At 52.6% G+C, this 122,410-nt stretch overlaps 5 protein-coding genes across 13 annotated transcripts; 3 read left to right on the top strand and 2 right to left on the bottom strand.

The window, feature by feature from the left end:
- Window positions 1–4,074: 4,074 nt before the first annotated feature.
- BAG4 (BAG cochaperone 4) lies at window positions 4,075–13,874 on the bottom strand. Its single transcript, XM_074981739.1, has 5 exons — window positions 13,661–13,874; window positions 10,349–10,456; window positions 7,757–8,014; window positions 6,988–7,224; window positions 4,075–6,030 (listed from the first exon to the last, which is right to left on the bottom strand). Exons 1-5 carry the CDS (start codon window positions 13,847–13,849, stop codon window positions 5,533–5,535), a joined length of 1,290 nt encoding a protein of 429 aa, XP_074837840.1. The 5' UTR covers window positions 13,850–13,874; the 3' UTR covers window positions 4,075–5,532.
- Window positions 13,875–14,266: 392 nt separating this feature from the next.
- LSM1 (LSM1 homolog, mRNA degradation associated) lies at window positions 14,267–24,030 on the top strand. 2 transcript variants are annotated; one of them, XM_074982066.1, is made up of 5 exons: window positions 14,267–14,507; window positions 14,811–14,897; window positions 16,200–16,268; window positions 21,340–21,455; window positions 23,529–24,030. In XM_074982066.1, the coding sequence occupies exons 1-5, from the start codon at window positions 14,462–14,464 to the stop codon at window positions 23,697–23,699; spliced, it is 489 nt and encodes a 162-aa protein (XP_074838167.1). In that variant the 5' UTR covers window positions 14,267–14,461; the 3' UTR covers window positions 23,700–24,030. The 2 variants fall into 2 exon arrangements, with proteins under 2 accessions (XP_074838167.1, XP_074838168.1); XM_074982067.1 differs by lacking the exon at window positions 14,811–14,897 and having other exon boundaries at window positions 14,288–14,507.
- Window positions 24,031–27,948: 3,918 nt separating this feature from the next.
- LOC142004408 (G protein-coupled receptor kinase 5-like) lies at window positions 27,949–82,816 on the top strand. 4 transcript variants are annotated; one of them, XM_074982061.1, is made up of 16 exons: window positions 27,949–28,198; window positions 60,823–60,961; window positions 64,001–64,113; window positions 72,254–72,331; window positions 72,651–72,751; window positions 72,881–72,973; window positions 73,078–73,141; window positions 73,561–73,701; window positions 73,998–74,188; window positions 74,808–74,845; window positions 75,538–75,627; window positions 75,818–76,026; window positions 76,500–76,637; window positions 77,050–77,187; window positions 77,735–77,864; window positions 78,457–82,816. In XM_074982061.1, exons 1-16 carry the CDS (start codon window positions 28,127–28,129, stop codon window positions 78,936–78,938), a joined length of 2,217 nt encoding a protein of 738 aa, XP_074838162.1. In that variant the 5' UTR covers window positions 27,949–28,126; the 3' UTR covers window positions 78,939–82,816. The 4 variants fall into 4 exon arrangements, with proteins under 4 accessions (XP_074838162.1, XP_074838163.1, XP_074838164.1 ...); XM_074982062.1 differs by having other exon boundaries at window positions 27,949–28,589; window positions 60,823–60,918; XM_074982063.1 differs by having other exon boundaries at window positions 77,735–77,868; window positions 78,457–78,639.
- A 7,621-nt stretch (window positions 82,817–90,437) lies between these two features.
- On the top strand, window positions 90,438–100,645 carry STAR (steroidogenic acute regulatory protein). Its single transcript, XM_074981713.1, has 8 exons — window positions 90,438–90,562; window positions 93,530–93,712; window positions 94,841–94,954; window positions 96,515–96,642; window positions 96,729–96,887; window positions 97,740–97,921; window positions 98,839–98,932; window positions 99,216–100,645. Exons 2-8 carry the CDS (start codon window positions 93,649–93,651, stop codon window positions 99,321–99,323), a joined length of 849 nt encoding a protein of 282 aa, XP_074837814.1. The 5' UTR covers window positions 90,438–90,562; window positions 93,530–93,648; the 3' UTR covers window positions 99,324–100,645.
- A 616-nt stretch (window positions 100,646–101,261) lies between these two features.
- On the bottom strand, window positions 101,262–118,296 carry ASH2L (ASH2 like, histone lysine methyltransferase complex subunit). Of its 5 annotated transcripts, none has more exons than XM_074981888.1 (17): window positions 118,125–118,296; window positions 115,816–115,885; window positions 115,013–115,158; window positions 112,768–112,856; window positions 112,191–112,285; window positions 111,865–111,960; window positions 111,550–111,645; window positions 110,544–110,619; window positions 108,973–108,990; window positions 107,370–107,463; window positions 106,398–106,615; window positions 106,059–106,226; window positions 105,001–105,194; window positions 104,290–104,382; window positions 103,829–103,927; window positions 103,271–103,330; window positions 101,262–101,975 (listed from the first exon to the last, which is right to left on the bottom strand). In XM_074981888.1, the coding sequence occupies exons 1-17, from the start codon at window positions 118,289–118,291 to the stop codon at window positions 101,868–101,870; spliced, it is 1,887 nt and encodes a 628-aa protein (XP_074837989.1). In that variant the 5' UTR covers window positions 118,292–118,296; the 3' UTR covers window positions 101,262–101,867. The 5 variants fall into 5 exon arrangements, with proteins under 5 accessions (XP_074837989.1, XP_074837993.1, XP_074837991.1 ...); XM_074981892.1 differs by having other exon boundaries at window positions 103,870–103,927; XM_074981890.1 differs by lacking the exon at window positions 103,829–103,927.
- Window positions 118,297–122,410: the final 4,114 nt, after the last annotated feature.

The following is a 122,410-nucleotide window of genomic DNA, read 5'->3' as shown; positions in this document are numbered from 1 at the left end:
ACAGCTTTCAAGTACATAAAGGATTGTTTCATGGAAGAAAGAGAAAAATTATTCTTAACTTGTGTGACGATAGGACAAGAAGCAGTGGGCTTCAGTTGTAACAAGGGAGCTTTAGGATGGACATTAAGCAAAACTTCTTAACTGTTGAATAGTTAGGTACTAGAATAAATTCCCTAGGGAGGTTACGGAATCTCCATCACTGGAGATTTTTAAGAACAGGTGAGACAAACACCTGTCAGGGATGATTTAAACAGTGCTTGCTGCTCCCATGAGGGCAGCGGGACTGGACTTAGTGACCTCTCCAGGTTCCTGCCAGTTCCAATATTCTGTTTCATCAAGTGAGAGAATTCTGGAAATTGCTATTGACATTGGCCTGCAGGAGGCAGAGCAATTTTATTCTCAAGGTGGCTTTTAATCAAGTGAATCCAGAAACTAAAGAGCAGGGTTCCCTCTTAATTTTTTCCATCCATGGGCTGAATAAATTTATGTGCATCAAGGCATGTGCAGTTGTGCACCTCCAGTAGAAGCACATGCCACTGCCTGTGGGCGCTCGGCTAATCAGCTGGCAGGCACGTGACTGTCTCTTGGGTGGGCCGCCCATGCATTCAGCTTACAGGAAACACTGCTAAAGAGTAAATTCAGTGAATCTTAAATTCTTACTAAGCACAATGACAGCTGTGTCTTGCCACTTCCCTGTAAATTAGCATCTGCTATAGAACTTTAGAATATCAAAGAAAGGCAGCAAAAAGGCTGAGGAATAACTACCTTTCCGAAACCATTTATGTTAAATAAACAAGCAAACGAACATGGGTTTGTTCTTGAGAAACAGTTGTCTTATCTCATCTCTGTGTATGCATTTCAGAACTGTAACTTCATGCACCAACTGCTTTTGCTTGAATTCAAACAAATAATGATTGCATTCTATTCAGCAAATTAAGTCATTATATGCTTCCATTCCTTTGACTTTAATGAGACTTACGTGGATGGGTTAAGCATGCATTTAAGTCCATCCCTATGTAACAAAGCCCTGTTTAAGGTCTGCACTAATTGAGGTCCAGTACAAGCTCGGAGGATAGATGGACTCTGCAGTAGTGAGGTTCCCTCATCACCAAGCTTAACAATATTTAAAATTATCATAACACATAAGAAATCCTCTGTTGACCATTTCTTGGTTGCTCATCTCCATGTTCCCATCATTATGAAAAAAAGATAAGTGTCCTCCCCTCCTGCTATGGCTACCCATTCGGTAGGACACATCTTTCCGGCATTGTTCATAAAGTGAGCTGTTTGGCAGCACAGGGATGCCCAAGCCATAGACTTTACAAGTTTAGTGTTCTGTTCTATGTTGATATTATGAGGTTGTCACTCTGAAAAGCAGTTTCATAGTGTTCACTTGTACTGAGTAATTGAATGGGCACTTTTGTTTTCTAGTTTTAAGCCCAAATGTTTTAAAGCCCAGTTTGTCTTCAGTGCTTCTGCACTTGAACTAGGGGACTATCTTTTCCCTATTTAAAAAACAAAAAACAAAACCCCTAAACAGCACACAAAAAGGGAACTGTTGAAGCACAGCACTGGGGGTGGGTCAGGATTCATTGGGACCTATGCTTATTTTGGCTCATGGTAATATTCGCTGTCCTCACACAAGACACCTTTGATAATAAACAAATGCCACACATCAAAGAGTTGTGCGACACTTTAAAGACTAACAACTTTCATTGGCTGGAACCCACTTCATTAGTCACCCAAAGAAATTTGTTAGAATTTAAGGTGCTACCCAAGTCCTCTCCTTTTGGCTGAAACATGCTACATGTTGTTAGTCTAAGCTGTATAACTCAGTGATGCTGGTCGTCCTATGTTCAATGGGGACTTTTTATTTTTCAGATCATTTTAGAGGACTCTTCTGCAGGCATGCTCAACACTTTTAGGAAGGTACTAAGGTAGGACTTAACATACAGGGCTGGGAGTGTTTACTACACAGTTGCACTGAACAGCCCACATGGCACGTGCTCAGGGAACACAGTCAACTTCACAGTCAATTTATCAGTCAGAATGGTGCAAGATGCACAGGCAAAAGCTAAGACCTAAAGAGAAGTGTAATGACACCATCTTAAACCCTTCTTAGTCACAACAAATTTTGAGTTCAGCCTTAACTCTTCATTTCTTTTGAGTGGTTGGTATAATTAGTGCTTAATTAGCTTAAGGATGAGAGCTTGTAAAGGCCTTAGGTAGACGGAACAAAAGTTGGCATTAGAGATTATCTTTGAGAACTCATGGAAAACAGATGACATCCCAGAGGGTTGAATAAGAGTGAATGTAGTCCACTTGAACCTCTTTAATCTGGCAACTTTAGGAAACAGGCTATGCTGGCTTATGAAACTTTCCAGATCATGGGTGTTCCCTACAATGAAGGGTAAACAAAGGCTATTATTTAAATTTGTGTGTACACAAACCATTTGCCTACTGTACACGTAGAACAAGTCATAACGTGAATCCTTAATGCACTGTATTTAAACTGTTCTGTTTTTATTATCATTTATAAATAAACAGAAAACCACTAACTGTACAGTGCTGTGCCATTTGTCATGTTTGAGTTAAATTTGTCCTACAGTACAGTGTGTGTATATATAGTGTTGTTGCACTGTATTTAAACTAATTTTGTTGATGGAACTCCAGCAATGTAGGGTCCAAACCATAGGTGCTCCCCGTTCAGACACCCGCTTTAAAGGAGGTTCAAGTAGAGTATCTTTAACAAGGGAAACATAAATCTTGGGAAATTCCAGTCAAGTCAGCTTAACTTTGATACCTGGAAAGATATTGGAACAAATTATTAAATAGCCAATTTATAAGCACCTACAGAATAGCAGCATGGATGTAGCAAGACTAATTTCCTTCGACAAGCTACTGGTCTAACAAATACGCAGCATGGGTGACCTCGATTTCAGTAACACTTTTGACAATCCCCCATTACAGTCTCATAATGAAACTAGGAAAATGCGGTCTTGGAGAAATTACCATGAGTGTATAACTGGCTCAAAGTCCATACTTGAGAGGAGGTAAACACTGGAATAGGCTGCCAGGGGACATCGTGGAATCCCCCTCACTGGAGACTTTTATGTACAGATTAGGCAAACACCTCTCCAGGATGGTCTTGGTTCTCCTTGGTCCTGCCTCAGCACATGATGATTTCTTGAGGTCCCTTCCAGCTTTACATGTCCATGAAAGTTTTCTTGACAAAGTTACATTAATTTACAGAAGTCACTCAGCAATTTTGACTTCTCGTGAGGACGCTGCAGGTACCTCAGCCTGCACTACCCTAGGTCACCAGAGAATTTACAGAAGAGGAGCTAAGCTGTGCCGTTTATTTCATAATGTTACAGCAAATGGAGTATTTGTCAGGTACAATTTTTGTCTAGCTGACTTCATCTCAGCCAAGGAACCTTTTTCTTCCTGGACTTTTTGTTCCGATACTCTTGTTCCCTTTCGAAAACAAAATTTCATTTTTTCTCTGTGAGCCTGAAGCAGTAATTTCTGGAAAAAAAATTAAACACCTTGCAGAGACACAGCTAGATCTCGACAGCAGTTGCACTAAGGGGTTAACATTTTTGGCACCAGGATACTTAAATTGTGCACTAAATTAAAGGAGCACAAATGATCAGAGCAAATAGGCGTTTCTTGTTATAGTCCTCCAGCTGAAAGAACTGTAACTGCGATAGGAATGGTAGTTACTTAGCCGACCCCTCACATATTATAAAAACAAACATTCTGCTATGAAGCTAGAATAATGTTAATTTTCAGAAGCACTAATAGAATCAACTATTGTTGTAGCAGAGCTACAGAAAGCCAGCATTCATTAATGTTGTACCATTACTTCCTGCAGACATTCACTCCTTGGAACCAGCTCCTCCTTGCACTCCTCGCCTCCTTTATATTAGCATAGAACTAGAGGATGTTTACAACATAGTGGCAAGCTAGAACGTAGCCTCTGCTCTTTGGAATCAGACTGAACTTTATATCCCAATAAGCCTGATTGGCCTCTGCCTGATCAGAGGCACTGATTGCTATTACGCACAGTCCTTCACTCCAAAACAATTATTGGCCCAGACAGATTAGCCCAGAGTACATTTTCTAAACTGCCAACCATATGCATGATTATAAGGATGAGTTCAAATGCCTAGAGAGGTCAATACCATCCCGCAGAATTCAGGTGCGCTCAGGATGCAGAATCCGTAGACGTACATCTTCCACTGCATGGACTAGCAGCATACAGAATGCCAGGCGGCATGGCTCCGGGAGCTAAAGGCTGAAGCATCCACAGAACTAGTCTGCTGCTCCAAGCCATCTCAAAAACAGCGCTAACCTCCTTTCAACATCATGAATGTTACCATTTCCTCGCCATTTTCTGCTATTGCTGCTGCAAGGACAGAATTGCAGGAAAGGTTCTTTCATTAGCATATGTTCCATTTATGATTTCACGCAAACTTTAAAGAAAATTACTTGAAACGTTTTATCAGTACAAAATTATTTTTAAAACTTGCCGGAGTTTATTATCTTTTATCATACACGATAAATGACTCAACTTCAGATGTGGTGACTCCCATAGTTCAGGACAGATTTTTTTTTTTTTACCTCTTTCCTTCACAATGCATTGTACAGAACCACCTATTATGCAGATTATACTGGAATACAAAACCACATTTTGTGAAAAGCCATTACACTTAAAGTGGATTTTTACCCCAATTACCCTGAAAAATCGTTTCCAAATACTTCACTTCCTAGGACCATGCTGCACTGTCCCTCAATTTCACCACTGACTTTGAGGCTGAATTGAAAAACTCTCCCTTGTGTTCTTCATAACCTCTCCCCAACATAAAACATTACTGAATAGCACTTCCCTATGCAGAAGAAAACAGTGTGAAGTTGCCACATTGACTGTTTGCTAATATAGTTTCTTCCACCAGCACTTCAAGTCAGTACTACAGAGTGCAACAAAAAGACATAGAACAATACACAATCTTCATGATTAATGAAGCTATAAATAATACACACGTACAGGGGTCCAAGAGCCTGAAGTCTTGTTTTACTTGCTGTGTGTTGCAATGCCTTTGTAACTTACAAAACTTGACAGCGTTCCAGCTATTTCAGAAGCCACGGGGCAGCACATGGCATCTGCACAGACACACATTTGGCCTTGTGTAAAGAAGTGTGTTCCATACAACATTTTTCTCTCCTGCTGATGAAAAGTGCGTAGACACTCACAGAGGCAAAAGCTCTTTGTTTGGCAATGTCAGAATTCCATAGTTGTCTGTACATTTGTTGGCCTGGAACAAGAAACCAAAAATTCAGGACTGATGTTTCAATCCTGCCTTCATTTGTCCACAGCCAATTTATCGTTTGTTTGTTTGTCATCTTTCATTACAGTCAGAATTTATTGCTTTCTGTGCTCAACAGTAGTTAGAAGCAGGATGAGAATTAAGCCAAAATGGAGCTATTTGGGATGTCTCTAGCAGGTCTTGAGTTGTTACCATCTGTCTTTCATAATCCCTTTCTTTCCAGTTTTTCCAGTATAGCCTGGATTCTATGAACTGCCTCCTTCCTAGCCTGTCGAACATTGTCCTGGCCACAGGTCTCTATGGAATCCAGTTCCAACAGTTCCTTGGTCAGCATTTCTTCCAGAAGGCGGTAGTCTTTGTCTGTCTTTTTTCCTACAAATTCATCCACCTCTTGCTCCAACTGCTCAACTTCCTCCATAACTTGCATGACTCTTTGAATTCCTGGCTGCCTTCCCAGGGAGTCTGACGAAGGCTGGTCACTGGGTTTAAAACCTGCCTCCTGGTTCAAAGAAGGTTTCCTAGGTACATTATCATACATTTGGGGCTGCGCGCTATACTGCACTTTGGGATTGAAAGGGATTTGTTTGGTGTTGCATTGAATTGGCTTGTGGTCATTCATAGTCCCAGGTAGCTGGTGATTGGCTTCTGGAAAATAGCGGTGGCGATTTGCTCCTTGGTCTGGTTTATCATAAGAAGTGTCCTAAATCAGAAACAAGCAGAGGGGTTTTTTTTTTAAATCATGTGTTTCCTTCAACACTAGTTTTCTTATCCCACATCCTGCATCAAAGAAGGAATGCAAGCAGATCTTTGAGCAGCAGGGCTGGTCCACCGCCCTGCTCATTTGGAAGGTGTGCGTGCCAGGATGACAGTGCAAAAAGGGTTCAATGGTGGAAGTTACTAAGGATGAGGCCTGAACTTTGAGACAGTCACCCACCATGAAGTCACAATGTACTGTGACTTAATAATGTGAAGGTCGCATCACTTTCTTAAATAAGCTTTGATTATTTAAGAGCAGACTACTTAGAGGAACAACATCTGGGTCTCAAAGCCGTGTCTGCAGAATGACAGTGGGACAGCTTTGAAACAGCCAACAGTGGGGCCAGGATTACGCTTGCTAGAGCTGTGTTTAACAGTGCTGTCTGCTAGCAGGATTCTAGCACAACTCCTCTAGTACGTGTGGATGTATTGGAGGGGATCTTCTTTATCCAAGGTATTGAATCTAAAAGACCAGTATGGGAATTCCTAGTTTTTATTAGTTTGGTTCTTTGTAGTACGAACCCATTACTTAAACATAAGGGAAAAGAGAAAGAAGCACTTCAAGGTGATGAAAATGTGTCTTTCAGGGAAGCAGTGTAGTCTAGTGCTCTGACCACAGCCCTGAGCGGTAGCTCATCTGGCTAGACTCACTCACACTTACAACTATTTAGCACTCTACAGCTTTCTGGAGTTGTAAAAGTGGTATGCAAATACCAAACAATAGTAGATGTCCAAGCAAGAGCTCATCTTCCCTGGGGCAGTGGGAGCTAGAAGCACTGTAAAAGCTTCTTGCTTATCTTCAGGGCAGTGGGTTTTTGGCCCTGATGTGCTGCGACCCAGGTGGCTGAGTTAAAATAGGTGAAGTAAGTGTCAAAGACTCCTGAATGGGTTAAATCCTTACCCTTGTATCATGAGCTGGAGGATGTGGTGAAGGAGCTCCATTGCCCGGCCAGGATGGAGAGGATTCTGAAGGAAATGGACTTCCCTGGGGTGCTGAAGCAGCAGGCCATGCATTACGAGGCTGCATCCCATAGGAAGCCCATGATTCATCCTGGGGTCTTGGCGGTGGCCCCTGATGTGGAATGCCAGGGTTGGTGTCTCCTCCATAAGGATAGGGTGGGACAGGCATACCTGGGGTCTGCAGGAACAAGAGGACAAAGGTAACCTTCACAGTCATGTTCACTCTGCCACCGGAAACACATTTTTGACAACTCCTAATAAATGCTCCTTGTTAAGAGCCACTAAGTCAGACCAACTACCTTGGCTCTGACATGTCAGCCTATTAACTCCAAGTCCTAGGCCCAGGGAGCTGTTACACATAGGAGTGGGCATGGCTGTCTCTTTTGGCCATTTATGTAGCTCAGTTGCAGGCTGAATCAGCACATGTCTGTCAGTCCTAATACTGGGCAGCACTGCAAGAGATGAGACCTGGGCCATAAGATGAGCCTCCAGATAAACAGCTTGTGTGCTGGCACCAGGAGCAGCAGCTAAATAAGGTACTCTAGGGCCCAGACCTGAATGACTGGAAGGCTAGGCTGCTCATAGACAAACATATGCCAGTCTTGGCGTCAGAAGGGCTAGATCCAGAAATGAGCTGGGTGGGGCTCAAGCCAGTTCAGAGCATATTCCCAAAGGAAACATACATGCCTTACTGGTACTCGCTTCCTTACCGGTGGTGGGGAGTACCCTGGGACCTGCCTCCTGAGAGAGGAGCCTTCTGTGGGGCAGTCTGGGGGAGGGTAATTCCAATGCGAGACTGGTGATGGAGGCTGGTACATGCTTGGCGTCTCTGCAGAGTAGGCAGCCCGAGGGAGCCCAGAAGAATAATAAGTGTTTGACTGTGGCAGATTAGCATATTGTGGAGCAGCCCCAGGGGCCGAGGAGTATGGGGCACCATAGGCTCCGTTTGTATAGGGAGACTCCATTTCCTGGAAAACAAGGAGAAAACATAAGAGATGGACACAGACTGAATGTGGACACCACCAAGCTGGGAGGGGCTGCAAGCACATTGGAGGACAGGATGAGAGAGCCAATTTATCAACAACACTTTGAAAACTGGTCTGAAATCAGTTACATAAAACTGAATGGAGGGACACACAGAGGTCTGACTGCGGCTGGGAAGGAAAAAAAATCAAACGTCAGAAATCCAAGATGGCCAATAACCACGTAGGCTACAATTCTGTTGAAAAGGATCTGGGGTTAGTGAGTCACAAATGGAATATAAGTGCAGGTACTGCCGTGAACAAGGCAGGTGCCATTTTGGGATGCATTAACCGGAATCTTGTGTGTAAGACACGGGAAAAAATTGTTCTGCTTTATTCAACACTAGTCAGACCTCAGCCATGAAACGGTGTCCAGTTTGGAGCACTACACTGTAGAAGACGTCAATGAACAGAAGAAGTCCAGACAGATGCAGTAAAAATGATGAAAGATTTAGAAAACCTGATCTCTAAGGGAAAGTTGAAACAAATGGGTGTATTTACTTTTCAGAAGACTGAGGAAGGAAATGAGTCTCCAGATACGTGAAAGTTTGCTACAAACTGTGCAACGTGTAGTTGTTTCCCATTTCCATCAAGGGAAGGACAAGTAAGTTTAATCTGCATCGAGAGGTGTAGGTTGGACATTAGAAAAAAAATGTCTAGCTAAATTCTAGAATAGGTTGCCAAGGGAGGCTGTGGAATCTCCATCATTGTCTAACCTGTCTTTAAACTCCCAAACACCTGTCTAGATATACTCAATCCTGCCCGAGAAAGACAGGGTCAATGGGGATGGACCTGATCATTTCCTGACATCCCTTCCAGTACGACAATTCTGAGATTGTGTGTGTGGCCACAGGCTCTAGGGTCTGGCATAGGAGCAGCCACAGGACTGTGTAAGGAAAGAGGGGAATAGTGTTTAGGCAACTGTAAAACAGGGAATTGAGTCTCAAATCACAAAATTCAGAGGTATGGTTTCCATAGCAGAGGTAGGCACACCAGTATGGAACATGAGTATTAGTGCTGTGGTACCCGCAACTCTGTCCTCCCTTGAGTGACTGAAGTCTTATCATTAGAGTAGAACAGGGGTTTTGCATTTCTAAATGTGTGGGCTCAGGAAAATGAGGATGAAGGTATTCCATCAACAGAGATCCGCTAATAACCTTTGCATGGAATCTTGGCTAGAAATTTAATTGTCTTCCTCCTGGCAGCTCTCATTATCAAGCACTGCAGAGATTCCATCAGAGGCTCTCAAGAACATTTTACAAAAATTAAACCTCTAACACCTCTGTAAAGCAGGCCACCCTTATTTCTCTTTCCAGTACTGCTCATCACACTCTTTCTGGTCCCTGGCCTTGTGCCCAAGTTTCCTGATGTATTGATTAGCTTTCTACAAGAAAGCAAAATTTGCCCAGTACCAGGAGGCCAGAATTCCAGATAAGCATCAAGGACAGGCAGAAAGAGAAGGGCAAGGAGGCTCTACTCTGCCCACAGCTTTCAGGGAGCTGGCAGAACAGACATGTCTCCCAGAATTTTCAATCTATACTACAGGATTCATTTTGGTTGTGATGTTAAATCACACAGTCATGTTCTTGCTTTACAGAGCTCTCATCTTAGGCTGTCATTTCTAGGGAGATCTAATGGTTAGGGCACAGTGTGGATTCTGTTCCCACTTCCACCACTGACTGTGTGTGACTGCAGGCAAGTCATTTCACCGGTCTGTTCCTCTGTTGCCCTATTTTCAAACTAAATTAAAATCTGCTTAGCAGTGGACTGACTATTTTAAGAGTCTAAAGCATTTTGGGATCTTTGACTGAAAGGCACTAGAAGAGTTAATAGAGATTACTGATTTAGTTGGACCACTGATGTAAAAATAATTACACAAATTACTGTGAGTTCATTGGCGCCAAGACACAATGCATTTCACATCAAGCAGCTCGACGTCAGCAATACTGACAGCAAAGGCAAGTAATAGTTTTGCACTAAGTTTCAACAATGAGTTAAGGAGTTTTAGGTGTAGATGCAGAAGTAGTTTGAAATTTCAGATTTCCAGTTTAAACTCAATTTAATATTTTGACACTACTGCCTGGGATTTCCTGAAACTAATGCAGTCAGAAGAAAGAACAAAACAGCCAAGTACTTGGAGATATTGCTTTGGGGATTCTTCGGTCCTTTTTCCCAGGGGAAACCAGTCCTATAGTACTGGGCTACTGTCCTGAACCTCTGCCCAAGAAGACAAAACTTGCCAATTTCAAAAGAAGATAAATTGTTGACCTTGTACTGTACCTGGCTTTGTAACTCAGGTCCAGTAGGGTATGGACTTGGGTAGGGAGCTCGAGGCTGCACTGCAGAGTTCCAGTAGTTGGAACCATATCCAGGATAAGGAGGCTGCTCCTAAGAAGGAAAATACAACCACTTATCTTCTCATAGCAACAGTCACAGTTCTAGGGCACCTGTAAGTCTTCCTCTGAAGTCCAGCAAAGGCAGCTAGTCTTAGACTTTTGGCACCCCAGCCATCACCTGTCTGGCACAGAGGACCACCTCTCTCCATTTTGATGAGGGTGCTTCCAGGCTGCAACGATCCCTGCCCACACTTTGAGGAGCCCAGCAAAGTCAGATTGACTAAGCAGGCCTATAAACAGTGTAATGGCCCAGAGTGAACTCACCACACAGCTCCAAACAAACACATTTCAATCATAAGATAAATTACAGAGAAAAGATCTAACAATAAAAAAAATCTACACTTATGATAATAAGCTTACCAGGAGGTGTCTCCCTAACTCCACCAAGTCTTCTGGCCCATGAACAGTCTTTCCAACCCCTATACAGTTTTTCCTGTGGCCACAAGTTCCTAACAGCTTTCACTCTTAATGAGCGCTTCCGGCACCCAAATCCAAAAGTCTGGGTTTGTCCTCACTACACAGCTGTTAGCAGCAAGGTTGTGTCCACACAGTCTGTTGCTAAAACTCAGCATCTGAGAACACTGCTTGTTGGCACTTTTTCCGACAAAACACTTTCACTCTCAAGCGGGCTTCACTTTGTCAGCTAGAGCGTGCTCTTGTCGACAAAGCCGCAGTCTCACATGCCCTTGCCATGGCAAAACTGTTACTCATTGGAGGGGGAGGGCCAAGCACCTGTGAATGACAAAAGTTTTGTTGGGCAAGTGTAGACAGACCCTCAGTTTTGTGTCCAGTTTGGGCTTCCAAGCTTGTCCTCGTGTAAGAGTAGATCAGACAACAGACTTCTCAGACAGCAGTTTCACAAGACTGGGGAGAAGGTACCTTCCCCTCCTCCCAAGAATTTCCCAGGAAGCCCAATTACTTTGGTTTCTAGCACACTGTTTTCAAAGCTGCATACAATCCCAAAACACTGTATAAACATTTCCAATTTTTACACAAATCAGCTTCTAGATGGTTAGATTTCATCCTGTGAGGTCAGCCCAGGAAATTGCTGTCTGTGTCACAGTAATCAACAGAAGCCTCCCCATTCAGGAAGAAAAGGGGAAAAGTTCTTTCCAGTTTATGGAGAACAGCACTCCAAGCTCATTAAGGATCTGCCACAAATAACCCCAGGAACCCATGCTGCCTGTTGGCTGTCAGTAACACACTCCTGAGCAAGAAAGAGTGTCTTGGAATGTGCTCACTGAGGTCCATGGTAGGTACTGTTGCAAACATCACTCCCTTGCTTTCCTTGCTCTTGTGGAATGCCTTTCACTGTGAGAGCTGGCTACTGGCAGCCAGGATCTGACCATCAGGAACTGATGTGGAAGACTGGCAAGCCTTGCTGTAAGCTGTACATGTACCAAAACAGCCACCACTGCAATCCTCAGCTCCAAGAACCTGGCTGGGCTCAGGTTGGGTGAATTAAACCGTTAATATCTTACTATGACAACAGAGGTGGGAAACAGTTATCTGACACCCATTTCAGCATTACGTTGTACTCCAGAGTTGTCCTCCATCACCTTCCATCAGGGATCTTAAAATCACTTTACTAAACAAATGAGCATCACAGTTCCCCCCGGAAGAAGTTATTCTTGTAATTGCAAAGGATGCAGAGATTGCCAGCCTGCTTTAGCCACCAACTCAACTGCTAAAAGGGCCAAATTAAAAATACAACCAGAATCTGTTACTTCTTTGCCTTGAACTGTATGGAAAAAAATGGATTCTCTGCAGGAGAAGGTTAGCAAAGGGTGGGGAAAAGTGCAGGCTTGGAAAGAGCACACAATTTGCATTCATGTATACCCACTGCCACATAAGGGTGAAAACCAATAGCACTAGATCTAGCCGAATATTATACGATGTCTAATAAAAACATGCAATGAAAATTCATAGCAAGGTATCTTGCAGTTCTGTGAAGGAAGAGCCTGTCTGAACAGTCAGCTGGAGGTGAAATTAACATGCTCTGTAAAGGTCTGAAAGCATAATGAGATGTCACCTGCGTTCAAATGCTCACACGCAATGTGATTACAGAGCCTCTCCAGACTCCTTGCCTCACTGGGCTAGCTGCCAGAATCAGAATTCCTCCATCTCCAGGCTTAGAGGTGGCCCAGAGGCACTTTCCAGTAACTGATAAAAGGATAAAGCTCTAATGCAGCAGTCCCAAGCCTCTTTGAGTTAGTGCAGCAAAGTGACCATGGCAAGGCAGCCAGCAGGGTGAGCTGATGCAAAGCTGACTTCTGAGTACAGAAACACCAAGAGAAACACTTAGTCAATGCAACAGAGTAGGTCCAAAGATTCTGAAACACAGCAGCAATGTAGCTCAACTGGATCTCAGAGCAGCCATCTCTTCCACACCAGTGTTCCCTATAAGCTGAGCACTAAGATGGCCATTCAGGAGCTGCCCAGCTTATTAGCTGAGCACCCATAGCCAGCAGCATGTTTCTGCTGGTGGTGCACATCTATATGTGCCTCATTGCACAGAACAAAATTTATTCTGCACATAGACGGAAACAAGTAAGGGAACACTGATCATGACAGGCAACAACACCTGAGCCAGATGCACCTTGGAATGCCAGCACCTTCCCCAACTCCCATCAGGAATACTCATAAGGGAACCAACCCCCACCCTACCCCACCCCATCCCTGAGGCAGAACCATGCTGCCCAGGGATGCCCCCAGTCTCATGCCCCTTCCAGCAGCTAGGGGTGTCCCAGCCTCTGTGGCAGGACCGTATACCACAGATTTCACTCTATCCCCGACAACACAGTCGAACAACCCACCATAAATCTCAGTCCATCTCCTCCACCGCTGGGCCAGACCTGCCCCCACCCCCCGATCCTGCTCCAACACCCCCACCATACAGGACAGGACACCCCCAGTCACTCTGACGCACTCCTGATCCTGGTCCAGGGCCAGCACGACTAGAACATCCTCCAGCACCCCCACCCCGCAGGGCAGGACCCCCCCCCCCCATCCTACTCCATTCCCACCACCACTGGGGCGGCCCCACCCCTCCAGATCCTACTGCAATACCCTCTCTCTAAGGCAGGACCACCCCGCCGATCCTGCTGCAGCCCCTCTCCCCACCATGGGGCAAGACACGCCCCCCAGACGCTGCTCCCCCGGCCCCAGGCACACCCAGCGCCGGGAGCCCCGTTACCTGTGCGCCGCCCCGGCCGGCCCTGTCCCAGCCGCTCCCCGCTGCGGCGCCGTAGCTGCCCCCAGGCCAGACCGGCCCCTGCCCAGCCCCGCGGTGCTGCGGGCAGGTCCGGGGCTCCATGCCCCAGGACGGCTCCGGCCGAGGCTGCTCAGCCTCCGGCCTGTAGATCGGCCGCCGCAGGGCACACATCTCTAGCGCCGCTGCCGGCGAGCTGGCAGGGTTCCGCGCGTGCGCGGAACCCACCCACCTGCTGTAACCAATCCCCCACAGCGAGACAACCTCCACTCACATCGCTCAGCCAATCGGCCCGCACTTCCCATTCTTAGGCTCCCTTAGCCACAGTCTGAGCCAATCACTGAAATAACACCACCCTGGACGTGCGTTTCAGCCAATCAGCCCCAGCGCCCCCGGTTGAACAAGCAGAACGGAAGGGAGGAGAAAAGGGAAAGTGGCCCTTTCTAATGAACAACGAAAAATTAGCCAATCAGCGTCAGCTTTACTTCCGTCGCCACCCGATCCACCTATCAGCAGAGAGACACAAGATACACAAGACTCGGTTCTTAAAGAGATAAGCACACAGGGCCTCCGCCACCTCCCGTCTTACTATCCCACAACTGCTCTTTGTCAAGCGGCGGGCGCCTCCCACCCCGCCTCCGTACAGCGCGGTGGTTCCGGGGGGGCGGGGACTGCCTGTGCTCCGCCCTCCCCTGGGCGACTGCATCCGGCGGCCGATGGCGGCGCTTCCGGTGCGCGAGGCGGGCGGCGGGAGCGGGGCGGGCGCCGCCGGGCGGGGGCCGCAGGATGAATTACATGCCGGGCACCGCCAGCCTCATCCAGGACATCGACAGTGAGTCCCGCCGCCGCCGCGAGGGCCCGGGCCCCGCTCCTATATCTGGCCCCGGGGCCCACGCGTGGTCCGGGGCCTCGCATTTCCACGCCCCGCACCGGCCCGGGCCCACCCTACAGCGCCCGGAAGGGCACCGGTGGGCTCGGCCGCAGCTCCCGGGCAGGGGGTCTCTATCCCACCCGCGATGTGCAACCCGGGGCTCCCACAGACCGTTTCCCATAACGGGGCTTCTTCCGGGGCGGCTGCGGGTCCGGTCCCCTCGTCTCCCAGCGTGCCCCCGTTGGAGACCTGTTCTCTCCGCAGGGCGAGCCTGCTGGCTTCTCCCTGGCTGCGGGGAGCAGCCTGGCGCGGCGGCCTCCAGACCTTCCAGTGGATTTCCCGTTGCTGGCGGTACTGGAGAGAGCAAGTTTCCGAGTGTGCTCTGCTGCAGGGGAGGTCGGGCAGCCCGTGCCTCTGGTGGCCCCCTCTGGCCAGGGAAGCACTCTGTGTGTGTGTGGTTGGAAGCCCCATTTCTTAGGCTGCTAGCAGAGGCTCCGAGAAGCGCAGTTCAGGAGGTCTGGCCTGTTTACATCTGCAGTTTGAGAGTGTGGGGTCTCCCCTATACAGAGATGACAAAGCTTTTCAAATTTCTTGCATTTGCCCCCGACCTCCGGAAACGTACTGTTCTTGCTGTGCAGTGGTTGTGCTCTTCTGACAAAAGTAAAACATAGATGTTTCGTATGAACCTTTTTCTGTATTTTTCACCCAGCTCTAGTGCTGCTTCCTTCCTTGCAAGGGTCCAGGTTGCAGAGAGTTCTTGAGACTGGGGGAGGCTGATAGCGTCCTTCATGCAGGGCTCCCCTTCCAGTAAGAGTCCTTTGGGCTGTGACAGGGATTCCCTTGCCTGTCTCTCAGAAGATAACTCCAATTTTCCTGTTGATCTCACAATAGTAGCGTTCTCTTATTTAGCCCAAGTTTTGTGTCAGTTTAGGTCAGTGGTTCTCAAACATTTTGGCCCACCCCACTGCGGAGAGGTGAGGGGGCAAATCCTGAGTCCAAAGCCCACCTGCAAGATGGTTGAGGATGACTAGTGGTTTACAGACCACATTTTGGGGACCAGGGGTTTAGGTTAATACTTATGTTGTAGCTAGTTAGGGAGGCTGACTTCCCCTTCCCTTTATTGTTACATTCCATCTCATCTTTGGCTACATTTTAGTAGCACTGTGGACAGTTTGTGAAGTCTTCAGCACCCACAGAGTGCTAGGTGCTTCTTAAATGTAAATTTTCAATTATTTCTTGGTACTGGTGTTTCTGAATCTCTAGTGTTGTAACTTTGCATATAGTCTCAATATCTCAGTTTTGAATCAGGGTTGCACTTGTAAACAAATGGACTAATTTTTCAGCGGTGTCACCTGCAAGCACCTGCCTTTGATTTCAGTGGCAGATATAAATGCTCAGCATCTGTGAAAATCAGGCTATAAAGACTACTGTAAAGTTTTCAAAACAGGGCCCTTGTTCTCTGTCTCCACAGCACCAACACAGTGGGGCTCAGGTCCATAACAGGCTTCTAGGCACTACTGCAATAGAATTACTGTTGTTTAACTCTGATAAAGCATTTTTGTTCAGCATGTTAGTTGCTGTCTTTTGAATTGTGTCTTTGTATTTGCTTGATATTTTCTATAACCACTAATGTGGATTTAACGTCTCTTTCAGAAAAACACTTGGTCCTCCTTCGAGATGGTAGAACACTGATAGGATATTTACGAAGCATCGATCAGTTTGGTATGTGATCTTATGGCAGTCTCCTTAGTTTAAGCCCTCTCTGGTTCATGCATAGAGCCTGCATATCCGCAGGTATCTACTTTACATCCACGAGAATCCTCTGATATCTGCCTCATTTTTGTGGGTGCAGGTTCAGATACAAACTTTGTCTCTAGAAACCTGCAAATTGGTGGGTGTCTGTGGATATCTGCATCCACAGAGGTGGCTACCCATAGATCATTTTTGCATATGCAGATGTGGATACCATAAATCCACTGTTTAAAATTCTTCAGTAGCCAGCGCTGAAAGCTAGTATGCCATGTGTGATGCATATGCCCCACAAGCCTTTGACCTGTGACAAACAGAAATGTTCGTGCTAAAGCTACGGTTGCCTAAGCCAGTCCATGAGGTGAGGAATGCTTATTGTTAGTAATCAGCATTGGTTTCCATGGTGCTGCTTCTTGGGAAAGTTTGCTGAAAGATTTTAAAGTGGTTGCTATTTTAAGTGGTGTACAGAGAAAAGGCAGGATGCTTCACTGTGTGTTTGACTTTTCATGCTGACTGTGTGTTTGCCAGCTCTGTTTTGGTATGTCGCCACCTCTTTTCTATTGCAAAGACATGCATCATTCATCAGAACTTGATAGCTCTGAGAATGTTTCTAGCTTCAAAGTTGTAAGTTAAAATGTTTGATCATTTAAAGACTTTAACTCGCCACTAGGTGGAGCTAGACACTTCCCAAACCAGGGGTCTGCAACCTGTGGCTCTTTAAGGACTTTTTGTGGTCTCCAACACTTGTAATTGGAAAGTAAACAAACAAACAAACAAAAAGTGCTCCTGATTATTTTTGATATTTCGGTGAACATCTAAAAGCCCAACAATGAACAACTCCTATCTAAATAGCAAATGATATGAGATCTCGAAACATTGGATAACTCCTCCTTTAATATGTGCAGAGCATTGTGGGATATGTGTGTGCCTTAAAAGAGGGGTTACAAGAAGTAGGGTTTGATATTATTTATTAAGGACTGTCTTGTATTCACATGCATTATGACTCTTGAATTGAGATTTTTACTGATTCTGGAGGGGGAGAAAAAAAGCTGTTCTTACTCTTTTGGTTGCTGACCCCGTCCCAAAAAGCTCTTTCAATGCAGAGCAGCCAAATGGCCCATAAATATTTCTGATTCTGGTGAAAACTGCCTATTCAGTGATACTATTGGCAGGGAATACCTTGGCTGTGGCGCTCGGTGCCAATTTTGGGGGCAGGAAAGAGGGCTTGTAATGATAGTAAGGTGTTGGAAAGTAATCCGGGACTTCGAGCACTGTGTAAATGTGTAGAAGATACAGTTCTGGATCTGGGCTGCATGTCCAATTGATGTCAGAAATTTAGCTGTGTCGCAGCCTCTTTGGATATGTCTGCAGTGAAATATATGAGCAGGGTTACTGGGACACAAGCCATCTGCCCTGCTTTAGGAAACCCTGGGTTTGCATTTACATTGTGCATTCTGGGGAAGACTTTTTTTTCTAATCCTTCCTCAGACCTGGGGCTCAGGTATCCACATGTAAACCCTAATCAAAATGACCATGTCCCAGAGGCCATAATGCTCCCGGGCTGCGCTAGCCTTAGGATTGTGTGCACTGTAGGAAAAGTTTACTGCCCACTCTGTGCAGTGCCAGGAAGCAGCTCACTTTGCAAAAGGCTTGATGGGCATGGCATGCTTTTCATTGGTGTCTGACAGCGCATGGGCAGATCTGTGATCAGAAGAGAGAACAGGTTAACGCTGCTGTCATGTGCAAAACAAGGGACCTTCCTTTGGGGCAGAGGACTAAGTAAGGTGTCCTGTGGAATTGTGGGATACTTCCAGCTGATTCTTGAGACCTGAGTTGAGCAGGTTGCATCTGTGCTTCAAAGCAAAAGACCACAGACTCAAATGCGTTAAGTAAGGTAACTACTGGAAAGTTGAAGTACCACAGGGAGAAGAGGAGTATGGCGGGTTTTCTGCCATGTCAACTATGTCTAGACAGAGCTGCGTGACCTGGCTGTGTAATCCCATGTAGGCTGGAAAACACGGGTTGTAGTCCTGTCTGAAGTCCAATACACTCCAAGGCTAAGAGATAGTTCCCTACTACTAGAACAGCCTCTTCGGTCATGTGTGCACACATGAGGTTTCTTCTGCAGTGTGGGCAGAGCTTTTAGAAAGTTTAGGATGAGTTTAGAGCAGACTGCATCTTGCTGTGGGTGACGGGAGGTGATGCTGGAAGAGGGTGGGAGTTCGCACCTTGCTGAGATGACATCTTACACCATATACATCCCTGCTTTGTCAGGGGTCTGAGGCAAGGTCTTGTCACCTTTAGAAGCCTTGAATGAGCTATCCTAGACACTGCTCCTCTTCCTGTGTCCGGCCCTGGCAGAGATAATTGACAGGCATGCTGCAGGTGTCCTAGCATGAACTCTTTAGGGTGTGGGGCAGGGCAATCTCTGGAAGGAGCCAGTGGAGATCAAGACGAGTCGGTCTCACTCCTGTGCAAGTGCAGTGCAAGACCCCCCTCTGCAGGTCTGGCCAGCAGTGGCAAAGCCCTGTGCAGACACTACAGCGCTGGGAAGGTTAGCTGGTAAGGGTCTCTAGCCCACTTCGCTGAGAGACCCAATGGATGGAACTCACCCACAAGCTGTGCCAGAGCCCGAACCTCTTGGCTCCCACCCCTGCAACTCTCTCCAAACTACTGTAGATGGCACCTTGAAGGCAACTGGCCAAGCTGACCCCAGTTGTGTGTTTGGCTGGTACGAAGGAGCGATGGGGAGTTTTAAACTTTGTCCAGAATTCAGGGCCTGATTTGGTTACATGTGCCGGGTCTGATGACCCAGATGGTGCACGGTCACCTAAATGATGTTTAAATATAGTGTTGGCTGTTGATTATACTTAGCACTCCGTAGGTTTTTAGGGTGGTCAGAGCTAGGGATTAGGAATACCTAGACAGAGAGGGTGCTGGAATGACATTACATTTTACCATAAAGAGCAACCAGGAGATCCTTTTGCTAAAAGCTGTCTGAGTCAAAGCAGCAAAACGGAAAATCTCCACTTTGATGAAAGACCTAAGGACTCTAAATGTACACAGCACGTTTGGATCTGATGAGTTGCCTGTTTCATCTGTTTCCTGTGTGATCTTGTGAAGTGCAACAGATGCATACTCGAGAATAATAGTGCTGATTTCTTGTCATGTGCTTGTCATAAACAGTACTGCACGTTTCCTTGACTCCAAACAGTCAGGCTTAAAAATATTGATGGGTGGAGAGCCATGTGCCTTGAAGTCTGAATTTAATCCTTGTTTGTGTTATAAAGTGTGTGTGCTCCTTATATTTGAATGTTGGCATTACAAACATTCTTATCTGCATAATCTCTCCCCTTCAATTTATGAACAGTGGTGCCTGGTTTGCTTCAAGATAAGCTAATTTAAGATTTACCTTCCCAGATAGCATTTTTTTAATACGGAGTATATTTTAAATTATGGTTGGTAATTAAAAAAGGAACCTTTAATAAACTATTTATTGTTAACTGGACAGAACATTTCAAGGTGTTCTTACCTTCTCTGCTTTGCTAATGCCCCTTTTAAAAGCTGGTTAATATTTCTTTACCTTTTTTGTGCCTACTTTTCATTGGCAGGTGCTGATCTCTTTTCACTTTCTGTGGTTATTTTAATAAGTTGAGGCCAAATGCAATTTAAGTAGATACTTAAGATGAAACATCTTGGTCTTTGCCTCAGAATCAACAACTAAGTCAGTAGAGCTCCAGGGTCCATGTGACACTTTGCTGCTGCACATGGAGTACGGTGTCATTAACGTTAGTGATCTGTAGAGATAAAAATACTTATCAGCTTTTTTCCCTTTTGGATTCTGACCAACTTCAGTCACATTTGACCCTGGAAATGTGGGATGTTTGATATTGCAGGAAAAGTAAGATTAGCTGCAAACCCTCCAACCAGAGCACATGTAATAGCTCCCGGAAGTGGGGTGAGTGAATAGTTTCCCTCTTGCCCAGTGCCTTGACAGTGCTGTACTGATTATGGGGCAGTGCTATCAGGTAGGACTTTAATAACAAGCTGTAGTGCTTCTTGCACATGTAGAGCTTGAGCTCAGAATCCTGGCAACCTGCTTCAGTTCTGTTGCACTGGGTCTGGTGCATAGCACGATGGACTGGATGGTCAGGTGACCTGTGTTCTGTTCCTGACTCTGACGTGGACACTTCCCTTCCCTGTGTCTCTTTCTCTTCCCAACCCTTGTCCTGTTTGTTGAAGTCTCATGCACACATGAAAGTTAATTACAATTAAGGCAGGGTGGGAATTTAAAGCCGATTTAACTCTTCCTAATTAACTCTGTGTGCACACGGTTCTTGGGGAGGACGAATGCCTGATTCAGAATTAGCTTACACCAAAGTGGCGTGAGCCAATTCTGAGAGTGCGCACTCAAAAAGAACTCTCTTGCGGGTCAGACTTAGTCTGTAAGGGTATGTTCTAACTATGCATAAGACTGACCCACGCAGGGTTGATTGTCCAGAGTTTAATCTCACTCTCCTAAGGGGGTCATGCAAAATAGAACGATCTGGGGTCAGCAGTCGACCCCTGTGCTCCTTAGACTCACGAGAAGTAAGGGAGGTCAATGGGAAAGTTTCTCCCATCTATCTCCCTCTGTGAGGATGGCCAGGTAAGTTGATTGCAGATAACTGGATTCTCGCTAAGCAATTGCCAGAGCTAGAATTGCGTATCTACAAAAGACTTTAATGCTTAGTGTAGACCTGGTCTAAGCCTCCCATTCTGTCTGAACAGCCCCATGCCCAGCGGCGCTGCAGTCTCAAGTGCTATGCAGTACTGCAAATAATAAAGGGATGCAGCATTATGCTGCTGGGGAAGAACAGATTTAGGCACACTGAATGGGCAGCTGATGCTCACTTGCCCTTTGCTGAAGTGCTGAGTCCCCAAATGCTGCTGAAGCACGAGCATAAAGGTGGCTTTGCAATGCCTTGAGTGGGGGCCGGGACCCAGTGGCCTCCTTCAGACAGTCACCAAGGAATCTGTTTTCTCCTTCCCTTGAAAACTGCAGCAAACCTGGTGTTACACCAGACGGTGGAGCGCATCCATGTGGGCAAAAAATACGGTGACATCCCTCGAGGCATCTTTGTGGTGAGAGGCGAGAACGTCGTCCTGCTGGGGGAGATAGTAAGTAAGCACCTTGTCTGTTGCTGGGAGGCGGGGACAGGGGCGTGCAGTCTGTTACACCCAGCACGGTTGCCAAGAAACCCAACCCGGGAGCTGTCAGTGTGCGGATCCCCTTTGTCAGTGGGGATATGGTGAAATGGTTACAGAGTGCCAGAGGAGCAAGCAGAGCGGGAATACGTAACCACTTACCCTGGCTCATGGCACGTGCTGTTCCACAGGCAAAAGGGCTGACCCTGCAAGCGTGGGGTCCTGGAAGTTTTAATGTCCTGTCTGTGCTGTGCAGGTGGTGGGGAGCTGTGAAGATGCTGGTGTAGGTCAGCTCGCCAGAACAAGGTGAAAAAGTGGGCACTGCACATGCTTTGAGACCTTTTCCACCAGCTCTAAGGATAAACTGAACCTGTAGCACAGGGCCTGTTTGGGTCACTGAGTGCCCACAGAGGAATCTGCAGCCATCCCAGCCTGAGTGCAGTATTCCAGGCATGGCACAGCCCAGGCTAGACAGAGGAGCTGTTGCTTTTCCCACCCTGAACTTGGGTTTTTGCAGGTCAGGTTTCTTGTTGCAGTTTCCCACACACCTCTTTCCTGTTGTTTGCCGCACCCTGGAGTTCTGTGTTGCCTGGGATTTCAGGCTGGAGGCTTCAAGGAAACATAAGGCCTGAGGGTCCACTGGAATTTGTACGTACTCCACATGCTGTGGGAGACTGGGCACTTAGGAATCTGCATCCAGCGCTGGGAGAAAACATAGAGATGCTGCCCATCTGCCCTCAGTGTGGGGAAAGGTGGGTGTGTCCTGGGAGACAGAGCTCGCCATGGCTCAGCTTCTCTTCTGGACCAGACCAACAAGCCTATATCTGGGCACTGCTTGGGCTGTCCCAGTCAGGACTATCCAGCTGGTCCTCAGATCTGACGACCGAGCCCCCTTCAGTCTGTAGCGTGTGCCTAGGCATCTCTGAAGTGCTACGGTGCTTAGATCTCTGTTGGTATCCTTATGACTGCAGCTGCAAACATGTCTTCCCTTTGAGCTCTCTGCTGTGGGTCTACCTTGACCATTCAGGGCACCGACATGATACAGCTGATCCCTGCCAGCTGGTGGCAGCTTTGAACAGGGTTGCACCAACACACTGCTGTATACAAAGGTGGAACCCAGGTTGTTGGGTTCCCCCTTCGCAAGGAGATGATGCCAGCTGTAGCCCTTTTCTCTCACGGAGAAATGTCTTGGGCCCAGTACTAGGCATGCAGTGGGTCTTGCATAAGATGGCTCACACTGGGGAGGGGAGTGGGTGCGTATTGGGACACACAGCAAGCCCAGTGGAAGCAGATCCTGAGAGCAGACAGTCCTTGTTTTGTTAGGAGAGCGGAATGTAATGGATCAGTTGCAAAGCTTCTGAGCAGCATTTAAAACGAAACCTCAAGGGGTACCACAGTGGGTGCACTGGTTGACACTCTCCAGCAGCAGCGTTTGTACTGAGGGAAAGCAGAACGCTCCTGCTCCTCATAAGCTGAGACCCTCAGCCCCTTTCACACCACATCTCCTCTCCGACCCAACCAGGGAGCTGAGGCAGTGGGACCCTGGGGTGCTGGGTGCACGGAAGAGCTGGAGTGGCTCTTAGGCTAACGCTGATGTGGGTAAGAGGATGCAAGTGCTGGCGTGGACCAGGTTGTGCTACAGGGTTAACCCTTCATGCATAAGGTGATGGGGCACAAGTCCAGCTTGACCTCCCACAGCCAGAGAGGACCTGTGAGAACTGAATTGCTTTCCACTGCATTGATTGGTGTTCACAGGTGTGTGCTCACAGAGATTCACAGGAGCTCTTTGGACAGCAAGTTTACTGTCAGATTTCCACTGGGCCCTTAGTCCTCTAGGGCAGTGCTGGAAATCTCCTGTCCCGTACGGCTCAGCGAAGGAACTACCTGGGGTACATGGATTCTCAACCAGGGCTGCTACCATGTTGCTTGTGGGCCAGAAAGTACTGCATTACGCGTTTTCTGTAACATCTGTGCTCAGGGCAAGCAGAGCCTCTGATCTCACTGCTGGCTCCCTCCAGCAACCCTAAATTGTGTTTCTTTTTGCAGGACCTGGAGAAGGAGAGCGACACTCCTTTGCAGCAGGTGTCCATTGAGGAGATCCTAGAGGAGCAGCGTGTAGAGCAGCAAGCCAAGCAGGAGTCGGAGAAGCTGAAAGTGCAGGCCCTTAAGGAGCGAGGCCTCTCTGTCCCACGGGCAGACACTCTGGATGAGTATTAGCTGTTCTGCCTGTTGAACAATTTGCTTGGTCTGAACAAGCTGAGCTCTGTGTGTTGAGCCCCCACTTGGCCAGGGGGTGCCTAGGTCTGATTGGAAAGGATGGCTTTATTTAATTTTGGGCTTCTGTTTTCCCATGGCACAGATACGCTATTAAAAATCATGTCGTCGTTTTCACCAAATCCGTGGTTATGAAGAATGAAGGTGCCTGAATAGCCTGCAATGGTGCAGCTAAGAGAGAGATCTCCAGGGTTTTCTTTTTTTGTTTTCTCATGTGACTTTGGGCGAAATTGCGCTTCAACATGTAAATAAAACCTGGATCTTGACAATGTGATCAACAGTCACCTGTGCTGGAATCTGCTTTGTTCTCTGGGCTGTATCTATGTGGAACAAACAATGTCGTGTGGATCACAAGCAGGATTTTAACGCTCCAACAGCTCCCTTGGAACCTGAGGTTTTCTCATAGCAGGAAGGCTGAGGAGCCAGTGGAAGAGGGAGCCTGTTTCCTTCTGGTGTAGTTGAGGGGATAGAACTGGGGCACCTGCTGGGTCTGAGCAGAAAGCTGGAGCCTGTCGCTGTCTGTATTTCTAGCAGGAGGAGCAGGAGTCTGCTTGCCTTGCAGAAAGGTGAATGGCTGGTGGCAGCATAAATATATCTGATCCTATCGTATTAATGGCCAAGAGACTGGAGTGGGAGTGGCAGTCATGCTACCCCTTCTCACTGACACTGCCCTTGCAAGCAAGAATGACCCCTTCTTTAAATTGGGCTCTAACAGGGGAAGACACAGAATCTGCTCATTCTCCATTGGCTCCATCTACCCTGGTCTCTGCAAGGTGTTCTTGGCTTCTCTCCTCTTAGCAAACCTCTTCGAGTTTCTTGTTACCCGTGATACACACACACGCTGTTCATGTGCTGAACTGCCTGGCTGTGCCAAGAGCAGGCTGTCAAATTGGCTTGGAATGGCAGAGAGGACACCTGGCTGGATGCCAAATTGGCTGGGGTGCTCTTACCTTGCTCAGCCCATCAGTGATGTTACAAGCTCTCTGCTGCCCTGCAGTGAATGGTAACCGACAGCAAGGGTAGGGGTTTGCTGTGGGCAGCTTGCGAAGCTATTTGCTATAAACTCCACAAAGGAGAAACCAGCTTCTTTTGTAGGAAAATGAGCCGTTCTTGCCTGCCACTGGAGCTGCTTCTCAGAGGCTGGTATGCCCCTCTTCTAGAGGGTCCGTACCACATCTGACTCCATGTTTGTGGCCTGTGAGCTCTCGCAGAGAGTGAGAAGTGCCGGGATGTGAAGTGGGGACTGTAACTCCAGCACCACCACAGATGGTTTTGGTTGAAGCTGGAGGCTTCCTGGGATAGGGCTTCATGCTGTCAGGTTAAAATCAGTCTGGCTTCAACAGTTAACCTGATTGCCATTTTTGTATTGCTTTCTTGGCACTTCTGCTAAACAAATCCCTCTGCATCCGGTGTCCAACCAGGTTACCTTATAACACCTGAACAGCTTTCTGGGCCTACTGTGAAAATGCTCGAGGAAGAATAACAGGTAACGGAGAAGTTGGTCAAGTTAAAGGTGTACATTACTTAAGCAAACACCATGTCTCTTAAAAAAATATATTCTTTAATTCCCTTTTAGAGCCTGGGTAGCACTGAGGCCGTCCTGTGCACTCTACATATAGGCTACGTCTACATTAGAAAGTTTTGTCAACAAAACTCACAGGGCATCTACATAAATGCATTTTTGTCAACAGAAACTGTAGACAAAAGTGTGTACATGCTCTGGGGGCCCTTTGTTGACAGTGGATCAAAAGATCGATCCACTGTTATATGTAGATGTGATCTGCCAATAGTTTTGTCGAAATATGTGTTCCGACAATAATGTATGTAGACGGGTGCTTCTAGTGTAGATGTAGCCATATTGAACAGGGACTGCCTCAGTTATAAACCCTGCTTAATCAGTGGGGAAACAGTTCTTCCAGCTTTGAAGACTTTCTGTGAATTCTGCACCCTCATCAGCTGGCAGGCTGCGAAGTTCCTGTAACTGGAAATGATTCTACAAATAGGAAGTAGCCTTTTTTTTTCCTCCTGTAGAGCCTAATGATTGCTTCCAGGGGGAATAGTACAACTCCTGGTTTGCAGCATGCTAGGGGTAGATTTTTCCTACTGGTTTGTAGATGCCCAATTGTTCTGTGAAACTACAGCCCATTGTGCTCTGAGGAGGAAGAAAAATTAGGAAAGGAAGGGTCAAATTCTGACCTTTGATACATTTCTGTACTTATGTTAGTAATCACACCTACATGGTAAACGGTGAGAATTCAGAAAATCTCAGTTTTTATAGCTGCTGGCTGTTTTATTGCAATTCTGCCATCTTGGCCAAAGAGAAATCCATTAAGTAGGTTTTATTTGTATGTTCCACAGTTTAGCTGTGCTTAGGTCTCAAACCCTTCAGGGAAATGTTTTCAAATAAATAGCTGTTTTGTTTGGACTGTGATGTGGAAACATTTCTTTGGATTTCATTGAATCAAAACACTGAATTCTAGAGCTGGAAGGATCCTCCAGAGGTCATCAAGTCCCATCCCCTGAACTCATGGCAAGTCCCACTATGATTCTAGCTATGCATCTTCTACTTGGGTTATAGTGGTATCATATCTTATTTGCGGTTCTTATTCTGGTAGAAGAGTGTTGTTTTTCCTGTATAGATTAAATGTCTTTACAAGCTAAAGTGAAAAGCGGCCCTCATTTCAAAATGAGGAGTGTCAAGACTGGTACACCTCTAATAGTTGAGAATTAGATCCACACCTGATGTTATAACCAAACCACTTTTCCAGATGGACAAGGGTTTAGATTATATCCAATTTCTTTTAAGTTGCAAGTGTCCTTTCCAGTTCCATGGGAACAGATGAACAATGTTAAGTTTGGCCCTCATTAAACTCACTTTACATACGGTTATGGTCAATATCACTGGTAAGGAGGCTCAAGTACTCAGGTGCACTTGAGTAATAAAAGAAATACAGCTCCATAACTGGTTGGCTAGTACCATCTTTCAGAGGCTCATAGAGTTGCTATTACAGTTTGGCCAGGAGGCTAGCATTTAACAGCTCGAGTCCTGTGAAAAATGGCAGGAGCTCTTCAGTGGGGAGGTTTTGAAATGAGCTATTTTGAGAATACCAAATCCGTTTCTGCATTGTGTGCCCGTGCTAAATGATGTGTGAGATTCTCCAGGTCAGAGGCAAGGAGGAGTGGAGAAGACCTAGCAAACTGTTGCAGTTCCAGGCTCCTCTGCCAATGCAGCTTTAGCTTGTACACTGGCCTCTTTTTTTTTTTCATGCCACTCTGTATTTCACCTGTACTGTTGGTTCCTATTTAGCATCAATTCCCTTCCTCTTTTCAGCTTTCGTGCTGTCCTAAGCAACTCTCCTGCCTCAGTGGTTCTAGGTTGTCTACTGTGCCTGCAAGGTACAAGCAAAGACCTTACAGCTGCCTCTGGAAGAACACTGTGTTGCTCGTAGCGTAGTCTGCAGCCTTTTCTATGGCCCCTCAAATCACCAGCTTGGGGAACCTAGGCAGCAGCAGCTGTGTGAAGCTGGAAGCGAAGGAACCTGGAAAAGCCACTTGTTTCCAGTTGCCCTAATTAACACAAACAAACTTCCCCTTAACACAGGACAGAAGAGTGTTGTGAGTTCACCTTTCTTTCCCGGCTGCCCTGGCAAGGCTGGGTGAGGTGGTTTTGGGCCTGCAGCTCCACTGTCAGAATGGGCTAGCCTTCCTAACCAGCGCCCACCCGCACTCCAGTACTCTGCCCTGCCAAGCCGGGAGCTCACCTCCCTGGGATTGCCAGCCCTGGCTGGAATGGGGTTATCCTTCCGTGTCCGCCGGTTGCAAACGTGAATGCAACACCCCAGAAACCGGACAGAGGGGAAGGCCATTCCCGGGCTGGGAACCAGAGCCGAACAGCGCAGGCTGGGGAGCTCCGTCTGATCCCCACGATCAATCACAGCGCCGGCCTGGGCACGCAGCAGTGCCGCGGGGAGGCGCTGGGTTAGCTACGTTACCCAGCGTGCAGTTGCGATCCCGGGGTTTATTGTTTCTGGCCGGGGGACGGGGGAGTTACATAAGTCCCCGTGCGTGGATCCTCTGGCCCCGCCCCGTGGAACGTCACTGCGCGCAGCCCCGCCCCCATGGAACGTTTTGTAGCCAGTCAGTTTCAGATTGCTGTAGTCTCCCGTCCCATGCTATTTCCTGCTGCCGCTGCTGGGGTGGGGGCAGAGGAGACGAGTCTTCTCCTTCGCCCGCGTGGGGCAGCTGGCAGTACGCGGGGGGGCGGGGGAACTCTTGAGCCCCTCACCTGCCCTGGACTCAAGGGCCTGAACCTCAGCATCCTCCCCGGAGATGGTTTGTTGAGGTGGGGGGCGTCTTGTTCCCCAGCGTTGATGGACCCCCCCCGTCTGCCCCGAGTTCAGTTCCGGGGGCTCCTCTCACCAGCCGGCGATCCAGCTCCCGGGGTACGCGGGCGGAGGGCGTCGGGGGCGGGTCAGGAGCAGTGAGTGGGGAGTCCTGTACCCTGGACTGCAGTTGTTCTAGGGAAGCGCTTTTCCTCCCTCTGGGTTTGTGCTGTTGCCTCCTCGCCAGCCGAGCGTCCGGGGGCTGCCTTCTGTGAGTGTGGCTCCTCTGCAAGAGGCCGGGGGGGGTTGCGATCCCGTGCTGGGGTGCGTGCACGCTGCATTCGGATCTGGGGGATCCACCTACCTCACAGGCGGCTCTGGAGGACACATCTGCTCCTTCCTTTTTTTTGTTCCATTTCGTTCCTCTTCCTCCCGCGACCTCTCCGACTCTGGATCACTATGGAACTGGAGAACATCGTAGCCAACACGGTGCTGCTGAAAGCCAGAGAAGGTAAGAGAATCCCGGGGGGTGGCGGAGTGGGTCTCTCTGAACATGCCTCGACACTGTGGCTAACCACAAAAATTGGGACCGGGGAGTGAAGCATCTGGTGCATTGTTGCTGCTCGTTTGATTTTACGGAGTCAAAGCAAACTGTGCCCCGTCGGGGGAGGGGTAAGTGAGAACAGGATATTTGGTAGCCTGACTTGCAGCTGTAGGAAACAGACCTGGGAAGTGGGTTTGCTCAGATGCTTCATATGAGCAATATTTTGCATGTAGAGCTTCATTTATAAAACATCCTCTGGTGCCTTTGCCTACCTTCTGCGGAGCAAACGTTTAAACCCTAGACTTCAAACAAAGTTTTCTCTGTAATGGCTGTGTCCCTGGGGGCTGGAAATGTTACACACTCCCAGCACCTCAGAACTCCAGTGTGACTTACGTGTGTGAGCTGAGCTGAGCTAAACATTGGGCTCTGGCTGTCTTGGGACAGGAAGCACGAAATGCATGTAGGCTGCTGCATGTATGCAAAACGCAGGCGGACAAGGGAAAATATAGCACGCCCATAGGGACTTCTGATGACCAGAGAAAGCTACAGCTGTGTTGCAGGAGAGTGCCCTGACCATGTGTTACACCTCACCCTTCATCGATATTCTAGCCATGGGCCGTTTTGTGAAATGTTATCTGATTTCTCAGGCTGGAGAGCTGCAGGCATGTTGCAAGCCTGGCCTGGGGTGGTGTATTCACAACAGAAATTCTGGCCTTGGTACATTTGCATAACCAGGCGTGGTATAGCGAGAGATGGCAGCTCTTTATTTTCACCGGCTGGGTCACAAAGATGGGTTTATGTTCCTTGTCATTAATACAAAGTGGCTGCTGATTACTGGGGTAGTAGATATGAGGGAGACACAGCGGGGTGCTGTAATGCTGAACTCTTCTATGCATTTTTTTTTCCATGGGAGATGGAAATTTTCAAAGGCTTCAAAGTCCCTGTTCCAGGAGGGAGACTGTGAGTTAGCAGCCTATGTCCTGTGGCCTTTTATAGAGACTTTAGCCTGCTCTACACTTGGGAGGTTTTACTGGAGTAGGTATAGAGGCTGCACTATCAAAGTTCTGCTCATGAGGACAGGGTTTCTATTGACAACACCACGTTTTGCCAGTACAGCGTATCTCAAACCCCTAGAGAGATGTCCTGTGTACTAGTCAAATCACAGTTTTCCTGATGTAGTTACATCTCTTCCTAGCACAGGTTTGCCAGTCACAAATCACATCTCGCTGCACCCCTAACCAACGGAGCTGTGCCAGCATCAGTCTGTAGTGCAGACCTGGCCTCTGTGCCTAAATCCCTTCTGAAAATGGGGCATACGTTCCTATATCACCTGAGGAAAGTGTTCTCGGTTTGCCTAAGCTTTCCTAATGGAAAAGCACACAGCAGCTGAGAGTGATGCAAAATAATGAAATTCATGCAAGAGACAGTGGGAAAATTTTCATTTTATTTAATTGAAGATGTTCTTCTTTTCTGTTATTTGTGAACATAGTGTGGGTAAAAATGGTATCTGAGGGATGCTGCTTGCCCACTGCTTCTATAGTTGTACAAACCAAGCATCAGGGAAGCCTTCTGTCTTGCTGTAGAGTTCAGACCCAGTGGTTCATTTCACCTGTTGCTTTCCAGCCAAGACCTGCATTCATACTGGTGTGTTCTTCATGAGCTGCCTAGCTACCTGTGTAGTATATGGGCTCCTGTCTTCTGAAATAAGTTACTCTTCTCTTTTCACTAAAGCCACCCATCAGGTAACAGATGAAAGCTCTTCCTGGCCTGTGCTAACTCAAGTCAAAGTTGAACTGGTGTGAGTTGGCTTCATCTGAGCCATCTATGCACTGCAGAGCAGACCCTCTATTTAGGTCTTTCCTCCAAAGCTCATTGTAAGACAGGTGAAACACCAGGCAGGAACGCATCACTTGTAAATTACTCTGATCAGGAAGAGACAGTGTGAATAGCAGGCACAGTAACTATTAAAGCTCAGGCAGAAAGTGTGTTAATTTCAGTACAAGATGACCAGGAGCTGTTCTCTGATGGAGGCAGGTCATTCAAGCAGTCCTGCTGTTTCCAGTGAGGTGATTTCCTTTTGGGCTTGAGAATGGTCACTTCCTACTCATCATGGGTAGGAGTCGGTGGGGGGGGGGGGGAGTGGGAGGTCCCCAGGCGCATTCTGACCTTGGACAGAGCCAGAGGCTACTTTTTCCAATTCCTTGTCTTCCAAGGCAGGAAACCTGAGCTACTGGAATCCTTCAGGAATGATTTGCACGAATGAGCTGCTGCTGCCACACAGCAGAGCAGCGAGCAGTTCATGCCCCCGAGGAGCCACAGTGGTGTACAGTAGCTAACTTGTGGCAAAAATGTGTCTGAAGGAAATCGGTGCCCCTGTAATCTTCAAAGCCCACGCGCTGCTGAGGGCAGGCTTGGTTCCAACTGGGTTCTTCTAGGTAAAAGATTGAGATGCCAAGCTCCCATGTAATTTAAAGCTGGGGCTGGGGGCCCAAATGCAGTGGGGCATTGTCGTTCAGAGGCGGGAAAAGGGTCAGGGCGGGATTGACTTTTCTCAGGCATGGTTCTGCTGCTACCACCCAACGAGGAGGCTGTGGTCCCCACCCTTGTTCCCTGAGCAGCCTGGTTTGTCCCCTCTGCTCACTTGGGTACCTCCTTTCATGTTTTTGCTTGTGACATGGGGTGTGCAAAATGCTACCGAGAGGGGGGACACTGCAACACCCAATGTAACACCCACTTGTGACTCCGGGGCACTATGAGGTTGGGGTGAGCCTAAGTCGTAGGTGCATAGCTAGTCCCACAGCTTTGAGCGAGTATAAGCTTGGCAGGGATGGCTTAGAACTCTGACTTCACCTCTTCCTTCTCCATGTTGGCCTGTATGACATCTGGAAAGGCTTGATCCAAATGTCATTATACCAATATCCCTGTCTCCTCCATGAAATGCACTAGAGTTTAACCCTATGGTGCTGAAATAGGTGCTCATGTTTCTTGACTACTGAGTCTCATTTAAATGCTGTGACTTGATCCCTTTCCCTCTAAGGCCCTTCTGAAAAGGCCTGGCAGTGTGTTCGGCAGTGTGATGTGTGCTGTTACAGGGCTTTCTCGCATTGTGCATCAGCCCCAGCCTGAAATGCAATTCCAGCTCCAGGCTGCAAGCTGCTGATTCAGGAATTACAAAGCAGGAGCTGCTGTCTTCCCAGCCCACCCGGTAGAGCAACAGGGCAGATCTCTCTGTCTCCATGGCAATTGACTGCCCCAAGGGCAGCATTGAGAGCCTAGTCGTGGGGTGGGGAAAAACACTTCTGTGTGAGCTATAGAGGGACTGAAACAAGGGTGAGTGGCAGAGCCAAGCTCCTGGCTATGTGCAACCATTAGAGCGGGTGACTTACAGGGTGTTAGCCGTGGCCTCCTGGCCACTTGGATGAAGGTGTTTTGCCTGCCTGTATGTCCCCACCACTGCCCTTTCAGCTGGTGACAACAGCCTGGTCTGGTGCCGCTGTGCTGGGCACTTGGAGAGAAAGCGGCTACTGCCTTCTGCTGCTCCAGTGTTTGTGAATGGGACCATTGCCATATGGTGCTTGCTCCTGGTTCCGTGTAAGCCCCTTGCCATGGTAGGATGATGAGACCATGTGGCCTGTAAAAACCAAGTAAGTGCCATGGGGGCTTTCTGTGGGGCTGGCTGCAAGTGTGTCAGTTTCTGTGAGTGGGCAAGGTGAATCCACAGGCTGAAGTGCCCCGGTCGACTCCAGCACGCGGGGTTTCTGATCTCGCTCAGGCCGCATTTGGAGGAAGGCCTCACTCTGGCTCAAGGCAGACAGAACTGCGTGTCCCCAGGTGGTTGAAGGGCAGCTGGAACTGACGTCTTAGTCCACCAAATGGACCTGTGCTAAAGGGGAGGCTGCACACTCTGGCAGGTTTAGGAATCTGGTGTCATCGGCATTCTGGGTGGAGACCTTAGAGGCTGTGTAGTTCAGGAGCCACAATTTCCCTGCTCCCAAAAGCCCTCAGCAAATCAGCTTGGGCAGGATCCTCGTGCGCTTGGGCCTCTCTATGCCACTCTGCCAAGCTGCTGGTGTTTTGATGCACTTTCCTTTGCACTGCCACTGCTGTTACCAGCTTTGAGTGTTCACAAACTAAGCCCAGCCTGTCTTAAAACCCTGAAATTGCACTGGGCATTGGGCCATATTCCAACCACTGCTGGAGCAGCCCTGGTGCGCTCCCCTGCTGGGAGCAAGGCTGAGCCTGCCAGTAATTGTAGCATAGCCATGCTTTGCCTGTCTGCACTGGATGCTGAAATATAGGCTAAGCCCATCATGGGCAAGGGTTGTGTCTTTGCGCCTCTGACTGGCCCTTCCGGGCAGGACTTAGGCTGTGAGCCAGGTGGAAGTTTGAAGCATGAGTAATGGAGACAGACTATGGGTCTGTGTACTTGCTACTAGCTTGGGTTGCAAACTGATGCTCTGAGGCGTATACCTGCAGCATTTAAACAGTAGGAACATCTGGTCCAGGGGTCTCCCAGGTCACTAGAGTGCCATGTGGGATAGCCGTGGGAGGACTCCTGGAAGTGGTGTGGTCATACTGGCATGAGGCTGCATCCGTGCAAACCCTCCACCAATATGACACCTACTGAAATGGCAAAGCTAATTCCAGAGTGGTTTAAGGAGCGTTCTGTGAGGCACAAGATTGTCTTGTTTGCAGGTTATCTGTGGGTGGGCTCAGGGCAGCTTCTGCTGGAAAAAGCCAAGGAACACTGGGGTGCCTCCCATGTGGACAGGGCCTGAGCTCTCCCCCAGGTGTTAGTCACGCCCAGGTGAGGGCATGCTACTGTACAACAGCGTTAGTTTGACTGCAGTGTTAGAAGCTGGTAGTTCGATGTGCCATCCAACTCCAATAGCCCAGTGCCTCTTTATGCCCTAGGTTAGAGCAGTGTTTCTAAAACTATGCTCGGCAGAACGCTGGTGTTCCATGAACGTCTCCCAGCTGTGCTGCGGCGGAGCAGCAACTACCAACAGCTTGCGGGGAGTGTATAGATTTTCTGTTGTTAAAACTAGATACAATGTTACTGCTTCATTGCCATGATTCCTCATTACATTCATTTTGGTTTTGTTTCCTATGTTGCTGTTTGGGGCTTGTGTTTTTTGGTCCGACAACAATTTATTTTTTTAAAAGGAAGTTTTCATAGATGTTCTTCATCAAAATATTATTGTCTGGTCTAGACTAAGCCATTGTTACAGAAAACTGCAGAGGATTGCTCTGGCATCACTTGGCTTCACACCAGGGCTGGAAGAACACCATTGTCACCAATGTGCTGTGTCCTCATGGGCAGAGAGCCTAAGGGCTAACTCCAGCCTTCCAACTCTTACTCCTTCTCCGGTAGCTGCTCACTCTGCCTTGCTGCTGGGGGTGAGCAGCTGAAGTGACAGGAAGGTCAGGTGACATGGTGCTCATTTGATACTGCAAAATGGGTAAAAATAGACCAACCCGGCAAGCGATGGCTGAGTTAATGATTTCTCGCTGGCTGTGCATGTTCTCAGTTGGAAGCGAAAGGTAATTTCCCTGATGCCTGTGGTTTGTATGGGGTGGAGGAATGAATGAAGCACTCCATGCCCCCAACAGAAGAGTGAGTCGTAGGGAGCTGGTACCAAAAAGGAAATGTCATTTATGGGCCATTTTAAGAGAGGAGTTCCCAAGCTAGGGCTTTAAAAAGGGACTTAGCATCTTTTTTTGCTGCTTTGTAGTGGAGGAGGAAGGCTGGGAGAAGGTTTATCTGCTTTGCATAGGTGTGTTTTATGGGTTGGGTTTTCGTTTTATGTCAGACATTCAGGTCCCGCCCAGCTGGGAAGATTGTGGGGGTGAGCATTAGTAAATGAAGGGCATTTCAAGAGCCAGGAGCGGACGCTGGGCAATGGTGAGGCAAAAGGATTTGTTGGTGTGCTTCAGATGTATTTTTAGTGCACATTTAACTTCAATGACTTGTCAACAAGGTGGAAAAAAGAGCACTTCTCTGAGATTTAACACAGCCAGCCTTCAGTTAGTGTGAGGGATCATAACGCACAGCTTCTGAAACCCTCAAGAAATCCCCCTACTGGAGCCAGGCAGTATATCCTAATAGGTGGAGCTATGGGCTGTAACTTATGCCTTGTCAACGCTTACCTGCACTGTTGATCTACTTCAGCTATGCAAATAGCATAGTGGAAGTCAACATAGCTTCTAGGGCAGGGGTCTGCAACCTGCAGCTCTTTAAGGACTTGTTTGTGGCTCCTGATATTACAATTGCAAAATTAAAAAAATAAAACAAAAACCCCTCCTGATAGTTTTGATAAACAGTGAATGTCTGGCAGTAAACACATATCTCATTACAAATCATTGTGTGTGTTCTGCTCTTAAAATAGGGGTTACAAAAAATATGGTTTGACGTTATTTATTGAGGACCGTCTCATATTCATGTGCACTGTGGCTCTTGAATTATTGAGGTTTTTTTTTTTTTTTGCTGAAATAAAACAAGAAAAGTCTTTTCTTGCTGTTTTGGTTGCCGACCCCTCTTCTAGGGCATCTTGCATGCAGTAAGCTCTGCAGAACCTGTTCTCTGTCAACACTGGCTACTCTTCTCATTTTGATGGAGTCCAGGCATCGATGGGAATGAGCTCAGAGCTCCATTTATCACATCCACAGCAGATATGACTAAGTGATGGCTGGTGGATTGATTGCTGCCACCAAGATCCATTGCATCATGAAGACAAGGCCTTGAGAGGCTTGGTTGCCTCCGCCACTGGCCTGTTGGGCAACCATGGTCCCTTCTGTTTCTTCATCTGTAAATGGGAATAATGACATTGATCTCCTTCTTGTAAACAGCTTTGAGATCTATTCACTACTCTCTCAGAACTAGGTGGTAGAGTTTGATTTATTATCCTACTGTGTTAAAGGTTAAAAACTAAACAGAAAAAGCAAAACCCCTTAAAGCCAATTACTCTGTCAGATTTCATTCCTCCCCCACCCCAGGAAGAAGCAAAAAAGTACAAACTCAGTTTAAATTGTGTGGAGGGGGTGGGGGGGATTCTTTCCAGTCTCTTCTCCGAGTGGTGCTCTGTGGGCTGAAAGGGAACCGTGGAGAAGGCTTGCTGACCGTTGGGGCAGGGAAGGCTGTAATAACTGCTGTAAGCAGCTTCTCTGTAGGGACCTGCACCTCTTGTAAATGAGCAAAGAGCATTTCAGGGAAGAGCCGTGTGTGTTTAACAAAGAGGGTGTTACTCTGCTTGGCTCAAAGGGAGCTGCTGTCAGGAACAGGGATGCTTTTTCTGGGCCGAAGAAAGCAGTTGAAGACGCCACTAAAAGCCGGTGTAAAGCCACGATTTGAGAGAGTAAAGAAAACCAAGCAATCCTGTAGCACTGGAAAGACTAACAGTTTTATTTATAAGGTAATGAGCTTTTGTGGGTCTTCCCCACAAAATGGCCCATTACCTTATAAATAAAACTGTTAGTCTTTTTAAGGTGCAACAGGACATGGGTACCCCTCTGACAGTATTTGTACGCGTTTCAGAATGACTGAGGTGGTGTAGCCCTGTGACCATGCTTGGAGCTTAGTTTAGGTAGCCCCAGGGAGAACTAGCCCTCCCATCCCACTTTTCTGACCTCCTGGAGATGAGAGGAGTAACACCTGTTCCCCAAAGATAAACCTTACAGGGCTTCTGATCGCTGCTGCCCAGGAGGATGACAGAGTAACTTCACTGATTTTTTTTCTGTGAACTTACTCTGGGTTGACAAGAGTGCGAGAGATCAGGATTGGCTGGGCTCCAGGCCTCTTTCCCTCCTGTAATTATGTGGGATTGGAACTACCAGGAGAAGTTAACCTACAATCTCCAGACACCAAAACTCCTCCGCAACTTGGTACTTGCTCTGAATGGGTGATGGTGGAGTGGGGAGAGCCGGCTACATGCAAAGCGGAGAAGAGTATCTGGAGGCTGGGAGGGAAGCTCTGACTGGAAATCAGGTAATTGATCCCAGCTCAATCCCATACAGTTTTGTGGCTTTCTCAGTCCTCTCACCAGTGAGTGTTTTTCTTTGAATGCTTTGAGCCGTGGCCGTCCCAGGTGACCCCAGCTGAGACCAGGGTCCCATTGTTGAAGGTGCTGATGCAGACTCAGAATCGTGGCCCAAAAGAGATTAGAATCAAAACTGGCCAAGGGTGGGAGACAAGCCCAGAGGACAAGTGTCTCAGCCATGATCATCCAGTATCTCGGTGGCAGAGCTGGGGAGAGAACCCTGCTTCCCTGTGTCCCAGGCCAGGCCCGACCCACTGCATAAGACCGGGCTTGTGAGGACTGGTGGACTCTTATGGTCCCAGTCAGGAGTCACAGCTGGCATCCAGGCAGTTACAAGGGGGTGAGATTTCCACAAGGGTGTGGCAGTTGGGCTGTTTGAAAAGCCCCAGGTGAACTGCCCTTCTGAGCTGAAATCAGCTCGTGTGTGTCCACCAACCTGAATTCCAATGGCAGTTGATCTGCATGTGCTACAGTTTGACCTCTCTAATCCGCCACTCTTGTCCGGCAACATCCGTAATTTGGCATGATTTTTAGTGAGCCGGATGACCACTTATCAGGGGTGTAGCCAAGTTTCCTGTGGTTTGTAACGTTTGTTTCCAGCCACCAGTCCTGGCTCGCAGTGTTCTGGGCTGTTATTTAGCTGTAATTTACCCCCAAATGTCTTCTAAGAGCCCAGTGAGCAGTAGAAGTGTTCGTAATGTGCTAGACGATATTGACCTCCTGTGGAGCGGCGAATTCTCTCATTCAGCACCAGTCAGGTCCCGAAAGTGCCGGACTAAAGAGATTCAACCTGTATTTTTTTCCCGAGGGGGTGGTGCTCTCTAGAGACGTTGGAGCCAAGACTCCTGGGTTCCCTTCCTGGCTCTGCTCCCACTCACTTGGCTCCTTAGTTAACTTCCTTCTTCTTTTTTCCCCTCCCTCTCTGCAGTGAGGACATAGGACATCCCTTGCCTAGCCGTGGAAGGGGCTTCTAGATCCCTGCACAGCAGCTGCTTGAGAGGAGCACAAGGGGTTGCTCTTGTAGGTGAGGGCAAGCAACAGCTGCCTTTCACTCCAGAGAGCTGGCTCTGTTTCAGCAGCGAGTGGGTGGTCACTGAGGGAGAGCCCAAGCTTGTGGGGTGAAAAGCCCCTTTTCAAGGCATGCACATCTCTGGCTGGCGACTTTTACACTGCATTTGGAAAGAGGGGCTCTTGGGTGGCGTTGGGTTCCTGGTTCCCATGGACATCGCGTCTAAAACAGCCAGGGGAAGAGGCGGGTGGGTCTGTCTCCCTGGCGTGCCACCGTGCAAGAGCTCTTGGAGTGGCAGCTCCCCGCCTGCAGAGCTGGGACAGTTGGAGGGGCGGCTAATCTCTGACCAGGTTTGTTGATGTAACAGATCCCCAAATGCTTATGTGTTGCCATTTGTTATGTGGGCTTCTTCCCTAGGAGAACAGTTTTATTTTCCATTCAGCAACTTTTCTGCTTTCACAGGTCAGACTGGCAGGAGATCCAAGGGGTTCTGAGTGGTGGTGGGGGAAGCTGCGGTTCTTAGACCCTTTAAATCAAGTAGTTTATTTTAATAACTGCACTCCAGGGCCAGATCCTGAGCTGGTGTAAATCGGAGGAGTTGATGGAAGTTTTATGCCAGCCGCAGCTCTGCCCCAGCTCCTGTGAACGTGTTGGAGCGGGACAGCAGCAGCTGCCACTGAAGAAGAGGTTATCAGCTGTTGCTCACACAGTCACTGTGTGTTCCTATTCGTGAGCGAACACAGCCTCTGAGTGCCACCTCTCCGCTCCCATCTGCTCGGAGGGTACAGTCAGTGCTGTCAGTGGCCACATCCCCCCTCACGGGCTCTTGCCCCTTTTGCTTTGATGAAGCCACTTGAGCTACAGGAGTGGGGGGTGGGTTGGATTCTCTTTTGCCTCGTGAGTCACTGGCTCGTTTCCAATGGCAGGCATTTGATCCCCTGCTCGAACGTTCCCATCCACATGCGGGGAGGGCTGACCTGTAGGCAGAGCATGTCTGGCTTGGGTGTGCCGACAGCGAATGAGTCGGGGCTGCGTGGGTTTGGCTTAGCTGGTTGTTTATGGTCAGTGTTCAGCACGTCCCAGCGTTTGGGTCAGTGCTGCACTCAGACGAGGCCGTTGCCCTGGGATTACACTATATGGGGGTGAACTAACATTTTATGTTAGGCCCCACTTTTCACCCGTGCAATGAGCAGGGCCCCCGACCTGTCTAATGGCATCCAAACTGCCGGAAGGTTCGGTGATGATCTTATTTAAAAAACAAAACAAAACACCTTTTGGCGTGCGTAAGCAAGCAAGTCTGTAGAAGGTAAGAACTTTATTGACCAGTGTGTAATACCTATATAAAACAGTAACATTTCAACCCTTTAATGAGATGGCTGAGCCCGAGACCCAGCAGCCGATCGTGCTGTGCCCCTCTTAGGAAGTTTCGCGCCCCTTTTAGGAAGTCTCACACCCCCCAAGGGGGCTGGTCCTCACTTTGTGCACCTCTGCACTACACGAAAACAATCAGAGTGGGGAATTTTCCAGCGGGTTTGCTGCCTTTTGCCACAACAAAATCCTGCCCTGCTGTCTCCTGTGAACAGCCCCTCTCCCCTCAAGTGGCTGATGGAAGCCAAACCCCTGAGAGGGTTATCTTACTGTTGTTGTATTGTGTCTTGGGCCTTGGCTTGGTCCAGCCTGATCCATTGAAAGAGAGGATCCCTTCTGTCTTCGTACTACAGTGTGGTCTAAAGCTGCGCCGAGGTCTGTGCCATTAAGTCAGGCTCCTGATTGGGATGCCCTGAGATTTCAAAAGCATTGTGAGGAGTCTACCTGTCTCTTCTCTGCCAGCCTGGGTCTGCTGTTATACGGTCTCATGCTGTGTCTGATAGCTGTGGAGAGTGCTACCGTATTACTACACTTCCCTTCCTCTTGGGCAGCTGGGTCTAGCTGAGTGTGCTGGTGTAACCCACGCACCACCTGGGCGTGCATCACTGTTCCCTGGTGTGGCACCCACACCTCTTACACAGAGAGACACTGTGTCTCCTCTTCAGCCTGAGTTGAGAGCCAGCTGGCTTCTCGCTCTCACTGGAGACCCGCCACGTCCAATGTGGTCGCCGCTCGCCACATGTGGTGAACGGGACACGGCGGTGTGGCGATTTGCCTCTGGAGCTGCCCGTGGCTCTTGCAGCCTTTAAATGTGGCTCCTAGAGCCGCACACGAGTGCTGCCGGCTCACACACGAGAACCATGAGATCACCTAGTCTGACCTCCAGGCCAGCAGCCCCTGTGCGTGAAACCCCACAGCCACAGTGACTGGCGTACGGATGGGGTCGTCGGACTAGCCACAGGGGGAGAGGGGCCCAGAGTGAGGGTCACAGAAGCACCCAAAGCGTTTTGCAGCAATAGCCCTACCAAGCGCAGGAGTCCATGGGCCACCCGAGCTGCTTTGAGATTCAAAGGGCTCCTTGCCCTGGGCTCACGTGCAGCTGCTGCCAGCACCAGGTTAGGCTTGTTTGACAGCTGGGGCCCACAGCAAGAGGAGGCAAAAGCTGGAGTGAATCTGGGCCTGATGCCTCCCAGCAGCCTGCAGCGGAGGTGGCCACCAGGGCCACTAGTGCTAACTCAGTGCTACAGAGCATGCCTGCCAGACGGTCTCAGGCACAGCAGGCTGGTATGGAGTGTGCTGTGTCCTCTGCTGTGCCAGCTGTCCGAGCCCTGGCTCCCAGCTGCAGCCTGCTCCACACACATGCTCCCTGGGAGGCTCTCATCCCAAAGAGGAGACCTCCCACCTGCCCCAGAAAGCCATGCAGCAGAGGTACCAAGGGATGCAGCCTCCCCGCAGAGGCAGTGAGTGGCTCCTTCCCCTCTCTGCTTCCGGCTGCCAGCTCACCCCTGGGCCTTGGAGACAGTGAACACCCAGCTCAGCCAGGGATTTTAGCTGACAAGCTCTTAAAAATATCTACAGTATTGCTGTGGTTCCCAGTATGCACCTTGCTTCCTGCTGCTGGCTTTCACTATAGCTGCAGGCAGGAGAAATAAAGCGAGCCGGCTGTCCCGCACTCGGCCTCACGTCTGCATGGTCGGATCGCTGGGCGCTGCCTGCCAGGAACATTCTTACCGACATCGCGGGACTGAATGGGCTTCCTGTTGGAGAGTGTCCTGCAGGCAGGGAGGAGCTGGGAGCGGGCTGTGTTTGGCCAGGTGGTGTACAGACTGGATGGCAGGAAGGGGCTGCTGGAAGCGGGGTGGGCATGCCCTGGCCTCCCCCAGTGGCACGGAGCCCAGGGAGAGAACACGGGACTACCAGCAACGTTGGGGAGAACAAGGAGCTCCGTGAGATGGGCTGTTTGTGAGGTACCCAAACTCCCCCAGGGCTTTTCAGTGGGTCATCTGGGGCCAGGCTTCCCACTCCACGAAGTTACAAAGGGTGACAGGAAACACAGCCCTGCCCCCACTCCCTCCTTGGTTGTGGAAGCAAGGAGCACGCCACCTCATGCGGCAGCATTGCCAGTTGCCCATGTTCAAGCATTGGGCCCAAAAATATACATCCATTTTCCAGTCCATTTGGGGCTTTTTTTGAGCCTTCAGGTCACACTAAGGTCGTGTGGTTCTTTCCCAACGTTTCTGGCCATTTCCAAGGTCAAGACACTTACTTCTCGTCTTAGTGAAAGCTGAAATCTTCCCACGAGCTTGGGGCTGTCATGCTGTGTCTACCCAGTGGAACTATTTCAGGATACCCCAGAATCTGGAAATAGCTACTCTGGGGCTTTGAAACATGCCCCTTATTTTGAAATATTTTCCCCAAGTAACGGGCATGCTGTTTGGGCATCGCTGTAGTCCCCATTGCAGGAGGAGCATGGGCGGTCTCAAAGCAGCGCTTTCTTTAGACCATGCCACGTGCCGAAATAGCCTATTTCGAGCTACACTTGGAATGAGCTATGCAATTGGCGTAGGACAAATTTCATAGGCTTTTTCAGGTTTAGGCTGTTGTGCAGGCAGAGCCTCAGAGAACATCCCACATTGCACCGTTCCCCGTTCTGCGAGTTGGCCACTGGAGGCAGGGATGTGGGGGGTGGGGATGGCTCAGCTTGGACAGGAGCAAGCCCCAGGGCTCTTGCTGTGCTGTAGGAAGCTGACAGCTGCACTGCGCCAGCTCCATCAGGCTGTTCAGCAGGCATGGAAGGTGCTGTGTGCTCCTGCTTGAGCTGTCAGTGTGTTAGGTGATGCACAGACCTGAGAAAAGCCTAGGCTGCGAGCTCTCCCCATCGTTCGGAGAGCAGGCAGGCAGGGAAAGGTGTATTGGCCTCCGTTTCATGATGCCATGGCTGTTCCCTGCTTCCTCCCTCCCTGCTGTGAGCTCATCCTGTGCAGGTGGCAGTGCCACAGGTGGGCCTTGGGGAGGAATTCTGGTGCTGCAGGGAGTTGTCCACTTGCGCAGCTCAGGAGGGTGCTGTAGGTGTGGGGCAGTAGCGGGAGATGGGGGCAGATGGACTGGCTTGGCTGGGCCAGGTGGATCTGAACCCAGCCAAGGCTTTTTCTTATGCTAATGAGTCAGGCCCTGTCCCATATCCAATACGTAGACAACTCTGCCCCAAGTTCTAGAGTGTTCTTACATGGGCTCCAGCAGCACGCCCCAGTCTCTGCCTATTCAGCCACGCTCCGGGTTTCATACAAGCACCCTGTGGCTGTACCCTCTGGGCTCAGGTGCAGTCTCATCCCCCAGGGTCTTGGCTTCTTTGGGCTGGTGCTGCTGTACTTTGTGTATTAAATCCACCAGGACTCTCCTTATTTACCCTTGCTGGGCCATTGCAAGCTGGTGTTTCAGCAGCTCCCCTCTCCATGGGCGCCAGAGCATTGTCTGCCCTGGCTAATTGGGGTGTACTCTGCTCTGTAAGGAAATCTGGCTGCAGCAGCAGGGTTTGAAGTTACGTTTGATTTTAACTCCCCTCTTCCTCTCGGCTGGTTCCCAGCCCCAGCCCTGTCCTTTGCCATGGGAGGTTGCATGAACTCTGGGTCAGGTTGTCACAGTGTGTGTGTCCCCAGGCCCGCAAGGCCCTGACTCTAGCTCGGCAGGAAGCACAGAAAGTTTATTAGGCAACAGGGACCTGAGTAGAACAGACTTGTCAGTACAGAAACCAGAAGCCAACAGTACAATCCATGTTGGGGAGAGGATCCCAGAGGGGTCCCTGAACCAGGGCCCTGGCCCTGCTTCCTCCATTTCCGGTCAGACCAGATTGCCCCTCTCCATAGCCCAGTTCCAGTTCAGACCAGGGAAGTGCCTCCTCCGGCCTTTGTCCTGTTTCCCAGGGAAGAAAGGTGTCACCTGGCTGCCTAGGTTACAAAGGGCCATGAAGGCCTGTTGCCTGCAAGTGAGAAGTCATCACACCAAGACTTTCATCACCAGCTATGCATTCATGCTGTGCTTAGGGAAACTGAGGCACCCACCACGGGTTGCTGCAGGACAGAAGGAAACACATGCAGCTGAACCAGGGGAATAAAGAAAATACTGACACACCCCACTTCATCATACAGGTCCAGCATGGGCCTTCCAGCCTGGGTTCTGTTCCCTGGTCCCCAGGGGCAGCTGGCGCTGGGGTGGAAGTGGAATCTGAGAAGCTCAAGGAGTGCGTCAAGCCCCTGAACCTGCCTCAGGCAAACTTCCGAAAGGCAAGCCCTGCAATGGCCCAGCTGGGCAGAGGCACCCACAGCTGTCCCATGCTGCTGTGCTTGGCCTGGCTGTCTCTTCAGTCTTCCAGGGGAGAGAGGGGCCAGGTCCCAAATGAGGTTGGGGGAGGAACACAGGGCCCAGGTCTGCAGATGTTAGGGGCCCATCCGAGCTGTTCAGTCCCATTAGAGACTAACCACACGGGGCATGCGAGCTGTCGTGTCCCATCAAGGATAGCATCTTCACAGGGCCCTGGCATACACGGGCTGCCCTCAGTATTACATCAAAAGGACCTAAACTTCATTATGGGCTGGGTCCCCCAGGCTGCAGCCAACCCTATGCAGTGTGCGGGGAACGTCAAAACAAGGTGTAGGCAAGGCTGGTCACTGCACCCAAGGAGCTAGTCCAGCTACATCTACTTCCTCCCCATCACTCATGTTTTAAGCTGGGAACTCTTAGTGGCAGGGACCAGCTCCTGTTTGTGTTCGTGCAGCACTCAGCACAATGGGGCCCTGATCCTGGCAGGGGCTACTCACACTGCTCCCATACAAACAAGGGCACCATTGTAAAATCTGTGTTCAAACCCAAGCAGAAAAGACAGGGCCTCTTCTGATTTTAGCAGACCCAATGGCAAAGTGGCGTGTGCTGATGCTGCTCTTGCCTGCTGCTGGGGACACGTGGCGGTGGCAGTGGGAGAGGAGAGGACATGTGCCGGCAAACACAGCTGGGTAATGCACATCAGTCATCTAGGCCCTGGTGGGCAGCTGGGAGTTCAGAGTGGAGGAGAATATCCTGAAGCCCCCACCGGGGTGGGGGGGCCCATTGCACTGTGGTTGTGGCTTTGGCCCTGGACTGCAGCGGATCACGGTGAATGGGGGGTGGTTCTAGAACGCTGCGCAGGCTGCGGCATGCTCGGGCCGATGGGATGTGCTCAGGAAACTTGGCTGAACTCGCTTCTGCTGAAGGCGAGCCCTCGGTGAGCTCTGATGAGTGTGAGGTTCCTAACGAACCATGGGTGCTGCGTGGCCCGCAGGTATTGTGCACGCGTGAGCCACCCCCTTGGCAGTGTTCGGAATGGGTGCTCGTGACGTTGCAGGTTCTGCATGGTGGGGTGTGCAAGGTTTGAGGGGGTGTGTCAAAATTCCTTCCCTGCCTTGCCCCATGTGGCTAGAGAAAGGCTTCCTCCGGCTCTCTGGAGTGGGCTGCAGGCAAGAGGAGCCCTTGTCTGTTGTTTCAGGGGCTGGGGCATGGGAGAGTAGCCCTCCCCCGCTGGGAGTACCCCGTGGGCGTAACTGCCCGCCTGCACTGGAGCTTAGTGCAGGAGCCACTCTGAGCTAAAAGCCAGCTGTCTTTCTCTGTGTAAATGGTCTAAGTGCTGCTTGAGGGAGTGGGTTACACCTGCACCAGTAAAGCAGCGACCTCACCTCACAACAGCCTCAAGGGAAGTGCTGGGCAGTGACCGCTCTAGCAGAGAGCACCTCTGGCCTCATCCCGTGTGGTGTCGCAGCAGCGAAGCTGCTGGGTTGGCAGTGGCTGCAAGGCCCGGGCTCCATGGCGGGACCCAGCTGTCACCCGACAGTGACTAGCGACAGGCTCCCAGTGGTTGCCAGTGGCAGATTAACGTAAGGGCAGTTGCCCCTGGATCCCGAGGCGTGAGGTGCCCCCAAGGCTCCATAACTCTGTTTTGTTGCAACAGTTCCCTTTAATGGGACAAAAGAGATGTGTTGTGTCACACTTATTTTAAAATTAAGTGTAATTTGATTGTGCATCAGGAGTAATAAATGTGAATAAATTTTACTATATCGGTGCGGGGCGGGGGTCCCTTGTGACTCTTGTCCCAAGGCCCCACCTCTTCTTAACCCGCCTCTGGTGACTGCAGATAGACCTACCCGAGCGACCTGCAGGCCTACACCGGGAGGGCTCAGCTCACCCGCAGCCCTGCAGACAGGACCTTTCTTTCCCATTGCACCTGGGGCCTCCAGCTCCCTCTGGGGGACCATGATCTTCCCCCAGGCCTCGCACACAGGGATTAGGCTGCCACAGCTCTGGCGTCCTTGGCCCCGGGGGTATTGCCTTGGCACAGCAGGACTTAGTCTTGGCTGGGACAGCTCATTCCAAGCTCTGAATGTGCATAATTTCCTTTGGGCCGTTGCTCTGTCCGCCTCCGCCAAGATTCTGTCAGGCCCACGTCCTTCCCCTGACAGGAAAGCAATAAAACGGGTGTAAGGAACGTTTATTTACGTGTGGGGGTGGGGATTTCTAGGTGCCATCGTCGCCTTCAGGACCACGCTTGGTTTTATGCCTGTGAGGCGTGCGCTAGCTAGCGGAGGGCTCGTGTGCCTGGCAGTGTTTATGGAGCATGGAGGAGCTGAGGCCAGCCGCTAAAATGCAGGAAAATAGGTCTCTCACTTTCATCGTCACTTGTGTGTTTCCACAGAGGTGTAAATCCGGCTGCAGATCTCCTTGCCTTAGGGGCTCTTTTCCCCACCCAGCGGGAGACAGCCAGCTCTAGAGCCATCCTGGCAGCCTGCGATGGCCCCCGAGTCCAGCCCCTCCATGCAGAACTGGTGTTAGACAGGCCCCGTGGGCGGGAGGTGACGGAGAAGAGGCTGTGTGATACAGGGTGTAGCGCTGTTCCATTCCAAGCTCTGCCCAGCTCTTGGGTGATCCTGGGCAAGGCTCTGTGCCTCAGTTTCCCCAGGGTTGGGAGGATGAATGTTAAAGATTGTGACACGTTTGGCTGTGCTGATGAACAGTTATTTAAGAGCTGCCCTTACTGTGCTTCTGGAAGGGCCTTTTGTTTTGGGAAAAAAAAAACAAAAACGGCCTAACAAGATCTCCTGAAGGCCAAAGAGTGTCTTTCCAAAGAGTGTTCCACAGCCAGATCCCCTACGCCAGTGTCCAGCACTTGTTCTCTCTCTCATTCTGCTGAGCTTTTGGCTTCAGTGTCTTGTGGGAATGAATTTCTCAGGCTAAGGATGCTTGTGTCAGTTTGAAATGACCCGACAGCCCCTCAGTGTCCAGGATTACAAGACGTTGGGTGCACCAGATTCCCCATGGGCGTGTGTGTGTGTGCGGGGGGGTGAAGTGAGGGGCATGAGGATTTTATTCCCTGGTTAGATTACATGTGTTTCCTCCTGGCCTGTAGTACCCTGCGGTGAGTGTCTCAGTTTCTCTAGGCACAGCATCAATGCATAGCTGGTGAGGGGAGTTTCAGGGTGATGACTTCCCATGCATAGGCCTGCCACTCAAACTTCCCCCAGTGAAGCTTATGTAGATCCTGAGATGAAAAAGGTTCTGGACCCCTGGGGTGCGGGGGTTATAAAGGTGTCGCACAGCCTCCTCGCGATTCAGTCCTGGGAGAGCAATAGGGTTTTGATGTAGCCTTCTTTTCCCCCAAATCATGGTAATTAATATGAGGTAATGTGTCTGTTAAGTAATCTATCACAAGCTTTCAAGAGTCATATAGACAATGATGTTATTTCACCCAAGATTCATCTAAACATTAGTGCAGGTTGAGCCTCTCCAGTCTGGCGCCCTGGGGACCCAACCGGTGCCGGATGAGAGAATTTGCCGAAGTACAGGAGGTCAATATTGCTTAGCATGTTTCCACCACTTCCCGGCTTGCTGGGCTCTTAGGGGACTCTGAGGGGTCAGTCAGAGCTGCAGTTCTAAGGGGACCTGGGCAGCAGAGGTGGGGCTCCTCCAGTAAGGCCTGTGGCTTAGTGGGCCTGGCTGAGGTAAAGGACTCTGCTCTTTCTGTGTGCAGAGTGAGCCTGCCGGCTTGGCTGGGCTCCAGAGCAGGGCCGCCGTAGTATTTCTGACCTGATTTAAACCAGGCTGTGTGCTGGGAACCTCTCTAGAGGCCGTGCTCTCGCTGGGCTCCCAGAGTGATCTGCATCTGGCCAGCTGCCTGGGGTCAAGGTTCCCAGCTCTCTGGGCCGGGCTGCCTGAGGTGCTCCCTGAGCTGGGGTGCTGGGAGGGTGTCCTCAGGCAATGAGGCTGGGGATCCCGGGCGACCCAGCGTTGGGAAACATTAGAAAGTGCCTGGGCTTGTCCTCCGTGTTGTGTGGCAAACCAGTGAGTTACCAGGGGCTTGCTAATGGGTTGCAGACTGTGCTGGCTGGAGGGCTGACTCACTCGAGAAACTTGTCAGAACTGGTCCAGGCCCCGAGCGGTGCAGGCCCGGACTGGGGCGCGGGCTGATTCACTCTGGTGATCCCTGCCGTGTCCCGGAGTCCTCCTTGCAGCACAGGCCTTCTAAGGAGATGTTGGCTTCCCTCGGGCTGACAGCTAGGGGCCAGGGTGGGAGAAGATGAGTAATGTGGCTTTGTGGCCTGCGCTCCCTGAACGCCGCTGCCTTTTCTCATGCACCCGCACGGGGGGATTCTGGCTGCACAGCGGGATGGGGGCCCAGTGCTGGTGAGCCAGCGTGATGCGGAGGAGCCTGAGTGAAAGAGTGAGCGAGCGTTGCCTCTCCCGGGAGTGCTGAGGAAGCAGGCAAGGCGGGGCCAGTGGCCTGAGGGCTCTGCAATTGTGGAAGGTGGCTGAGACACAGGGGAAGTGGGAGAGCGTTGTCTGACGGACTCCAGAACCCAGTTAAACCCAGTCCCCAAGCCCTGCTGCCCTCTGGCATGACCTGCGTGGCCGGCCAGCTGGGCGCTGGGCCCAGGGGGGTGAGCGCTGCGTTCGCTAGTTGCTAGTGCTTTTCTGTTTTCAAACACGAACCCTGCCGGCAGGTGGCAAAAGTCATGCCGAGGAGCAGACGCTCTGCAGCCTGTGCCAGTACAGAACGTCTGCCAGGGCCCGGGGGCCAGCCACGCCTTGGGGTGGGCAGGACCCGCTCTGCCTGGGTTGGGAGGGGCAGCTCAGGCCTGGAGGCGCTGGGGCCAGGGTGTAGGTTGAGTGGGGCTCTGATGCCAGAGGGTTTGGTGAACCCTGCCCTAGCGACTGGTGGGCTCTAGACCAGTGTGGTGGTGGGACTGGACTTAGGGGCAGTGTTGTGTTGCAGGGACGGCATCTCTGCCTGATGCCAGGGCCTGTGTGTGGGCTCCTCTGGTTGGGGGTGTGCAGCTGGAGAGGGGACCTGAGCTGGTGCTGTGGGAGTGGGAAGCTTGGCCTGGGGCCCATGCTTGGCGTGCACATGGACATGACCGCAGCTGGGCAGTGCTGCACTGGGCAGGTTCCGTCAAGCCTGACTGGGGTTCCCACTGACTTTTTCCATCCATGGGCAGAATAAATTTTGTTTTGCGCACCAAAGCATGTGTGGGTGTGCACCACCCATAGAAACACAGGCTGTCAGCTGCGGGTGCTCTGCCAGTCAGCTGGGGAGCACCTGAATCTCTCCTGGGCGGCCACCCAAGTGCTCAGCTAACAGGGAACATTGGACCCGGCCCACCCCAGCTCTCCTGCGTCAATATCGGGGGGCATGGAGCAATCTCTGGGGCTGAGAACATGAGCCGCCTTCCCCTGGCTCATGGAACAGCTGGTTCTGAAGCCTGCTGGATGTGCTAACAGGCATGCCAGCCTCGTAGATTCCTTCCCTCTTGGTATCTGAGCCTTCTACTCCCACCTGAGCTGGGGGTAAGTAAACGGCATCTCCCAGGGCTGTCATTCGGGGCTGTTTACTGCTCTGGGAGGGGAGCTGTATTTCTGGGAGGTGTGTGTTCAGAGTGGGTGGGTTGCTGGGATGCCCGGTCACCTCAGCCAGGTGTCGCTCTCACCACTGCCGGGAAGGGTGGGTTAACAGCCTGTGACGACTGCATGCTGGCACCTCAGGCTGACTTTATGATGTTTCCCTTTCATGGGCCAAAGCACCCAGCAAGAATCTTGGCTGCCTTCCAGCTGAAAGAGTGAGATTGCCAACAGGCACTGTCTTACCTAGCCCAGCCTGCTATGCACGGGTCATGGGCGGCTCGTACGTGGGGCTGTGGCCCAGAGAGCCAGCCGTAGTGAAATACGGGGGCCCAGGTGGAGCCCCTGAGCGCACTGCATGGCAGGGGAGATGAGGCTGCAGAAGGCAGCTGGCTGGCTGGGCCATGAGCATTGTTCTGAGTTACATCTGAATGTGGTTCGTGTGCCTGCCCCAGCCCGGTGTGCGTCAGATGGCCAGCTGTGCAGGTGAGGCAGGAGATTGGTGTGTGCCCAGGGCCAGGCCTGGAGCGGGTCAGATATCAGGGAGGGCCTGGTGCACCTTCCTCCTTGGTGCTGTGCACATATTGTATGGCCACACATCGGCCTCCAAGTATCGGCCTGTGTGGCTGAGCACCATCCTCCTGGGCTGTTCAAGGGGATCCTGGCTGGCGAGCCAGCAAGGTGCAGCTCTGAGCTCCCCTCAAAGATTCCAGTGGGGACACAGGTCTGTGTTCGCAGACTGAGCAGGCAAGGAGCCTGGGAAGCTCAGAGACCCGTCCCACGGCTGTGTGATATCATAGTGTTCATGCTGAATAGGCTGGAAGGCCTGACTGCAGCTTTGAGATTGGCCCGTCTGCCCTCCCACAGCACACAGGCCAGAGTTTTACTCGGTGATCCCTGCCCAGCTGCCAGGGCGTTCCTCTGAGAAAGGCGCCTCTGCTCACTCAAACCAGAGGGACAGAGTTCGGTCACAGCAAGAGGGGGCTATTGGCTTGCATCTGTATGCTGGTGCTTATGTAAATATTTCCAGGGATGATGATGGGGGGATGGGGAGTCTGCTTTTAACCTTTGATGCAGCGTCATAATGGCCCTGTGCCCCTCGTCCAAGCGTTTCTAGTTCTTTATAGGTGTAACCCAGCTACCTGGCCCCGCTGCACTGGAGCGGGGAGAGCTCTGCTCATGGTGGAGATGCAGCCTTCTGTAGCATGGGACTGAAGCTGGGAGGACTTGCTAGCAGGTTTCCAGGAGCCCGAGTTGCATGTAAGCAGGGGGTCTGATCCCACCTCTTGAGCTGGCACAGTTGCTCTGGGGTGATGTTGCTCTTACACAAACCCTCCTGTCCTCTCTCAGTGATTCATTCTGCACCAATGTATTGGAATCCAGCAGTGGGGCTGAGCCTCCATTGGCTTCCAAAGGAAAAGCACGGCCGGGTGGCCAACAAACTGGTCTGCAGCTTGGGAGAATCAGGGCAGAGGCAGGGCTTGAACTGTACACCATGTGTAACGTTGGGCAAGTTACTTAATGTCTCTCTACTTCATTCCTGTCTGTAATGGGGATGATAACCCTTCTTCCAGCCTGCCTCTACTCTGATGAGCCACTCCTTGGACCCTTAGTGGATGTGGAGGAGCATCAGTTCATTCACTAACAGCACTAAGTGGGGCCCTCAGTCACAGTTCCCTCTAATTTTTAACATCTGGGGCAGAATAAATTTTATGTGCACCAGAACATGTGCACCACCAGTAAAAATGCCTGCCACCTGTTGTGGGCGTTTGGCTAATCAGCTGGGCAGCGCCTGAATCTCTCCTGGGAGGCTGTCCAAGCTCTCAGCTTACAGGGAACACCGTCCTCAGTTTAAGGATGTGTCTTCCGTGCTCTTTTTTTTTTTTTTTTAAAAAGTGTCTTCTGCATCATGAGCAGAGAGGAGGCGATGTGCTCGGGCTTTCCGGAAAGGCTAAGTGAGGCCAAGCCTCAGCTGGGGGATACTGCTGCCCTTGCCACGGTCTGCTGAGCATCCCATGGGCCAGCGAGCTAACAATACTCTTGCTTAGCTGTGAAGACAAGGCTGTGGAGGTGGCTGTGGGCTGAGCCATCCAGAGGAGAGTGTCCAGCTGGCACCTTTCAACAGCCACGCGAGCGAAAAGAGGCGGAGACAGCGGGGGCTTGGCGAAGGCTGGCGCTCCCCATCCTTTCCGTTTCACACACACGGCAGAAGGTAATTTTATGACGACTCCAGACGTCTGCATTCCTGTCGTGGTTTAGTGCTGACGACGGAAACGAAGGATGGCTGGCACTTCGTAAGGCTGTTATCAAGCTTGATTAAACCCTGGGGAGGAACGGCCTGGAGGTCGCCATTCCTGCACGGCGGGAGAGAGGGAGAGATCTGGCCAACACAAAACCTTTGCTGTCTCGAATTAAAGAGAAACCACCCCCAGCGTAGAGGTGGGGATAACCTGAGCAGAAGGCCAAGGGGCAGCATGTTCACAAGTGTGGTGCTTCTCTAGCTCTCTCCCCAGAGCTCACCCCCAGGTGCTGCAGGTGTCCCAGCCTGGATGTGCTTGACTGTGCCAGTTCTGGGCATGGCATGCCCCCCCACCATGTTAGCCAGGGGGGCAGGAGCCTTCCTAGGAACCAGCTCCATGGCTGCTTCTGGTGCCAGGGGCAGAGCTGGAAAGACCCGTGTCACTCTTTGGATAGGAGCTAGAACATTTCTCCCACTCTACTACATGACACAGCCTGGGTGTTACTGGTGTCCCGGGTGTCAGTCCTCCAGGGGCTCCAGAAATCTGTTCCCCTCGCTTATTGTTAGCTGGCTTGACAGCAGTCTCTGAGGGTCCCAGCCCCCTTTGGGCAGTGAGCTTTTGCTCCTTCCCTTCCACGGCCTCAGGAGACAAACAGCCGCCTGCCCTGGTCCATAATGCAGCGATGCAGCCTGCCAGTCCCAGCTTGCAATGTGTCAGCTGGAAGCAGCATTGAAGGCTGTGACGTCCAAGTTACTCTCCTTTATCCTACTGAAGGGTGATCCTGGAGCTGCCAACACGGCCTCTTGGCTGCACATAGTCTGGTCCCACTGGCTTAGGAAGTGGGATCAAGCAGCCTGTGCTTTGATTGATTGACCTGTAACTTCTTAACCCCCTCGTAGCGGAGCCAGGGGAGAGTTAGGGGCTGGTGCCCTCAGCCAGTACAGCTGAGAAGGGCACTGCCGGCCCTGGGCTTCATCCCTCGTTTGATTCCTGCAGCTCAGCACAGAGTGTTTATGGGCTGTTCTTAAAAGCCATGCTCAGGTTGTGTTCAAGGGTTGTGCGTGGCTGTCATCAGGGTTCCCACTAACTTTTTCCATGCATGGGCAAAATAAATTTTGTTATGTGCACCCAGGCACAGGCACCACCACTAGAAACACATGGTGCCCACTATGGATGGCTGTGAGCACTCTGCTAATGAGCTGGGTGGTGCTTGACTCATTCCTGGGCTGGTCAGTTTCCCGGGTCATGCAAGTGGCAAGCAGCCTGCTGGAACCACTCTGTGAGCCAGGAAACTGCTCCTGCAAGCCCAGGGAGCCAGGAACCAGGCTGCAGCCTGGTGCCCCTCTCCTCTCGACTAGCATGAAAATTCAAGTTAAACAGGGGTTGCAGAAATGCAACCCCTGCGTAACTCGAGGGTTTACTCTCTAGTGAACAGCGTGCTGTGTTTGCGTCGTCTCTGTCCAGTTTCCTCTTGAGGGTGATTCCTGTTCACTTAGCAGCTGCTGAGATGGGACCAAAAAGCTGTTTGGGGGCAAAGTCCAGCTGATGAAACACAACTCAGTACACATACAAAACACCTGCATTGCTCTGTTTCCAGGTACACGCAATAATGTGATACCATTCATAAATTCCTTCTCATTCTCTTACAATGTGTTAGGTACTGTACAGACACAGTGGGGCCCCGATCTCAGCTGGGGCTGTTAGGTGTGACCATAATAGGAATGAAGAAGGGAGTTCATTGTGTTGCTTGGAAGGGAACCCCAGCCCTTTCCTGCTGAGTTTGAATTTCTTAGGGGGGTTAATTTATTTTTATTGAGCCACCAAGCTCATTGCTCTTGGGAAATGCCACTGCAATATGTCAGCAAAACTCAGGGCGCCCGAGGCAGCCTGCTTGGAGAATTATTAGCTCACAGAAGTCTATAAAATATGATAAAGAAATAGAGCCACACAGGAAAGTAGGCCGTTAGCCTAGGTCATCCGAGGCCTCGTCGCTTTAATAATCCACATTAAACAGCTTCTTCGGTGGCTTTGTGCCAGCTGGGCAGGAAAATTCCCCCTTCATTTCAGCCAGGTACTCTGCAGTCTCTCCCTCCGCCTGGAGCATCGGTGACACTGGGGCATTGGGGGAAAGTGTTGCCGTGCTGTTAGCAGAGGGCACAGAAGGAGCAGCCGGGGCCTTGTGTTTCCAGGTGAGGAGCAGGTACGTCTCCCCTTGGCTCTAGGGGGAGTTCTGGGTACGTGGTGCTTCGGAAGGCTCTTGCTTGCCACATACTGGGATTAGTCTGTGCATTCCTCTTGGAAGCCCGGCGTCAGGGCCAGCTGCCTATAAGGGAACAGCTAGTCTTGGCTTGAGGCTGCGAGCTGGGCAGCCGGGGAAGATGCTCAAACAGGGCATCAGTGCAACACCAGGCTTGAAAACTGAGGTGTGGTGGGGCCTTGCAAAGACCTAAGAGGAGGCCTCCCAGGAGCTCTGCACAGCAGGGCCTGCAGTCTCCGGGCTGCACCTCTGGGTCCTTCCCCAGGGGGTCATTCTCCAAGATTTTGGGGGGCCCTGGCACCCTGCCTTGGCTGAGCAGATGGGAAAAGATGGCTGGGGAAGTCAGTTGTGGCCTCAGGCGCTCCCGAGGCCAGGGGTTAGTGCTATATGGGCAGCCAGTTGCCTGTTTGCGTGGGCGTGGGCTGCAGGATCCAGGGATTCTGCATTAAGGTGCACTGATTGCATTGCCACTGCTTGACAATGAGTCAGCTGCTTCTCGCTGCGGCAACCGTCATGTACACAGCAACAGCCCAGCAGCGGCATTTACAGGCCCTTGGAATTCCACCATGGGTCTCCTCTGGCCCCAGGAGGCACGTGGCGCCTGGGAGGGGTCTGTGGCACCGCCTGTGTCCATGACACAGGGCTGGGGTGCTGGTGCCGGCTGTTGGGGTGCCTGGCCGGCGGGTACAGGACCCTCCAGCCTCAAGGAGTTTTCTAAGAGCTGTGCAAATTGTGGCATCTTGCTTCCTTGGGTCTTTGGCCCAGGGAACCCTCCTTCTGCGGAGCTTGGGGGGCAGCTTAATAACTGGTGGTGCTGGCACAGTGTGACGCAGGGCCATTGCTAACCGGGTACTGGGTCCCTGCGCCCTGTCTGTGCCCCACCCAGCGCTGAATTGCAACCGTGCTGTGCAAAGAGCTGCTAGCTGAGTGTAGGATCCTGCACAGGGCTGCTGCCTGGGCCAGCTGGAGGCAGAGCCATGCATGGCTGTGTCTCCAGTGCCGGGTGTGTCAGAAGTGACTTCACTGGAGGTTGTCGCGTGGAAATCAGTTACTTCTGAAAAGCGCGTTCACGCGGCAGGAGCATTTTGACATGGAGCGAGCCCGGTTTTGACAGAAGAGCAGTGATGGGTGGCCAGTTCAGTGGTAATCACCCCCGCTTAGTGCACCCAGAGTCCATTTTGAAATGGAAAGCAGTGGGGTTGGTGAAAAGTCGTTCGCTTCGGTGGAGTTACTGGGACGAGTTAAATGGCTGGTTGTTCCAGGATAACAAGCGTTGCAGTGTGGACGCAAAGGGTTTTTTTTCCCCCCAGATATGAGGGTCCCCTGCCCCCACCCCCAAAAAAATCCAGTGTGGGCGAGCCCTGTGAGTGCTGCTTTCAATGTGCAGTGCTTGCTGGGCCTTCCCCCGGGGAGGCTGGTACCAACAGCAAGTACCCACAGGAAGCCCCTCTTTGCTGAAAGGAGCTGGTGCCAGATGTGTGTGTTGGTGAGGTCGTGGGGTCTGACTTGCCTCTGGTCTGCTCGTGACTCCCATGGGCCTCCGACTCATCCAGCTGCCCCAGGAGGGTGTAGGCGCCACCAACACTGAACGATGCTGTTCTCCTAGGCAGGGCTGAGAGGTGTGAGATGGGCGCCCAGAGTGGTTGGCTCACTTCGGCGTGAATTGAGGAGTGAAGTCTCTGCTGTGGCACCAGGCTCCCAGCTGCACCTTCAGAGACAGTCTCCCCGGAGGAGAAGCTGCATGGAATCCACTGGGCAGCTGGTCTGGTGGCATGCCTGCTGCAGCAGGGCGAGGGCCTGCCCTGCATGGCACCGCTCCCTGGAGCACACCAATGGGGTGCACTCAGGAGAGCTTCTGGGGGAAGCCCTTGATCAAGCCAATCAGGAAGTTACTGATCTGAAAGCGGAAGAGTCCCAGCCAGGCTATTCACTGTTGTCCTTGGAATGCAGCTGCCGGGGAAGCTGCCTCCAGCTGACACTCCCCTCCCCAGTGCTAAACACTCAGTCACCTGCAGGCTCCTTGCCCCTTCCAGAATTAGAGAGCCACCTCCTAGCAGCTGGGGGCCGAAAGCCGATCTGAGAAGCACAGCAACCAGACAGCAAGCAGGGCCTCCTTCTCCTCATCCCGAGTCTCCATCCCCAACCTTCTGTGCAGAGGATGGGACCAGGGTTCCTGCAAGCCATCCATCTGCTGCTCCCCACCTGTTGCAGAGCCTGGCATGCTGCCCGGGCCTGGGGTCACCTCGGTGGGAACAACTGGGCTGGCTTTTCCGCAGGTTGGAGAAAGAGGCTTTGGAAGTAATGGGCCGGATGACTAACCAGGAAGTGCTTGGGGTATTTTTTGTTCATTTGATTTTGTTGGTTCAGCAAAGCTACTTTGTTCCTGTCCCTATTTGGTTGCACAGCAAAGTCCTTCTCCGTCAGCCCCTGGCACTGAGTGATCCCATTACCCGGGTGTGCAGCCTGGCTGTCTTCTGGTTTTTCTCTGTGAATACCAAGTTTGTGCATGTCTCCGCGAGAGGGATAACATCCCTGTGTGTTGCATTAAAAGCCAGTGGGACAGAACTGTCCCAGCAGCCTCCCTGCCCTTCTCATCGCAAATGGGTCTGCTCCTTTCCATTTCCCTCTTGGGTGGTGTGACAAAGTGGGGGGTGTGAGGATTTTAGTCCCCTGGTTGGGTTGCATGTATCTCCTACTGTCCTGCAGGTAACTGAGGTGAGTGCCTCGTTTTCCCTAGGCACAGCATCAGTGCACAGTGGTGAAGGGAGTGTTTCACTGTGAGGACTTCAAGGGCACATAATGGGCCTCCACGCCCCTTGTAACATAGGCAACCAGGTGACCCCTGTCTTCTCCAGGAAATGGGACAAAGGCAGGAGGAGGGGCCTGGCTGGTTTGCACTGGAACTGGGCTGTGGAGTGAGGCAGCCTCCTCTGGCTGGACAGCAGGGAAGGAGGGCCAGGGCCCTGGCTTGGGGATCCCCTATCTCCAGGATGTGTTGTACTGGCTTCTTCTGGTGCATGTGCTGACAAGTCTGTTCTATGCTGTGTCCCTGTCACCTGATGAACCTTCTGTGCTCCCTGCTGGATGAGAGTACCATCCCCTGCCAGTGGGATACAGGGCCGGGGGACCCCACACTCCCTGGCTGGTGGAAAATGGATGAGTTCCCTCAGTCTCAAGGAGGAACTCTTCTGCACGCCCCTAATGCTAACTGGGAAGCTGTGGAGTCCTCCTTTTCCCTCCAGCTCTTGGAGAAGAGAGTTGGGGACTTCCCCCCCGCCCCCAGCGGTGCATCTCCCCTGCACAGCCCCGTTGGCTGGGAGCAGGGGGAGGCAAATGAACGTGACTGCTGGCGCTGGCAAAATGTTCCTGCCCTGTATTTACTGCCAGGTCCAGCATGGCTTGGTCCCAGCTCACTGACGTTCAGCCTATTCATGCATGAGGAAGTGAATTGATTATGGCAGGAAGTTCTGTCGGACCAACTCCCTCGAGGGCTTGGTGAAACACGGGCCCACTGGGGCTTTTGGCCAGGAGTCTGCCAATGTGGCCGTGGGGTTTGACTAGCAGCATCGTACCAGGCTCCTGGCTTCCTGTTGGCTCAGCTTGACGTAACTGGACTTTTTAGATGGCAGCTGGTCAACAACCAGCCCTGAGCTGCCGGAATGAATGCTGATGTCAGACCCCCCCACCCCGGGGAGTACTTAGTGAAGGGCATGTGTCTATGCAAAGAGAGTCCACAGAAACCCGTCGGTGATCCTGACGGCTCCCTGAAGCTTGGTCTCTTTACCTGCTTTCCCTATTTGGCTTGTGAGCCAGCAGGAAAAGGGGCTTTTTGCAAACTTTCTGGACAACGTACAGGGGGTTTCTTGGTTGAAGATGGTCCGTGTTTCCCCCGAGCTCTGTCCCCAGGAAAGGGAGGGGGCACTTGGCTGAGAACTGTCCTCACCCCGCTTTCGGGGCCCAGGTGTGAGGTGAGCGTGTCGGGATGGGTCCGTGGTCTAGTCCTTGCTGTTGATGTCAGGGCTGGCACTGACCCACCCCCCTGACCAGCAGACTCAGTGGTGAGGCCACAGGCTGAATGGGCTGTGGTGTTCAAGCCCCCGTCAAGGGGAGAACAGGGTCTGCTGGGGAGCCGGAACTGGAGCCAGAGCCAGGCTGCACAAGCACAAAGCCGACCCACGCTGCACTAGGGCCACCTGGTGCTCCAGTCACAGCAGTCCTCGGCGGCTCCCCGTGCAAAGCCTGCTTGGGTGCCTGCTGGTGGTCTACAAGTGTAGCCCACTTACAGAGAGAGGCTGAGTCTCCTCTACAGCCTCTGGTGGCTCCTGCGCGAAGCTCCCGAGGGCCCGGGTTCGAGCCCACCTGTGGGCGGTTACACAACTGCCGTTTCTTCCACCGTTGATTTCCCTGACTGCTTCCCCGCTGTCATCCATCCGCCTGGATGGCCTTAGCCACCCTCTCCCAGAGGCCATGTGCCAGCTGCTGTGCTAGGCATGGGACATGCCAGGGCCCTGCAGGGCAAGGGTGAGGCGAGCAGTCATATCCCTGGTGTCCTGAGCAGTAGGAGGCAGGGCTGGTGCTAACAGAGTTTCCCGTCCCTGCTGCTCTCAGGCTATGACGGTGAGTTCCAAGGTACTTGCTCTGTGTCTGCAGCCAGCGGTCAGGCCTGGTGATGGCATTGCCAGCTGGCAGGCGCAGCTTTATGGGCGGCAGGGCCCTGCTGGGGCAGGTGTCTCAGGCCCAGGAGCACTGCAGGTTGGGACTGTTGACAGCTGCACTTCACTCACCCTCTGGCAGGGCGAGGCTGCCCTCGTCCTCATGGCTGTGCTGCCAGCAGGCACGGAGGAGGAGGAGGAAGATGCAGTATTGCAGGCACAGTAGGAGCAAAAGGAGTTGGGGCTGCTGCTGCGAGGCTCTGCTCTGCAGCCTTGGCACGTGTTGGTGAGCCAGCCGTGCAGTGAGCACGCCACCCATGCACGCTGAGGCCGCCCTGTGGCTGGCCAGCTAGGAAAAGCCCTGGAGCTGTGAAGTTAAACCTGCCTGTTGCAGATGCCTGCCCTTGGATAGCTCATCTCTGCAGCCTGGGCCTCTCTGCCTCTAGGACCCGGCAGGGCGGGGCTGCTTTGGGTACCATGAAGGCACCATGTCAGGCTGGGCCGGGCCAATGCCCTCATGCCATACAGTAACGCCATTGCAACAGGGTCCAAAATGCTGCTCCTCGAAAAGCCCTCCCAGCCCAGGCAGGAGGGGTCGCACTCTGCCCTGGTGCGGGGGGCCCTGGGAACCTCTCTTCGGGCTGTCTTCTGCAGGGCTCTCCCTCCATAGGATGTTTGCGGAGGGGGGTGATCCTGCAGCGTTCACAGTGGTCCCCACGCACATCATAGCCCCTCGCCCTTCGGCTGGTGGGAATTCCCAGCACTGCAAAGAACTGAGGTTGCAGCCGCATTGAGTAAGGGGTCTCACCACACTGTGTGCCTCCTGCCTGGCTCCTTTGGAGATGTCCCTCCCAGGCAGGGTCAGAGCTGTGCTCTGCCTCTTGGGGGCTTGCTGTTCGTTTACTTGCAGATTGCCCCTGGAGACACCAGTCTGAGTACAACTTGGCTTGGCCCCGATACCCCACTTCAGAGCCCCTGTTGGGCCTGTGGAACGTGGTTGGGCCACGGCAGCCAGTGTGAGAGGCACTGTGTTCCCCTGGCGCTCAGCAGCTCATGCCAGGGAGGCCGGGCAGATCGTCTGTCCCTGGGCTGGCACACCAGCTGATGATGAGCTCATTCCTTCGGAGTCGGGCTGCATCCTCTGCACCCGGATGAGGGCAGATAGCGGCTGGGAAGTCCTGGGCCCTGCCAAGAGTGGAGTGTGGAACAATAAACCCGCTCCGGAGATAAGGAGACCAGGTGGTTCTTAGCAAGCTAGCTGGGGCGTTGCTCTAGGCGAAAGCGCAAACTCTTCGGGCCCTGGCTTCCAGGCTGGGCTCTCTGGACACAGCCCAGGCTACAGCCTGCTAGCCAGGGCACTGTCATCAGAGCTGGCAGCAGGGCACAGGAAGCTGCTGGTCAGTGCTTTCGACCACCCTGCCGAGCTGAGGGAGAATGCGAGGCTGGTCACAGAGACATGCTGTGCAGAGCTTGGCAGGCTGGGGCACTTGGCTCTTCAGCCGCCGGCTGGGCACTGAACGCTTGGAAATCAGGGCTCTTCTTGCTAGATCCTTCAAGGTGCTGAGCCCCACGTGAGAGCTGCTGTGTTCCCTTGGTGCTCAGCAGCTCCTGGGAGCACTCTGCACTGCGCGATTGGACCACGTCTGGTATCTTTGGGTCTGGCCGGTGGACCTGGTCCAGGACGGGGACCAAAGGGCATTATCACTTGTGCTCCTCTTTCCCTTCCAGCCACAGTGGGGCAGTGACATCTTGGGCTGAGTCTGCCTCCGCCCCACCTCAGGGGCACCTGCAGCTGCCTGCCTGGGTGGGGAATAGCCCATCCACAGCTCGCAGAATAGTCCTGTGGCCCTGCACAAGAGCAGGCGCGTCTCCCAGGCAGGGGTCCCGCAAATTTTCTCCATCCATGGGGGGAATAATTTTTATGTGCTCTGAGGCATGTGCAGATGTGAACCACCCTGTGCTGCTGGCTCTGGTCACTCTGCCAATCAGCTGGGCGGCACCTGAATCTGTTCTGGGCAGTTGCCCAAGCACTCAGCTCCCAGGGATCACTGCTCCCAGGGACAGGCAGGGGGCTGTGGTGGCCCCCGTGGGAGATGCTCCTTGTGAGCCTGTCAGACCCTCTCTGTGCTGGGGACCAGGGAGCATCTCTCCAGCTCTGACACCATGTGGAAGTCGGGGGAGTCTCTTTCTTTCCCTTCGGGTCTGCTGAGTGAAAAGGGGCCATGCCCTGTGAGTGCCCACCAGGAGCACAGCTGGTCCTGGTCCCCATATTCTGATGCAGGGGTGGGTGGAAGTGAGCAGGGAGGGAAACCCCAGATCTAACTGGTAGGGAGTCCGTAACTCGGCACATAACCAGCAGGGCCTGAGGCGCTACAGGACGGCTTGTTATTTGGGAGAGGGGGAGAGTCCTGGAGCTAGGGGCTGCTGAGAATGGCCATCATCTGCATTCATTCCCCCTCTGATGCTGGGGCCAGGGCCAGGTCACCTCCTCTCTCTGCAGCTCAGTTTCTCCACTGGGGAGGAATGTTCACCCCACCTCTCCAGGGGGTTGGGAGGGTGGCTTAAGACTGCCTTGAGTCCCTCAGCTGGAGAGTGAAGCACCCCTGTCCCAGTGCCTGCAGGGCTGCTCCTTCTGCTGGAGCATGTGGGGCAGGTCCTCTCTGTGCCCAGACTTGCGCCAGCGGTCAGCGTCTCCCAGGTAACGTCTCCTTCCCTGTCCCTTGCAGGCGGTGGAGGGAAGCGGAAAGGGAGGAGTAAGAAGTGGAAGGAGATTCTCCGGTTCCCACACATCAGCCAGTGTGACGACCTGCGGAAAGGCCTGGGTAAGCAGAGAGCCCTGGCCTGGCGACGCCCCGGAGCCAGCGGGTGAGAGGAGCCTCCTGCAGGGCGTATGGGGCTTATGTTGTAAGAACTGGCAGAACCGGCTTGCCGCGGTGCCCGGGTGCAGCAGCAGGCACAAGGCGGTAGGGAAGGAGGGGAGCCTGCAGGGAGAGCCTGCCGGCACCTGCTCTGTGCCACGGCCTCCCACTCTCCCACCCGCTCAGCCCGGAGAGCCAGTGGGCTCTGCAATGGGCCCAGAGAGATCAACAGGAAACACCGGGGCCCAGGGCAGCCTCTGACACTGGACAGCAAAGGCTGCGATGGTTTCCTGCCTGCGGGGGGGAGAGATGCTTCTCAGGGAAGGGTGGGGTAGGGCAGCAGCAAATGGGGCAAGGCCAGGGCTGCCGAGCGCGGCTGGAGAGACGCCGCCTGCGAACAGCCAGGCGCTCTCCCCACGCTGCCGGGGTGCAGCCCATCCCCAGGTGGGAGGAAAGTGGCACTTCCCATGGGGCAGGCCCATGGGGCACTGTCCGGAGACAACAGCGCAGCACTCTCTGGTTTGGCATCACCCTGTGTCCGGGGGCCTGCACGGGTCCCACCCCCAGCTCTCTGGCACCAGTGCCCCAACCCATGGCCCTGGGGCTGTGATTAACTCGGCCCTTCCCTGGTGTGGGTTGGGGCGCTCTCTGCCAGCGATGCAGATGGGGCTGGTGAGAGCTGCACATGGGCACAAGGAATTGACACCCCCCCCACAGCCTCAGCGGGGTGCAGCCTCCCTGGAGCACCCTTAAGGTGCCTGCGATGGGAGTTAGGCCTGTGCCTCAGGGTCCTATGCAGTTCTGTGGAGGCCCTGGGGAGCCCTGAGCTGTGCAGGGTTCAGCGTGCAGGCGTCAGCGTAACACGTACCGGGCCATAGGCTAGGAGCCTGTATCTGCCCAGAGACGTGGCCCTGCAGGAGAAGCTGGCGCTCTCGGGGCACCTGCCAGACACGAGTGGGTGGCTCAGGCGAGGCTGGGGTGGGGAGCAGGAGGGGCTGGTAGGGAGAGGCAACCTGTGGGCTGCGTAGGGCTGGGGATGATAGAGGATGAGGGCCTACTAGAGCGGCCAGTAAAGGAGTTATTCTTCAGCTCAAGGGTGGAGAGGCTCCTGGTTTCAGCACAGGTTCCAACCACTGACAGTCCACAGGGGCAGCCGGACAATCAGCCTGCAATGGAAGGGTCTGTGTGCTGTTTCCTCCAGGAGGTGCCTGGCCTGGTGGCTGGCTCCAAGTCACGGCTCCAGCCCCATTCACTCCAGGCAGCTGCCTGGTGTCAGGGCATCTTCCCTTCCCGGCAGTTACAGCCTTGCAGGGTGCTGGGGCCCCTGGGTGCTGTCCCCAGTGCTGGAAGAGAAACAGGGAGGTGGGGCGTTTCTGTCACTCCAGTAGTGAGCTATGAGCCCCCAGGGGAGCCTCTCACTCAGCAGGGTCAAAGGCAGCTGATGGGGTATAATACAGCCCGGGCTGACCTGGTCCTGATCCCTGGCGGGGGCAATCTGCATGTTGTCCCAGAGCACTCCCAGCTCCCTGGGACCTTCCCCCAAAGTGCAGAGTGAGTGGATGGTTGGTGGTGAGTGCCCACACCCAGGGCTGGTTTCTCAGTGGGCAGGAGGCGGCCAGGGCACGGCCCCAGCTCAGGCCAACCCTCTGCTAAAGGGGATGTGACATGGAGACAGCTGCCGACCTGGTACTTCTCCTATCCAAGGAAGGATGCACTGCCAGCCCCAGCTCAGAGCTCGCCTGGCTCCCCAGAAGCTGGGCTGGGCTCCAGTGAATCCTAGCCCCAGTCTCCTCCCGCCTCTGCAGGGCACTTTACAGCTCCCCCGGCTGTTTGAAGCCCCGACAGCTCTGCTGCTGCCTCTGCTAATGCGCTGAATACGTTTTTCTGTGTGCACAGGAGTTGGGCTCCTGGGAGGCCCAGGCTGAGGGGAGGCTGCCAGGCAGGCACGGTCAGCGGGAACAGTGTCCCAGATAAGCCTGTCTTTCTCCCGTGCCCCCTCGGAGATGTCGCCGACTCTTCCCCTCGACGTGCTGGGCCGCTCCTTCCACTGGGCCGGGACACAAGGAGCTGGGGTGTTTGTGTGGCCTGGGAATGTGGCTGTGTGGAGGCCGGGGATGGGAGAAAGGAGAGGAGTGGAAGGAAAGACATTTGCAATGTTGTAGTCCTGCTAGAGCACGCAGCTTGCAGCTGCTGGGGGCTTTGGCCTGGAATTCGCTGTGTGCAGCTGCGCTCAGCAGGGGCTGGCCCCTGTCGCACTGCCCGGGATTGATGCATGAGAACTCTCTGCCCCTGGGAGTTGCGTACATGCTCAGGGAAGAGCTGCAGCCAGGCCTGGCCAAGCGGCCAGACACCCCCAGGCTCTGAGAGGTCAGAGGTTGCGGTAAGGGGCCACCGAGGGGCTGGGGGCAGAGGTGGCTGTGGAGGGGGCTCCCTGAGGCGCTCGTGCCCTAGAAATTCCAGGCACAGTTTGCACAAGTTGGCATATAACTCGCCCCTGTGTTCCTTGACCCAGCGCCGTGGCACGCAGCTGCTCTGAGCCCGGCTGGCTGCTTCCTGAGCCTTCTCAGCGGGCATCCAGTGATGCTCTGTGGGTGGGTCCTTAGGCCTGGGAAGAGCCCCAGGGCCATCGCCACAGCACCTGCCCAGAGTTACCTGCTGGAGCCAGGCTGAAATCCCTGCAGCTCTTGTGACTGGCCAGCCAGGACACTCCTCCCGGTCTCCACCTCTGCCACCACCAAAGGTGCTCCAGGTGGCCAGCGGTGCTTTAGCAGCAGGGCGGTGGTGCTCGGCCGTCTGCCTGGTCACACTGTCAGGCGTAGCAGTGCTTGGCGCAGCCGAGCACCGTGTCTCCTTGATCTGGAGGCCTGCGCCAGCGACCACAGCACCAGCAGCGCAGGACCAGAGCTGGGGAGGGTTAAGGGCTGGGCGGGCTCCTCTGTCGGCGAGGTGCTTTCTCCCCGGTGCGCAGCACAGGACTGTGTCTGTGGCGAGGGACACAGGTGGCCGTTGGCTTTTGTCCCATCTCCTCCTTTGTGCTCTCTTCCAGAGAGGGACTACAGCAGCCTGTGTGACAAGCAGCCCATTGGCAGGCTGCTCTTCCGCCAGTTCTGCGAGAGGCGTCCGGAGCTGCTGCGCTGCATCCGCTTCCTAGATGCTGTGGTAAGAACCCCTCTCGTCCACTGCCCGGCGTGCTGTGGCCCCTGCGAACTCGGGGCGCCCGCTGGTGTTTGTGGCCTACGTTAGGTCTTGGGAGGCTTATGGCAGGAGGGCTGTCTGTATTGGTTGTGGGGGATGTAATATACAGACAGCCCTGGGTCTGCTCTGTTGGGGGGCAGCGAAGAGCACTGCTCCCTCTAACCATTGCCATCTGCACGTGGGATAAATTTTTCTATGCACACCTAAGCAGGCGTGAGTGTGCACCACCCATAAAAACAAAACCTGGCTGTGGGCGCTCAGCTTATCAGCTGGCCAGCATTTGAATGTCTCCTGGGAGCCACCCAAGTGCTCTGCTTACAGGGAACGCAGCAAATGAAAGGGGACAGGAGGACACCAGGCTTCCACCAGCCTGACCGAGAGCCGGTTGCAGGGCCCCTAACAGACGTTAACTACCCTGAGAGCTTGTGTTCTGTGCTCTGCAACTTGCGCGCTGGCTCTGAGACTCCGAGGGGAAGGGAAGGAGGGAATGAAGGGGCTGGTCTGGGCTCTGGAGCTGTGGGAATTCCTATGTAGCACTGGCTCTGCCAAAAAGTGACGTGTCTGGGGACGGGAAGTTTCTGAGGAACACGTGCAGAGAGACAGAAAACTCATCCCGCACCGTGCACTTTGCTCCTTACCTGAATGGTCCTCTGGGAACATAGGAACGGCCACACTGGGTCAGACCAAAGATCCAGCTAGCCCAGTGTCCAGTCTGCCGACAGAGGCCAGCACCAGGTGCCCCAGAGGGAGTGAACAGAACAGGGAATCAAAGCGATCCCTCTCCTGTCTTCCATTTCCATCCTCTGACCAACAGGATGGGGACACCATTCCTACCCATCCTGGTTAACAGCCATTGATGGGCCTGTCCTCCATGAATGTATCTAGTCCTTCTCTGAGCTGCTCTGCCGCCTCAGCAGATAGAAAATTGAATGAGGATCTTTGGAACCATCCTGCTGAATTCGGCAGCAGAGCGATTGCGGGGGGCTGAGTCATGCAGGACTTTCACACGAGTTGTGAGGCACGTGTCGTTGAACTGGGGCCACGGAGAGTCTCTCTCCCATTGAATTCTGTCAGAGCGGTCAGAACTTCCCACTTGCTGTTCAAATGCCTGGGTAATACCAGCCTACAGAGAGGTGGTGATTTGCCAAGGCACCCACAAGGGTGTTTCCGTGAGGGAGAGAAGGTTACTTGCCTCTCTTTCTTCCCCTGTCGTTGGCTGGTTAGGTGGCCATGGAGGACAGGAGAAAATGAAATTGCTGAAGAGGCTGGGGCTGAGCGGGGGAGTGCTTTTCCGAGCCCTTCCTAAGGCAACCATGCAGAAATTCCACCCAGTGAATGTGTAACTTCAGTCAGCCCTTCTGGTGAAATAATTCCTCTGAGCTTTCAAGGGCTTTTTGTTTGTTTTTTCCCCTTGAACGTTTCTGGAAGCATGGTCTGTCCAGCAGGGTTCGGTTTCACTCTGGGCCACACCAGTAGGTTTGGGCTTTTTTTTCCACTATTTAACTTGAAGTTCTGGTCTGAAATCCATGTGCATCAGCTCTTGGGCTCTTCTGAGGCCAGCGGGCAATTTTAGATGCTGTTTAATAGAAAACGTAAGCCTTCTAGCATGATCTGTGTTTCCCATTACCAAATTGTTTATGTAACTGAGGAAGCTTTTGCCCTTCAGACTGTGAGGAGTTAGCTGAGTCCCATTTGGTTTGGGTCAGGGGGAAAATCTCGCTCTTTGTTGAAGGAAGCAGCCAGGCCTGCCAGCAATTCAAGCTGGTGTATGAAAATTGAAGCATTTTTTCTTTTTCTTTCTTTCTCTCTTTTTTTTTTTAACATTCTTTGCATAGTCTTGATGCATCTGAGTGTCAGCAAGGCCAACCCAGTCATATGGGGTATGTAATGGGAAACACATGCCTGAAAAACAGTCCTGAATTTGTGTGAAGCTCTTTGAGCTTATGGAAGATTTAAAAAAATAAAGAAAAAAAGTCTTGGCCATCTTAAGTCAATTAAATTACACTCCTCCAACTGAAAGGGTGGTTGGGAAGTGCAGGTATGTAACAAAGGCTGTCTGTAGCTACCTGGCTCTTCTGTCTCTTCACCTAATAAAAATCAGCAGGACATTCCAGCTCCCCACTTCCGCTCCTGCTTGTCTGGTGGCTGAAAGAGCAACCAATGTGTTTCCTCTGGAGCCAACCTCCTGTGGGTATGCACTCGCCTCCTACACCTCATCTGCCCTGGCTCATCCTTCGCCGCAGTTCAAGGGGGTGATTTAGAGTCTGCAGCGTGGTGCATGTAATTGCTGGTGTTTCGATGAGACGTCTCGTGCAGCTTTCACCCGTTAAAATGGGACGGATGTTTTCCCTTCAGTCTTGGTATAACAGCTCCCTTTTCTCCAGCCGGCTCTACTGTAGGAAGGGTCCAGAGAAGAGCAACTAAAATGATTAAAGGTCTAGAAGACATGAGCTACGAGAGAAAATTAATGTAGTTGGGTTTGTTTGGTTTGGAAGAGAGAAGGCTGAGAGGGGAACGTATTCGCAGCCTTCAAGTACCTAAATGGGTGTTACAGGGAGTAGGGAGAAAAGTTGTTCTCCTTGGCCTCTGAGGATAGGACGTGGAGCAATGGGCTTAAATTGCAGGAAAGGAGGTTTAGGTTGGACATTAGGAAAAAGTTCCTAACTGTCAGGATGGTTAAACACTGGAATAAATTGCCCAGGGAGGTTGTGGAATCTCCATCACTTGGAGATATTTAAGAGCAGGTGAGACAAACAGTTGTCAGGGATGATCTAGATAGTGCTTGGTCCTGCCGTGCAGGCAGGATTTGATGACCTCTCAAGGTCCCTTCCCGTTCTAGCTTTCTTAGTCTGTGATTTCAGTCTCGAAAGCCCAGGATTGTTTGAGTCTGGCTTGTTTACAGTGCAGTCCCTCCTGTTTCACACCACGGCGAGCTGTCCCTGCATTGGAACGCCCGCAGCTGACAAAGTGGACCATATTTAAGCATCGCTGTGCTCTGGGGTGATGGCCATGTGTCACGGAGTGTGGGATCCCCAGGCCCTGCCCCCCATCTGCAGGCAGGTGTGACTCTTGTTCAGCAGGGAGAGCGGAAGGTTCATAGATGACGGGGACGCAGCGTACAACAGATGTCAGCACAGGAAGCAGAAGCCGACAGTACCATCCCGTCCCGGGGAGAGGAGCCCAGAGAGGGTTTCCCAAGCCAGGACCTGGCCTCCTTCCGCCTCTCAATTCAGCCAAGGCTCAAGCCCCCGGTCACCCGTTAGCTGGCATGACAAGCCGTTCTGTCGCACCCGAAAGGCTGACCAACAGATTGATTGGGCAAAGAGCTTGAGGAAGTGGCTCTGACGCACGACAGCTCATTACCTAATGAATAAAGGTGTTCGTCTCTCAGGCACGACGGGCCGGCTTGTTACTTGTGAAGTGACAGACTAGCATGGTGACCCTTCCGCCTGTGTTGTCAGACAGGTTGTGCACCTGGTGAGGAGCCATGTTACTGTGCTGTTGCACTGGTGACTTCGGTCTCTTGGCTAAAGCATGAGCCTCTGCTCCAACTCCAATGCTCGTTTGCCTGCCAGGCTGGCAGACACACTCTGGTTTTGATCCCACGTAGTTACCACTTAGCTATAGGCAGGGAAGGGCCCTCTGTTTGTACCAGGAGTCCCTCTCCCAGGCAGCCCATAGAATGGCGGTGCCGTTGTATATTGCGTGGGGAATGCTTGGCTCAGGTTAGCGGGCAGAGTCTCTTTGAGGTTGAGGTGGGGTAAGCCTGTGTCACTCGGTGTCTGGGCAGGCTACAGCCACTGAACTGGAGATGTTTCCCAGCCGGCGGCCTGCCTCGTCCATACTCTGTGATTTGGGGCAGAGGGTCCCTGGGGTAACGCCTGGACTTAGCAGCTCTTGTCCTGAGGCTCCTGGCCTCTGACTCCGATCTGGGGAGGGCTGTGGATGGGCTGAAGTTCTCTGGTGCTGGGCGGGGTCCGAGTCCTGTGAGCGCCCTGCCAGCTGCTGTTTGGGGCAGTTACAAGGTCGGTTCTGTTGAGTACAGCCCTTATAGAGCTCTCTATATGCTACTGCACTTGGCTGGTCTCATTGCACTTGGAAATGTCCCTGCCACTATACAAAGGGAGCATGGCTTCCTGGCAGGGCTTACAGGCACTTCAGCCCTTTGCCGTGTGCCTGTCATGTGCTCTGGACCCTCCAGGCGTGCTGGAAATTACAGAGATGCTAACGACCGTGGCATTTGCTAACTGCTCTGGAAAGCTACCCCAGTGCTCTGTGAACAGGGGCCAGCCTGTCCGCTCCCACAGCAGTGGGCTGGGCTGCAGGTCTGTGCTACTGGTGCAGGTGGGAAGCATGCGTGAGCTCAGGGAATGCTCTCAAAGCACCGACCCCCGGCAGATGGTCCCGGGAAAGAGAGCAGTTTTCAGGCTCCAGTAGTAGTAGTGTTGGGGGTGGGGGAAACGCTCCCTGAACAATGATATGCCCACTGCAAAGGGCTGACGTGCCCGTGATCCCAGCCAGGAAGACACACTCCGTTTGCATATCGCAGCCGGGGCGAGGCAGGGACATTTCCAAGTGAAATGAGACCAGTGTATGCACTGATGCTCAGGCCAATGGAGAGAGAGAGAGAGAGAGAGAGAGAGAGAGAGAGTGTGTGTGTGTGTGTGTGAGACTGTACGCCTTGCAAATGGGGTGCTGGGTCTTTGAAAACAGCAAAGATAATGGGGCTGCACAGACCTGGCAAGGGCAGATCCGGGCTGCAGACAGGTGGAAGGGAGCCCTGCTTGACTGACAGGCCCCTGAGGTCTGCGGGGGTGGGACAAGTATTTTCACCCCCAGGTCACTGCTTGCGCCGGCGGAGGGCTGAGATTGCACTGGCCTCGGAAGGCATCGGCAACTGGGCACTCGGGGGCGCTGCAGTGCAGGCCCCTGGGACTCACCCTGCAAATGCTGGCAGCCCCTGTGCATGTCCCTGCTGGGGGCACCGAGAGCCAGTGAGCTCTCTGCCGGGAGCATGTTCTCCTTGGAGCGTTGTCTCGCTGGGGCCGTGTGCCCCTGCAGGCTGCACTGCGGGTGCTGGGGTGGCTGTGGGCCACGCTCTTCGTGAGGCAGGGGGGAGACACTGGGGGCCACGCTTGGGGCTGTGAGGGGTGCCACTCCTGCTGTGTGCCAGGCCACGTGGGGCACAGGTGCCAGAGAGCTACGGAACGTGTGGCCATGGACAAACCGCCGAGCTTGCAGGTTGTCTTCCCCAGTGAAGGGGGTGGGGGGCCTAGCAGCTTGAAGCAGCGTGAGCTGGGAGTCAGGGGTCCAGTGGGGAGGAGGGGGCTGGCTGCTGTCCCCAGCTGCAGCCGCAGAGCTGGGTTCTAGTGGGTTAGACCAGGGGGCTGGGAGTCCAGATGCCTTCTGTTCCCAGCTCTGGGAGGCAGTGCGGCCCAGTGGCTAGTGCAGCTATGCGGTCACTGAGTTCTGTTTCAGACTCTGCCACTCATTCACTGTGTGTGTTGGGTCCAGTCACTTAACCAGTCGGTGCCGCAGTTTCCCATCCATAAAGTAGGGCCACAGACAGCACCTTGTGTTGTGCGGGCAGCGGGGGCGGTGATGGCCAAGTGCTCTCACCAGATCAGCTTGCTCCCTGGCTGTTTTATGCCCCACATCCCAGGGGCTCCTGCTGGAGCTGCCCTGGATGGAGAGCCCCCAGCCAGGGCTCTGGCTCAGGCCCAGCTGGGAGAGGCTTCTGCACCTCCTCCGCAGACATGGGATGTTCCAGCCTGTTTGTTTCTCATGGCTGCCAGCCAGGGGCCTTTTTATTAAGGAAAACACAGATGTCACTGGAGAAGGAGGGCGACCCGGGAGCCATCCCTGCTATGCTGGCCTGACAGAGCCTATTTCTGTCCTTCCTGTTGAAGGTGGCTGAAGCCTGGGAAGATTTGGGGACCACCTGCTCTGTTTTATTCTCCCGGTTGGCTGCCTTCCCAGTCCCCTTTTCCCAGGGGCCTAGGGGCATAACCAGTTCAGAACTGACTCAGCTGCCCTAGGGAAGAGGTCAATTCTGACCCCCCAAGTTGCGACTGAACCCTTTGCCTGCTGCCGGGTGTCATCCCTGTGTCTCCTAGCGCCCGGCCAAGTTCCCAGAACACTGGTCGAGGGAGCACAGGTCAGATTTTAATAGCAGCAGAGTGTGGCTCTCGGCGGAAGGCGAGCGACTGATACCCAGTGCAGCAGCATGGTCGGGGAGGTGGCCATGGAGGAGGAATGCTAAGAGCAGACAGGAGTAAGGCAGGATGGAGATGCTGGCGAGGTTGAACTGGCGCTTAGCCCAGGGTGGGTTTTTCCCTGCTGGGGTTGGTGCTTTAATAATGGTTTGGCCCAAAGGCTACTGCTGTGTCTAGGCGTTCATCACCTTCTCTTTGCTGGCTCAGGCCCTACCGCAGATTAAAGCTGGTGTTAACGGCCACCGCAGGGGTGTGTGAGGGAAACAGAGCGAATATGCCCCCCCAAGAGCTTCTGGTCCAAGGGCACCAGGGAGGGGCAGAGGGCAAGTCCCCCCCAGGACTCGGCAGAGAATGGGGGGATGTCTGAAAGCACAGCCCCTCACCTTTGGCCCAGGCGGTGCAGGGTGGGAACGAGCCCAGACCACCCAGAGGCCGGGAGAACGACTGGCTGGTGGGTGGCGTAGGCAGAGCTGGTTCCAGCGTCAGATGGGAACGGGGGTGTGCAAACCAAGACCCCCTCTGCCAGAGCAGTGTCTGGGAGGCCTCGCGGCGAGGCCTGAGTGGGGAATCCCCCTGAGCCATGTGCCACGGTTGCTGTCGCTGAGCCAGGCAGTGGATCCTGCACGCGGCACCCCGCCTTCAAAGGCATTGCTCAGTGTTCAGTTACGAATGGCTCCTGCAGCCCACACAGCTAGTCCTGTTGTTTTGCTGGCGGGTGGGAACACTGGTTGCTGGCTGTTGCCCCCCCCGCCCAGCACCTGCCTGTCCGGGGAGCTGTGCAGCAGGAGGGGGAGGTTAGGCCCCGAGCAGTTGCCGTGTGTGCAGGGCACGGTTCTGCCAGCAGCAACATTCACTGCTAAGAACATCGCACAGGGCCATGCAGGGGGGGCCCCCAAATGTGATGCCCCTGCAAGCAAGGGGGCACCAATCCCATGAGCCGTGAACTCAGCAGAGCTGCTCCAGGGGATCCCAGTAGTGCCCAGCACAGGGGCAGGGCCCGTACCTGGGTGTGGCACCGAGCATGTCCTGATGTTGTGGCCAGCAGCCGTGAGTTGGCTGAGGGCTTTGTGGCCAGGTGAGGTGTCTCAGCAGCGCTCCAGCACAATGGGTGGGAGAGGGCAGGGCTGGCCTGCTGGCCCTGGGCAGTGTTCCCTGTGAGCTGTACACCAGTGCAGCCGCTCAGGAGCAATTCCAGTGCTGCCCAGCCGGTCAGCCGAGTGCCCGCAGCTGAGTTGGTGTTTTTCCTGGTGATGCAGATTGGCACAGGCCTCAGTGCGCATAACAAAATTCATTCTGCACACCGAAAAAGCCCACCCACAGATGGAGCAGGTTCGAGAGGACATTGGCTCCAGGTAGCTGGGGCGGGGCAGGGTAGGGCAGTGCCCTGGGCAGCTCCGGGCCCGGTGATGAAATCCCTCTGCAGCCCCGTTCTGTTACGCTGCTGGCTGCAGATGCTGCTTGGTGCCAACCCCCTGCATGAGCAAGTGTCTGCAGGGTGGGGAGAGGCGAGGACTGGCACGCTTGCACCGGGGGCGACCTCGTTTCCTCTGCCAGGATTCTCCCTGGTGGTGGGAGGGCTCACTGATGTCCGCAGCTGCCTTGACAGTCCCCTCGCCCTTGGGCACTGGTGCTGTGATGACATGGCAGAGCCCCGCTGTGCTTGGAGCCCTGCATTGCCTGTGGCTTGCGGCATGCGGGGGCGTGAGGCTGCACAGTTCTGGGCTGAGCCCCTTTGGGCCTGAGCCAGGCAAACCCTGCGTCCCCGGGGTTCTGCCTGGGCTGGCTGCAGGCTGCTCCGCTCGGTGCTGCAGCGCAGCAGGCCTTGCAAAGCACTGGCCGCTGGAGCATCCAGCCCGGCTCAGGCGGACGCCCTTTTCTCTCCCGCCCAGACGGACTACGAGCTCTCCCCGGATGAGCGGCGCAAGGAGATGGGCGAGGAGATCATCCGACAGTTCTTTAAAGGCGAGGTGAGTCTGCGCCCTGCGGCCGGGCGCCAGGAGAAGGGGAAGGAGGCAGCCAGGGACGTGTGTGACACAGAGGGGAGTGTGCCCCTTGCTGGCAGCACAGCGGAGATGCAGGTCTGCGGCCCTGCCTGAGAGCAGGGTCTCAGCTGCACTTTAGCTGAGGCTGCCTGGGCTGAGCTAGGAGCTGGTCTGTAAGGCCCTGCGCTGCCTAGAGTCCCACCCAAGACTCGGGCGAGTAGGTGGCAGATACCCAGGGGATGAGCTGGCTGAGCTCAGGGTCATTAGCCAGGGCTCAGACCCGCCTGCTCTCCTCTCGCCTCAGTCTCCGGACTACATGCCGGAAATCAGCCAGGCCCTCGTGAGCCAATGCCTGGAGAACCTGCAGAGAAGCGCCTGCAAAGACCTTTTCAGCTGCTGCCTGCAGTGAGTACTGGGCTTTCACGGCGCTGTGCATAATGCAGCGTGGCCGTGCCCTCCATGAGCCTGGCCCCAGCGGATGGGCCTTCCAGTGGGTGAGGCGGAGTGCTGAGCTAACGCTCCCTCTCTCCCCAGCCCCCTGCATGAGTACCTGAGCGGCGCGCCCTTCGCTGACTATCGGGACAGCCTGTATTTCGACCGGTTCCTGCAGTGGAAGTACTTGGAAAGGTGCGTGAGGGCTGCCCGGCGGAGCCTGTCTGTGGGCTGCAGGTGTCGGAGTGGATTGGGGCTTTCATGGGCCTTCAACACGCCTTGTGGCTTTGTCGTTTCAGGCAGCCAGTGACCAAGGACACTTTCCGGCAGTACCGGATCCTGGGCAAGGGGGGCTTTGGAGAGGTAGGGCTGTGCCCCTGGGGAGGGGCCTCGGCGTGGGCAAGGCTGTTTTCCATGGTGCTGGGCACAGGCTCGATAGCCTCCGTGCAAAATGTCCCCCTTTGATGGGCGCAGCTCCAGCCTGGGCACTGGGGCCTGGGAGATGCTGCCAGCCAACGAGGTCTTTGCATAGCGCAGGCCCGAGGAGCACTGGGCAGAACTCTGTCTGCCAGGCCAGGTGGGGCCTTATCCAGAAATGAGGCGACGGAGGCTCTGCGAGGCCAGCTGTGCACAGCCCCGGGGTGAGGGGGACGGGCACAAGAGCATTGCCTGTCCCCATCCACCACGGGGAAGTCTGAAGCTGCTCATGGGGCTGTCTGGGGGCGGGTGCTTGGGGCTGAACTGAAGGGCTCGCTCATGGCGTTTTGCCTCTGGGCCTCCAGGTCTGTGCCTGCCAGGTGCGAGCCACGGGCAAGATGTACGCCTGCAAGAAGCTGGAGAAGAAGCGGATCAAGAAGCGGAAAGGGGAGGCCATGGCCTTGAATGAGAAGCAGATCCTGGAGAAAGTCAACAGCAGGTTTGTGGTGAGTGTTGCTCCCCTGAGTCCCGGGCACCGCTGCGTTCTCCTTTCTCTGGCTCCGGGTGGAAGAAGCTGGCCCAGTTCTGGTCTCACTGGGGACAGTGGGATGGAGCTGGCCCATGGGTTAGGGCTGGTGGTGTGGGAAGTGAGCACATGGGAACCGAGCTGCCCTCCAGTCCGTACATCCCGTAACCTCCACGCTCCCTTGCTGCTGTGGCGACAGGCCTGGCAGAGCCATGGATGCCTGGGCGTGGGGAACCTAGACCAGCTCTGAGGCTGCTGGGTGGGGCGCTCCCGCAGGTCAGCTTGGCCTACGCCTATGAGACGAAGGACGCGCTCTGCCTGGTGCTGACCATCATGAATGGGGGTGACCTCAAGTTCCACATCTACAACATGGGCAACCCCGGCTTCAACGATGAGCGCGTCGCCTTCTACGCTGCCGAGATCTGCTGTGGGCTGCAGCACCTGCACCAGGAGGGCATCGTCTACAGGTGAGGGGCCTGGCTGGGCCTGCCCGGGGCTCCCACCAGAGCTCTTGGGGCGGGGGGAGAGGACTGTGGTGCCCACCCAGAGGTGGCAGCTGGGTAGTGCCTGGGCTGTGGAGTCGGGAGTGTGCTGTCTCCCACTACTGAGCACTTGCTCACCTGGGAAGGAGACGGTCCCCGAATGAGTCCCTCCCTCTCTCCCCTTGCCAGGGACTGTGTGGGATCGCTCCCTGCAGGACGCCTCCTGGCCAGCCAGGCAATTGGAATGCTGCACGCTGGCTCCTGGCATCCCATTCTCTGGGCCACTCTGCGCTCGTCCCAGGCATTGCCCATCACCAGTGGCCACACACCCTGCTTGTCCACGGCTTTCCCCGGACCACTGGTCCATGTGCCAGGCACGATGTGCTGGGCTGTGCCCTCCCTCTTCACTGAGGAGGAGCTAACCTGTCCTCGCGGCCTGGGACGGGAGCCCCCACCAGACCAGCCACCGCCCGTCAGTGGCACCAATCCAACTAGCAGTTCCCCATGAATCACAGGATCCTCCAGCCCCTACCCCAGGGCACTCAGCTTGAGCCAGCAAGCCTGGTTGGTACCATGCTGAGCTGGGCCACTCTCTCCTCCCCAGGGATCTGAAGCCTGAGAACATCCTGCTGGATGATGACGGTGAGTGGGGAATGCTGGGGTGTGGGTGGGGCGGGGATCTGCCTGGGACTGCATAGCCCCTTTGTGGGTTGGTGGGCACGTGAGCCCAGCTGGACGCTCCTGGCCTGTTTCTGTTCACTGCGTCAGCTTGTGCTGCATATTCTGCCTGGGCTGGCCCCCAGCCGAGCCTCCTCCCCGGGCAGGACACAGGTTCCCTCCTGCCCCAGCTGGTTTGGCTCATCCCACAGGCTGGGGGTGGCCATGCTGGCACAGGGTTGGCAGAGCACCAGCTGGAGGAGGTGCCTGAGACCGAGCAGCCGAGGAACCTGGGGAGAGAGCTGTCGGGTCGGGGGCAGACTGGCCTGCCAGGAGAGGTGGCATCTGCCTGAGGTCTCCCCACCCCTTTTGTAGCCGAATCTGGGCCCCCATGGCTGTGAGATGCTGGCTCTCGGATCAGACCAAAACGGGATGCTCTGCATGAGGGGTGCTGGGCTGGGAGTCCTCACCCAGCCCCAGGCTGCTGCTCTCACCCAGAAGTGGCTGCATTTTGCTGTTGCTTGGGGTAGGGGCAGGGCCCTGCCCTGCGAGGGGGCAATATCGGTGTTTCATCAAGCTGGCCTCAAGCCCCCTGTGGGCTGCATGCTGAAGGGCGGCGCTGGGAGGGGGTAGCCCACTGCTGACCCTGCTGATTTTCCCCCTGCCTCCTGCTGCAGGGCATATCCGCATCTCGGATCTGGGGCTGGCCCTCAAGATTCCGGAGGGCGAGATGATTCAGGGCCGAGTGGGGACTGTCGGCTACATGGGTAGGTGTCGGGGGTAGGTGGGCCTGGGGGCGGTGGGGAGGCAGAGTGCCAGGCCCGTGCCGCGGGTTGTGTGCTGTTGCTGTCAGTGGTGGGGCGCCTCTCCCGCCAGTGGGCGGCCTGGCTGGGGGCTGGCGAGTGACTGACTTGGATGGGGTGTGTCTGAGGGCTGCCCCCGGCTCTTGCCTCCCAGCTCCAGAGGTGATTAACAATGAGCGCTACACCTTCAGCCCCGACTGGTGGGGGCTGGGCTGCCTGATCTACGAGATGATCGAGGGGCGGTCTCCGTTCCGCGCCCGCAAGGAGCGGGTGAAGCGGGAGGAGGTGGAGAAGCGGGTGCAGGAGGAGCAGGAGCTGTACTCCGACAAGTTCACCACGGATGCCAAGGCCGTCTGCCGCATGGTGAGCCGCTGTGCCGGTGCCGGTGCCCAGCCCTCCCTGCCTGGCTCTGCCGCCACCGGCCCTTCGCAGCTGGGGTGCCCCACCCTGCTCCACCAAGGGTCCAGTGTGGGTCTAGGGGACTCCTCCCTGACTCCCCCGGGGACTGCAGTCCAGAGCCGGGTGCCCTGCTGAGTGGAAAACCCTGCCCTGGAGATGCGGCTCTGCCAGCCTACAAGCTGACATCTTCCCTCAGCCGGCTGCTGCCTCTTGGGCCGTGCTGGAGGTGTAGACACAGCCTCAGCCCCTCTGGGAGTGTGAGCTCCCCGGCAGGGACCCCTTGCTCAGGGTGGGCTCTTTGGGGACAGCAGGTCCTCCCATCCCTACACGGGCTCCCTGATGCTATCCCCAGGCTGTGAAGGTAGGGCCTCTCCCCGCTGTTTGTTCGCTCAGCACCACCCCCCAGTGACCCCGGGGCCTTGGTCCCTTGTCCCCAGCTCCTGACCAAGGACCCGAAGCAACGGCTGGGCTGTGGGGTGGACGGGGCCACCCAGGTGAAGCAGCACCCCTTCTTCAGCACCATCAACTTCAAGCGCCTGGAGGCTGGGGTCATAAAGCCATCGTTTGTGCCGGACGTAAGAGCCGGGTGGGGCAGGGTGGTCGGGGAAGGGCGGGAAACGTGGCCTGGGCCAAGCACTGGGGCGGCAGGGGGCACAACTGGGTGCTGGACCGGTGGCAGTGGGCACACGTTGAGTCTGAGGGGGTGGAGCCCAGAGCAGTCAGGGAATGAGACCCAGAGCGCTCTGGGGCTCTGGGTCTGTCGGCCCTGCAGTTTGTTAGAGCCAGTCAGTCCCCTGCCCCGGGCTGATGCTCTCCGGGGGCCCTGCAGTGCCACGGTTTGGGCCCCAGAGCATGCTGGGGGGACATCAATCCCTTGCCCCCATTGATGCCCCTGGGATCCCAGCAGCATTAGGGGTTTGGGCCCCAGAGCATGCTGGGAGCAGTCAGTCCCCTGCCCCACACTGACGCTCTCCGTGGGCCCTGCAGCCTCGGGCCGTGTACTGCAAGGACGTGCTGGACATTGAGCAGTTCTCCACCGTCAAGGGCGTCAACCTGGACCAAACGGACAACGACTTCTACGCCAAATTTGCCACGGGCAGCGTCTCCATCCCCTGGCAGAATGAGGTAAGTCGGGGCGTGGGGCTCTTCAGCCGCAACAGTCGAACTCCTGCTGCCCCCATGCCTCTCTCTGGCATGGCAGCTGGCAAGGAGGGAGGCTGAGTCCAGCTTCCGCTTGAGGCGGGGACATATGGCCTGTCTGAGTGCTGAGCTCTTAACCTCCATGCCAGGGCATGTGACCTTCTCTCCGGAGGTGGGTAGGCAGCTGGGCCCCGTGGATGGCTCTGGAAGGACCATTGACCATGCTGGGATCCAGGTCTGGGGCCCCAAGGAGGATGGTCCGGCCACAGGGAGCTGCCCCGGGGAAGGGCAGGCGCCCTATGGCTTAGACAGAGGAAAACAGAAAAGAGCCTGATCCTTCCCAGGGCACAGGGCCATTCCTCGTCTCGCTGGCTCTCAGGGATGGTAGCGCCAGTGTGCCAGCACCTCAGGGTGCCCTGCCTGGCCAGCGCCCTGCTCCCAGATGCTCAGGAAGCCTGCCTCTCCTTGCCTGAGGGTTGGGCCCACCCCGGGCCACCTCCCGCTGAGCTGTCCCCTCTGCGCCTCTCCCCAGATGATCGAGATGGAGTGCTTTAAAGACCTGAATGTCTTTGGACCAAACGGGACGCGCTCCCCAGACCTGGACTGGAAGCAGCTCCCCGAGCCCCCCAAGCGCAGCCTGCTGCAGCGTCTCTTTTTCGGCGGCACGTAAGGCCTGCTCTCTGTCCTGCCCGCCACCCCAGAGGCATGCACCTGTCTGGGACCCGGGCCCTGCTGGGTTCCCTGCATCCCACCCCACAGCAGATGCGGGAGTCGGGCCAGGTCCATGGCTGCACTCAGGCAGTGCTTGCTGCCAAGGCTGGCTCAGCTCTGGCCGTGTCCAGCCCAGGGGAAGCCCCCTCTGAGCAGCCTGGAGTCAGCAGCGAGCCAGGCTCTGGCAGAAGTTGCTGCATGGCTGAGGCTGGCTCAGCAGTGCCCCTCATGCCCCCGCGCTGTTTGGACGCCATTGGCCCGCCCTGGCCTTGGCTGGTTGCTGTACCGTTGGTATGAAGGTCTGAGACAGCCCGGATTCTGACCTTCGCTGGGAGAGCCCCCAGGCAGGGTGGTGCCCTGCCAAGTCTTGCAGAGGCCCTGGCCAGGAGGGAAGCAGTGTGCTGGATCCAGTCAGTCTCGTGCCCCACGCTGCGGCTCTGCAGGGTCCCTGCAGCGCCAGGGGTTTGGGCCTGGCTGGGCCTCTTGTGGGGGAGCTCTGCGGGGGGTGTCCAAGCCCCATGTGACACTCTGTCTCCCCCACAGCCGGCCGACTACACCATCAGCACCAACACCCACTCCAACCTCCCGACGGGTGTGAACTCGCATCCTCCAACACCCAACTCCACCTGCCTAGGCTGGGCTGTGGCGCAGGCGCCTTCCTGACCCCCCTGCTGCTACCGTGGAGACCCTGCTCCATTAGAGCCACGGCGGGCAGGCGTGGAGCTGCCCTCCTTGCCATCTCAGGGCCGCCGGGAAGTGATGCTGAGGCTGTTGGAGCTACAGCTGGGTGGAGGGGGCTGCACAGGTGCCCTGCCCTGCTGGGCTGTGTCGCTTGTGGAGGACGGGTGGGAAGATGCAGCCCCACCCAGGACTACAAGCCAGATGTTCCAGCTTTACCTCATCCCATCCCCCGGCCACCAGCGCTGGGCAAACCACGGAGGCCCCTTTGCACTGGCAGGGCCCTGACACAGCTTGGTGCCAAACAGACTGTGCCAGGGAGCCTGGAGCGCTGTGCTTGTGCATGACACTGAGGGGAAGTCGCCGTTCCGTCCTCGCTGGGTGGCCTCTCTCAGCTGCTCCCGCTCTCCCCTGTGCCCTGCAGGGAAGGTGCTGTGGGCATCTGTTGGCGAGCGGGACACTCCTTGCTGCTGTCTCTGGAGGGGTTTGGGAGAGCGGCGTGGTGGGGCTCTCGGCCCCGGTGGGAGCCCCTGGCTGCTCTGGCCGACTAGGGGCTGGGCCCAGCCGGCTGGCTGCAGAAACCAGGGGCAGGTGTGCAGTATGTATTGTAGGTGCTCTGCTCCTTCCTGTGCCTGTCAGGTCTCTCCTGCCCGGGGGGCCCAAGCTGGCAGAAGCCGGGGTGGGGTTTGCTAACGGGTAAAAACGTCTGCCCCGACAGTGGCACGCGTGTGATTCAGCTCTCTGCCCTGCTGCTCCCCTTGGGGGCTGTGGGGTGGGATTGGGGGAAGCAGAGTGGACCTAGGTGGGGGCTGTGAGTTGGGAGTGAAGGCTGCCACAGAGTGCTGGGCTGGGAGGTCTCAGAGCTGGAATAGTGGAGGGCTGTGGGTTGGGATTGAGAGGCACCAGCAGAGCGCAGAAAGGGGCCAGGCTGGGGTAGCGGTAAGGCTCCGTTTGAGTGGGCCGGGGCTTTGGGGTCACTAAGGCCATCAGTCCGTTGTACCCATGCCCCCTTGTTGCAGGGAACTGGTGAAAGGCCAATGACCAAACACCCCCATTCTCCAAACGCAGCACCTCTGACTCCCTGCAGCCGAGCTCTCCTGCTCGAAGCCAGTGTCCTGAGGAACCGGTGCCTCTTTGGCTCCTGCCCGCAGAACGGTGCAGCCTAGCAGCCTACGGCAAGGGCTTGTGGCCTGGGCCCTGGACTGGGGCGTGAAATGAGCTGCCCTTCACCTTGGAGTGACCTTGAGGGAATTGTCATCTCAGCAGCAGGCTGGGCAGGCTGGCGCTGGGCTCTGGGGCCGATGGTCTCAGGCAGGACCTGAGTGCCACTGCTGGGTAGGGAGGCAGCTGGCGGGAACCTGTTTTCTAGCACTTGCCGGTGTGAGGGGAGGTGCCTGGCAGGGGGCAGGGAGTCCAGCCCCAGGGCCAGCCTGGGCCGTGTTTTTGCCTTTAGGGTCTCTGCTGGCCTGGTCCTGGGAATGTCTGTTCTGAACCTATTTGGTGCTAAAGCCAGAACCGCCCCCGCTGGAAGAGCCTCGGGCTCTGAGCAGGGCACAGAGTTTCTTAAGCGCCAGCTCCCAAGCGCCCAGCGAGTGTTTGCTCAGAGCTCTTAATGCAGCCCCGGCTGAGGTCAAAGGAGACAATCTTGTCTCAGGGCCTGGTATCCCCACCCACTAGGGCTGGTTAGGGAAGGGAGCCCCTGGCCCTGCCTGACAGCGTGAGCAGCTCCAGGGGAAACACCTTCAGCTCCTCTTTCCCTGAAACAATTCCCTCCTCCCCTGTAGCCCTGGGGTGCTCTGCCGAGGCTGCTCTCTGGAGGTTGGCCTGTGAGGCTGTGTTGTCCAGGAGCCAAATCTCGGGCTGCACCCGGTGGAGAGTGGCCGACTCCTTGTGCTTTGGGGCTTTGCCCCAATCCCAAGTCCAGCACACAGCCCCCTTCTCTTCTGCCTGCCTGCTGCTCCCTCGGGAGCTGGACAGCAGGGGGGAACCAGGGCTCTGATGGGGCACGTAACCCAGCTCTTCCGGGCCAGCCGTTGGCCGCCAAGGGAGCTGGGCGTTTTGCCTGGCTGTGTGGCTCTTCGGGGCCCAGAGAAGACGTTCCCAGGGACGATCTGGCCGAAGAGATTCCTGTCCCAAGGGTGGGGCGCTGAGTTAAAGGCAGGCTGTGCTGTGCTGTGCAGTCCCACTAGAACTCCCCCTCGTCCCTGGAGCAGTGGGTCTGGCTGCTCAGCTGGCCCCAGCTCTGACCACAGCCACCTGCCTTGAAGATCAGCTGTTTGACTGGCATCTGACCGCCTTCTCCCCTCCCCTCGCGCTGCTGCAGGATGAGCCTCGCACGTGGGGCAATGGCAGGTCCCACGTTCCATGGCCTTCCAGCAGAGGCACATCTCTTGTGGGGAGTCGGCCGCCAGGACTCTGCGGGAGCACAGCAGGGCGAGGGGTTTGCTTGGTAGCTGGGCAGGGGGAGTCTTCCCCTCTTCAGTCCAGTTTGCACTGGTGGAAATGGGAGCTGAGCTCCTGTCAGTGGCAGCGGCAGTGCAGTGCAGCTGGGCTGGGGCAGTGGGGCTGCGGCTCTGGTCCCTGGTGGGGGTCAGGCTGGGTTGTAAAGTAGGGACGAGCCAGTGCTGGTGAACGGTCGGCTGATGGGGGACGGGAGAGGCTATTCCAAGGGAGCGGTGAGGGTCTGGATTCACTCTCTGGATGAGTCTGGCCCTGCTGTTGGCTTGGCTGGACCAGCGTAGGCAGTTGTCCCCGGGCCTAGTGTTTCAAACAGACCCGGCGCGGGGTGGCCAGAGCTCCAGGCCCCTTTGAAGTGCCACAGCAGCTGCTCTGGCAGGCGAGGAGTGGGGGTGCTGTGGTGTGGTCTGGGCACCACTGAGAGCAGACTGCCCTTGGCCTGCCTCTTCCAGGGCATACAGCTGGGCCCCCCTCCCATCTTGCCCTGGGTCTGTGGCAGCTGTTGGCACTGCTGGGCACAGACCTCGCTTTGCCCTAGTCTCAACAAGCTGGAAGCCCAAACATGTCGGAGGTTTCTAAACCCCCTGGACTGCTGGGCAGCCTCAACCTAAATTTAGAAACCCTGAGCCCTGTATCCTTGGTTCCAAGAGTCACCAAAACAGACGGTGCTGGTGAGTTATTGGTGCTCGTTTCCGTTGTGCGTTTCCCTCTGCTTGGAGGGAGAAATCAGGCGGGTTGGTGTTGGCCAGTTTCACTACCTGCTTCTGCAGGCTGCAGCGTGTGAGTTGCAAATGCAGCTGAGGGAGATGTAAAAGCAGACCTGGTGCTCTCCACTGGCACTTTCAAGTTGATCCAAATGCTTTGAGATGTTCTGTGAAATGCTTCATGTAGCAGTCAGTCAGTCTTGGGCCTATGTGGATATGAGCATCCCGCTGAAAAATACAAGCCGATGGCTCTGAATGGGAAAGGTCATTTCAGATGCTTTCTCTCTTATCCCTGGAGCAAGAGCAGCAGCTCAGAAATAATCCCCGCTTGGGTTTTTTGAGCAATGTGCAAAAATTCTGTATGGGGAACGTGTGCGCAGGACAGGGAAAGTTACTTGAACTTGATCATAGCCTGCTCCATCTCAGAGAGGAAACTGGCTTTGGATGCCATTGAAAAGGGCAGAGTTGTGTGTTAAGCAAAGACCTGCCTTTTGCTTAAAAATTGCTCCATGGCCCATGGATGTTGCCCCAGGGATGGACTGTGTGCCACATGGATGCTTTCACGAGTGGTCAGGATTCCAAACAAGACTGAATCCCCACCCTCACCCCCTGCCCAAAGACGCCTGTATTTTTGTATTTCCCTTTCTCTCCGCATCCAGGTTTTGGGTTTGTCTGTTTGTTTGTTTGTTTTTTTAACACTGTAAAATCACGGTTCTGGTGTCTTTTGGTTTGGTTTTTTTTTTTGTATATTTGTAAACATTTGTAAATATTTGTATAGCAAGTGCCAGGATGTACATTTTAAAGCTGAAAGCAGCAAACCAAGCCACGTGGTGACTTGTACACATCTGTGTTTCAGGGATATTTTTAGGGGGGATTTAAAACAAAACAAATGCAACCTCGCAGAGGAAGAAGAGGCTGTCACTTTATCCTGGTCAAGGAGAGCCCCTCTTACACACCTGTATTTTTGTAGTAAGCTTTTACAACGTTCTAATTTGTAACTTAATTACAAGACTATATTATAGGTGTTTCTCTCTCTCTCTCTCCCACATTTCGTAAACCACTGAATTTCGTGCATGGTCATTTTTGTTTTGGATTGTGCCCTTTTTGCAGCTGTGGGCGCTGCAAGCATTTTTGGTTTTCCTGCCCCCACAAGGAACAAAATACACTTTCCCCTAGGCATAAACTCTGCATGTGGAGGGGAGGCTGTCTGTTCACTTCTAAGCCACACAGGGTTGGCAGAGCCATACAATAGGAATTGCAAAGAAGGGACCGGGTCCTGCAAGCAGAGCCAGGCAGCTGGACTCTTTTTGGGCTCCATGGGGCTGGTGGGCCAGCCCGGGTGCTGCACCTCCCTAACCCACTGGCTGTGCAGGGAGCAGAGACCAGGCATCAGCCTATCCCTGAGTTCACATCCATACATAAGGCTCTCCCAGGAGGCAAGAGCTCCCTTTGCAAGGGCCATCTTCCTGCCGCACTAATGTTCCTTAGCTCTCACCCCTGGGTGCCAAGGCCTTGAACGGATGTTGGTGCTGCTGTTGCTATCTCGTAGCCAGGGATGGGGAAACTGAGGTACAGAGCAGAACTATTCCTTAAGGGGAACAAAACGACCGAAGCGGGGCTGTGCGCTAAGCCCTGGCTGCTGCTCGGGAAGCAGAGGCTGGTGGTTCGCTGCCGGGCCCCAGTGTGCCCTAGTGGCCCATCACTGGTGCAAGGGGGATGTAGTCCCTGCTTAGGTAGGACTCATCTGACGTCCTTCCTCCCGCTCCCCCCGCGTACGGTCAGCCATGAGCCCCTTTGTCCATTACGCACTTGCTGAGTGCATCCCCTGTATCCCTTGAGCAAGGTGAAACCAGTGTTTGAAACCCTTGCAGGGAGCTCCCTCAGCCACGAGGTGGCCCCAGGGGCAAGCTGTGCATTCAGGGTCACGTTTTCAGCTCAGCGTGCGTTGTGGGATCATGTGCCCGACCAGCTTAGCCCCTCTGGGGGTCCAGCTCCAGGGTTCTGTGGCTACGGCCTTGCAACCAGGAGAGCTGCGGCGGGAATGGGGCAGGGTAGAGAAGGATTGTGATGGGGTTCTGGGGTCCCCCAAGCTCTGCACCCCGGCCGTAGGCAGGAGAGTCTCTCACTTAGCAGGAGAACAGCGGGTTTATTAGCCGACAGGACACAGCATCGTACAGAGGAGTCAGTGCAGCAGGCAGAGACAGCCAGTCCAATCCATGTTGGGGAGAGGAGGCCCCAAGGGGCCCCCAGAGCTGGGGCCTTGCCCCCTCCTTTGTCTTTCTCTCCCTCAGCCCAGACTAACCGCTTCCAACTCCCAGTTCCAATTCAAACCCCTCAGGCTCCACCTCCTCCTTTGTCTGCAGTACAAAGGTGTTACCTGGTCGTCAAGGTTACCCTCAGCAGGAGCCCCACACCCTCTGTGAGCCACTCACACACACACAGGTATCCCCCACTTCATCACAAGGATTCTAGTGAACAGATGTGCCCTGTTGTCCTTGCACAGGGGCAGCTGCAATGCACGGGGCCTGCATGCCAATAGCTCTAGCATAGCTGGCTCTGCAGGAAACGAGGCACCGGGCCTGTCTGCCCTGGGCTTTCCACCCCCTACCTTGGCAGGGAGGGTAGCTTGACAGCCTGCCACCGCCCTCTGCAGCACTCCTCATCCTGGGCTACTTCCCTCCAGGCCCTCACGCCGCCTATGCTGGAGACAAGTCCCCTCAGTAGTCGCCAGGTACAGGATGGGACAGCAGGGCCAGTGGCCCCCTGCTGCACGTCCCACAGGGGCTGCAGGAGCCCCGGGGAGCAAGGCCCACTGTGGGGTGGCTGGGTCACACCTGTTGCCCCAGAGTTCTTGTCACTGCTTGCCCTGCGCCCTGCGGTGTGTTCCCACCCACCGTGGGAGCTGGCAGACATGGTGCTGGCTGGGCAGCAGGGTTGCTTCTGGCAGTGGCAGGCTGGGTGGTGGGGAGGGGAGCTGGATTCTAGCCTCTCCACCCTTCCCTAGCTGGTTCCCAGCTGCACTGCAGCCCCCGCCTTGTGTCCTTGGTGTCCCTCCCCTGGGAGCTGTGTGCTCCCTCCAGGCTCTCCCTGGGACAGCACCTGAATGGGGCAGGAAATCCAAGGGCAGTACCAGAGCCTCTTGAGGCCTGGGGCATGGGCATAGGAGTTGTAACCCACACATCTAGGTGTGGGTCGCTGCCCCATGGAGTGGCACCCAGACCACTTCTCAGAGAGAGACAGGCTGCTCTCCAGCCGCCACTGAGAGCCAGCAGATTTCAGCTCAGACTGTGGAGGCCCCAGGTTTGAGTCCACCTGTTGGGCAGTTAGAGATGCCCGCGGGCCTCCCTGTATCCTAGCCTGACACAGGTTTCACACTAGAAGAACAAGAAGTCCTGTGGCACCTTATAGACTAACAGCTATTTTGGAGCACAAGCTTTCGTGGGCCAAGTTTCACACTGTCTGCCAAGGCCCCTCGCACACCTGCAAGCTTCTGCCTTCAATCAGCCCCAGCCTCCTCCCACAGGTGCTCCCAATGAGGCCTTGGTGCAGAGAGAAGGGGCTCTTTCTCTGGCCTTTGCCTGGGGGAAGCCAGAGCTGCTTGTGCGAGAGAAGACTCAGTCCCCAGCTCCTGGAGAACCAGGTAAGGCGCGCTGCAGTGACTGGGACTGAACGCCCTGCCTGCGTCTGCAGGGTTTGTCTGGGAGGCTGAACCCGCATTTTGGTGGCACTGGAAGCCCCTTGGCGCTGTTCACAGCGAGGGTCGGTCCCTGTGCAGTAGAGCTCAGTCTGAGCCAAGACAGACCAAGGGAGGGTGCTTATCCCCATACACTTGTGTGGAGGGGCCTGGAGACTAACCGAGGCAGCGGGCGGTCGAGCTGGGAGCTGCTCCTGTGTCTCTGGTGCCTCGTCCTGCTCACCCCCCATGCTGTGTTCAAGCAGGGGAGCGTTGGGTGCTGGGGCACTGCAGGGAAAAGGCCCGGCTCTAGCGCCACAGCAAGGGCCCTTCGCTGGCCAGAGGCTAAGCAGCGCTGCTTCTGCCAGAGCCTCAGGGTGGCTTTCCCCTTGGATTTTGCCCCATGCTGTCTGCAGGGTGAGCTGGGGCTCCCAGCAGTTCCCAGGCCCGGGAACGGCAGGTGGCACGGGCTGCCGACTGGGACTGGTGAATGAGGTTGGCCCTTTGTAACATGCTGAGAAGAGGAGCTCCCTTGGGGCCTGCCCCTGGCTGCCAGTGGTGTCCACGCCTGGTGGAGCGGAGGTGCTCCAGGCCCCTAGCAAAGACAGGGCAGGCTGCTACAAGCAGGGATTTAACCCTTCTGTCTGGCACAGTTGCAGACAGCCTGGGCCTGGCTGCAGGAGGGTCAGTCAGGCTGTCCCCGATGGCCAGAGCTCAGTCCAGCCAGGCCCTGAAAGCAGGTGCTGCAGCTGGTGAACCCTCTGGGCCAGGTTCCCAGCCCGTGCAAACTGGCTTGGCTCCACTCAAAGCAGCAGCTTCCCTGACTGAGGCCGCCTGTAGTTCCAGACTGAGAGGCACCATCACTTCCCCAGCTTGCTGCTTTAAGGCGGAGCTAGGAGCTGCTCATACTGCCCTCTGCTCAGGCCCTGGCTGGTGCGGTGGCAGTGGAGGACGACGGCTGGAAGGTGGCAATCTCATTCTCCTCATAGGCAGCGGGGCTGGCCAGGCGGGGGCCTGGCCTGGAGTGCCCCCGGAGCTGGAAGCAGATGGTGTACAGGAAGGCCATTAAGTGCAGCAGGCACACACAGCAGAAGATGGCCACCACCACGATGGTGTGGGACTCCCATGGGGATGGCTCCGGGCCCAAAGGAGACCAAGTCATGTTCTTGGTGAGCTGGGGCCCACTCCTCGTCTCTGCTGTGTGACTCATGGTAACCCAGGCCCTCCCTGGGGGAGCCTGCGCTCAGCACCGTCTGGCTGGCAGCGTGGGCTCATGGGCCGGGAACTCCAGGCACCTGCAAAGAGAGTGCGGCAGCTGTGGGCTCTCAGTGACTAGTCTCCGCTCCCCTTGGCTCTCCGAACCAGCTGAGCTGAAAGGGGCCAGCCTTTTCTTGCCCCCCGCTCTCCCGCCTGTTGAACTGCTGCTCCCAGCGGCGGGAGAGAAGGCAAATAACATGCAGGAGCACGCAGAGGTGACCAGGCTGGCACCACCCTGCCACTGGGGGCAGTGACAGAGTGAAGAGCTTCCTGGCCTCACAAAGCTTAGTTTCTCCAAGCAAAGCAGTGCTGGAGGCTGCCACGGTTCCTTGTATGCTGATACCTGGGGCAGCTGCCCAGGAGAGAGTTAAATGCTGCCCAGCTGATGAACAGAGCGCACACTGCCGGCAGCCTGTGTTTCTGTTGGTGGTGTACATCCTTACGTGCCTCAGTGCAGATGACAAAATTTATTCCGTATGTGGACGGAAAAATTTAGGAGGAGCATTGGCTACAGCCGGCTGGGATACGGGAACTAGTCTGTTCCAGCCAGTCCTCTCTGGGCCTTGCGCTCTGGGCACCAGGGGCTCGTGTGCATCCCCGCCTTGCCGTGCTGAAAGCAAACCAGCCACCTCGGCGAGGAGATCAGCCAGGCATCCCTCATCTGCACAGCCAGCCAGCCTGCATGTCCGTCCGCAGGGAACCAGCCGCATCCCCCAGCGCTGGCACCTACCTGACCCTCCGTGGTGCAGCAACTGAGCCTCTTGTGCTGCCAGCCATGAGCACCTTCCGCCCAGCCAGCCCTGCTCCCTCGCCTGCCTCTCCAAGGTCCAGCTGCTGGTGGGCTCCCTGCAGACGGTGAGAACAGGGAAAATCGCCTCCCTGCCTGTTGCTCTGGAAACCAAAGGAGCCAGGGAACCGTTGGCTGTGTGCGCAGGTGGGCTCAGGCCGGGCTGGCGGGCCCTCCCCCTCCTCACGCGTGAGCCAAGCAGGTGAGGGCCTGCTCTGCTCCAGGGGGCCAGGGTCGGAGTTGCAGCACTTGGCAGCCCACCTTCCAGGCTTCCCCCCTTCTCCAGCAGCCGTCTTGCTCAGCCCCCAAGGGGCTCGGCTCAATTCCAGGGAAGCAGTGCTCCCTCTCTGCCCTGGGGCTCAGGGAGGATTCACCCAGGGTCGGGGGCCAGATGTCTGTGTTTAAAGGGACAGTCCTGGCTTTATCCCAACCTTTTCTGTCCCTGCCCCCGTCCCTCCATCAGTACTGGCAGGTCCTGCTGCTGCCTGTCGCTGATGGTGGAGGGGGCGTGGAAGGCTGGTGGTGGGGTGAAGGTGTAGCACCTGGGGCCGCCTACTCCTCCTGCTGGTCCATCAGTGCAACCCTCGCTGTGTGCCAGCTTGCAGTCCCAATGTCCCCCTGCCAGCGGTGGAGACAGGCTGGTTCCGTGTCACTTCTGGCCTGGCCTGATCAGCCTGTTCTGTGCTCCCCCTCTCCCTGTCTGCTCCACGCTGTGCTTCTTCACCCCGTCAGCCCTGCTGTCCTTCATACCCCCTCCCCGCCCCCTGGGTGGATCCTGCTCCCAGCACGGAGCTGAGAACAAGGCTGGAGCACTCAGCTCACCAACAACTTGACCCACAGGCTCAAGTGCCTCTGGCTGGGGCAGCACCCCAAGAAGACCCAAGACCCTCTGGCCGGGGGTACATGCCAGGAGGAGCCAAGCCCTGCACATGCCAAAATCTTGCACGGGATCAGCACTGTGGCTCTGGTGTGGGAGGGGAGGGGAGCAGCATTCGCTGAAAGCTGAGCGCTGGGGCGGCTGCCCGGGAGAGATTCAGGGGCTGCCCAGCTGATTAGCAGAGCGCCCACAGCCGGCAGCCTGTGTTTCTACTGGTGGTGCACCTCCGCACGTGCCTCGATGCTCATAAAATTTATTCACCCACGGATGGCAAAAATTACAGCGAACCCAGGAGCAGGGCGATTTCCTGTCTGTTCACACCCTGAGCCTGTAGGCGACACAGCAGCCCCCCCCAGGCAGAGGTTTAACATCCTCTTCACTCACTCACGCACCCCACCCTGGGTCCTAGCCCTAGGAAGTGAGGGGCTGCTCCATCCCATAGGTAGCCTCCCACGCTGAGCCGCCTCCCTGGCCAGGTTGGCTGGAGCTCCTGCAGCCGCGTTCCCTGGTGCACAATGCAGCTTTAGGGCTTAACCCCCTCTTGCCTGTACTGTAGCCTGGGGACAGGAGGTGGCTGGGTAATGTCGGTGGCTGGCAGCAGCCTGGAGTGCCCGCAGCCGGCCGCCTGGGCGGCTGTTGTTTGGCGAACATCTGCACATGCTTCCGTGCGCGTAACAAAACTTATTCCACCCACGGACAGAAGAAAGGAGGGGGAACCCTGGCCGGCACGTTGAAGTCTGTGTGGGGTTGTGTGCAGCGGTGGGAACACATTTAACTTCCAAGTGCGCCGTTACCAACCACGCGCAGGGTGCCACCGCCTGGTCCCCACAACAAAGGCGCGCTGCTTTCATCTGTTGCCGGGGCAGGGGGGAGTAGCCCAGCATCTGGAGATGTGCTCTTGTGCACGGGCTTTCCCTAGCACAGGCGGAGCTGGGTGCTGCCTGGCTTTGGTGAGTTAGTGCCCGCAGAGGCGCTGCCCGCTCTGTGAGGCGGTGCGGCCAGGTCAGTAGGGGTGCTGGCGAGCCGTGCAGAGAGGGCACTGCTAGCCAGGGCTTGGCCACGTGCTGGTCTGGTTCAGCTTCTCTCTCAGGCTAGCCCAGCCTAGGCCGTGGCTGCCACCAGGAATGGGCCTCCCATGACTGAAACATCCTGAGCTGCGTGGCCCTGCAGAGGGGAGGTGTCTCAGAGCATGGGGGTCATCAGGCCGTGCACCCCCGCTGCAGTCAGATGTGACTCTCACTCAGCAGGGAGAACAGGAGCTTTATCAGGTGACAGGGGCATCGCATAGAACAGACTTGTCAGCACAGAAACCAGAAGCTGTCAGTACAATCCATCTTGTGGAGAGGGGGCCTCAGAGGCGTCCCTGGGCCAGGGCCCTGGTCCCCTTCCTCCCTCTCCAGCCAGACGAGACTGCCCCACTCCACAGCCCAGTTCCAGCTGAAACCAGCCAGTGCCCTCCTCCCTCCTTTGTCCTGTTCCCCTGGGAAGAAAGACGTCACCCCCTTGTTCAATCGGGTTGGTGCTGCTCTGCCTACCCACGGTCATCAGGATGACACAGGGGTCCCAGCTGCTGCCCTTGTATTCCACCACTCTGTCCAGGTCCCCGCTCCCAGAGCCAAGGCCCTGCTCCAGATCCCAGTGATGCAGAGTGGGTGAGTGACAGCTGGGCACAGCCTGCAGGAGGATGGGGAGTGGTGTTGGCCGCTGCTGTCCCATCTCAGCGGCAGGGGCCCTAGGCATACACTGCCCACAGCTGCCTAGGAGACCACTCAGCTTGGGGCAGCTGCGTATTCTGCATACCCCTAAGGAGAGCCCTGAGAACAGGGTGACTTATCACCCGACTCTTCCCATGGGCCCAGCTTGGGCACCCAGGCTGGTGGCGTCAGCTGAACAGCAGAGAGCTGGCATTCAACGGGCGGGGTAGGAATGTTTTAATTTCAAAAACTGGTGAAGTGTCACAGAAAAATTCCCCCCATGTGGTTCTACCTGCTCAGACCAAAACCTGGCCACATAGCTGAGGTGGGACTTTGACGTTTGGGCTAGAAGGACAAAATGTCCTTGGGCGAAATGTGCCTACCATCTATGCTGTTTTGTTTTCCTTCTAGGGATTGTGGCTGACTTCATCTGGCCACTGGACGTAAAGACCTCCATCCCTCCAAAAGCCACGTCCAGCCCTGGAGCCCTTGTATGCGCCCTGCGGCATGCACGACCAACTGGTGAGTCCTGTCCGCGCAAGTTCCTGGTGAGACAAGTGAAAGGCCCTTACCTAGGCAAGTGGAAAACACACAGACTGTTTGGAAAGCCACGTTTCACCCCAGCCCTGTTTGCTCAGTGGGATTTGAGCCTGGCAGGTGATTGAAATGGGCCGATGTCATGAGGCAGGCCAGCTCCTGGCTTTGCTTCGCTTGTGTCATTTGCAGCCAGGCCTGATAGTTTATCTGTTGGCATTAAAACAATCGCTCCTATTCCTGCCACAGCTTTAAGGAATCGATTGGACTGCTCACTTAAAGGCTGGAGGTCTCTTATCTAGCAGGCCAGAAAAGACAGTTTGTTTCTATGCAGTGTCCTTCCCGCAGGCAATGACAAGAAGATTAAGGGGAGGGAGTGGGGGTAGCATGTGATCTTGGACGAGGAAGCGGGTGGAGGGAGAGGAGGTTCACACACTCTGCTGGGAGGGGCAGGTGAAGTGGTGATGTGAAAGTCTGTCTCCACCATCCACCCAGCAGCTGTTGGGTGTTAAAGTTGCTCTGGCACCTGTGTACCTCTGCCTGTGCTCATGCCTGGGCCTGCTGCAGGCTCCCAAATGGTGATGCCTCCCCGGTGGAAGGCTTGTGCCAGGGTGGCTGGGCAGTGTGTATGGTCTCCGGTTCAGGAACTGGAGGCTCCTGGCAGATGGGGCGCAAAATGGATGTCTTGCTCTCGGGGGTAGTAGTTAGTTGTATTTTGGTAGCACTGGGTGCTGTGCCAGACTGTAACTGGAGGCAGTCCCGCAAGAGCTCACGAGATAGCAGGAAACCAGGGGATTGACTTGGCGATGGTTGTCCTGCAGCCCAGTGTTTCCAGGTCCCAGCCTGGTGCCCTGGCCACCCAACCCCTGCAGGAGGCCTTTGAGGCTGGGCTGTTGGGTTAGTGACACAGAGGGGGCTAACCTCACACCTCCCCTGTTTAGCAACATCAACGGGGAAGGTCAGGCCCTCCACACAAGGGTACGAAAGTTGACGTCAAAGGAAGCAGCTGGTGATTCACTGGCTTTCCTAAGCCTTTGTCTCTGGGGCTGTAACTCATCTGGGAAATGTCATCTTAGCCTTGAGCATTATCGTTTCTCTGTCAGTGTACCCACCCGTGCTGGGAGATCCTCCAACCTCAGGAGGAGATACTGGCCCAGCTAATACCTCCATGTGGGGGGACTTCCCCTTCCCATGATGACTGCAGTTGTATTGCACTGCTTTGGGGCAGACCTGGGCTCCGAGCCCAGCCCGGTAACCTGAAGCAGTCAGTGTTTCCCAGGCCAGAGGGCACCACTGTGATTGGCTAGTCTGGCTTCCAGCACTGCTCCAAAATCCTTCCTAGAGCAGAGCTCCTTCAAAAAAAAAAAAACAGCCCAGCTGCATTTAACAATGGTCCCAGAGCGAGAATGCACCAGCAACCTTGTTAAATGGTTCCAGCGGCTTCACCTCCCAGCCATTGGCTTGTTGGGTGCTTCCCCTCTGGTGCCTCGGTTTCCCCTCTGTGAAACGGGATAGTGGCCCTGACCACCTCTTGGGGCCGTAGGGGTACATAAATGCCTGGTGCTGCTGTTCGTGAAGGTTGCGTCAGCCCTGGATGAAGCAGTATGTGCCCTGGAGAGTTAGAATCCTCCACTGTGCCCCCAGGGGAGCAGATGAGATGGGAGCCCTCTCTGCCTATAGGGCTGGTTCTGCTGCTGCCCCCTCCCCTCCTGATGGACCAGGCGAGCTCCCTTTCCTCTGCTGGGTGAAGTGTGTGCTGGGAGGCTCTAGTAGGAGCTGGTTTCTGCCTGCTAGCCTGGCACAGACCCAGGCTCTGGGGTAGCGAGTCTGGCCCTAGCGCACACAGCAAGGAAGCTGCAGTATGTGCCCGTGTTGACTCGCGCACCCACACCTCCTGGGCCAGGTGTGGTCAGGGTGCCCCGAAGCACGCAAGGAGCAATGGGCCTGCTGGAAAAAGGTGCCTGTGAGGTGGTAGGGTTGGGTTCCTCTTCCCCAAAGCCAGTGGCTCTGTTTGGTCCCAGGTGGCTCTGGGGCTGCTGAGCTGAGAAGATGGCTCGAGGCCTGGGAGGGTGACTTCTGGCCTGATCATAAGAGGGGGGCCCTATGCTCAGAGATGTCTGCGTGGGCCCATCATGGTTCAAACCCGCATTTCCCCCCACCTTCGCTCAGGGACTGCTGCCCCCCCAGCGTCTTTGCTCAGCCAGGGCTGCATCCCTCTCCCACCTAGTGTCCAGCTGGAATCTGCAGGGGCTGAGCTGACAGGCTGCCCCTCTACCCCTCCATGCCCCTGCTTTGCTAAAGCTGGAGGATGAACCCCTTGGGAGGCGTGCGTGAAGCTGGCACTAGCTCTGCCCTCCAGGCCCCACTATGAGGACCAGCCAGACAGTGCCTGTATGCAGCAACAGCAATGCCTCCCACCCACCCCGTTCCTGAGGAAGCAGCTTCCATTGCCAACCCCTGAACCATCCATTGCCCCCCTGTGCCCTCCCACACCCCTATGGACCTGCTCACGCAGCATAGAGTGATCGCTCTGGCCCAGGCATTGCCAAGCAGCACCCCCTGGGGTTAACTGGAGTTCCTAAGCCCTGGGGACAGCCTTTATCACAGCTCTGTTCAACTCCTTCCCTGGGAGGGAGACTCACTCTCCAGCCTGGGCTGACCACAGGCTACCTGGCTGGGAACTGGTACAAACAGTTTAGCAAGAACACCTGGCCCTGACCCGCTGGTGGCCTTTGCTTTGGGACTAGGTTTGGCTAACTGCTCAGCTGCTGTGCTGGAGAGAGAGAACATCTGGTTTGGCTGCAGAGGGTTAACAACAGCCAGGGCAGATTTGCTTGTTTCCTTGATCAGCTTTGCCCCTTGTAACGCTGCCCATGACAGATGCATGAGGCATTTGGCCTTGGCCTCTCAGCAAGCCTGAATAAGTGACGGCTGGTCTTATCTCCCCACTGACAGACTAGCATCCTTCAGCTGATGTATTTAAGGCTGTGCGGGAGGCAAGCTGCAGCAGTTGCACGACTCCAGCAGAGGCAGCCCCGGAGACGCAAACGTTGAGCTACAACCAGACGAGAAACATGCTGCCAGCAACTTTCAAACTGTGTGCTGGGATCTCCTACAGGCACCTGCACAACCTGACTGGTGAGCAGGGCACGCAGCAATGACTGGGAAGGAGCTGGGATGGGGGTGGCTGGCTTAAAGGCTCAAGAGCTTACCAATCAGGCATCCTCTGCTGTGTTACACTGACCCTCAGCTGACAAACTGTCATAGTTCCCTTGGCAGTAGCGATCTGCCCCATGTCCCTAATTGTTCCAGCTGGCCTTAAAAAATCTAGTAGCTGCTCCTCTTTTTGTTGCCAGTCCACTCTCTAGAGCAACAGGTGCAGGATGATACCTTTTTCTGGCTGGAGAAGAGTCCTGCATCTCCAGGGAGGCTGTTGTTTATAGTGCCATAAGTGTATCTCTGTGCAGAGCAAACATACCCTGCCCTGTTGGGCCCCTAAAAAATGACAGATGACCCTCACCACATGCTAAGTGTCTGCTCTCTTCCAGATTGCTAGTGACCAAACCCCTGGAGCCAGAGAAACATCCACCAGATGCTTTTTGGCTTCTGGATTTGTCAGGCTCTGTGGGGCTGGGGAATGATTCGAGGGTTGGATTCCATGTGGTACCATGTTTATGTTGTCAACCTTTTCTGTGGCAAGGATTGTTCTGTGGGCTTGGAAGGAAGGAGCCTTTCTCCCTTCTGCCAGGGGGGCTGTTGCATAGAGTGGTGTACAAGTGGGCAACCGCGCCCTGCCGTGTAATTTGAAAAGCAGGAGCTACGTCCGTTTTTATAAAACAGCTTTGGGGTAAGCTGAAGTTTCCGAAGTTGTGAACTTGCTAGAGTCCCTCCCTGGGATGTGGCTAGTACCCTTCCCCGGGGGCTTTGTGAAGCCTCAGCCATATAAAATTGTTACACTCAGCTGGAAAGGGAGCAAATGGATTTTTTTTTTTTTTTTAAGGCCCAGCATGCCTGCAGAAATCCAAGACAAGGGCTGTAGCCACAGGCCACTGCTTCAGAAGCATATAGATGAGGCTAACCTCTGCTTCTGTAGCTGTAAAGACCTGACGAGTCAGGGTGGAAGATAAAAGTTAGAGAAAAATCAGTGTGGGCCTGGTGAGAGGAAATGGGTGGAGACAGAGCCTGTCTTTGCCTAGCAGAGTCCTGAGGAGTGGAGCTGTGAGCTGCATAGCTCTTTTCACTTCAATCTCACCTCCTCCTTTCCAGGCTTGAAGAAGCAGGCTGCAGTTGCCATCAGCCAGGAACTGAATAGACTCACCTTTGCTGGCTCTGGGCCCAGTAAATGGATCAACCAAGTTCGTCGGAGGAGCTCCTTACTTAGTAAGTACCAGTCTGCCAAGTGCACACCGATAGTGTGTGGGACAGGAGGGGGAACCTGCCCCATTCAAGCCTATGACAGTCCTCCCCACAGGACTAGCCCAGCAGTTCTCAACCTTTTCCAGATGGGGAGCCATTCTGACAGTTCAGGAAGACTGGGTGACCCACAGCAATTCAAAATATGGGGGCGATGGGAGAGCAGAGCTGTAACTAGCTAATTTTGTGCCTGAGGCAAGACTATAAAATTGTGCCCCTCATTGTTTATATTCACAATAGTTATTTATAGAAATAGAAATAATAGAAAAGGGGAAATATCTTCATAAAGCAATAACACTATATTCACTATAGTTAGTCAGTTGGGGTGGTGGAAAGACACTTGTCCCCAGACTGCTTCCCCCAGCTTATGCCCCACACTCGGACTCCAGGAGGCTAGGGGAGACACATTCAGCAGCTCAAGGGGGCTGGGGGAGCCTCACTCAGAGGCTGAGAGTCACTGGGGCTGAAGGGGAGCTAAGGGTGTCTCACTCAGGCTAGTAGTGTCTGTGTGATTAAGGATTCAGCTAGGGCCAGGTGGTGGCAAATATACACAGTGCTCTATGGGTTAGGAGTCACAGGGGCTGAAGGGGGCTAAGGGTGTCTCACTCGGGGGCTGGGAGTCACTCAGGCTGCAGGAGGCTAGGGCAGTCATGCTCAGGGACTTGTAACAGAGAGGGAGCTGTGCTGGTCTATATACTATCAAAACAAAAAAGCAGTCCAGTAGCACTTTAAAGACTAGCAAAATAGTTTATTAGGTGAGCTTTCATGGGACAGACCCACTTCTTCAGACCATAGCCATACCTGAACAGACTCAATATTTAAGGCACAGAGAACCAAAAATAGTAATCAAGGTTGACAAATCAGAAACTAGGGAGTCACTCACAGGCTGGAGGGAGCTAGAGGTGGCACAGAGACCTGTGTCTGGAACCTGGCTCAGGCACAGAGCCCTGGCTGGTAGACCCAGCTCTGGGAACCCTGCTGAGGTGTTGGGGGAACCCCATCCCTGCAGAGGCTGGAAGCCAGGGAGCTGAGCAGCTCTGCCGTCCCTTCCCATTCTCAGACTTAGGCCTCCACTTCACCTGAGCTGGGCGCTGCTCCTCAGGTATGCAGTTCTTTGCCCTGCAGCTGAAATGGTTCCCAATTTGCTTGATTTGTTTAACTAACTGTGACAGCTGTTAAGCCAATTAAGAAGTTGAGAACCACTTCAGGAGTTATGAATGGCTTCTTAATAGCCACCTGTGGAGCTGCTCAGCCCAGCCATGAGCCATGTTTGGCTCCTGACCCATAGGTTGGGAAACAAGCTGCAGCAAACTCAGCCATGCTTCTGCCTATCAAAATGCACTAGCTTATTCTTCTGCAAAATAAATATGCAGAAAGATAGCAGGAAACTATCATCATGCTGAAAGCCCCCAGCGGCAGGGGACAGAATAGCTTAGCTGAGCTCTGTAGCGTGATGGTGTTTGGCCAAGGACAGAGCTGCAACCAACAATGCTTGAAGGCCGAAGTAAAACCCTCTACTCTGTTCAGGCTCCAGGCTGGAGGAGAAGCCCTTCAATGAAGCGGACATGTCCTACATTAAACAGGGAGAGGAAGCCCTTCAGACATCACTCCGCATTCTCGAAGAGCAGGATGGCTGGAAAACAGAGACCATTGCGGTAGGATCTCTGGTGGTTTCTAAGGTGTCCTTTCTTAAATGCACCTAGGGGAGCTATTAACCCTGAGTCTTTCTGATTTCTTGTAGAGGAATGGGGACAAAGTGCTGAGCAAGGTGCTCCCAGACATTGGGAAGGTGTTCCGGCTTGAGGTGGTGGTTGACCAGCCTTTGGACTGTGTATATGCTGAGTTGGTGGAAAGAATGGAGCAGATGGGAGAGTGGAATCCAAACGTCAAGGAAATCAGGGTAGAGGCTCTACATTCATTCGCTGCTTGCTTTGGTGCCGCTTCAGCCAAGGACACAAGAATGTGCTTTGCTGGAGAGGGGCTAGTGAACCTTCTTAAGCTGGGCACCTGTGGTCCACGAACACTCATGGGTTAGACCCCTGCACCCCCATGCCCAATAACCATTTAAACTGAGTACATGAGGAATTTATCTTATGGCATGTTCTACATACAAAAGCTTTAGTAACAGACTTTGACCATAATGAAGGATAAACAATGCCTATGGTCCAAAAAATTCCCAATGGTGCCAGATTCAAGAGGTGCAAGTGTACATATTATAAAGAGGGAAATGTCTGGTGTGCCCCAAGGGATAATACCTCAGGGCTGGCAGATGTTCCAGCCTAGAGTGCCAGAATCAAGCTTCTCTTAGAAGGCAGACCACTAGCTCTGCCTTTCAGCAGACATGGAGCTTGTTTGGCAATAGCCACAAGGTGTCAGCTGAGGGGAGAAGTCCATTTCTTTTATCTCAGCAGCCAGCAAGTCCAGGTGGGTATGAGTCAGTGCTGGATGTGTGTTAAGCCACCTCTCACACTTAAACCTTGGCCCCCAAAGTGCAGCCTACAGCATGGTGTATATTTGCTGCCACCTCACCCTAGCTGAATCCTTCAATACATCACACGCCCCCACATGGTTCCAGGAAGATGGAGGCAGACAGCAGTCTGGGTCTGGGGAAAGGAAAACTGTGCAAGATTTCTACTAGTGTGACGCAGCTAGTAACATACATACACTACACTCAGACTCTTAAAAGTAATGACAGCGTAAACAGCCATAGTATGCTGGCTCTGCCTAATGCTGTGTTATTGTTGCTGTCCAGATTCTCCAAAAGATTGGGAAAGATACGGTGATCACCCATGAAACTGCCACCACCCCTGGCAATGTGGTTGGACCTCGGGACTTCGTCAGCGTCCGGTGTTCTAAAAGACGCGGCTCCACATGTGTCCTGGCAGGGATGGCCACAAACTACGGCGCAATGCCAGAACAGAAGGGATTTATAAGGTATAAGACACACCCCCCACAAAAAAAAAAAATAAAAAGCCAGAGCAGCTCGTTTAATAGACAAGAAAGGGTATCTGCGCCCAGGAGGGGCTGTTCCCAGCTTCGGTGGACGTATGTGTGCTAACTCTGCTCAAGTGAGCACCTGCACACAGCAGTTTAGCCTAACCACTCCAGTACAGAGCAGGACCTGTCTAACCTAAGAGGCCACAGCCTGCCTGCAACAGCTTAAGCAGAGCTAGTATTGGTATGGGGGCTCCTCTGGGAGCTGAGGCTCTGTACTTGGCGGCTCAACCTCTTCCAGTCTGGTGTAGCAAAAGGACATGGAGGAAAGTACCAGTGAAAGAGGTGAGCATGTCAGTTGGGCAGGAAATTATCTCCTCCATGCTAACTAGTATGGAAGAGTCTAAAGTATAAGGGAGGCAGGACTCCTCCTGCCCTGCTTTTTTTTTTTTTTTAAACTGGTACTGCCCCTCCTTCCTCTAACACTTGTTTAATAAATGCCTCCACCTCTGAGGCAGCTCACACCTATTTCTAGGCTTCAGGCAACTTTAGCTCAGTTATTTCCAAGAAGCAATGGAGTTCCACACTCAGTAATGACTAGCATGGTGGGGGTAGCAACTCATCCACCACTTATGCCCAGCAGCCAGACTAGGTATATGCACTCAATGCAGTACTGATTTTCCATGTCTGTTAGGAGGAGCTGTTCTTCACAGCCCCATTTTTAACCTGATTTCTTAAATTGGGGCCAAGGGCTGGAGAAACTTCAATCAGCAGCAGGATCAAGTTCTGGGGCAAACCTTGGCCTGAGACAGAGGGGACAGGAATTGCCACCCTCCTGCCTTTAAAGCTGTTTCCACAGAAGATGGCAAATCCTGGGGTCTGGTTTGCTAATGCCATGTTTTCTTGCCTGTCTCCAGAGCTGAGAATGGACCCACCTGCATGGTTCTCCGTCCACTGGCTGAAGATCCATCACAGACCCACCTAACTTGGCTGCTCAGCATTGACTTAAAGGTAAGGGCAGGGTAAATGGCTTTCAGACAGACTCCCTTGTGAGAAGGTGGATGAATGTCAAGGCTAGAAACTGGTAACCAGCTGCTTAACTTCTTGATGTGAAATTCACCCCAACAATGGAATCTCCAGTGTGAGGCAGGTGAAAGCTATTTCAGCTTCTCTGAAGTTCCAACTCTTTCCCTGCAGAAAGATTTGGTTTGTTTTATCCAAACCCACAGGCCAGCCTCACTGCAAAATTGACTCCTTGCAAAGCCACACTCCTTATCCTGTTCCTCTTTTTCAGGGCTGGCTGCCTAAGACAGTTATCAACCAAGTTCTCTCCCAGACCCAGGTGGACTTTGCCAACCAGCTACGCCAGCGCTTGGCTACTACCACCACCGTCAGCTGCTGAAGTAGTCACCACTGCTCCCTAATCAACTATTAACCCTTAGCAGTATTTGCATATTCAGGGATTGCCAGATGCCAACCTGACATTTGATGATCTCATATCAGGTGTTTTGAATCATGCATTTTGGAGTAAAGAAGTGGATAGTATGTAAGGGGGGGCTTCTGTTGTTTGAGTTCAGATTGTTAATGCTACATGGAGTTCATAATGGGTACTTAGGTTTCCAACCACCACAGGCTCCCTTTTTATCTCAACATAACATATCAGATCTGCTGGTGTAAGCAACCCCTGCAAGACCCACAGAGAAGGTATGTTTAAGTGACTAAGCTACTGCTCTAGGTCATTATACCTAGTAGGATTTAGTCCTGATGGCTCTGCTCTCCTGTAGCTTGATAATTTCACAGGGAGCCTGAGTTTAAGGCACACAACTAGAGCCGCAACTTAACCTGCAGCCTCTAGTCCCTTTTGTGTAGGTCCTTACAGTTGCCTGTAGCACAGCAACACATCCTTTAGTCATAAGTGCAGAAGTCAGTTACAGGTTTAAAATTTAGATTGTGTCTTGCAAGATTCAAAAATCAATCCAGAGACAGATCCTCTTTTTGAGCTGTCAGTGCAAAGGGTGATGCACCAAGCAAGCCAGCCACCCATTTTCTTTAAATTACTTTGCTGCTCTTTTCAGTCAGTGAAGTGTACACCTCTAACCAGACTGATCTGCTGAGTACAACTGGCTCAGGGTAGTTGAGACTGTAATGCTGCTCAAATATAATGTGTACTTACACAGCCATCCCTGAAGAGAGGGAGAGTAACTTGTCTGGGTTTTCAATAGGCTGGGTACTGTCTGCTTTGACTTCTCCAAAGACCTTTGATAAGTCAGCATATTAGGACAGTGCATTTTTGTAAGCTTATACTTTGACCTAAGAACCCCATCTACCAGCATTAGTTTTGCACTCAGTGGAATTTAGCTGTAGGAAGTTAATTTATAAAGCCAGATATTTATTTTTCTTGTATAGACATGCACAATGGACTATTTAATATTTATTATCTGACTACAGAGCTCTAAGCAGGTTTACTTTTAGGGGGAAGGAGCACCTTAAGCCAGTAGAGAGATCTTAAACCATGCTTGTCTTACCTTGTAGCGTAAGATTGGTTGATTCTGGGAAAGTCAATGCTTGTACCCTCAGAGCTGAAATAGGACTATTGCTATGCAGAACGCTAGAATATTGTCAATGTAAATCAGCAGTAGCCTAATGTAGGGACTTAGTTTAAATAATCCCATTTGAGTCTGATGTGTGGCTGCTTTTAAAATAAACATCTGAAAACAGATTAAAGTTCTGCCTGGCTCTCTTTCTCCAACCCATAAAGAATGCACCTGTAACAAATCCTTACTCCCCCTTATGTCTGGTAACAATACATGCTCTGTGACAACAGCTGTGTGGCATCAAGACAAACCACAGATTAGATGCATACTCCTCCAGGCTATGGAGAGGTTGCAGGCATTGGATAAACTACCTTATCTAAAATTGCTGAGGCTATGCAACTTGATATGCTTGAAAGCCTGGCCCCTGGTACTTAATCTCAATTCTGCCTGCTCTCTCCACCCAAAACTCCAGCTGGTTAGTTAGTGCCACAAGGCCTGAAAGGTTTGCTGCTGGTGGTCTCTGCAGATCAAAATAATTTTTATCAGGTGTTTATGCATCCTGCAAGGCTATTCACTAGAACCACAGAGTCCCAAGAACTGGACAGCTAAGTTTAAGGTGAAGTGCATTATGACTCACTCCTATGAGGCAAGACAAAGTACAGCCTTTAAAGTAAGGCTGTTTCCCAAAAATGCCTGCAAGAAAAGCACATCACAACCCACCCTAGTCAGGGCATCCCAGCTGACATGCCAAATCAAGGCTGTTTTGTCTTTGGCCACAAAACAGACAAACTGTAATGAGGTTAGGGAAAAGTTTTTATTTTAAACTGGTTGCCAGTTAATATAAAAATTGCAATCTGATGCTCTCTCAACTTCAGTTTTACACAGCAGTTTTGGTACAGCAAGATCCCTTAGAAGGGATCCTTGTATGTTTTACAGGTTTTTAAAAATCCTACAACACAGCTATTTACACTAAACCGTGTTAAGGTATTTGGCTACAACTGGTCAGTTGAAATGTACAATGAAGCAGGGCTGTATGGCTACCACCCCCTGCTAGTGCAGTGATTAATCGGGATATTAAGTGAGACCTTGTGACTATCAAATACTCAGGCTAATGACTTGTGAAAAGTAGAGTTACCTGTAAACTCCAGTAGACACCAACAAGTAGCACAACACATGTAACAACACTTCAGTAAGAAGTACCTGACCTCATGGTGGAGGTTGGGTTTTTAAAACAGTACACACCTACCACCACAGGTAACCCAACCCTCTTTAAATACTTGCCGGTTTGGTAGTAGCTGAGAGTCTGGTTCATCCTTCACGATAGTGATAGTTCAGAAACTGCATGTTTCAGTTCCCGAGAAAGAAATCTTGTTTGTCCAGTGTGTAGGAAATCTGCACCTAAAGCACCACCACTAGGGCTCCCACGGTGGGCTTCGCCGCCCATCAACTTCTGTCTCCACATGATACAGGACATCTGCCAACGTGTGCTCAACAACAGCGCCCCAGCCCATGTCACTCATCTATTGGAAAGGAGAAGAGAGGAGCTTACAGCAGCCCTGCTTTCATTACTTGTAGTGCAGAGCACAGCGTAGCACTGGGCTGTTTTCTATCACTTCTCAGATAGGAAATGGATTAACTTCAGTATAAAGACCTTCTGCCGCCATAGTCTCCATGTATATAGCAATGGCAAAATTACCAGGAATATATACTATGGTAGATTAAAGATTTCTTTTTCCAGAGTATTGCGATAAGCAATGAAATATACATACAGAGCTTTCACGCACTGTGATCCTTCCTCTATTTTAATACCTGCTAAGGAACTGGTGTAAGGAACATTTGAAGATTTACTGGAAAAAGCACTTAAACTCCCCACATCACAATAAGGCTGGCAAGCGTCTACTCATATCAATGGCTGGAGGCCGCAGATGAAGGAAAGCACTAGGCCCACCTGATGTAGTATCTTAGGTTTGTGGCTTGGGTCACACTTTTACAGATGGAACCCTTGGACTCTACACCTCATTACAGACACCAAGAAGACAATGCTTCAGAAGCAAAAGGCTCCTCCCTCTTTCCTATTCTAGCTGCAACCTTAACATTTGAAGATCTGATCCAGTCTGGTTATTCTCTGTCAAACTAGTCTAACTGCTTCAATGGAAGGGGCTGCAGGTAGATGTGGGATGTGTCCCTACAGCATGTTTTTTTTTCCTAAAGATACATCCCAGTTCAAACAGCAAGTAATTCATGCTAGCCAGTGTCTAATTTCTCTTTCAATTTTTCTAATGTGCTCTCAGAAGCAGGAGTCTGCAGTACAAGGTAATACAGAAGAGTCTAGGACTACCACTTAAGATTTTTTTTTTCCTAATTTTATGGCAGTATATGTGTGTGCGTGTGTGTATATAGGAGGTGAGGAATGCCTTGTTTTACAAACTGCAAGCACATTCTGGGATAGGAAAAACAGTCTGAAGGCTGTACACATGTATGCCACACAGGGCAATATTTGGCAAGATACAGCAAGTACCTCAATCTAAGATTGTCCTTTTGGACTTTTAAAACCCACTCTATTTCTCCCCTCAAACTACGCACCTTGGTAAGGTAACTCTAAGAAAGTGAGCAGGATAGTTACTATTAATGCCACCTTAGAGTCAGTGTCACCTTTCCCTGCACCCCTCTAAAAGAGAACTAGGAGAGAAGTGAGTGACCCATTTGTAATTCTGAGCTCTTTTGTTGATAGTCTTTAAATTCAACACTTGCATCTCCATTCTATCACATTAACAGCATAAGAAAATGCAGATGACAGTCACGAACTACTACTTACAGGGCGGTAAGTGATGTCTCTTGGAGGGTATTTGAAGTACGGTCCGAAGTTTACTGAAACCTGTGAAAGGGAGGTAGATATACTTTGCATCAGATGAACGTGCACACATGGAGCAAAGGAAATCACTCGCTCAGCATCTAACAGACTGGATGATCTTAGGTGGCATGGAAAGCATTGATCTCCTCTAGCACACACAAGTGCTTTGCCTCAGATTTATGGAGGCCTGTGACACAATAGAAGTGAAGTTAAGACACTACTTGAAGTTGCTCTAGGTGTGTCTACTTGCAGCCCACAGTAGGCAGAAAAGCTATTGCGAGCCAATAGGCCCACGTCATTGGAATAATCTTAGCTCTGACTCCTCCCCAGTGCACATTTAGATTGTATGCTGGCAGTGGCAGAAACCATCTTTCTGTTGTATTGCACATAGCAAAATGCCATTTGCATTAGGCAACATGACTGGGCCTCCTGGGCACAACTGCAACACAGATCATACACCTGCACCCTTTCACAAGTCATCTGAGCACCACAAGGGGTACCTTTGCCTCACTCTGGACCTACCGTGCAGCCCTTATACAATGAAATGGCAGGGAAATAAACACCTTCAAAAATGTCTTGAAAGGCAACTCCTTGACTGACCCCATTTTTATAGAAGATTATCTGCAAAACAGTAAGCAAATCAAGAGGCATTCATGCTTCACGGACTACCAGTACATTACTTGCAACCAGCTGCATGACTGAAAAATAAGTCGTTTTATGGAATGCAAGATTTCAGCTAGAGGTCAAAGGCAACAAAACTCATCTGCCTTACTTGCTTATTCAAGCCTATATAAGCCAACCTGACACCCTTGTAAAAGTGTGTGATAAGATTCAAATACATGAATACCCAGACTCTTAAGTGAACGTCTGTAAAGGAATGTACAATGAACTTGTTCAATAGACTGGTAGTGCTCTATACTGCTCTATGGATTTCTAAGGTGTCTGGTCTCAAGGTTCCAGCCCACTTCCAACATCCAACTTACTTGGCTTCCAGGAGTTTGCTTTAGGCTCTTCTCTGCTTTATCCACAAAGTCCTTCTCTTCAAAATACAGGTAACTTTTGAACTTGATCAAAGCCTAGAAAGGTAAGCAACAGACCCAGGCTGCAAGACATTCACACCATTATTTTACTGTTACAGTTAATGGTAAACAGCTGCAACAGGACTGGCTAGTACCCAAGCCTGACTACTGGATACCCAGATACTTCAAACGTCAGGCGACCAAGTAAGTTTAAAAAAAGTGTAGAATCAGAATTGTGAACTAATCACATGTGCAGCATTTCTGTAGATTGGCAGGTAGGTGGACTTTCACCTGCATAGAACCAAGATATGGATATGTACCACTGAATAGCTGGGAGCTGGTCAAGCTGCTCCCCTCTCCCTCATTTGACCCTCTCTCGTAGCCTCTGAATTCAGATAAAGAGCACTGTTTACATAAGGCATTTGGGGCTGGTTAAAACTACTCTGCTAGACCTCCCCACCAAGCTATTTGCTTAGTTGGGGTAAGAGATTACACATCGTTATTTACCTCCCACTCAGAGGGTTGGACAACTGCAAGGCAGATTTGGAAAAGCCCAGTTTCCACTTTGGGTAACTACACACTCCAGCATCGAGGCCTTGTTAGCACAGCCAGGGCCTGGCATAGTTAAAAAAAACCTGAAAATACCTAGGCACAGCATAGAGGAATCCATCTTACCTTATCTTTATAGGTATCAGGAAGTGACTTAGCAGTCTCTGTATCTTCAGGAAGACTAATATAAAACCCCAATACATCTCCTTGCCCATAACTAACTGAATAGTGTTTGCCTATGGACTGATGAAACTTTGTTCCTTTCTTGCTGCGCCAGGAGTAACTGAATTTGTCGTAGCCTAGGGGAGCCTGAAGGTTCCCTGCAGAAGAAAACAGATGTCAGCCGTGGAAGCACCAGAGCCCTTTTGTTAGGGCCTAGACCAGGGCAGCAACCTCACTCAACAGGTGCCAATTTTCATCAGCATGCCAGACAAGAGCTCAGCCCTCCTTCCCCATGCAGCCAGGAGCTTGCTCAAAGCCAGGCTGCCTGTGGAGTAAGTGAAGATCAGCTAATACTACCAACTGCCACCTAAACAGTAAAGCGCTGCATCTTTATTTATTTATTTATTAACAAAGCTGTTGTAAGCAGACCTATTAGTGACATTAAAAAGTATCAACAGCACAGAGGTCAAAAAAGGACAAATTTTGGCACTTCGCCTCTGAAAGGTTGCTGGCCCCAGTCTAGATGAATGTACTGTTTCTAAAAGCACTAGGTTTAGCAGACACCAACACCTAACTGTACATGAAAGGGGATTTTTCCATCCAAGCTACATACCTCTATGTATTTCAGTGCAGAGATTTACACTTCATACTGAAAACATTTACTGATGTGGACTCTATAGCATGGAGGGTTGAACTGGGCTAAAAAGATAATACATCTTCAAGTGATTAGCCAGACCCGGCAAGCAACAGTGGAGCCAAGAGTCTGCTGGACTAAGCTGTACTCATGCAGTAAACTCACCCAGTACACAATATTCCAAAGCATTTGCGGTGGTCCTACTTGAACTACATGCTCAGAAAAATACCTGGAAGGTGTCTAGCATTTCCACAACAATCAATGTCTATTTCCACTCTGTTATTAGTACTGTGGCTTACTGGTCAGGACCCTCAGCTACTCAAAACATAGAAAATGAAAACAGAGCAAGCAGTATTTATTGCTAAGGGATCTTCAGCAATTACTTTACCGAGTGGCTGTGACCAGCCAAGTCTGGCAGCTGTGTCTGGTGGCATCTCATCCACAGATATCTCAAAGTACCAGTCTCCCTTCCGTACCCCATGTGAGGCTCGAACCATGGAGTATCCTTTCTCCCCAATAACGGTCAGTCTGTCATCAGAGATCTTTAGCTGAGGTGCTAAAGTAGTTAAAGACAGATGTGATTAACAAGCAGGTGAGTTAACTGATCAAAAGTTGCATCAGTCAATGTAATAAAGCCTATTTCTCAGAACAATTACGTTTTGAAGCTTTACTGACAGTGAGGTTACCAAGCAGATCCCTCATATGGGGAGCTGGCTATCCTGCTTACCTCGGTCATGCAGTGCCAGGAGGACTCGTTCATAGAGGCATGCTCTGTAGAGGTCTCCAGGAATAGGTTTTCCTGCCCAGCAATCTAACTCCAGCTTCTCTGGGTCGGGCGCATGGGGGTCAGGTTCAGCCAAAATGTAACGATAGCCATCTTTATTAAAAGGGTGCTCCAGAGGATAGCCATGAGGTGGCAGGCGCTGAGCAGAAAACAAAGGATCACTGGAAGAGGTACAAGGATAAATGTCAGCACTGACTTTCCGACACTTGCCACAAACTGCACTCCTACACCACCAACATGCTAACCATTTTCCTAAGCAGAGACAGCTTTCACATATTTCCCCCTTCACTGCCTTGTATGGAGACGTGCAGGTGCATACAGCATCCCACTTCAGGCAGGGGCGCTTAGCTACCTTAACTACAAAGTCAAAACTTTCAGAGCGAAAATTAACTCTTCAACAAAAGCCTACAAGTTTAAGATGTGCTCAACATGAATTTCCAAAACAGGTGGTGTATATATCTCAGGGTTCCCTCTGTTTTTTCTATCAATGGGCAGAATATATTTTGTTATGTGCACCAAGACATGCGTGATGTGCACCACCAATAGAAACACATGCTGCAGGCTGTCAATGGCTGTCATGCTCTTCTATCAGCTGGGCTGCACCTGAATCTCTCCTGGGCAGCTACCGAAGCACTCAGCTTACAGGGAATAATAGTGTATACTCACATTCAGTAAGTTTATATTGTATGATGCCTATACGTCAATGGGGGCACAAATTACATCACAATGTTAGTTTGAACTGTGGAAGTTTAAGATTTTTAATAAGATCGTACCCTCTTCTAGCACATTCAGAAATGTGTCAGATGAAGCACGTACTCCATTATTAAGACCACCTCCACAACCCTGGCTAATACAAGACTGTTCCTTATATTTTTCTGTATTTTGTTACTTCACTTGGTGTATCTTTCAATTTACCTTCTAGTTTTCTTGGTTGTCCCTGTGGTCCCCCCATCTTGCTGTTTGCGTTTTGCTCCTCTTCCTTTGCCACTACCTCCTGCTGCAATACCCCCTTTGGAGAGAAATCACCACCAATCCACATCAGCTAGCACTTTATATGCAACAGACAGTGTCAGTGGGAATCTGTGAGTGCAGAAACTCCACGTGTGTCATGATCAAATGGCTTAATTAAAACCAACTATCACCAACTTTTATACAGGAGTTTGACACTGATACCACTCACAGAAAACAACTCCAGCAAAACATAAATTTTATCTGCAGTCTCTAAACCATCCTAAGATGTGTGTGGATTTAAAAATCAATTGGAAGTCAATTAATAAAACTCATACAACAGGACTTTAGTTTTATAACCAATTAGAAATCTTTAGTTTCCCATGGTTTTCTTTTCAAGTGGTACCATTTGTATATTCAATTTGAGAGCAAACTGACACATTTTCATGGAAATTCCAAACACACAAGATGACAAAGGATTTAATTTGTTTTACAGAAGTATGTCCCCAAAAATCAACTTTTTCCCCATTTTAAGCAGACTGTCAGTTGACCCAATGATTTACAATATGCTTGCAATTCACTAACACGTCTGCATCAGCTGGAAGCGCTTAATGTTAAAATTCAATATATAGAATGAACTACACCAAAATGGGAAAATATAAAGCAATAAAAGGTGTTTCCCTGCAGTGTTGCCAAATTTGTACTGTTCCAATGAAAATATGTATAGCAAGGCGTTTCACATTAATATTAATGTCACAAGTTTTATCAAACATTGAAAATGTAAAGTCAGAATTATGCCAAATTATTGTGCAACTCCTTTAACATATTTGATAAACCAAATTATTTTGAGCCTATATTGACTATATTAGTATTTAAGTGATAAAATACCTCTTGTACCTCTGAGGAAAAATATAGCTCACTTATATTACCTTCAGTATGAAAGATCACATGATTTTGCTGTACTGCAGTGAAACACCTTTAACAACTGCATAATGCACTGTAACTAAAAAAGTAGCAAGCTTTTAAAATTATTAGCATACCTGCTGCAGTATAAGAGACTGAGACCTTTGAGGGACATCATATTCTGCACAAACATGAACTGATCTCAACTGCACTTGCTTGTGTTCATACTGCAGATTATTAAAGGTTTGTCATGGTAAGTTTATAAATTGAAAAAGTGAAGCTACCAAAGCATATCTGAATTCTACCTCATCAATGGGGGAACAGTGTAAATTGTTTCTGTTTCATACACCAGTTCTTCAGAAGACAGTTACTATATTCTGAACTTCAATTTAGTGTCAAATTGAAACAAAACCCTACATAAGATAACAAATTAAAGCAGAAGAGACACTTTATACCAGTCACGTGAGGCAGAATATGACAATTTAAAAGCTTCTAAATGCTAAACATTAAAAACTGACATTACTCTTTCATATTAAATATCACTGCAATCCTTTTCAGGACACACTTTAGATTTTTAAGTCACTTTAGCTTCTAAGACAATTGAGCAAAAAGCTTTTCCAAACCACAACAATACTTAAGTTTTAGAAGCTGAAAGGTAAATATTCACCTCCCAAAGAGGCTCCACCTGTAAGGACAAAGTGGCACCATGTATCTGTCAAATTTTAATAACTAAAGAAAAATAACCAGTGCATGAAATGGAGACGATGGAGATCTGCAATGATGGAGGGGCGTGTTTTTTAAGAGAACCACCCAGATCAGCAATAGTTAATATATACAGATTTACTAAGAAATGGCTTAACACCATGCACAACCAGCAATCTTCTGTGACTAGCTAGTATTAGGTAACATAGTAAAAAAGCTAGCCTCACACCACAAAGGCTATGTCTACACTACAGGCTAGAGGACTGACTTCCAGTTTTCACAGATATATTCTCACACTAGCTTGCAGAAAGCAAGCATGGATACAAGCAGTTGTGTAGCTATAACAACATGGGACATGACAGTCAGTCACGTGGAATACAAATCCGCTGGAACCCAGTGGAGCACTGAGTTGTGTTGGCATTGTTTGTGTTACCAAGACTACGCTATGAATACTTGCACATGCTTGCTTTGAATGAGCATGAGTACATATGCACAAACAGATGATCACTCCTCTGGCACATAGTGTGGACGTAGCCAAAGAGATTATTCCAGCAGCGTGATCATGCCAGTAAGAGGGAGAACACTCAGGCCATGTCTACACTAGCCATAAACTTCGAAATGGCCATTTCGAAGGTTACTAATGAAGCGCTGAAATACATATTCAGCGCCTCATTAGCATGAGGATGGCTGCGGCACTTCAAAATTGACGCGGCTCACCACCGCGTGGCTCATCCAGACAGGACTCCTTTTCGAAAGGACCCCAGCTACTTCGAAGTCCCCTTATTCCCATCTGCTCATAGGAATAAGGGGACTTCGAAGTAGCCAGGGTCCTTTCGAAAAGGAACCCTGTCTGGACGAGCCATGTCAATTTCAAAGTGCCGCGGCCACCCGCATGCTAACGAGGCGCTGAATATGTATTTCAGCGCTTCATTAGTAAACTTCGAAACGGCGATTTGCATGGCCATTTTGAAGTTTTTGACTAGTGTAGACGTAGCCTAAGTTGCAAACGACCATTACAAGGAAACGTACGCTTGAATAAAGCTTCTCAAGTGCTCTTGAAATCTCAATGTGGAAAATGGGATGTTTGCAGGATAGTGTTCTGTAACAATTACAGACAAACCAACCACCCACTCACCCTTTTGTGGGTAGGATAAGGAAATACAAAGGCAAAATTTGTTTTGAGTGAAGATACTAATTTTAAAAACTGCTATCTTGCAACCATGTGTGTACTACTATGGTATGACCAGCTGTCTAAAAAGAGATCATACGCAGACCAGCTGTCTAAAAAAAAAAAAGATCATACACATCTGTGAGACAGCAAAAAAACAATTTATATCAATACAGAAAATTACAAGACAGACTTAAGTTGTCAATAAATTCTAGAAATAGTTACGTGACTATGTACAAGTTAGTAAGTGTTCCATCTTTGTTCAGCTGTAAATGTCAAATTTAACAGAGGATGTACCACAGTCTGGGAAAATGTGAAATACTCTAGAAGACTCAGCAGATTTCCTTTAATAAAATTAAAGAACTTACCATTTAAGCTTCCACTAGTTGATACAGCATTGTTCTGCTTCTGGTTATCATATGCTGGACCAATATTAGCAAGGTCCTGAAAGAGGAAAACTCAGTTTAACAATACTACAGGTTTACAGACATGTTAGTCTTTACTGCCTGTTCCAAGAGCGTGTGTCTGGTTTAAAGTCTGAAAAAAAGTTTTTGCTCTTGAGGATTCCCAAGTACTGTTAGCAGCACAGCCTAACACAATAACTTCAGAGCACAGGTCTTACATTTAACACCCTGGGATGAGTGATGATGTTTTCTTAGTTCTCTAAAAGGACCAAAACTACACACACACAGCACTGAGTCAAGCTCTGGCCATTTTTATTTAGTGCTAAGAAACTGTATCAAAAGTTTAGTTGAGATTTTAAGCCTTCTTATAGCCTAAACACATGCTGGCTGAGGGACATGCCTTTTAACAACGGAGACAAAGACTCTTCTATATGCATTTTGAGTGAGTCACAAGAGAGAGAGTCTCCATTGCTAAAGGCAAGACTTTATTTCAAGTATACCACGACACTACCAGAAGGAAAGCCATTGCATATACTAGAAAGTAAAAAAGCTCCCAACAACAGTACACTATCAGGTATCCTTTCTGGAACTACTGTCAAATCATGCAACTGAGTTTGGCCAAGCAGCTGCTAGATGGAATTCCTACATTCTATTGATTTGAATATGTTGCAGACAGAATTGGACTAGCAGCACAGCACAACTGCACAGAATGTGCAAAAGAGGACAAACAATAGGAATCTGATTAAACTCCTGGTGGGACTCCAGTTTCTTCCTGTAAATATGGTGTTGACAACAGGCAATATGCATTATGCTTATAAACATCTTTCATCTAATGCACATTCATGTATTGAAATCTTTAGGAATGAAATACAAAGCCCTGAGGGTACTGCAAATGCTCTTAATATTAGTTGCATGAGTCATGAGAATACACTGAAAAAGGGAAAACTTTCTTCCATCCTCAATCACATACCTGATCTAGTAAACCAAACTTTGGATAATCTTCCTCTGGATCTTTACTACCTGGGTCTGGATGCTCTTTCACCAAGAACACATCCCTTTCTTTACACTGAAATAAGGGCGATAGAAAACATCCTTAAATGACTAAGTCAGCCCCAAGAATAACTGTAAAATGTACAGTAAATACACACCGCAAAGTAAGAAGTTACATGGACAATATTGTCTGAAAGATTTTTCTAGCTCAATTTTAATCATCAGGTAAGACCATCAGAGAACAACTCAGTCATTAACAAAGATGCTCAGCAAATTTAAACAGTTAGTTACTTACCATGGTTTTTACAATGTTATTTGGCCAAGTCATTTTTCCAGGTCTCTGTCTAGTTGTCATACACTCCCAATACTTGTCAATAAATGGTATAATATCCTATTAAAAAATTTAAGAGAGTGAGGCCTTAAAATATTTACAGAATAAGAGTTAAAATGACTCTATTAAGCCAACAAATATTTCAATTGCAGATCATACACATTTTAATTGACTTATCAGAGCTGGTGAGACTGAGACCTCACTCATACCGTCAATTTTTGTCTGAACTTGTGGATCTATGAAATTCCCTTTTTGTTAAGTCAGATGCAACTGTCTAATTTTATCTGTACCTTGTCTTTTGAGAACATAGTTTTTGGGTGCTCATCTTGTGTCCTTGACTGCCACGTCAAGTTGGCCAGAGCACTAAGGCACATTTCCTTCAGATCTTAAAAACAAAACAAAAATATACCAAAACTACAGTTACATCCTTGGTTATGAAGGTCAAGGGCATTTATACACAATGTTAAGGTTGGTAAATACTAAGAAAATGGCAGATTTAAGCTTAGATTAATTTTCATTCAGTGGCCTCATTTCTGCAGTAATCCTGAATTTTGGAAAAGAGGGTGCTAAGATGAGTTGCGTGCCATAAAAAAAGGAACCCAGGCTAAAGGCAAGAATTCTACCATGCCAAGAAATTCACTTGCACAGTGGCATGCTCCACGTCTAAAGAAGTCAGCTCTCTAGCAGGATTTGTTGCAGTCAGCACTGCCAATCTACACCAGACCCGCTGACAGATTTTAACCAGCTTCAGGTTGGCACTGAGACAGAACCCATTCCATCCCCAACCAAGATTCAAAGACAGGGGCTAAGAAGTTCAGACTTTTCCACTAAGTGTGTGTGGGTTTTATTTATTTATTTATTACTTACTTGCTTGCTTTCTTAGAAAGTATGTGTTCCCGCTATGGTGACAAACATTGCAATGGAAACTGTAGTTGGTCATGAAAGGCAGACATGATCTGTGAAACAGCAAAATCATTTGACAAGCTACTACACACAGCTTCTCAATTATATCAGAAAAGCATTACTCCCTTCAGTAAAAAAAACAAACAAACCCATACACGTTCACACAAGTTGTCATCAGATTTAGTAACTTAACGTCAGCAACAATGAAATCAGTAAGTTCCGGACAATGTGACTGTGAATTACATATCATTCTGTTTTGGAAGCAGTGCAGAAATTTGGCCATCAAAGCAAACTGGCCACAAAAGCACCTTTAGCAAATGAACCATAGATTAACCTAGGTACAGCTCAAGCTATTGTAAACTTCCCCATAAAACCCTAACCAAGTCCATTTTAAAACCAACTTTACTTATCCCTGAAAAGAAGATTCTTAAACACCTCAAATATCATATTAATCTCACTTGTCTAACACAATGGCTATGTCTACACTAGCCAAAAACTTCAAAATGGCCATTTCAAATTTTACTAATGAAGCACTGAAATACATATCCAGCGCCTCATTAGCATGCGGGCAGCTGCAGCACTTCGAAATTGACACAGCTCTCCACTGCGTGGCTCATCCAGACGGGGCTCCTTTTCAAAAGGACCCCGGCTACTTCGAAGTCCCCTTATTCCTATGAGCAGATAGGAATAAGGGGACTTCGAAGTAGCCGGGGTCCTTTCGAAAAGGAGCCCCGTCTGGATGAGCAGCGTCAATTTCAAAGTGCCGCAGCTGCCCGCATGCTAATGAGGCACTGAATATGTATTTCAGCGCTTCATTAGTAAACTTCAAAACAGTCATTTGCATGGCCATTTCAAAGTTTTTGGCTAGTGTTGACACAGGCCAATGTCTCTTTATTGTTTACTCTTCATCAGCAAATATAAACTAGCCAACTATCTGCTCCCCCAGCCCCTCTTTTTAAATGTCATTTTCACATTTGTCTCATGCTGTAGCTCAAACCTGGAAATATGTCAGGAGAAAGTCAAACTGCAAACAAAAATTTTGCATTGAAATGTAAGAAAAATATAAACACTGTGTGTTGCCTAAACTGCTTTATTATTATTTACATAGCTCTTAGTGTGCAAGACTCTACACAAACAAAACAAAGACAAGGTCTTCTCCCCAGGGAATTTACATTCTCAATACTTCCGTTTTTGCTCATAAGACAAAACTCAGTTAGCACTTTGTCAACCTGGCAGCACCGCTTCAGAACGGACTGATCTGACCATGTTTAGGATCGGAATCTTTACAAAGAAAAGCAAATGGCGCTGCTGCTGCTACTCCACCCCTCCTGCAGCTGGGAGAATGATAGCATAAGTGCAGAGCACAAAGAGGATTTGCCCACCAATCTTGCTGACCAGAAATCCATCCGATCAGAAGCAGCAGGGGGAGCAGAAGAAAAAAGTAGCATATAGAGGTAAGCTCCCTGACCCCCAGTCCACCCACCCAGATTCCCACCCCCAGCTTGTTCCTGCACCCTACTTCCCACTCAGATCCCCTAACCCCACCTATTCCTGCACCCTCCCTGCCTCCCAGACCCCAAGCTTACCCCTCAGCAGTTCCCTCCCACACACTGAACCCTGAACCCGCCCCCATTTTTGGTCCCACAAGAATCAATCTAGCCTGGGGGAAGCCTGAACCTCAGTCCCCACTTCTCCACCCTCCTGCCTGAGGTGCTGGATCACGAAGTCTCTCTCACTCAGAGGCAACATCAGTGAGGGATCTGTGGTTTTGGTTGGTTGGTTGGCTGGTGTGTGTGTTTGGCACTTCTCCCTTTTATGTGATCCCTTGAGTGATTTTTCTATGGGTCAGTGGCCACTAGCCCCCAAAAGGTTCCCCACCCCAGTATATGCAGGTGTGATATTTGCCTTAACTGGGAATTTCCTTGATTTTCAGTGACAGCACCTGATACAAAAATCAGTCCTGAGCAATCTTTTCTCTAAATTCACTGTGCTTTCTGAAAACATCCCAAGGCTGGAATCCTCAAACCATTTCACAAGCAAGTATACTGTTTCTGGATTGGTGTTTTGTTTCTTAAACCAATCCTTTTGCAGAGAATTTAGAGTAAATTCTGGAAGGTATACAAGTACTATGGTACATGGGGATGATAAGCACCTAGATATGACAAGACAAACATTATATGCAGAGTATGAAACATTAGTTATTACATACGTGGTATCAATGCCAAAGGTGTCAGCTGTGAACCACTTTGTACAAATCCCACACTGCAACTCTATCTCTCCAAGCTGTCGCCCATTCTCTTCATCTACAGAACCTGTCTGAGTGTCCAAGACTTCTGAACTGTCCCCAGCACCTTCCTGAAATCACAGCAGCGTTACCAGGTTTGGAATGGATTAAACGGTATCAAGAACAATCCCATATCAAGTTACATTTTGTCCATTACAGTCCCTTGCAAAGATTGCAAAAGTTAAAGGATGCAAAGATCCCTCATCATTTCTTCAAAATGCCATAGTTGAAGTACAGCTCTGCTGAGGATGGGGCTGAACTACTGGACGACTCTTGCTTTAATGCAGCATTAGTGACTCCATGACCCGCCAAGCCTCTAAGCTCATGAAGACATGTTGTACTTTACAAACAACAGTTCATTTGTGGGGTAACCTCGCTGAGGTTAATGAAACTTCACAGATTAGTATTACCCAGCACCACCAGTACCTCAGCTGCATGGTCTGACAGGTTACACACACCGGCTTTCTAGTGCAGAGGTGAGCCAGCTAGACAGCACTAATGAGCCAGACTCAGACTGTAGAGCACACACACAAGAAAGATACCGCAGATCGCATGACGCTAACCACGTTCCTAGACTCTCTTTGTGCAAGCTGCTGCACAAACACGTGGCTCAATGAAGCCTCCCCAAGGAGCTGCCCCTACCCTCTTGGGGGCACAGTCAGGGTACCCCATGGAAGCACCCTCCCACCTCTGGTTCTGCACCGACCCGCTCAGCATCACTCACGTACTAGGGGATCCTTCCCATTAGAAGATTCAGTCTCCAGGGCGGTAGCCACATCGCCAAGGGTGGTGTCCCCCCTGTGCAGGCAGAAGACGCAGGGTGAGAAACCAGCCCCCCACGTGCGTGCGAGAAGAAAAGAACAGGATGTGCATAGCAGCAGATTTCTGCTCTCAGGGGACCCTGCCCCTGTGGCTCCAAAAAAGGAAACATCTCCCCACCCTCTGCACCCCTGGGGGGGCCGCTCTAAAACGGGAACCTCCCCCCACCCTCTGCTCCCCCCGGGGGGAGCGCCCGCTCTGAAAGGGGAAACGGCCCCCCACTCTCTGCTCCCCCCGGGGCGAGCGCCCGCTCTAAAAGGGGAAACGGCCCCCCACTCTCTGCTCCCCCCGGGGCGAGCACCCGCTCTGAAAGGGGAAACGGCCCCCCACCCTCTGCCCCCCCCGGGGGGAGCGCCCACTCTGAAAGGGGAAACGGCCCCCCACTCTCTTCTCCTCCCCCCGGGGGAAACAGCCCCCCACTCTCTCCTCCCCCCGGGGCGAGCACCCGCTCTGAAAGGGGAAACGGCCCCCCACTCTCTTCTCCTCCCCACGGGGGAAACAGCCCCCCACCCTCTGCTCCCCCCGGGGTAAACGGCCCCCCACCCTCTGCTCCCCCCGGGGGGAGCGCCCACTCTGAAAGGGGAAACGGCCCCCCACTCTCTCCTCCTCCCCCCGGGGGAAACAGCCCCCCACTCTCTCCTCCCCCCGGGGTAAACGGCCCCCCACCCTCTGCTCCCCCCGGGGCGAGCGCCCACTCTGAAAGGGGAAACGGCCCCCCACTCTCTTCTCCTCCCCCCGGGGGAAACAGCCCCCCACTCTCTCCTCCCCCCGGGGTAAACGGCCCCCCACCCTCTGCTCCCCCCGGGGGGAGCGCCCACTCTGAAAGGGGAAACGGCCCCCCACTCTCTTCTCCTCCCCCCGGGGGAAACAGCCCCCCACTCTCTCCTCCCCCCGGGGGAAACAGCCCCCCAGCCTCTGCTCCCCCCGGGGTAAACGGCCCCCCACCCTCTGCTCCCCCCGGGGGGAGCGCCCGCTCTGAAAGGGGAAACGGCCCCCCACTCTCTGCTCCCCCCGGGGCGAGCGCCCGCTCTAAAAGGGGAAACGGCCCCCCACTCTCTGCTCCCCCCGGGGCGAGCACCCGCTCTGAAAGGGGAAACGGCCCCCCACCCTCTGCTCCCCCCGGGGCGAGCGCCCGCTCTAAAAGGGGAAACGGCCCCCCACTCTCTGCTCCCCCCGGGGCGAGCACCCGCTCTGAAAGGGGAAACGGCCCCCCACTCTCTGCTCCCCCCGGGGCGAGCACCCGCTCTGAAAGGGGAAACGGCCCCCCACTCTCTGCTCCCCCCGGGGCGAGCGCCCGCTCTGAAAGGGGAAACGGCCCCCCACCCTCTGCTCCCCCCGGGGGGAGTGCCCGCTCTAAAAGGGGAAACGGCCCCCCACTCTCTCCTCCCTCCGGGGTAAACGGCCCCCCACCCTCTGCTCCCCCCGGGGGGAGCGCCCGCTCTAAAAGGGGAAACGGCCCCCCACCCTCTCCTCCCTCCGGGGTAAACGGCCCCCCACCCTCTGCTCCCCCCGGGGGGAGCGCCCACTCTGAAAGGGGAAACGGCCCCCCACTCTCTTCTCCTCCCCCCGGGGGAAACAGCCCCCCACTCTCTCCTCCCCCCGGGGCGAGCACCCGCTCTGAAAGGGGAAACGGCCCCCCACTCTCTTCTCCTCCCCCCGGGGGAAACAGCCCCCCACCCTCTGCTCCCCCCGGGGTAAACGGCCCCCCACCCTCTGCTCCCCCCGGGGGGAGCGCCCACTCTGAAAGGGGAAACGGCCCCCCACTCTCTTCTCCTCCCCCCGGGGGAAACAGCCCCCCACTCTCTCCTCCCCCCGGGGGAAACAGCCCCCCACTCTCTCCTCCCCCCGGGGTAAACGGCCCCCCACCCTCTGCTCCCCCCGGGGCGAGCGCCCGCTCTAAAAGGGGAAACGGCCCCCCACTCTCTCCTCCCCCCGGGGGAAACAGCCCCCCACCCTCTCCTCCCCCCGGGGGAAACGGCCCCCCACCCTCTGCTCCCCCCGGGGGGAGCGCCCACTCTGAAAGGGGAAACGGCCCCCCACTCTCTTCTCCTCCCCCCGGGGGAAACAGCCCCCCACCCTCTGCTCCCCCCGGGGGGAGCGCCCGCTCTGAAAGGGGAAACGGCCCCCCACTCTCTTCTCCTCCCCCCGGGGGAAACGGCCCCCCACTCTCTCCTCCCCCCGGGGATCCCCGCGTGGACTGGGGCCCGCACCCGCTCACCCGGCCTCGGAGTCCCCGGCGCCCTGCTCGGTAGGCTCCTGGGGGTCCCCGGCCGCCGCCGCCTCGGCTGATGATGACGATGATGTTGTCGCCGCTGCCGCTGCCGCCGGCGCCGCCACCTCTCCTTCCTCCAGCGCCGGCACCACCGCTCCCGCCACGGCCGCCATCTTCCTCCCGCGCAATCGCGCCAAACTCGCGCCTGGCTTCTCGCGATATTTCCGGGCCCCTCCATAAAAGGGTGATGCCAGTATGGGTCCCACCACCAGCGGGCAGGTCCCACAGCGTGGTGACATATGGGAGGGGCCCACACCATGTCATCACCGCTTTGCGGCGCCGTGACCTCACCTCCCTGCAGCTCAGTGACATCACCGTGGCTGTGCCTCGGCTTTCCCAGCGCATGCTGTGATCTCCCCGTGGGGTATCACGACATCATGAGACCATCCTCTTTAAGTGACCAACCGTCCTGTATTGAGCGGGACGCCAAAAAGGAGTCCGGACCTATTATTTAAAAGGGACCAATTGTCCCGTATTTCGGCTTTCGGGGGCTGAGGGTGAGGGTAGGAGCGCCCGCGGGTCACCGCTCACCCAGGGCTGGGGGCGCAGGGAGTGCCGGCTCCTGGGGCTTCGTGCAGCCGGGAAGAGCCTCCCTTTCCCGTATCTGCCTGTCTTGTATTTGAGATGGTGAGATATGGTGACCCTATTGCTGTGACATCACCATGTCATGCTGTGACATCACCATACTGGAACACACACACCCCCCCGCCACCCTGCAGTGTATCCACAAGGCAGTGCTGTGATATCACACCATGGTGATATTGATATCAAACTCCTAGGCTGTGACTTCACTCACCTACCTACCACCTCATGCTGTTGCCCAACAGCAACTGTGGACCACAGTCTGTGGTCCCACACCCTGCAGCAGTGCCCAACTACACCACTTCACCCTCGTGGCACATGTTGCTCCTGTAGCAACTCACCTGTGGTTGACAGCCTCATGCTGCATTTCTGCCTTGGAGCAGAAAGGAGTGTGATGGTCGGGCACACTGCTAAAAGGGATGATTACTGTCAGGGCAACTACCAGAGAGAATTATACGGTGAACCCCACCCCCAGGGTACAAGCAACCAAACACGGGAGACAAGCAGAGCAGGCTCAAGGATGGGTAACCCTAATGAATGCATTTGGACTCCCCTCACTCTGTGTGGGGTAATGCTGCAGGATCACTCCCCTTTACAGCAGGTGGAAGAAGTGCTAGCACTTATTTGTATTGCTGTAATGCACAGGACATGCACAAGCACTCCAATGGGCAACTATGGCAGGCAGTCTTTATGCATCTTCCACAAATATTGGTGCCCCTTTATACCTCTGCAGGCGTCAAACCAAAAAAAGCCTGGCCCAGGAACGTGGGAAAATTTAACACTGATCAATATTAAGCCCTTTGCAACCACAGGGTTGTCACTGTGCTGCCCACCTGGGCCGCGCAGTGCCCTGGCAAGAGCAGGATAGAGCACTGGTCTTGTTTCCATTGGAAGACTATAAGGTTTTAAAAACAAACAAACAAACAAACAAACCCCACCCTGGCTTAACTATTCTGGTATAACTCTGTTCTAGCATCGACTGTCTCCCAGGTATGGAGACATGAGAATCACTGTTAGTAGCCTATGGCCTCCCTCCACGGAGCAGTGGTATATGCACCAGCCCATGAATAGTAACAGAGAGGGCGCCTACCTTTTTTCAGAGACAAAGCAGATGTGTGCTGTTTGGAGCACTTGCACAGTTGAGTGGGGCAGTGGAACATGCGTGGGGGAGGAGCTGAATGTGCAGTCAGTACTCTGCTTCATCTCCAGCCAAAGACATTTCACCGAGTCTCGGATCAGATGGCAGGAAAAATCATTAGGCAAGGATCAGTCACATTTTCCCTTCCAATGTGGATCATCTGTGTGAAGTAACTGATTTATAACAAATCCCCGCTAGAAAGACTAAAAGGAGGGTTTAAAAGCTATCAATCTCCCTCTTTACTTTATCTTATGCTTTCCTATGCTCCCATTTGTTGCTTTTCCTGCTACAACTCTACCCTTTTGCCTCTTTGCTGGGTAAGCTTTGCCCCCGCATTAAATTCATATTCACACCACCTTACTAATGTGCAGCTTACAGCCCCTCTGAATTCAGCACTATGATCTGTTTACTATCATTAACCCAGACCAAACTACTTCTTTTTTAATACTAACTTTTTTAATACTAACTTATTTTTTAATTCTAACTTCACTGTTATTTCAAGAGGCATCAGATTTCAAACAAACAAAAGGAAGTATTTCTTTACACAATACACAGTCAACTAGTGGAAAACAGGATGCAAAAAAATTAAAACAAAAACACTTATATAAATTCATGGCCCATGAATGGCTATTAGCCAGGAGGGGTAGGAATGGTGTCCCTAGTCTGTCAGAAGCTGTGAAGGGGCAATACTGGAGGGATCACTCCATGGTTACCTGTTCTGTCCATTCCCTCTGGGGCACCTGGTGCTGGCCACTGTCTGAAGACAAGATAGGATATTGGACTTGATGGAAGTTTCATCCCACACAGTATGGCCATCCTTATGGGCTGTAGTGATATCTTAACCCTGAAAAACAGAAGACCATAGAATTCAGACAGCAGTTCCAGTAACAAGGCTATCACTTGACCCGCAGCGTATTTTTTAGAAAGACCTCCAGTCTTAATTTACAGATTTTGAAGCGATAAAGAATCCAACCATTCCATTAACGGCCTTACCAAGGCTCTATACAAAACTAACACCCCTTCTCTACTCCGGTTTGATATTCCCCTGCTTACATTGCACTCGTCTCTTCACAGCAGCATGACGCTGGGAGATCTTGCACAGGCTGAACCTCACTAATCCAGAACTCTCTTGTCTGGCAACATCCGTAATCCAGCATGATTTTAGTTAGCTTGATGACCACTTATCATAGGTGTGGCCAAATTTCCCATGGTCCCATAAAGTTTGCTTCCAGCCACCAGTCCTGGCTCGCAGTGTTCTGTGCTGTTATTTAGCTCTGATTTACCTCTCAATGTCTTCTAAGAGCCCAGTAAGCAGTGGAAATGTTGGTAATGTGCTAGACAACATTGACCTCCTGTGGTGCAGCAACTTATCTTGTCCTGCATTGGTCAGGTCCTGAGGGTGCCAGATGAGAGAGGTTCAACCTGTACTTTGACCCCTTTTCAGAGCCACTGATTTTCAGGGTACTTCCCTCCAGGCCTTTCACTGCAACCCACATTCTTTGTTCCTTGAGACAGGGCTTTGCATTTGTCTGTATTAAAATATCTGCTGTTCAACTAGCCCAGCAAAGCAAGCTAGCCAAGTCATTCTGTATAACTGACGTATCCACTATGAGCTGCTCCTTTACCAACCTTTGCGTCATCTGAAAAATTTACCTGCAATTATTTTATATTTTCTTTCAGATTATCGATAAAGATACTGAATAGCATTGGGCCAAGACCAAATTCCTGTGCGGCTGCACAGCAAACACCTCCTTTGGACAATGGCTCCCACCAGTGTTTTCTGGAAGCTGGGCGCTTGTGCCGCTGCTCCGGAGAGATCCAAATGCTGCACAGCTGATTAGCAGTGTGCCCATAGCTAGGTTTTGTTTATACTGGTGGTGCACATTTGCACATCTTGATGCACATAAAAATTTATTCTGCACACAGATGGGAAAAATCCTTACAAGGATGAAAAAGATTAGAGGAAACATTGATCTTATAAGGCAATTGTAAGTGGGAACTAATCAGTGAGCTGTATTTTAATTGATGTAATAGGAGCTACACTGATTTTATGTGCTAATACTGGGAAGGTATAAATCAAACATTTTACAGAAGTTTTACTATGTCAGCATAATGACTATTATCAATTAAACTTGTCATCTCCTGAAAATGATACTGAGTCTAGCTGACAGGGCCCATCTTCCTTACAGCTGTGTTGACTGGCATTAACTGTGCTCCCACCTTTTAGTTCTTTACTGACTGACTCTTGTATCAGTTTTTCCTTGAATGTATCTGGAATCAGTATTGGGTTAACTGACCCAGTGGTCAGCAAACTTTTTATGTCCGCCCCGACCTTTGGTCCCTGCAATTAGCAGCCCTCTGCCCCACCCCAACTTGTCTCATGTTGTCCAAACTGTTGGAAATTTCAGTCATGGTCATCTGGAGGGGACAAAAAAGCCTTTCAGCATGTGTAAGAAGTCTGTTGCATGTAAAAACAGTATGAATTGGTATAGAAATGAGAATGCACAGTGTT

The sequence above is a fragment of the Carettochelys insculpta genome, chromosome 31 (genome assembly GCF_033958435.1).
Source record: "Carettochelys insculpta isolate YL-2023 chromosome 31, ASM3395843v1, whole genome shotgun sequence".
Taxonomy (NCBI): Eukaryota; Metazoa; Chordata; order Testudines; family Carettochelyidae; genus Carettochelys; species Carettochelys insculpta.
This window is presented reverse-complemented; position numbering and strand designations above follow the sequence as displayed.

Bases quoted from the DNA above. Each gene is read 5' to 3' on its own strand.
- BAG4 (XM_074981739.1), bottom strand. From the start codon at position 13,849: ATGTGTGCCCTGCGGCGGCCGATCTACAGGCCGGAGGCTGAGCAGCCT. The intron at 10,457-13,660 runs GTAACGGGGCTC...TTTCCTTCTTAG, and splicing joins CCGGCCGGGGCGGCGCACAG to GAGCAGCCTCCTTATCCTGG. The intron at 8,015-10,348 runs GTACAGTACAAG...CTTGTTTTCCAG, and splicing joins GACCTGAGTTACAAAGCCAG to GAAATGGAGTCTCCCTATAC.
- LSM1 (XM_074982066.1), top strand. From the start codon at position 14,462: ATGAATTACATGCCGGGCACCGCCAGCCTCATCCAGGACATCGACA. The intron at 14,898-16,199 runs GTACTGGAGAGA...CGTCTCTTTCAG, and splicing joins TGGATTTCCCGTTGCTGGCG to AAAAACACTTGGTCCTCCTT. The intron at 16,269-21,339 runs GTATGTGATCTT...TGAAAACTGCAG, and splicing joins ACGAAGCATCGATCAGTTTG to CAAACCTGGTGTTACACCAG.
- LOC142004408 (XM_074982061.1), top strand. From the start codon at position 28,127: ATGGACCCCCCCCGTCTGCCCCGAGTTCAGTTCCGGGGGCTCCTCTCA. The intron at 64,114-72,253 runs GTAAGAACCCCT...TCTCCCGCCCAG, and splicing joins TCCGCTTCCTAGATGCTGTG to ACGGACTACGAGCTCTCCCC. The intron at 77,865-78,456 runs GCACGTAAGGCC...TCTCCCCCACAG, and splicing joins GCAGCGTCTCTTTTTCGGCG to CCGGCCGACTACACCATCAG.
- STAR (XM_074981713.1), top strand. From the start codon at position 93,649: ATGCTGCCAGCAACTTTCAAACTGTGTGCTGGGATCTCCTACAGGCAC. The intron at 94,955-96,514 runs GTAAGTACCAGT...TACTCTGTTCAG, and splicing joins TCGGAGGAGCTCCTTACTTA to GCTCCAGGCTGGAGGAGAAG. The intron at 96,888-97,739 runs GTAGAGGCTCTA...GTTGCTGTCCAG, and splicing joins CAAACGTCAAGGAAATCAGG to ATTCTCCAAAAGATTGGGAA.
- ASH2L (XM_074981888.1), bottom strand. From the start codon at position 118,291: ATGGCGGCCGTGGCGGGAGCGGTGGTGCCGGCGCTGGAGGAAGGAGAG. The intron at 115,886-118,124 runs GTGAGCGGGTGC...CTGCCTGCACAG, and splicing joins GCCGGGGACTCCGAGGCCGG to GGGGGACACCACCCTTGGCG. The intron at 112,286-112,767 runs GTAAGTAATAAA...TTTGTTTTTAAG, and splicing joins CTTTCTAAGAAAGCAAGCAA to ATCTGAAGGAAATGTGCCTT.